Source organism: Chanos chanos, chromosome 4 (genome assembly GCF_902362185.1).
Source record: "Chanos chanos chromosome 4, fChaCha1.1, whole genome shotgun sequence".
NCBI lineage: Eukaryota > Metazoa > Chordata > Actinopteri > Gonorynchiformes > Chanidae > Chanos > Chanos chanos.
This window is the reverse complement of record NC_044498.1, coordinates 33,802,058-33,934,348: the sequence shown is the minus strand read 5'-3', so window position 1 is coordinate 33,934,348 and position 132,291 is coordinate 33,802,058. Positions and strand designations below refer to the sequence as shown.

Genomic DNA, 132,291 nt, shown 5'->3' with positions numbered 1-132,291 from the left:
ACTTTGGAAGCATAAAAAGAAAATGCAGAATGAGGGTATAGTGAGTGCATGGCAAAGCGTGCAGTCATGACAATGCTCTCTTACCATAATGTAAGTTGATTTGTTTCAGCTTCATTTGGTAAGAGGTCTGTAGGACTACACCTGCTCTTTGAAAAAAAAAAAAAGTTGTTTCTACCTGTAAACAGCAGGGAAAAGCCTAGCGCTGAAAGCCTTTAATTGTAAGAATTAATCTTACCTGGCACTTTGGTGAAGCTGCAGTCTGCACATTCAGTCAAATTTATTAAAACAGTCTCGACGTGACATGAAGAGAAGAAGCTTTCTGAGTCTTGCATTTTACATGAAGGGCTAAAACTGCAACCGATAAAAGCCTTCTCACTGTTTTTGTCTTAGTGTTTTAACCCAATTTGATTTGAGAGTCTTTAAAAATGTAGGGAGCGATGTAGGCCAGCTTTGTTTATCCTTTCTCTTGAACTGAATACGTGCCAGTGTCATGAACCCCGGAGAGAGAATACCTCTCTCCTCTTTCCTCTCTCCTACAGTGGGAGGTATTGAAGATTCATTGGCCACGCAGTGTAGTTTCAGACTGAACAGATTCTCCAAACAATACTTTGAAAGCCCCCCACCCCATCAGGATTTACTTATTGCAGCTCTTTCATTGCACGGTCGTTCTCAGGGTCAAACAGAAGCTTGGCTTTGGCTTTCAGTCCCAGAGAGCTTTGTCTTTGTCTTCATTCTGTTGACCTATATCTAGTAAATGACCCCCAGTGTAGGGGCAGACCTGGACAGCATTGATCCAAAAGGTTAAATTCAGTCATTTCACATGCTCATCAATCATGCTATACACCATGTCAAAGGGACTTAGGTACTGTGTACTGACTATCCTAAAACTCTTTATTAGTATTTTAACCTAGGCTAGCCCATGGGAGGCAGTCTGTGGCCTAAGGGTTAGAGAAGCAGGTTTGTGGCCAAAAGGTCATTGGTCTGACTCCCCGGACCGGCAGGAAAACGCCCACGGCTGAAGTGTCCTTGGGCAAGGCACTTAGCCCCCAACTGCCCCCCCGGGCACAGGTATGCTGCCCACTGCTCCTGTGCCTAGTGGTTGTGTGTGCTCATTAATGGGTTTGTAAGGATGGGTTAAATGCAGAGGTCAAATTCACTGCTCACAGTATGTGTGTGTGAGATCACTGAATTTAACCTGTAACTCTAAAGAATATTCACAAGTGTTTTGAAATTACACAGATGTTATGTGACAAATAGAAAGGATGTTTTAAGGATAAATGATTGCTTTCTGACAGCTAATTGACAGCTTTAGCCCTAAAATTCATTGTTGGTCCACTCTAATGATTTTAATTATAGTTTATATTTTAATATCAAACACAGCTTCCCTTTTTGGTTGGCTGTCTTTGTCTGGTTTCAAAGGATTTTTGACTAGTCCATGTTGCAATTTTCAAAAACAATACTTTAATGTACCAACCCATCTTTAGAGGTGAGTTTGAAATAGACAAGTAGTGGGATTTCTGTCCATCACTTTGATTATATAAATTCAGTCTGTCGACTTTGATAGTGACAGGTGGCTTTGTGTCAACATCTACACTGAAAACGCTGTTGCCAACATGGGGTGGAAGGTGGGGGTGGGGTGTGTGTGTGGGGTAAATCACTTATTTGTAAAATAATCCAGTCTGGAATGCTTCTCCTTTAATCTCTTCATCCAAAAATACACACACGTTTTTGGGGGGCTTATCTCTCTGTAGTCGCAATTACTTAACAGGAGATTATTATGAATCACTGCAACCCTGTGAGACTTTGAGGTTTTGAATAATGTGAAGCAAAATCTAAAGGTATTACTACTAAGTTACCCCTGTATCCACCAATTCAAATCAATAGAGCAGTTGAAGAATAGTGTGTTAATGTGTAGTGGAATATCCTTGAGAATACTGTGACTATTTCTCTCAAGCAGTACAGTGTACCTCATGAACACAATTATTGTGTTGTGGAACAATTACATTTTATGACTTCACATGTATGATACTAGCTTGGATTGAATCTTAAATCTTTTACTAATATGTAGTATACATTTAGAATACATTTAGAATAACTGTTAGAATGCCGTCTAACAGTTGAATAGCTAATCTCGCTAACTTGACGTCAGCTACTCAGGTATTAATAGTGACCACAAGGCTTGTAGGTTTTAGTGATGTATGCAGTGTTACTTTAAAAAGTTGGCTCTGACAGATACGACTAGTAAACATCCTTAACTCGATGGGTTAGCTTTATATATCTTGTTTTATTTTACATTTGTGCGTGTGCTTCGATCAATAGCTCATCCAGGGCCAAACCAGCTTTTCCCTCGATTTTCATGTCCTCTTCATTCACAATACTGTGCCGACAAATTATATTATGAATGTAGCTCTCAAATACATATTGTAGTCCTTTCTAGCTACCTCTCTCTAAAATTTCAGAACTGTGATCCCAGAAATTTGCTATTATTTCCTTTGGAAGATCTTTCTCTGATATCATTGAAAACACTATAGATTGACATGCCGGGTGTGAAAGCTTGACAGGCGTAGCAACAGTAACCAAGGGGTGCGGGACTTAGCGAAGGGTCAATTCCATTTTAGGTTTTCATTGTTTTGTTGTTTTTTAAGGTTACAATCAGGACAGGCAGCATAGTCACATAGTCGTACATTGCTAATGAGAGTAAGTTTTACATTCCGAATTTCTTTGCTTATCTTTTTGTGTTCTGATTCCTTGAGGGACATTTATGATTTTTGAAGCTGATGGCCTTTTTTCGATGACGTTTCCTTCTTCCTGTTTAAAATAGCAATAGTTAAATAAAAAGAAAAAAAAACACACACTAAAAAAAGGCAGCAGCAGAGACTGAACTGACTGCAGTATGTATGTTGCTAACTGACTGTAGAGTCATGCTCTTTGTTAAATGTTCAGTAGATCAATAAACCTAAGTCAAAATCTCATATTAAACACTGGAAAGGCTAAAAATATTTCCAGAAGCAAAGCATTGCAGTGTTTATGTTGTTTTGATCATTAAAAACAATTTAGAGAAATTTCTCCCTGACATTTGAATCAACTTCCATTTTGTTGAGCAGCTACAAAATGAAACAAGCACTAAGTGACATTTACATAATGCATGACCATTACTGATTCATGACAATTTTACAAAACTGGAATCTATTTCGAAGCTGTTGAACTGTAGCTTTGGAGATGAACTCCAGAGCTTCCAAAGGTTTCTTTGTCACTCATACACAGGCTAACAACATGGTTACAGCTCTTCTGACCTCCTTATCCCATAGAATGGTAGCCCTTTGCCTTGTTTCTCTGTGTTTGCAGCGGCCTGGTCAGCCAGCTGGCCTCTAACAGGCACTCAGTCTGGCCTGTATCTGGTGACAGGATCCTAGTTTACACCATGTTTACTCTCAGTGCTGATGCTCCTCCAGGGAAATGTGTGCTTTAAATGAGATCCCACGGCTAGATCAATGTGTTTGTGTGCGACTGTTGTGTTGGCGCCCCCTAGGCAGGTTAACCTTCCTGCCCTCTGGTCCAGCGGGACCTGCCACAAGCACCCCTCAATGAAGAACATTTGGGCCTGTAGCTGAGTTGTCAACATACTCTGCTCTCTCTCTCCCTCTCTATCTCTCTTTCTCTCTCTCTCTCTCTCTCATTCTCCCCTCTGTCTTTTTTAGAGTACTTTCATGCAGGCTGCGTTTTCTGTCTATTTCACAATTTTGCCTTGATTTTTGCGGAAAAGCTGTCAAAAAGAGGTTTGAAAATGTCTTTATTCCCCTACGCATCGAAGATGAAATCTACCATCAGCATTCAACTCCTTGTCCATTTAATCTAAAAAAAAAAAAAAAAAGAAAGGAAGAAAATATATATATTCTTACGGACTTTACTGAAAGCAAAGGTTGCAGCATAATTTATTAGGGAAAATTACACTGAGCCTTCAGTAATATTCTCACTGTTCATTATGAACATAAAATTGACAAGCCTCCAGAAATTTCCGTAGTATCGTTGCCTGTTATATATCAGTACGCAGAAATGTCTAAACCAATCTGCAGGCTCCTGATTTGAAGTCTCCTGGGGAGTTTTACTACATGCTAGCTATCTAATTGTGGTGTAGTGTGCTATGAGAAATGGAAAATGGGCAAATTCCTTTGTTGGAATGTAAGAGCCTGAGGGAGAGGGATCATGTTTTCCCTTCACTACACATGATATATATTATTCATATCTAATAGGGCAGAAGCTGGGGTCCGATTAGAGTCTGTTACTGCCATACAGTGAGGAGGGAGATTTGTGCCGCATTACACCGCTGAGCTACAATGTAGGCAGGAAGCCATCCCCTGAGAGGGAAACATCGCCTTTATTCTGCACAATCCATTTAAATAAGAGGTTTGATGGATGAGAAAACAAATATAATTTAGGACGAAAACGGCATAAGGGCCAAAAGATGCTCAAAAACCCTTATGTGGTGTAAACAGCTGAAAAAAGAACCAGAAAAAAAAGAAGACGAAAAAAACACTTTTATGGCTGAAATATAAAAGATTACTCTCTGTACAGAAAATGTGCAGGTTAATTCTGATATCATTAAAAATGGTAGTGTGACCTCTGTGGAACAACGTTGCTCTTTGCAAAAACTTAAGGTCACGAAGTCATGAAAATTTAATAGGTCATGTTGCTGTGTTACTGAGGTATATTTACAAGCTTCATCTTCTTAATGTAGTTTGGGCCAAAGCCTCCATGAAGCCTCTCAACTACCTACAACTCTGATTGCACAGGCTAGTATTCTGCTCAAGCTGGGCCGGAAAAAGATGTCTTCATGAAGGTGATAATTACTTGGTCTGGGGTCACCAGGATAGAAATTGGTTCTTGGAAAGCAGTTTCAGCTGCCTTTTCTGTTCATTGTTAAATTGGGTCTGTATGCATCTAAAGGTAGCGGTAACTGTTGTTTGACTGAATGGACTCTGAATGAATTGCATGGGGAAACATTTGTTGAAACCCATTTGGTCTTGGTTCCGGAAACGTCTTTGGACTTCAGCTGTTCATCGAAAAATATCCCAATGTTTCCTAATTGCTGTTCACATAGTTAGGCTACTTGAAGATGCACTCCTTTACCGTTTCAAAGATTTATTTTAAACTTTTTGTCTGAATTAGTGATGTGATGTTTGTTTGGTAAAAGTCTTAGCACATGCAATCTAGTGACATTCATTAACTGATTGATCTCTGAATTAATTGCTTGGGGAGCCATTTCTTGGAAATTTCCCAGAGAAATATTGTGTCTGTGCAGTCTTGAGACGTCTTTTGGACCTCTGATGTTTGTCGAAAATTAGCCTACATCTCGTAATTGCTGTTCACTTATTTAGTTGAAGAGGCACTTTTTCCCATTTCGTGTATGTATATACATATGGAAGCGTGCCTTATTTTTTAAAATAAATAAATTCTTTCAGAATGTGTAAACAGAGGGTGAGGAGACTTCTTGTCCAACTGCAGCTCTGTTTTGTGTGTCCTTTTTTAGGAGTTGGATGTTTTCCAATTTGATATTTACCCTTAGCAGTAAGTGGATAACCACAAAATGGAACAGAAAAGCCAGAATGGCTCACATTGAGGTGTCAAGTCTTATATTTATGTCACCGAGAGACTGAAAGCCTTTCAGTTCAGCAGAGTTTATGTAAATGGACTACTTTGAAGTTAAGAGGTACCATCTGGACACATGCTTTGTTGCCAAGTGGCATAGGTGATTATCACCATGCTCTCCTCTGCACAAACACGTGAACTTAACTGACTGAGCACCGAACTAAAATTAGTGAGGCATATATATATATATATATATATATATATATATATATATATATATATATATATATATACACACACACAACACCTTCACATTGTAATGAAACACAACAGGGACAAAGTAGGTAGTGTACACATCTGTTAACTTAAAAAAGAAATAGAGTGACATTGCCGCTACTCAGAACCTTCCGATGGTAACGTAAAAGGGATAGTTCATGTTATTAAAAGTCGACACACCATTAAATGGGAACACTGCACAGTATAGAAGACGTTACACAGTTCATATTGCAAGGTAGTAATCGAAGCTGGTGTCTTACTGATAGTTATAAAAATAAAATACATCAACCGAGTTACTTAAGTATTCTGCTATATCTCTGAAGATTAATCCTAATGTTCATGGGACCTTGTATTGATTTTTTTTATTCATTCATTCATTTTTTTCCCCTTTCTACAAATGCATGTGTCTCTGTGTCAATGTGATAGACATGGCGCTGTCCATGGTGCTGAAATGACTGCATTTAAACAACCTCAGAGCTGTTATGTGTGACTTAATTTAGTGAAAGTGATTCAATTAAAAATATGAGTCAGAATAATTTTTATGTCTGATATCTTTTCTTTCATTCTTTCTTTCTTACATTGTTTTGATAAAGACAGATTTTTTTTTTTTTTTGGTAATTGATGAATTTTGATCTGAACCATCTATTCACATGAATGCCCAAATCATAGAAAATATAGGGAAAAAAAGTTTGTGTGATTTAAAATTAAATGCTACGACATGCATGCATTGTAGGGATGTTGTAATTTAAATGACAGATTTCAAAACTATAGCCTATATCAAATTCAATTCATAACTAACCCGGACCTCTTACATTCTGTAAAAATGGCAGTAAAAGTTAGTAATATTATTTAAACTTATGTTCAGCTCACAAGTAACTCCAATTCCATTTAAATTTGCTAAGATGAAAAAATCATATAACTTAATCTTTGTGAATTCTCCCACTCCATTACAAATAGTTTGATTTCAATGCATTCAGTAGGCTATGTTTATTTGAGATATCATGACATGCCTTGGATAACTTTCATTACTTCAATGCACACTACTCATTAATGAATTTGATTTAATATCTTGTCTCAAATGAATTTACTGCTCCAGGCTAAATGTTTTATTTTCAGAAGTCAAATATCGCCTACATTATCTTCCCACAGTCTGTCCTCGAGGTAGAATTTGCTTCAGTGTTTAGTATGAGCCATATTTGTGGAAGCACACGCAACCAAATCATATTCTTACAAAGTGCAGTAATGATTGAATATAACTTCAGTAAAAGAGAATGTATTAATTACGTCAGTGAAGATACTTACGGAAGTGTGAACCATATGTTTGGAGACAATTCAAAATTGACATAATGCATATTTATTGGATGGATGTAAGTTAACTCATTCATCAAACGTAAACGTGCGACTGCAGTCTAAATCGCCATTTTACACCTGAAGAGCAGATGGATTATGTTGGGGAATTGGTTATGTCCGATGTCCTTGTCCCTAGTAACTGTGATAAACAAACTTAGCGTGTAATTCTATAGATGCACAAAACTTTCCTTTCTTTTCTTTTCTTTTTAGCGAACCTGGTACACAGAAAACCTGAGTTAATGTTTTTTAAATAGGTTACCGGGCAGAAAACTACTTAAGCATTTGTATTAAAGATGATATTGGAAATTCTCATCTATTTGTCACACATTGCGGCCTAGCCTTAGCATATGCCCTCTTTTAAAAACACAGACACACATGCACGTTCACATGTATCTGGAGAGTCACAGTGTTTCCTTGCTAGATGTTGCTGACCACTCATTGACGCATTTGTGCAAGAAGTTTCGTAGGTGCATGGCTTAACCCAAGAATTATACATAGCATTTTAAGAACTTTTGTGGATTTGACAACAACATCTCCTCTTTGTCAGCTTGCTCAAGATAATGTAGGGGAAAAAGACTTCTGGATTAATTATTTACTGAGCAAGGGTTTAGATGCTCTTGGTTTTGAGGCGTACAATGTTTTGCATTTAATAGTGATACGGTTGAATTGACCTATGCTTGAAAATGTGTTTCAAAGCATAAGGATTGGTTTCTTTCCCTTCAACCCTCTTTGTATAAGTGTACGTGTGTGTGTGTGTGTGTGTGTCTATCAGCACTCTTTTTCTGTTCTGTTTTTTTCCTCTAGTATGATCTTTTATACACAAGCTTGCACTTGACTATCTCTTCTTGTCACTCATTCTCTTCTCCCTCTACCTCTTACCAAACGTGTGTATTTCATACCCCCAGCATATGTAACTGCCTGAACTGTATTGTTATGGTAATGCAGCTTTCTTTGGAACATGGTCTCTGTGCTGTGTGGTTCTTCATATCACTCCTATGAATTGTTTATCAGTGTCTTTCACAGTAAGAGCAATGCTATTTAAGGTCTTTGTCCCCATGTTAACTGTTGGACTGCAGATGAGTCTGTGGCAGCCAGCATGTCACGAAATGGCTTTTACCATACTAACATAGAATTTGTATATTAACACCATGCCTCTAAAAGCCTCTCTATTTTATTAAGTTGCCGAACAATCAATGTAAATACTTAATGTTAGCATTTTCGCTCCACTTCTCATCCATTGTAAATCGAGTATTGATTTGCGCTCCTTAAGGAGGCTGAGTGGGACTTGTATCTGTCATGGAGCATGCAGAAATGAAAACGTGCTGCCAGGGTTAGAATGTGGTCTAATTCCCTCAAATTACCCCCCCCCCCCATTCATGTTTGCAGCCACCTTGATACAAGTCAAGTGTATGCTAACACATCTGAGCTCTCTCTCATTAGCCTTCTTTTCCTCTCCAGGGTTGATGAACAGCTCCGAGAATTCCCTGTGCGCAGCTCAAAAACCTCTCTTACCTTAAATAATCCTGAGATATGTTTGTCTGCTAGGCTACACTTCACTCAGAATGCTAAAAGTGTGCACAGGGGCCTTCTCTGGCTCTATATTCACAGAATTTCATTCTCTCTGATTTCCCAGTGGCTGCCATCTGACTGATGCCCACTGACAAGTGCAAGATGATACAACTATTTCAGGTAGACCTAGTCTTCACGGTGAGGAAGCAAGAGCAGTGTTTGTTCGTGTGTGTGTGTGTGTGCATGCGTGCATGTATGTGTGTGTGTGTGTGTGTGTGTGTGTGTGTGTGAGAGAGTGTGTGCATGCATGTGTGTGTGTGTGTGTGTGGGTTTCTGGGAAGATGAGGGATGGGTGAGATGGGAAAGAGACCAGGCTGGGACATTCGGCTGAGCAGATGCTACAGTCTGTGAGTATAAACAACGGCAGTGCCAGGTAAATCATTCAAAAGTAGGCCACAGAGATCTTGCATAGAGCAAGTGTGTATGACGTATTGCTGTGTTCTTGCATTTAGATGAAGTAGTTACCTTGTCCATGGTTTTAAAAAGGAACTTAAAAATTTAGTCTGCATTTGTGTCCGACAAAGCAGGGTAAGCATAGGGTAAAAGTCATAAAAAAAATGGACAAAAGCAACAAACATGATGCATTCATATTGTCAGGAGATCCAGTGAATGATACTTGGTACATTACATGTACTTTACTTTGACATAAATATAGTCATATACTGAACATATGCTTTACTTTGACATTGTATACATGCCAAATGAATAAATCATGATAAATCAGGCCCAGTTAAACAGACCCAAAGTACTAAGAATTAAAGTCAAACATTATACCTGGACTAAGAATAGAGTATGTTAAGTCAGAGAGAATATCAATTAAGCCACCAGAGGATGAACTGAGAAAAGAGAGGGATGGGTGCCCATTTAAAAACGCCGAGCAGAGTAAGGATAAGGGACACTTTCTCATTTTCTATGATCCTTCCCATACATTAGGGGTTCCTGGTGGGCACAAGGTGGTTTTAATGCATACTAATGTGCATCAGTCAGAAGACTTGAGTTTGAGATGGAAAAAAAAAAAATTCGCCTTTAACCCTGCGCTTACCCTCCCTCACAAATGTCACAGAGTCATGATCAAGACCAATCAGCTCGCGCCAAAATTAAATCAAATCCCTGAGAGCCGACATAATGATCTCCAGTCAGTCATTTAAGTTCTTGCCCGCAGGAGGCTGAAAATTGTGTGTTGGCCTTTGACGTGTTCTGCCTTGGCTTCGTTTCTCTCAGACTTTGTCAGTGCCAGCATCGTCCTAATGAATTAGTAAGAATTAGTTCTGCTGCTTGTTTTACCCAACCTCTGACTATAATAGCAAGTGTGCTTTGGATGAGATCTCAAAAAGTAACAAAGTTCCTGCTAAGTTTACCCAGCTGGTCATGTTTGTGAGTAGAATGGAGGTGTACCGAAATTACTGTCAGTTATCTGTTGGTGAGAATATATTGGCTAATTTTCATATTTGTGGCACTCCAGGATGCATTGTCTGCTCAGTTCAAAATCAAACCCAAAATACATTTGAACATTGTCACATACTTGTTGATAGCAATTTGTGAGCAAGGGCACTTGGCATTTAAGTAAAACCAAAATGTCAAATCCCAGTTGTTGACTTTGTTTTTTAATGAATATGCTGGCTATGAGAACTGATCATCCCTTACAATAGCACGAAACGATCAAAGCGATGTAGTATAAAAGTTGACACTGTTGTAATAAAAACTTCGGGCTTTTGAGTTGTCAAATAATCTTTTCTCTCAGAGGAACTTTAACTGTCACTTCACATTAATGATACTGAAATTCTTTTGGAGGAGTCTATTCCTTTGTGGAATAGCATTAGTTTCACTTTTTGAAACTTCCTCTTGACAGTAAGAGAATGCAAATTAGAAAAATATGCACGTTTGTTGTGAAATATGTCCTCAGTGAGAGACAAGATCTAAAACAAGTATTCCCAAAACGTTGATGGAATTGTAGATTATGTTTACAGCATATTGAGTTGAGCCAAACGTTTTTTACAAACGTTTTGTAAACTCATTCATACATTAAAGTCTCTGTGATGTTTTAAATGATGTCTATAAGCCAAGGGTGATATTTAAGCAACTGACCAAACATACAGCATGAGAATCATCATAGTCAACAGGTGTGTTTCACTCACATGAATTTCACAATACGTTCATATATTGCTCACACACATTTCAACCAGAGACATTAAGTCAATAATATAACGTGATTTTGAACCCTTTCTGAAACTAATCAGGCAAAAAAAATTACTGGGAGGACAGAAACAAAGAAAGAAAACTAGAGTAGAGGTTTCTCCTTTGCTCTCTCTCTCTGTCTGTCTGTCAGCCTCTCCCTCTCTCTCTCTCTCTCTCTCTCCCCCTCTGGTTTCTCTCTCTCCATGGCCCAGGGCTGTCTGTCATCAGTAGAGACTGATGGGTTGTGAGTACCATGGCTGATGGGATTGGACCACCCCTTTCTTCCTCCTCCTGCATGACGGGGGTGCTCGGCCAACACTACTTCAGCTGCACCAACAGCTCTTCCTCCCAGCCTGACCGAGTAAACATGATTTTCCTTAAGCCCCTCCCCTGTGACTCAGTCTCTCTCTCCGGCTGTTTCTGCCTCAGTTTTATTTAGCCAACCCTCTCCAGCCTTCTCCAGACAAGCCCTCTTGGATGTCACACAACTCTGACCAAAGAAGAGAGATGACGTTTCAAACAATAAACAATATTGCTGTGCTTTGACACGTGATGGTGTTTTGGGATAATACTGGTAATGAGAGGCCTGTATTAGCTGAGAGCTGTGACAGGATCCCAGCAGTAGTATTTAGTATTTATGCAACCTCAGTGGATGCATTTGGCTGCTTAGTGGCTAATCAGGTGGACCTGCTGTTATGACTGTTTTTTGTATGTCCAGTATTAATGTGCCTTGTCACAGTATTAAAAATATACTCATGTTATAGTAAAACAGCTTGGGAAAATGTGCTTTAAATACAAATTAATTTCTGTGCTAATGTAATAATTATGACATGGCGTAATTATACAAAAGGGATAATTATGATAATCAAGTGTGCAAATACGTTAACAAAACATCTATTCCAAATTAAATAAACAATTTCTTGATGCAATATACTGTATTTGCTCTTGCAGATCACATTACTGTAATATATTTAAGACTATTGTTATTCATTGAAAAATTGCCTCAATAAAATATATTCACAGTGTATGTATCTCTCTAGAAAAAATGGGTTAACTGTATACAATTCCAGTAGATTTCACATTTTCTCAGCAGAATCTGTCAAACAAGGACTGCAGCTCTTTTTTTCTACTTTTTTCGTGAAGGAAATAGCTAATTCAAAGCAGTTACAACCATGTAAAGCAAAGGAGAATTTTCAACACTATCTCTGTGACAATACTGACTGAAGAACATAGTGTGTAGGAGGTGGGAGGTTGCTTGTAAATCATGTGATAATTTTCACAAAGGGCTTTAATGAATTGACTTCCGCAATGGATGTAGAACGAAAGCATTGTTATCTCTTATTTTCATGTGTCCTGTTTCTTCTTTGTAGCATGAAATAGTGATACTTATAGTCCTACTTAGCGATACAAAATCGATGTTATTACTAATGTGATTTCCACTCTTAAATGCTATGGTACTGACGCATTATATTAGTGTATTTAAACTCAGCTGTCCCTTCACTCTGTGGCAGTCTATGGTGAAGCCAATGTGTGTCTCTTTCAAATTGTTCTTGCAGCTCAGCTTGCAGTCTATCAGTGTCAGCTGGTAAAATGTGTGATGTACCATGCACAGAGCACTCCAATCCCACAGGCAAAACAAATTATATCGACTAAAGGCCCGTTTTCCAATATTTACGTCCGAGAGCTTGATTTGCTGAAGCCCTTACTTTGCACAAAACTAGCAACATGGTTAATGATTGCTCAGTATAGCATTATACACCGTTCATGGCTGAATATATATTCTTTTGGCAAGAAGCGAAACAAATTTCACAGGTTTAACTGGTGCTAAATCTGAACCTGAGACTCAAACGACCTTGCTGTGAGGAATGCATCTCATCAGTAATCAGAACATAGCAAACGTTGTTCAGAAGAGAGTCACAGCACAGCAGAGAGTACACACATCCTCTGAATCAGTACGAACATATTTCCTCTTTTATTTACATTCCTTTTTCAAATGTTAACATTTTTCGCTATATCTCTTGATCAGGTTGGCATTTTTCTCATTAAAATAAATTGGCACAAGTAAAACATATGTAGACAAAAGTTTATTTACACCATACAACATTTTTGTTTTTAAATATTTTATACAGGGCTGCAGATGGGAGAGCTTGGCAAGAGCCTTCAAGCAGGTTTCTGCAGTATTAAAGTTGTGAAATATATTATTCATATAAAAGTGAGTATTACCTTTATTGCATTTAAAGCAATGAAGAATGTAGCTTGACAAACATTCATTTTAAATGAGAGAAAAAATTCCTCTTTGCCTCTCGATATCTTTTAATATTATAAAGTAAAAAGTGTAATAATGGCCAAACAGACTGTTATAAACTTTTTAAAAACCTGCATAAATATATACATTGTTCTTCCGGGCCCGGTTCCGCTAAACGAGAACCGGACCCTAAGAAGCAGTGGGACGACATGGCAAGTGGTTGTCTTTTTGAGGTTTTATCTAGAAAGATTACCTTTTTGAACCAATTCTTTCCACAGGTACTTTGAAACACATGATGGTAAATATTGTACACCTGGCTGCCCCCCACTAAGTACACTAGTAAGAATACAAAAAGAAACACTGATGTTTTTTTTGTCTTTTTTTCCCCCATCCTTTCTAAAATCTTATTGGCACATAATATCCCTGCCATACTCCTGTAATCCAGATATGTCTGCCAAGGCTGCATGTAAAGTCTTTCGCTTTTTTTTTTTTTTTTTTTTTTTCTTTTTTTTTTTTCAGTGCAAAATACATCCTTTCCCTTCTCACTTCCTGCTTTTTTACTTTTTCTCCACTAGACCTCTGTTTGGAAGTCTCCCTCCTGGACATCTAAAGGTAGGTTGACACACTTTTCCCACTCAGCCGGAGTCATCTCCAGAGAGTCCTTTGTGTCAGATTCTAGTACATTCATTGTGGCGTAGTTCTGGTATTCGCTAGCTGGGTTGTAGCTCTCCCAGGGGTTCTTGTTCGGCATTGCCTTATCCTGTGAACAGGAGCAGATACAACATTCTTATGGACAGAATATTAAAAGCCCCTTTTTCTGGCCTTGAACACTTCCCTTTACATCACTTCACTCCATATTCAGACACAGGATGTAGTAAAATATCCTGGTACTACAAACCTGTAATATATGTGGCTATAAATCAGTAACTGTAATAGCTGTGGCAACTGATTCACAAGAATAATTTTCAGAAAAAATGAGTTGAGTTGAGAACTATGTTCTGTTGAATATTTCTCTATTTGTCTCTTAGGGGATAAAGGAAAAAAAGGGTAATGAAGCTACAAATACTCTCTGCAGACTGTTGCACAGTATATTCATTAAATATCATAGGAGAGAGAGAGAGAGAGAGAGAGAGCTGTGGTTTTCTGTATTGTTTTCTACACAACTGTCTTCTCAGTAGTTACTAAGCAACAAGCAGCAAATGACATTGTGCAGCGGAAGTGACTTAATGTGAGTGAAAGTGACTACATGAGGCCAAGGGGACAAGTTGTCATTGTAGATGTCTGTGCAGATACAATACTGAGAGTGCTGCTTCATCCATCTCAATAAACAATATGCAACATGTTCAGCTACATAATACATGTATTATTTGTTGCAAACCTCTAAAGAAGCTTGCTTTTCTCAGTTTAACTCTCTAAAAATCACACGTTGGAATGTGAATCTTTATCTAGTTCTTTGTACATAAAACTGCATTTTGATCTTACCCTGACTGGTCCTCCATAGATCTAACAAGGACAAAGACCCTTTTACTCTTTAAGAGTACTACATATCACAAAACCCCTGAAAACATTTGATAAGACCATTGGATCGCATAACTTTACGTGCATCTTCTGAGCGATGATTAGCCGATGGATAAATAAATGAATAAGTAAATCAAAGCGTGTTTTAGAAGCTAATGGACTGGTGTTGGAAATGAATGGACATGCTAGCAATCACTGAGACTGCTCATTCGGCCCTGCTTCTGTTCTTACGCTGCCTCCTCTCCACCCCCAGAGCTTGGCAAGAACACCGGGTATAGGCTATTCTTCCACATCAATACACTGGCTGGATGACTATTAATTCCTTCAATCGCTCTTTTCCGGATGGGCTGGGAACAGAGCAGTGAGCAAAAAGTGGAAGTCTAAATAGAAGGTTCGTGCTGCTTTTTCTTTTTTTTTCCTTCCATGATTGATCAGAACAGTCTGCCCCTCCCCCAACCACCCGCTGCTGATTTCCTGTTACTCACCATGCTGCCCATATTTGGTATGTCTCGAAAACGGTCCAGGGTTTGAAATTTCTGATTCAGTTCCTGGAACAGCTCCATGTGTCTTTTCCTGGTGTGCATGACTTTCTGCAATGGCAAGGGGGGATGGTCTTAAATGATACCCACAATGAGACTGTTTAACGAGGAAAAAACAGCTTCCGACCCCTCTTTTTCTTTTTCTTCTTCCTTTTTTTTCCTCTCTTTTTGTGATGAAAGCAGCCTTCATTCAGATTTGCTGTCTTTTCAAAGCTTTCAAACAGAATTAAAATTTCCCAATTATTTGCCTGTGTTCTATGGCAAAGTTTGGATCGATGACTCAAATATGGACAAAGAGCTAGCTACAAATGAATTATATTAGCACTTGACATTGAAGTGTGTCTAAAGGAATGCCAAAACAGTCTCAGGATGTGTAGGTGACCTTAAAGTCTAAAAAAAGCATACAGGTTACAGATTCTACTTGAAGTCTATGGATGTAAAAAGGATAAAAATGAGTATGGGAGTTAGCTACTCTGTGTGGCAGTTGACAGCATTGCTTTTAACCTAACTACACAACGCTTCAATAAATCTTTTGGTTGTGTCAAGACCATGTTACTCCAATAAGCTTAAGTGCTACACAAAGTAGTTGTAAATTAAAGGCCAAAACACAAACGCAAACAAATGGCCCTTCATGATGTCAAAGAAGCTTGAGGCATGCATTTTGCAAACCAGTGTTGTTGTTTTTTCTTACCTCAAAGTCCAGGTCTGAGTACCTCGACTTTCTTCTCTGTAAAAGTAAAAATGAAGAGATATATATCTTAGATAAGCGAATGACAAAAAACTCTAGCATCTAAAAGTAGCTCAAAGAGAGTGTGTGGCTAAAAGTAGTTCAAAGACAGTGGAGAGACTATGACTGGGAACAAACTTTTCACTTACGTCGTTTGTTTAAAATGTCTTAACATTCTGGATTTATATAACCGTTACTTGAATAAAACTATATCATGGAATCAAACAGCCAAATTCCCTGTGGAGGGGAGTGCACTCCTTTTTTTATTTCAGTCAAGAAAAGAGGGGGGCCTGTCAAATTGACCTCACTGGCTGAGGGGACCTGTCAATCATATGTCACCCTCATGGCAATGTCCGCAGAGCTTCTCCCCTGGTATTTGACTGGATCAAAAGCTGAAAGCGGCTAGCCGAGAAGCTCACCTCTAAAGAACTCATTGATATGGTAGAGCCTGTCTCACTGCGAGACAAACCGCCGCTCTCCTCCATTTCTGCCAGGAAGTTTTTGACGGCGGTGCGTGGTTCAAAGGGCAGGTTTTGCATGTGTTCTGGTGGGCCGGTGAACTGCTGCTCCATGCCCACGTTCATGTGCTCCATTCCAGATGGATTGATGTTGAACTCGGGGTTGACCTTGTAGTGCATCAGCCTTTCATGGGACATTGTGTCCATGCCAATGTTCATCTTACTTTCCTCTTTCAAGAGGGTGGGCACACTGCCCGTGCCCGCTGCCGCCGCGGAGGCCCGGGGCATGACGATGTAATCGGTTTCCATCTGGCCCTGAGGGGAGTGGCTTCCCAAATCGTGTCCGCCCATCTCCTGATCGCCTTGCCGCATGGAATCGTCCGTGCAAAGGTAGACCGTCCTCCGCATGTCACCGGTGCTGTCGCCCAGGCACTGGTCCCCCAGTTCACCCACTCCCATGGGCATGTGAAGCCCAGAAGGCTGCTGGATGATCACCTTGGAGACGATGTTGCCAGGCAACGTGGAGTAGTTGAGACCCTCCGGGCCCTTCTCCTCCTCTTCGTCGTTGAGCGAGATGCGGGAGAGGGTGCCCGTGATGGTGGCTGCGCGACACGAGCCCATGTCTTTGTGGAGAGCTGAGGACGAATGGAGGAAAACCGTCAAAATGAAGACATTCACGCTAAAGCTGGGAGGAATTTTAATTTTCTGCTCCCTCTTTTACAACATAACTGAACACAGGAAAGAGGAGCCAGCCATAAAAAAAAAGTCTGTGACACAGCATAAATATATGAGAGCAAAGAAGCCCCGGAACTTTTAGGGCAAAAAACTATCTGAAAAAAAAAAAAAGTCATGTCTTCAAGCCTGCCAATTGACAATAAAAATAAAAACAAATGCTTGTTTTTCCTAACTGTGAGGTCGGAAGCGACACCCTTGCTGAAACTTGAGGGGAATAAGTTCTTTTCTTTTTTTTTTTTTTTTTTTTATAAGAGAGGCAGTTGTTCACCTCAGAATACCTGAGGTATATAACTAGGAGAGTCTGGAAGACTTGTCAGATACACCTTTGGGCCATGACTGAGGCCCATCCCCTGCTTCAGAAGGGCTTCAGGGGCATTTTAATCTTCAGTTCCTAAATCCGGAGGGAATTACCGCTGCTATTGCAAGGAGAGTGTAAGGTCAGCTCGTCTACAACCCAGCCCTCCTGTTGTTGTTTTAGCCTGAATCAAAGCACAGTTGGCTGAGAGGAGTACTAAACAGAATGGATGGTGCAGAAAGTAGACTGAGACTCTCTGTTAACTACAGATTGCATTGGAGGGTAAGGCTGATTCAGAGGTTACAGAGGAGACCTTAGAGGCTTGTTTTGAGGGTAGAAAACACTCGTATTAAATTTTTATCACACCGAGCTCAATAAACGTCTGACTATGCAAGTGTCACGTCATTGAGTCACACGTTAACTCCTCGTGAAAGCCGTTTGGTTTGAACACGAACGCAGTTACAGAAGAAAACTGACCAACAATTTTAGGAACTAGCTGAAGCATTTAATTTAAAGAGCACACAGACAAAATGACAACAAAGAGAAGACTACAGGTCACAATGGACACATAGCTAAAAATGTTTTTAATTATAATTGTTATTTTCACCCCTCATATACTGACCACATACCGCAGACTTTTAAGTCTTCTGTGATCTAATCAGCAGAGAAGACGTGTGGTGAGATTCTTTTATGAATGGACTTTTATGTTATGTGTCATATGAATTCTTTTTTCCCTTTATTTAGGCTGATTATGTTTCTCTGTTGGTTTTCTGTCATCATGAAAGAAATGAATGAGAAAGCCAGTGAAATATTGATGAGAAAAATGCTATTTTTCTTTTTATAAAACCTCTTCACAAATTTCTTTCAGCTGAAACAGAACATAGCAAAAGCTTTCTTATTGATTTCAAATGGGTTTTTTTTATTATCTAGCCAATACCTATGGGAATTTGGTTATGATGTGCAATCTGGAGCACTCTTTCCACAGTTTAGCCCATTTTTGGCCTCTGAGAGGCAGAGTAATTAGACCCTCATTAACAGGAAACCATCTGTTCTTACCCGATCGACAGGCAATGTCCACGTCTTTGTTGAAGTCAGTCTAGAGGGAGAGAAAAGCAATATGGTGAAATTACAACCAGTGGCTTTCTGCTTATGTGTCAAAAGAAGAGCTATAAAGTCAGTCACAACCCAGGGGGAACAACAACAACAACAACAACGACAACAACAACGACAACAAAACCTTGATACTTTTATTTGGGCCCAAAGATGGTCCAACTTCAGGGTATTTCATTGGAATCATAAAATTTACAATGATGAAACAGAAATATTTCAGTGATTCTATAGTGTTTGCCTTTGGACACACTGCAGCCAATATGATTGCTCAAAGTCTCTTTTAGACAACGGATCAGTTACATCTGCTTGCTCAAGTGTTACCACGGCACAACTAAAGCAGCAAACAAACAGCAGTAGCTTTTGAAACAAATTATTCAACTGAACCACAGGTGCCCTGTAAAAGCAAACACCTCTCTGTTCTGAAAATCATTTCTCTCAAAGGGACATGAAAATACCAAATGAAGGGGTGAGACAATTGTGAATCATCAGTGTAGCACAACATCAAGAGACTGACGTCATGTTTTAGAGACCGCTTTAAAAAAAAATAGCAAGATGAAACAGAGAGAAAAAAAAAAAAAAAGATAAATCAGTTTAATCAAAGCGTAACAAATGCTTTGCTATTGGACCTTGAGAAACTAAGAAGAATGGGCGTCATTTATTGAGAGCCAAAATAAGAACACAGCATGTAATTACAGTTTAACCAAAGGCTATTTGGAGGAAACCAAACCCTATGGTAACAATGGCTCATCCCAAGGAAACCATCCAAGACAAAATAAAAGTAGTGATGAATTGCATTAAGAGGATCATGCTAAACAGAGGTCAAGTGTCTTAGTGGAACAAATGGGAGGTCATTAATAACAGAGAATGTATTATCTCCTCTTAAATTACATCCCCAGTTTACAGAATGTGATGTGGTATGCGCCTTGTAAACACCTATATAATTTATAATGGAATTTTCCGGGCATGAGCAGCACATTGCTTTGGTAAATGACTGTTTTAATAAAGCGTACTTTGTTGTGTTATATGTTGTGTTGTTGTTGTTGTGTTATATGTTGTGTAAATGCATATTATTCAATGGGAGTTAATGTGTCTTACCATAATCTGGGCGTGGCCGTTGGGGAAAGGACCGGTGGCATCACCTGTGATTGGATCTTGACAGTTTCTAAGTCGGCATCTGAAGGCATCTTGTACCTGTGTGAGGTGAAAGCATCTTCTCATATCTGATGCTTTTGCATGAGCCACAAACTAAAGAACTTAGACAGAGACTCAGTCATGACTCATCTACAATACGATAACACATAACTATCCATGAAAGGACTTTCTGCTAATCTTAAACTTGAAGCATTTACTTAAAATCACAGTAAGTCTTGATGGAGATCAGGGGAAGCAGAAGATGCAGTGATTATTCAGTATTTTGGCCAAATACATTTGACGAGATTTATCATTCAACGAGACTGTAGCTTGTTTGACTTTACACCATGCGTGACGATTAGGGGACATGTCTTCCAGAGGATATGAGGACATCTCGTAACAAATGCTTTGTGTAATTGGATGGATCAAAGATCAGGGATTAAATTTAGGATACTGACAGATTATAAATCACTTAAGAATGAAATAGAGGGAGAAATGAACAGAAAGCACAGAAAGGGTAAGTACGGCAGTCCTGGGAGGGATGAGCAGGATTATGGAGGGATAAATCTGCTAAAATGGGGCAGTGGAGGAAGGGGAAGGGTCCTGTGAGGTCTCTGTGGCCCTGCTTACCTCTCGTCTTAAGATACAGTGAACCATCACAATGACAAAACCCTGTAAGGAGTCAAAGACAGCAAAGAGAATCTGGAAGAGGATAGAGCGCTTGTCCGTCATGGCCAACACAGCTGACATCCAGGTCAAAGCCAACAGAGGCAGAACAACACAGGAGCTCCACAGAGATGCCCTGAGAGACAGAGGGAGAGGGAGAGGGAGAGGGAGAGAGAGAGAGAGAGAGAGAGAGAGAGAGAGAGAGAGAGAGAGAGAAACAGACAGCGGGAGATACAGAGAGGAGGGAAACAGACAGATGGACAGATACAAAGAGAGAGACAGAGAGAAACAGAGAGACATGGAGAGTAGAGATAGATAGATAGATAGATAGATAGATAGATAGATAGATAGATAGATAGATAGATAGATAGATAGATAGAGAAGGAGAGAGACAGACAGACGTACATGTGGATAGAGAGAGAGAGAGACAGAAAGTGCTACATTAAATACTGAATATTTTTAGAGAATAAATGAAAAGACCTGTAACTGTAACAATATAAAATAAAAGTGTAAAAATGTGCGTCATATTCCAAAACATGCAGGATATAGGTAGCTTCCCATATTACATCTCTCTCCTCAAGGTATAAAGATCCTCTGAACTGCCAGTTTTCAGCGATGCAATCTTTCAAATGGACAGGAGACTCAAGAGCCAAGAGAGCTTTTCACACCTCTTTTAATCTCTTTGCGTGGACAAGGAGGACACACACACACACACTCGCATCTAACACACAACACTATCAATTTCGGGAGGCACTTACATGGCGTTGCTGGCCGTGGTGGCAGATAAAGCGGTTGTCGAGACAACTCCGCATTTCGCGCATTTTAAAGTTAATCCTGTATGAGGTTCGCTCATTTGCCTGCACATCAAAAAAGAGAAAGAGCATTGGCAAAAGAAAAAAAATTTAAAAGAAGAAAAGCAACTGTCTTTTCATACGGAGTTTGCTTATCAGATTATGCATATTAGAAGACACACTCAATAAGAGGCCTTTTAAGAGTTTCCATCATGAACTGATTCTGCCAAAACACAAGATGCAGTGTCTCCTCCCAGGAAGCTGTGACCTTCTTCTTTTATTCCTCTCTTTTTTCTTTTTTTTCACTCCTAAGCAGAGAGAGTGGAAGCTCATCGCCATACACCTGTGTGTGTGTGAGTGTGTGTGTGTGTGTGTGTGTGTGTGTGTGTGTGTGTGAGCGTGTGCGTGTGTGTGTGTGCGCGCGTGTTTGTGTGTCTGTTGATGTGTAAGACAGAACAGATGCTCTGTATCACACATTCACCTGGCAGCTTTTTTTTCTGCTTACCCTGCTCTATGTTTTAGCTTCTTGTCCAAAATCCCATCTCTGGAAACCAGTTTGTTAAACACCAGAATGCCAATCACCATGTTGACCTGCAAAAGAAGTGAAAAATAAATAAATGTACAAGAAAAACCCAGATTATACTGTTACTTTTTAATAAAGCCCCTGAAACTCCTGCTTCCACTGAAGAACCATGTCAACATGCTGCTTTAAGCACCCTGTTTTTTTCCCTTTCTTTTTTTCTAGCTGATTTACACTGTGACCTATGAATATATGTGGCTTTTTCATCAGTTTGACATTTCTTCACACATCACATCTGCTTTGTTCACTCAAGCCAATGAAAAACCTTGAGGGAACATTCTAGCGCTTTCTCATCTGAAATACAGAACACAGAAATGTGTCTGATCATATACAGTATTCCCTAGCTTGAACAAATCCACTTACACTGGGTCCTGTTTTACTGACAGAGCCACACACAAACAGAGAGGTTTTTAATCACAAGATTTAAATCTGAGTACAGAGTGTGTCAGCTGTAAGTCAGAGTGGGTTGAACTCATGTGATGGGCCTACAAACACATATATATCTCTGTGAATGTGAGTGTCTTGTAAGTGTGGGAAAACTAAGTCCACTTACATTATTTCAATTTCAAATACACAACAGAACATTCATGAAATTAGTGCTATAATATTTTGTGCCTGATAACCTTTCAGTGCATAGTTATTTTCATGATTACAGTTTTTTTTGTCTAGGGTTGTCATGACCATACGCAATATTCAGAAGCTATTTCAGCCTTTATCACCAGTAATAAAAAAAAAGTCAGCTCACGTACCAAATAACCGTGTGAGTATTTGTGTTGACAATGCAAGAGTAAAGCAACAGTAATTTTCACTTACTAACACGACAGCAGCTGCAGGTCCCACAAAAGCATAGAGCAGACCTCCTTCAAGAGAGAGCCAACAGCTGCACACGAAAGGACGGGATATCAGCAAAAAGCCTCATCAAAATTAACACTGAACGTTAAGTTAATGGCGCACAGCCGTATACTGGTGTATCTTTCCTCTGCGTCTGGGGACTTGGAACATATGCTGTGGTTCTACATGAGAAACTTTTAAAAGCGAGTGAGAATTTTTAAGAGAACATAAAACATTGTTTATGCACAGGTATCCTGCTGGGACACAAGGCTGTAGAGAGACAGAGAGGAAACTGTCAAAATGTCAACCCCAAAATGGGACTTTTGGGAAACTTTTTTTTTTTTTTGCCAAGCATGGAAAGGATACATTGATTTAAATTCATATATCTTTAATATTACATGCAAGGAAAGAAAGAAAGAAAGAAAGAAAGAAAGAAAGGAAGAAAGAAAGAAAGAAAGAAAGAAAGAAAGAAAGAAAGAAAGAAAGAAAGAAAACAGAAGGAAATAAATAGTCTTACTATTGTGGTGTTCCATAACCTTTTGCTTTTGTGAATCCCATTGAAATTGCAACCACCAGTGCAGGTAATCCTTGAAAAGAGAGACATGGGTGATTAGACAATGAATACTCTTTAATTCGCTGTTGCTTTCAATGTCCTCAAGACAGACACAGACTCTGTTCGTGGATTTATTAAGCTGCAAGACAGACAGTTCATACTATAAACCGCTTTGGGATTTTCAGCATGTAATTTTGACTTTCACTGTTCACATTATACTGTTCACAGAGCAATTCAGTTAGTCTTCATATACAAATAAAAAGTCAAAAAGGCTCTGGAGTATTCCCGTAAAAACATGTGCATTGAAATGCAATTAGAATAATTAGTCCAAAGGAGAGCGAAAGACAAAAGGCAACATCTTTGAGCAGAGAGGATCACAGAGGTGGAGCAGTGTGGTACATGCAAACTGGGACTACAAAACAACACTAAGGTTTCTCTCTCTCTCTCTCTCTCTCTCTCTCTCTCTGTTATGTGAGGTTTTCAGGGCCGGTCTCATGGTGGATGACTGTTATGAAGGGTTTCATTCTGCCCTCTCACGCTGTGTGCTCAGAATATTAACTCCTCTTTCTGAAGAGTGGCTAGCAGATTTATTGATGCAATCAGCTCTTGAGAGGCACAAAGCAAGAGGCCCTATGGTCATCCCGGCGTTCTGTGCAGTTAGCTGCAGGTACGCACACTGTTACTGCATGCGGCCCTTCGAATAAATCACCTGTCAGCTGAGCAGGCAGAGTTTACACACACACACACATACCCACACACACACATCAACACTGCTGCATTTAAGACAAAGGTTACATTTAAAATAATGTACCCACAGGTTGTGGGAAGAAGATGAATCAGTCCTCAACCTCCCTTTTTGGTGGTGATTTATATATATATATATATATATATATATATATATATATATATATATATATATATATATACACATACACACACACACACACATACATACATATATGTATGTATGTATGTATGTATGTATGTATATAAGGTACATACATACACACAGAGACAATCTTCAAATAGGCAAATATTAGTTTGAATAGTGGTCTCACAGGAATGGCTACAGACACATATAACTAAGATGGAAGATTTTTTAATTTTCATGAGGAATTATATTTTTAGAGTGTAAAGTGCTTACTAATTTTGACATGTTGCATCTCTGCAATTGAACTTGCAGGCATGTAATTTTAGAGGAAGTCTTTTATAACAGTTGACTCAGAATCTAGACGGATGACTTTGTCCCTCTGTACTTAAAGCACTCATTAAAAGACATGTTATGATTTGCTAGATGATGTTTTTGCTCTGTTTCATTCTCTTTGTCTCTTCCCCTCTACTGCTTAGCGACCGTTGTTAAGGAAATCATGTGACTGAGCCGTACAAATGCAGGAGCAACAAGTTTATTTCACAAAGGACATTTTTTCCCTATCATTCACAAGATCCTAAAAGCACAAACTGTAGGCAGCTTATATGAAAAATCTTTTAAGAACATTCTTTTTCTTTGCATTAACTACATGACCTTGCTGTTTGCTAACATATTCACGCACAATAATCTGCATATTACTGATCTACTGAGCAGCTCATTGACAAATCGTATATTTTGACAACATATCTACCTTTGAGTCATATACAACAAATACATCATGTTTAGAAATCCATCATTGTCGACCTAAGCATGTTTTTCCTTCTTTTTCTCAGCATGCAGCAGACTACTGCAATGACGAGGAGGGAGTGATAGAGAGACAGCGAGAGAGAGAGAGAGAGAGAGAGAGAGAGAGAGAGAGAGAGCGCGCCTTGTTTGTTGCTAGGTAACAAGAAGAATGAATGTTAGCTCTTTTGTAATCAATTTGATTTCTTTTTTTTTCTGAGATTGCTAAAGTGTCCATAAGCAAGAGCTCCAACCACACAGACACAGGATAAAAGTGATTAACTCCTGCAAAATGTTTTCACCATCCTAAACACAAGCAGACAATCCAATCCATACCTACTTCAGAATAAACTCACCAGGCAGAACAGTCTATTTCTGTCTCCACTAACAGGGAGAAAAAAGACTGTTTTGGATATGACCTTGATTGACAATGCTACATTTTTAATGAGGAATTTCTCAAAAACAGTCCTCTATAAATATCCACACTGGATAGTAAACTCGGTGGTGGTGGCGGTAAAATCTGTACCCTTCTCACAGGGACATTTTCACTGATATGAAATACAATCAGATATGGACATACATTTCTTCCTTTTAGCACCTCCTTTAAAAAGCCTTTTTCAAATTACCAAGGCATTTACAAAAATGACCTCAAGCTATCTTTCCTCTTCTTCTTCTTCTTCTTCTTCTTCTTCTTCTTTTTATTTTTTTAAGATTTTTTGCTTTTATATTGTACAGAAAAATGATCCGTAAGGGTAGCTGTCCATGTTACATGGACAAGTCACAGACAGTACAACAGAGCTGTGTAAGAGTAATCCTGACTCCACCCTTCCTGTCAGACGTGCCCAGCGTGGTCCCCGGAGACGAGACAGACAGAGTCCTGGAACTGAACGCCAGACAAATTTACCCGCTCCTCTGAGACTGCTCAGCCCGCAGTGCAAAAACCCATGGCCAGAACACAGCACAATCACACAATGCCAGTCATGCACAGACAAAAGAGCCCAGTCCTTACACTTACCCCATCCCAGACAGAGGAACCGCTTACGGATGAGCCTGGTCCGTACCTTCCCCGTCACAGCCATGTAAGACTGCCAAGCTTCTGTCAAGACCCAACAGAAGGATGCCAGAAAGAAGAAGTGTAGAAAGGCTGTTGTCATCGTGCAGACGCCCTGTCGATACGATGCAGAGGAGAAGAGAGACATCCATTAAAATCTGGCTAGTGTCAAAGAAGATCAGCCTACGACCCTCGATCTAAACAAGACCTAAGCATGACCGCATTAGCTAAGAACAAAGCTACTGTTCCAGAGTTACTGGGAAAACTGGATGCTATAGAAATGCGCCGACATACTGTTACAGACACTTTTTAATCTTGGCAGTACAAATTCTTGAAAGCCTTGAACAATTGTTGAAAGACATTGTGGTGGCCTTGAGATACCAAAGTAGAAAAGAGAATGTAGACCTAAGTACACACATACAAGCTAACAAATCCTTTCACGATTGAACAAAAAGCCTTCTTTTGTGATTTGATCCAGATTATTGGGCTGATTTCTCAAAAGACCAATTTCCTCTCCACATTTATATCTGTAAATGCATTTCATTTTGAGACATGAAGGGAATTCAGCAACTTGTACCCAGAGGAATGGATAGTGTTGGGTGAGGTTTGGTATGCATTCCTCTGCATCACTGTTCATTTGCATGCATGGGAACAACCTGGGAGACACATTATACAAGGTCATGCATCCTGAGAAAGGGGGAGGGGTGAGGCGTCCTAAACAACAACGAGGCATGAAGACCATCTAGTCCTCACAGACACAGACTTTTAATGTCAGGATGTAAGGAGCTTTGTCACACACAGACAAAAGAGGAACTGTGTTCTTTCAAACCTATGAAAAAATTTAATATGGAAAAAATTGAGCCACAATTAACAACAACATTAAAAAAAGAGAAAAAAATATTTTATTCAGTTTGTAACTGGTTATGAGGACAAGCCATTTTTTAATCTTCCTGACACTTTCACTCACAGTGACTCTGACTGGACTGAAGCCCCTGTCAAACCCTGGTATCACTTGTATTAAATCTGTCAAGGTTCCTGACAACATGATGGAACAGAGAAAATAAATGACAAATAATGAACGGGTAACTAACTTTTCATGTTTAAACGAAACAATTTGCAGCCATTTATCTGAATAAACAAGACAAAAGGAATGAAATTCAATTACTTAGCTGTGAGAAATTTGGGGGAAAAAAGTGTTACTGTGTTTGGATACACAGTAAAATTGTGCTCCATCTCCAAATTCTAAACAATTAAAGCATGATTGCTGTCTTGTGTATAATCTTCCTTGGGCTGGCAATTGTAGTCAATCGTGCATATCTTTTTTAACTTCAGTTATAATAGTTTCAGTGTTTTGTAATTGCTGTGTTGCATAAAGTCTTCATCGCTCTGTTTTGTGTGTTGGGTTTGGTATCACAGTGGCAGTATTATTAGCTGGTGTCGGTCGGCCGGTCATTTGGTGACAGAGGGCAGACAGACAGCCTGAGCTTGGGCTCTTGTTGCCTTCACTCTGGGGATTAACCTGAGCAAGTCATAAATGGAGTGTTGATTTGTTAGAACACAGGAGGGTTCCTTTTAGTGGGAACAAGCTTGTAATGATGCTTTTGGCTCTAAGGGACTGGAGACTTTTAGGACTCCCTCACTATTCTTTGTGAAGGGCACATCTTTTGGCAGAGGCTGGTGAAGTGGAGCTGAAAACACTACATCAGACACTGCAGTAACACTGTTTGTTTCCAACGATTAGATCCCATACACCAGCATTACTGCATCATTCCTACCAGTCAAACACTCAGGTATGGGTCCATAAAACTAATGTCAGACTGTGAAGTAACACGGGAACTGGAAGGCAATGACAAGGAAGCAGAGCAGGCATCTCACATCGCATACACACATGAACAACAAAAAAACTGCGTTTAGTACTCTGTGTTCTCTAATAGTCCAGGCAAAAAATGGTAGCAGAGGTATAAATGTTGAGTACTAGGTGGAGTGGATGGGGAGACGGGGGGCTTGGAGACGTAGTTGAAAACCAGAGTGCACGCTGCCCTTTACAAAGGCAAATTGCCGGGAGATGTTGAGCCACTGTGTCCGTAACCATGGCAACAGAGGAACTGAGTTAGGCAGCATGATAAAGTACAGCGGGGCTAATATAAGAAACAATATGAGGTTGGGGGTGAGGTGGGGCTCGAGAGGAAAAGTGTGCCTCATATACGAATATACAAATGAGCAATAAATATTGATTTGTAGGTGGGGCCAGAAGTTCTACATGGATATCAGTGGAAAAAAACAGGCCAAAGGCATCTCCAGAGGAAACCATACACTAATACACTCTATACCATGTACTCCATATCTTCCACTTAATGGATGCTCTCTGATCCCAAAATGACATATCAGTCACCCAAAATGTGTCTCAATGTGGGCATATTCCATTAATCAGTATTGTCAAACGAATAATTTTCCTACATGTTTGCAACCTTCAGTAATTTCTTCAAATGTTTAAACGTTCTATTTTCTGGAGCCTGTAGAAGAAGAGAGGCACTGTGTTGGTGGGAGCTCTGTATGTAACATGCATACAAAGCCTTGAACTGAACGAACACTTTTTTTTTTTTTTTCAGAAATGTTCTTTCAGGCTCGGCAGCCGTTCCAGTTCATATTGAGCTCTGAAGACAGGATGTTTCATAAACGACTTTAAGGGCAGAACGATCTGGCTACCATGGGAACACACCACATTTTTTTTTTTTTTTTTTGCCATTTCAACTAGCTGCCATTTTAATCAGATAAAACATAAGATATGTGGCATGTTAAAAGCTTTATATGTTTCGCTCACAATGCCCGTGTATTTCAAAATGCTTTTAAAATGACCTCACAATGAATTAAGGAAAGATACTCTAGAATACATGCTGAAACTTAATTTTGATACTGTAAATCTTCTCCTAGGAGCTTGGGGAAACTCCTGTATGTAAGATGCCTGGTGGATTGCTTTGTTGGTTTTATAGGTCAAAGCTAATCCTTGAATACATTGCCACTCCACTAACTCAGACAAGGCTTTCCAGATGAAATCTTATTCCAAAGCATATCTTGAGATTTATGACACCTATTTCACATATTTTCACCTCTTGAAAAGCATCACGGAGCTCTAAAAAACAGCTCATGAAGTGTAGAGACATCACACTTTCGGGTCTCGTTTACTGGGTATCCAATCAGCTACTCAGGTTATGATTTGATGAGTCAAAACATAACATCAAATGCGCAAATGTCTGAGTGGACCATTATGTTCACTTTAGTATACGTTGGTAGACATAAAGTGGTCCTACATGATAGCTATGAATACATTGGGATGCCAGACCTGGAAGAGCTGTTTAATCACACTTTCTCTACAAAATATTCATCATTTATTCAACAGTGAACTTCTGAGCTGAAATACAAGTCGAATCCTTAATCCTCAATTTTACCACAGAAGCTGACAGTACGCAAACACAAAAATAGACACCAACCTTTCTCCACCTTCAACTACTCTAGACCTAGGAAATGCTCCAACTGCCTTTATTTTCCGTTGTAGTCCCTCTAAAGTTTAATCTCATCCAAACAGCTTTATGTGTCCCAGACAACCAGATGTATGACTCCATGAGTTTCATTTGATCAGAGGAGTCAAGCTGGCAACTTTTCTTCTGTTGCCCAGGACGAAAACACTTAAGTTCTCTCTGTCGCGGAAATCTCTTTGCTCTGTAGTGCAGATGTGGGGAGATGGAGAGAGTATGACCGCTCTCCTGACGTTACCAAATCCAGAGAGGGGAGTGGTTCATGTTTGTCCTCATGAATAACAAACAGTTTGGTTTTTTTTCCCCAGACAAGGGCAGAATGAACATTGGTGATGAGTAGAGAATAACTGCACAAATAACAGTCCCCCATCTCTGTCTCTGGAAGGTTTCCAGAATGTTCCTGTTTGTCTTAATGATACAGCCGCTACACACAAGACAGGAAGTTCTGCTCCATCATGCACATACTGATTTTCAGATGAGAGGGCAATTAATGATTAAGGAAGGTCAGAGTAAGTGATACAGTCACTTTTTAGCTGTTGTTTTTATGTGTTTTCAGATTTCAAATTAAACTCCGCTTAAGTGAGTCCAATCTCCTATGTTTTTAAAAGTTATTCAAGAAATTTTTGAGGGGTTAATTCATGCAGTGCAATTTAAATGTGTGTCTTCTAATTATTTCACATCAATCACAAATATGTTTCATCTAGCAAACCCGGAGGTCTCTGTTCTACTAAATCTTGGAACGTCTTGTTTTCACTAATGTTCACTTCAAATGTGTATTGTTCCTTTGAGATACAAACAGTGTCTCTGTCAGAGGTAAAAGGGACTGCAGCACTTAAAACGACAAATTATTCATAAAAACACCTGAACACCAACCCCCAACCCCCCTCCCCCACCTCCCATGGTTAAAAGGCAGCCATACACGAACATGTAGAAGAAAATGATTTTTACTACTCCAGTGAAGGAACGACTGAAGGAAACTTCTACATCTCCAACTATACATTATTAGTCACTTTTCTGAGATACGAGGATTTCAAGAAAGCTGAACAAATTCACTGAATTGAGAAAAAAATACAGAAGAAAAGTAGAAATGCTATCTTTTCACAGTAAAATTACTGTTCTGATTTGTTCTACACCCTGAAGCCATGCCAGACATTGTTTTAAGCTTAAAAATATTGTGCATTCAGGCAACAGAGTGGAAGTGTCTCCTCAAAATAACTAGCAAACTGACAACACTTTCTCCTGCCTCTCACACAAACAGAAACACAAACCGGAGAGACTGATCTCCATTTTTTTTTTTTAAGGGTGGTGGGTAAAGATAGGCGCTATTTTTTGATGAGCGGATCTTGCAAGTCCTATGTTTTAATTCTTTATCAGTGCAATGCATTCCCTGGGTCTGGAAAAGACCTTTGAGCGACTTCAATATCCCAATGAATCCAAATAGACGGTGACACAGTCTGATCACTGTAGGCTGGATTCCATTCCCTGTCCTCCAAACACAAATGATGCGCTCCAAAGAAATGCAAATGATCATCAATGCCAGGAAAACACAGACATGATTTTGTAAAGAAATCAAATACAGATTGTACTTTTTAGGTTCTGCATAAAAGAACCCTGCGGAGAAAGAATTCAGTGAAAACAATTTCCTTTGCTGCTTAAACTCACCCATTAATTTGGTAGTCTCTACAGCAACTTGTAACCTTACCCAGTAATGACCTTGATAACTTGCATAGCTATTGAAATAACTTTCAATAATAACTAATAAATAATAATAAATAATAAGTTCTCACTTGTGTTTAGTGGAAAATCTTACAAATTTGTTTTACAAAAGAGTCTTTTCTTGTTTGAGTTCAAAATGAATAGTCATATTGTTCCACTCATCTCTTGTCTATTCAAAGATGCCATCACCCACAGTCTCCATTCTATATCTCTTCTCAACAAAACAAACAAACTTCTTTTTGGGTAAATGGTAATGTCTTTACTTCAGTTAACTTATTGCTCTAAAAAAACTGGAGAATCCTACTGTGCAGGTTACTGTCATAGTCATATCCGCCTGTTTTTTGTTTGGTGTGAGCAGGGTTGCAATGTATAAATTATATATATATATATATATATATATATATATATACATATATATATATGAATAGAATTGTATCCCAAATACAAAATCAGTGACACTGTAGACCTAATAATTTCATTTATAGCTAAGATAAGGAAAGGGAGGAAAAACTTTTTGGTTCTGACAAATACCTCAGTTACCTGTCAGCCTAGCCGGACTGAGCTATAACTGCGCTGCTCATCTTTCATCCTAAACAGAAAGGACAAACAACAACAACAACAACTATATATATATATATATATATATATATATATATATATATATATATATACACACACACACACACACACACACACACACACACACAAACAACATCCCAGACATACAATTCCCAAGTGAAATAAAGATTTGATTTAACAGGACAAAGCAGGGCCCCAGTATCCACAAACACATAAGTCAAGTGTGTCCACAAACATCTGCAGGGTTAAGAAAAAAAAGCAACACAATAACAACTCACAAATAACAATGACTATGGGGAACTTTGGTTCTGTAAAACCCCATGTTGACCAGGCTCTCAAAATATGGCCTGTTGTTCTATTCACAAACAACAATATTTCTCTGATATTTCTCTGCCAAAAAGAGAGAACTAATAATAAACACATTGTCCTGGAAACTTTGGCTATGGCGCCATGGCGACAGAGCAGGCCCATGCTGTGTTGAGCAGCTCTAATTCACTGAGCCTAACACTGGGGTCTGGATTGGATAGCCCTGTAATGACTCCCGTTTACTTTACACACAACTACTGCTGACGGATTATACGAGACTAACACAGTTTGGGAAAGATGACTGTTACCGTTGTTTCACTGAAAACATGAATGAAACAGCAAATCTCTGCGGCAGCCCACTTAGTTCAACACAGATTAACAAACACATTTCACAGTAAGTGAAGGGGCATAAAACAATCATGAAATCATTATCATCACTAAATCATTAGCATCATTAAATCTATTTTCTTTCTTTCTTTCTTTCTTTTTTTTTTACTCTTCTCATAATGTTTAATATGTTGAACTTCCATTCAAAGCAGGAGATTTCACTTTAAAGAGTAGTCAAAGCAGAAAGGTCTGTGCCGTGGACACAGAGTGGGAGAAGTGATGTCGGGTGGAATGAATGCTTTAGATGACAGAATGCTTGATTAACACTGACAGGCCCTCAAATCAGCTCAGCATTAAGAGAAGCCTGGGGCCTCCAGCATTCCATCCTTTGGACAGCATGTCAGATTTGTGATGCAAGCCACAAGCAAACGCACAACCAAATCCATTCATCTGTACTACCAATGTATCCTCTCCTTCTCAAAACCAGATGGAAAACTGACCTCAAAATATACAAATGTCAGCTGTTATATGAGAACATAGTAGGAGCGTATTCAAAATTACACACTAACCACTGACAAAGAGTCAGATCAAAAGACAGAAAAATAATGTATTGCACACAGTGTGATTGTTAGCGATGTAGAATCAAATCCTTTCATCTTCACTAAAGTTGTTGTTGTTTGAGAATATGGCAGTTGTTTATTCAGTGTTCTATGGTATCAAGTCACATAAGATGCACTGATGACTGATGATGAGTCAATGCAAAAATACTTTGTTACCATATGTATTCACAGAGCATACTATTGTTTTATTTGATTATTTATGTCAAAGCAGACCAATGCACTCCAGCTGTCTCAATTATATATGACCAGCTAAAACATATTATCATAGTGCATTTATATAGGGCTGAGATATATATATATATATATATATACACACACACACACACACACACACACACACACACACACACATATATATATATATATATATATATATATATATATATATATATATATATATATGTATATATACACACACAAACACACACACACATACATACTGTATATATACTGTTACCACTACAATAATGTAAAATCATTTCACATCAATATAACGACTACTACCACATATGTGACCACACTGCACTAGTCAGCAAATAGCCTATATTATTAAAAAAAAAATCATATTTGGGGAAAGAAAACATCTCTCTATTTTTTTTTTCATGGGAATACTCCTCCTTCTATCCTGCGGTATTCAACAGAATCTGAGTATTATTTGAATTGTAAATGCTGCTGCTTCTCCATATCTCAAACAAAATGAACTGGTGCACCGAAAATGGCTGCTCTCTTCCAAGGCTGTTTGTGGATATACCCATAAAAAAGAAAAAAAGACAAAAAAGAAAAAGAGAGAGAGAGAGAGAGGGAGAGAGAGAGAGTGAGAGAGAGAGAGAGAGATGTCCGTGTGACAGAGCAATGTGTCATTCTGTAACCCTGTTGACTCACTTACAGCGGATTCTGTGTGGGCTGGGGACAAATAACAGTCTCCTCTGCACCAAGCCTCTCTTCAGAGAATAATGTGTGCCCTCTGCTTATTCTCTTAAACCTAATGAGCCTGCTTGTGTTGCAGAAAAGAATAAACTTCTGTTTGGTTTACTCATTGGAGGATGTTTCCTTTCTACTTCCTGCTGTCATGTTAATAACCAGTCATGAGTATTCAGTGTTACCGAAATAACAGAGGATTGTTTTACTCCATCTCTGACCATCTGCCTGTGTGTGTATTGTTAAATATGCTACGCTAATTTTAATGTATTTATTCAGTGATGCTGTCGTTTCTGTTTTATGTAACATTCTGCTACGGTCTAACTGTATTCTTGACAAAGAACTCAAGCTAAATGTTGATACGGTTGAATAATGTTGATAAATGTTGAATAAGAAAAAAAAATAAAAACAAAACAAAACAAAAACAAAACAAAACAAAAAAAACCAAATGCGAAAAGATTTTCTGTGAATGTGGCTTTGCTCTCAGATGGTGTGCTATAATACCCTAGCCAACATTCCAAACTTTACTTACTTTTCATTCTTTGTAACACGTGCCATGCGATAAATATTCCAAGATGGTTGAGGGTCCCAGAGGTTGTGCTGGGGGACTTACATAACTAGGCCACTTATGCTTGAACTCTTACAACCAAAGGGATACAACCAAAAGGCACCAAGGATACATTCACATGCAACTTATTTTTTCTTTCAACTGTCCTTACAAGAACTCCAGAGCTGAATATGCACTTCTAATGCTCACTGCGTATGCAAATGTAAGGAATGATAATTTAGTAGGGACATAATGGCCACAGATGTGCCATAAGTTAACTTTACCACCAGGCAGCTGGTTCAAACCGTCGGCTAACATTTTGCTTTGAGCTGCAGAGAGCAATTATCCAATATGATGGACTGAAATGTCTAAAACCATGAAAGTAATTAAAACAAAACAAAAACAACAAAAAAAAAACCCTGACATATCCTTACATAGCTTTTCTAGTCCCACACTTCTAGTTACTGTATGAGATTAATTAGTCCTGCTTTCTTGGCAGTATCCTGTCGAAGAAAAGGAAAAATCTTTTGATGATAAAAGGCCTCGATTAAGAATGTTCGGGAAATGGCGTAAGCTAATATCAATTTAAAGAGGACTCAAACACAACAACATTCTGGTCAAACAGACTGCTATTAAACTGATTTTATAGGTCTAAATCAAAGGGGTGCAGAGAGCAATAATCTACAAAAAGCCATTTTTTTTGGCAGAATGCCTCTTTTCCCAGGTATCGATTCCATACACACCATAACTCTACAATGACTATGAAGCCAAAGGTGAGAACTGACAAACTACATTACATTAAGCTTAATGTAGTGACACCAGCAGGTCGTTTACAAGGTCAGATTTTGGCTTTCCTTTGTAATTTTAATTTATTAATTGATTATTGCATCATTTGCTGATAAGTTTTCACTTCTGACATTAATGTATGACTCAATAACAGTTTGCTTTATTTTCCTCTGCTTTGAGCTGAGATCATGCATAGAAAGAAAGAAGGACAGATGAAGAGCAGAGGTGAGATGTTTGTGCCATGTGAATGTGTCACACTTAACCAAGGGGCAGAAACGGAGATTAAAGGGCACTGACAGAAGGGGAGTTACTTCTAGCCTTATCCTGCCTTTCTCGGAAGCTTCTGGGTGCCAATATACTTCTTTGCCCCTGATATGACATCTCCCGTTTTAACCAAACAAAACAAAACCCCTGCATATACCAGATAAATAGGCGGGCTACTTCTGAGTGCTAGAGGGTGTTGATGGCACTTTTGTAAGTGGAGAAAAAAAAATCAGATGCCAATAACAAATGAAATAAGTGGCATTCGAAGATCTTTCCCCTGGGCTATTATACACAGATATTAGTCACTGCAAAATTGTCCGTTGCCTCAAAAAGGCAGTGCAAAATCTACATTCACATTTGATGCCCTTACTAACTAAAAATGCAATTGCCTGTCAATAAAATCATCCTTTAACTGTCTCTATGCACATTAAATTGGCTAATGTGGGAGTATATTGAGTGGTTTTGCTGTAGCTTATCTGGTTTATCGCAGTCGCGCTTTCCATCACTACAAACACAAGCATACTGAGAGTGTCTCAGTCCATCACAATAAGAGTAATGTTTGCCAAAAAAAAATGTAATTGAAGATTCTCAGGAGGAAATGACATAAGAGCTTAAAAGTGCTGAGTTGTCATGACTAGTAATAACGGCTGTGATCATGAAAGGGCTGTAAAATATCAGTGATTTTGATAGAGAGTGATTTGGGCTGGTTTTTTTTGTTTTTTTAATTCCCAGTTCTTCTTCTTTAATCATCTTCATGGGTCTTTTCCAAAAGAATCAGAACTGTACTTAGTTTTAGATCTCCACCCACGCTTGAATGGTTTTGCATTGGCCCAACTCCTGATGGAAAACTCATCCGGGTGTGATAAAATTGCTAAGGCAGAGGGTTCATTAAAATTCGGACCAGCCCAATTCAAATACACCCATGCAGAGACTTGGAACTATCTGATGACTGACATGCTTGCTCTCAGCAGAAGCCTGGCCTGTTCCTTTGATCCTATGGCTCTTATACTATTTTGGAGATGTGGAGATGTGCCATGGTCACATATGTTACCAAAAATAAGTACAGAAAACAAATGGCCCAAACTTAATGGTTGAGATCTCGAACAAAGGCTGCAGTGAAAAAACACTGAGACATTCTCTTAATCTTAAACCCTAAATTGAGATTATGCATTACTACACAGGTATTAAACTGTGACAAGCAGATATGAAAATATAAGAGACATAACATTTGAACAGGTAGGTAGACCATAACACAGGAAATTATGTCTTTGCCATCATTGCCATCAGTAGTGTTCTGAGCTGAAGACAGGCAAAGAAAGGGTTGTTACTGCTCTGGTTACAGCATTTAAATCTGTCTATATTGGGCTGAAATCTGAATTTTGAATGTTTTTTTTAATCAAAAAAAAAAAAAAAAAGAAGTAGAGTGTGGAACGAATTATACTCGCAGCTACCGTTACAGTTCACTGCAGCCTAGAGGGCCTGCCCACATTTTCACATGCAGAAAACCAGTCCAAATATAGATGTGGAAAAGAACACTGGGATTTCATGAAACACACACGCAGACCTTTATATGTACGGCTATGTACAAACAGGAGAAATACACTCAGCCTTAAATATTTTTTCAGTGGTTTCTTAATTGAACTCAAAGAATAACGTTAAAAAATTACTAAACATATCAACACTGATGTTGTTTTATTCAGCAGTTGAAAATGTAATCTTATATTCTATCTGTAGATGCTACTACTTACATGGATAAGACAGACTGGAGGTATTTGGATTACTTCTTGAGGTTATTATCTTCTTGATGATAAACACACTGAGATTTTGTGTTGTAGTAAGTGTGGCTTGGATAACTGTAAAACTAAGCAGAGGATACGAGGAAAGCGCACGGAAATGGAAGCAGATTTACCGCATTGTGAGTTTGTGTTTGTCCCACCAGGATCAAGATGTTGGAGCAGATAATGGAGAGGCAGAAGTTAATTAGGATGATGGATCTCTCAGACCTGATGTATCTGTAATAAAGAGTAAAATCTCTGAATCATTTCATCCATGGACCACAATAAAACCTTGATCACTGCTGAGTATACCACATGACTGAGAATTCTAGCGGTCTAAAAAAACTTTCAGAAAAGAATGATATTTAATCCATAAGGTATATTTGTAACTGTACACTATGTCATAATAGCACAACATGGGTCCTTGTAATCTTCATATTGAGACTTACTTCCATAAAACAGCATAGACCACTGCCAGGGTGATCAGGGCTAGACAAGACAGGCCACAGCCCACAATCAAAGTCACAGATGGGACCCCTGAGTACTCCATAGTCTGGGAATAAGACACAAGGAAGGCAAGATGTCATTTTCCAGAACTTTCCAGAGTGGCTTTATTCCGATAATGATTGAGATATCGTGATATGAGGCATCATTTTTTAAAGATGGATATTGGTAAGTTTTCATTTCAGCCTTGTTTTCACCAGTAGACAAAATATTTACAGGATGTTTTATTTACAGACTACAACCTCGTCATTGTAAACAGCCTGTTTTGTTCGGAAAAGCTTGAGCATATTATTGCTATTACTATTTTTGCACATGACTGAATGTTATTAAGACCAGATGTAAAGATTATGATTTCTGTATTTACACTCAACTTTCTATCAGTGACAATGCAAAATGTATATAGCATGTAAACCAACTCATTGACAAATGGGACTGACTAATGGAATCTTATCGTATTTTCTTTTGGGAAAAAATAATATTTGGAAAAAGTCAATTGAATAAGAAATTGTATGATCTCATTCTACTGTCTCCAAATGCCCTTATGTTAATTAAGCTCTGATTAATACTATCTGACTGCACAAATTTTAATTTAACAAAAGAGCAAATTTAGTTGTCACTGCTTATCAGATATTAGATATAAAGACCTTACTAAATAATTAAGTTCCAAGACTAAATTTGATAAGAAAATTACCTTCAGTCTACGTGTCATCATTTATTTTTAACCAATACTAACTGACCCTGAATGGTTAAAATGTTTTATTTGTTTGTTTCTTTCTTTTAATTTCAACTGAAAACACAATTAATGTCCAAACTGTGTATATTAGTAGAGCAGGGGTTGCTGGGGTGTTAACATGCTGTAGTGTTACAGGGTCTGGCTTTACTGCCTTGGATGAAACCATAACTCTACCAAAGGCCTCAGTGTTACCTTCCAACTTTATCTGCCTTCAAGTCCATTATTTATGACTTTTCCCAGAATTCTGTCGGATATAGCTCGGCTTTCTCCAGCACCTCCCAAGAGTCACAAGTCATTTTGACATATCAGCAGCGCGTTGCAATGATTTGAGTTATCAAACTTCACCTTACTGCATAACTGAGAAAGACAACACTATCATTATCAAAGACTATCCTTATAGTTGCTGTTGGTCAGCTGGTCTGAAAAAAAAAACTGTTTCTCATCTATCACTTTTTAAAAGATTACGTCAATAACAATAAAAAGAAAATGACACAATTGTCTTCATGGCAGTCTCGTTTTGCTTAATCACCGGCTCACATGTCTCTCTGTAAAAACCACTGTAATCAAAAGCTCTGTATATATTACACACATGACACCTGGCAATTATTAGCAGATATCAGTATTTATGTTGTATTCAAATAGTTTATGGGCACAAGAATAGATCACTCTCATTCAGTATTTAGCTTTATTATAAGTACATTTTCATCCCTATGTCAAAATGGCGTTCAAGGTAACTGATATGCCATTCTGATATGGTCTGAACTGATAACCCCTCAGTCCTTTTATTTGCTATGCACACATCACTGTTCCCCTCAGACAATCATCCTAATATCTTAACACTGAGATGCCTTATTATGTCCACAGCAACAAGCAAGGCAGATAGGATATATATTTTACAATCTCTGCTGTGATGGGTTAGAGGAGATAAACAAGATGCATGGAAAGTTGATAGAACACAAGCACGCGTGGGCATGCACACACACTCACAAATATTCACACTTACACACAAACACACACACACACGCACGCACACACACAGTCGAGTCTTCTATAACTGCCCAGCGATCGTTATCCTAACCAAACTGATGTTAATAGTATGCATGATAGATGATCTGTGAAACATGATTATTTCAACAAGCACACAGCTCACTGTATAAAGAGTAACAATCGCAACCACGCTTAGTAATACATAATATTTCCACAACTACTCTCTTAATTTTGAAGAAGTAAAGGGATTTACATTACTTACTATTTCTCTTGGTTGTTGAGCCAAAATGGCGAAGGTAGATACACGATCACATAAGCATTTTGTATGGGATGCATCGGTAAGTACGGTTTTACATCCTTTGGAGGACCAGGTACCCCAAGAATCGTTCCTGCAAGGGAGATAGCAGATAAAATTAATTCTGACCGTAGCTCGGCTTATCAAGATTTTTGAAAACCAGTCCGTTTTAGAACCTCTTTTAAAACATTATTAAATTGTCTTATCTCTCAAAAATCAGGGGAAAAAATAAGATGCAAAAAGTCAAAGCGCCAGGCGGTACAAAGACCATTTAGTTGAACGAGACAGAATAGCAAGGAAGGGGGGATCATGGAGCTGTCCAAATGCGCCTGGTGCTGATTGATTAAATTCCTCCATACATCGTCCTCATAGCAACACTTGCCTTAAACACGCTAAATGAAAATGCCTTGCGAAATGACATGCCACAACGAAATAACATCTTTACCGGGAGGTGTTGAGCCAAGCCTGCTAAGCGAACGCAAATTTTCTTGACGTTTTTAGCCTTTTCTTCTTTTCGAAGCCTGTTTTCTATTTCCTCTCCTTTTCGGTTGATCTTTTTCCCTAGCTGTTCTAATTAGCAGCTTTTGGATGCTTCCTGGGGGAAAATTTCACCCTGGAAACGGTGGACGGCATCAGATTGATACTCTGTTCCCTCTCTCTGGTGCTACAGCAAAGGGGGAGGGCTAGTAGCACACCCCACGACAGAGGAAATAATTCCTTTTTCATGTTAGATAATCCTATTATACCGATAATCTCTATATTCTTGTAACTTTTCATTTATGATATGCTTTTCCACACCATGCTTTGCTTATGTCACAGGTAAACTATCGCAAAAGAAGTCGCAACGAAGATCACCTCCCCATGAAAACGGAGTGGATGGTAGCTGCCAGTTTTTTTTCCCTCTCCACCAAGCCAAATAAAAGAAAACACGTTTCATCTTTATTGCACCTGCAATAATTTTTAATGTTTTAAAGCATACCAAGAATAGTAAGGCAACATTTATTCCATGAAAATATAACTACATATCATGTTTTAATTATTTTAAGCAGATCGCACACCAAGATTTATGAGCAACGGTTGTTTTACGTGTCTTCCTCTAGGCTGCTGCTATTCATTGCCTCTTAATTAATCACCGAACAAGCTATGAATTACAAAAATATTCGAAACGGAAGCCTTCAGTTTTCGACTAAACGGCTCTGTTGACAGCTGAATTGAAGTTTTGTGTTCACACTGCATTTGATCTCCACGTTCTCAATGGTTAGTTTTCAAAGGCGTTTTGATAAGGTGTACTGCATAAAGGAAACACTGTTAAACAATTTATGTAAATTCCTGTAGCCTAGCAAACACCAAATAGAGCTGTCGCATCTGACCTGTGCAGAAGGGAATGTGTAGGGGGAATAGTTTAATTTTAGCTTCAAAGAAGGGAATGACTACCAACTCATAATTCAGCTAATTTAATTTAAAGGAATTATTGTATCTCACTTATCTGAGAATGGAATCCTGAAGAGCCACAATGTTTGGACTCAGTGGCAGAGTCCACAAAAGACAGAAGCAAGTCAAAAGCATTCCCGAGTGAGAAGTGGTTCATATAGGACAGAACCCATTGAGTACACAGAGAAGAAACATCTTTCTCAATGTTACCAACAGAATGCCAATGCCTATCAGTTCCCTCCACTTATTAGACAGCAAAGAGATTAATTCTATTTTGGTTACACTGTCTATGCCAGCAAACCAACTTTAAAAGATGTATTTAATATGCAGTCAATTTATTTGATTTTCACTGCATACTAATGAATGTTACCAGCTCAACACATTGCAAAGAGTAAGTTGAACTTTATTCTTATAAATGGAGCAACAGTATCACAATGACACCTCACAGATCAGGCCTTATTCGTATAAAAACCTAACACATGTACAAGTCAGTAAAAGGCGAATGACAAACTCCTCATCGGAACTATGTTAACCACAGAACTCAGAGTTAACCACTGAACAGAGATGTACACAGAGCAGAGATATGCACAAATGGGAGCTACATTGCGAATGCTGAGGGAAAGGGAAACTGACAGCTTAATGCCTTGCTTGTGTATGAGATGGTGTAGTTCAATGAAGGGAATGCTTAAAATCTAGTACAAAGCATGTCACAGAGGTTATATGAAGCGTAAGGGAATATAAATGCAGAATCTGTAGCTGTGGTAAGGAGAGTTAAAGCACTGCCCAGGGGCAAAATAACTAGTCGTTTCATGGCAGGGAGAAGTCACAAATTTTCACTGAACAAGTCTTAACATTAAGCTTTTGTGATGATGAGTAATGGAGAGAAAAATGCGTGTTTTATGTGCAATAAACACTCCACATCCTTCTGATATCAAACAATTGTAACATTGATCAGCCTTGTTAGTTTTAGATGGAAATTAAGAACAAGAAGAAGCTGCAACAGACATGTGTATAAAACCCATAGAGAACATCATAAATAGTTTTCTTGGCAAGGCACAAGCATATTCATGCAGAATGAGTGAAGCTCTCCGTTCTTCTGTAACTCCTGACATGGTTATCAAATACATCAGATTTGATCAAGAAAAGACACTGTTACTCTACTGTAATGATGGCAACATAATAATGTGTTTTTAAAACAGAATTTAGCCAAAGCAAAGAAAATAATAATAATAATAAATAAATAAATAAAAGGAGAAGAAGTAGAAAAAGAAGGCAATGTCTTCATTATATAAACCACAAGGGACATTATTTAATCATTGGTAAAACCTCTTTTTCCCTCTCAAATATTCATATCATATCAGGATGTCTAATAGTAACCAAAAGGCTAATTTAGAAAGTTTGCAGTGCATCAAAAATAAATAAAAGGGCTACAAGGAGCATTTCAGAAGCGGTGAGGGGCACATAAGTGGTTTGGTGTTTTGTTTATTTCTCCTTTAACAACTGCACTTATTTTGCTTTTAATAACTTAAGACCTGAGGTGACTCCGTCTTTCCAAAAGACAAAGGCTACCATGACCATGACCATGGCCATGGCCATGCCAGTGCCAACTGGCCTAAGGCTTAGCCTTATATGACAAGACTGAACCAACAATGTTTGGATTCTGAAAGATCAGAATGACAAACAGAAGTTGTAAAAGGTGCTACTGCTTAAAAAACCCCCAGATTATTTATGGAAGATGACATTCCACATGCAAGCACATGGCTTCTCTTAACCCTGACCTGGAAGAATTTCAAAATTATCTTTTTGAAACTATGCTCTAACTTGACGGCTTTATCCTATACCTCTAACATAATTTAACCTATTCTTCCTTTCTCTGCCTTCTAAAAATGGATGGAATAGAAAGGCATAATTGCATCTGGCTACACTACTCAATTTTGAATTGTAATTAGGCTATGCATCACTCAAATCTCACTCTTGAGAAAGAGTAAGTTGACAAAGTAAGGATGTACAGAAATGAAGGAATATCTGTCCAATGCGCAATGTGGAAGAAAATCCTAAAGTAGAAAATCCATTATCATTGAGGACCTTTGAGATTCTTTGCTGATGCACTTTCATTTTCCCTAATACAGCAAGAGTGGGTCAAGACTGTTAGAGATAGTGAGAGAGAATCATCATCTGCCACAGTATGGCATTTAACAAAAGTAGGGGCCAAATGGTTGTGTGAGAACATTATTCTGATGAACTCTAAGTGTTTCCAGATCCTCATCTGTGGTAGACTTGGCTTGAATGTATTCCTCTACTGTGGATGCACAAGGATTGGATCCGTTTTTGGATTATATGAGCACTTTATTCATTCAACCTGCTTCTAAACCCAGTGATGAACCTATAACTCTTTATAATTAAAATATAAAATATAGAGACTTACTTTTTTCCCCCTACAAAGCAATAACCCTGAACAACCCTTACTTGCCTCTTGACAATGATCTCTCAGTTGTGTAACTGAAGCACAATAGGCTAAAGAGGTGCTGTTATACAGGAACTTTGCATTAGCTGTGAAACTACTGAAAGAAATGGAGTCGACATAATGGGCCTGTTTTTATCATGCTGGTTAACTGAAGGACATTTTGGAATTGTTGTCATTCCTTACAGCCTACTTTGCATATGAAAGACAACAGCGATGGAAGAAAAAAAAAAGACAATAAAGGTCAGGTCCCCATGGAGGACATCCTGTAAAAAATCAAATAGAGAGCGTCCACAGGTCTGTGTGAAAAGACATTGCCAGAGCAGGATCAATGTTAGACAGGAGCATGTCCATGGAAATTTGTAGGGCTGTCAATCCACTGTCTTTCATAGATAGGTGGAGGAAATCTTAAGACTGCTGGTCTTTATATTCACCATGTTAACTGAGCATTTTGTGAATATTGAGGATTCTATCCATGTCAGCTATCCATGGAGCTTGTCCAGGTTAGGGCTCAAAAGGGAACACTTCTATTAAATGAAAAACACATTCTATTTCAATTATGTTATAGCAAGCATCATGTCCATCTGATTCGAACGACATTTTCTTTTATTTTTTTTATTTGTAGGGATGATATTGCTCAAGGTAAACAGCATGCTATTGTCTTGATGTACACACAGTACATTCTTGTCAAAGGGAGTGGATGTGTACGTGAAACAGTCTAAATAGACAACTAAAATGGAAGTCATGGCATCACCCAATGAGTTTGCTATTCTCCACGCAAATTGTTCACTTTTCAGAGCGTGTCCATTACTGTAATCGTTTGTGAAGGCAATGTCTCAGCACACCTCACCACGCTTGTTTAAAATGAGCAAACTCACATTGGCATGCACAATAAGTGATGCCCTAACAGCTCTCAGTTTGTAAAGCCAGATTTTCTATTCAGGGTGGGAAAATCTGAAGTTACGTTTATGTCTTCCCATTCAGTGAGGCAAGAAACACTGCAGAAAGTTATGCTACAATGAGCACACAAATCTCTATATTTTAAGCTTTCAGCTATTATAACACACCAGGTTAATAGTTTCTTGCTTGGTTAACTGACACAGCTGTTATGTTTTCGGAATAAATCTTTATCTATCGTCTGCATGTACGAGGTAATGTGAAATTTGCTGATGGAGTGGAAGATTTATACATTTGGAGATTACATTCCGAGCTGCACATCCTGTGTTTTTCTTGTTATTTGAAGAAAATTCTTAATGCTAATTAGCATGCTGTTCAGGGACATACGCAATCGCATTACATGGATATGCTGTGAGGTGGGTGGGTGGAAAAAGAGAGTGAGAGGATATAATATCTGTGATTACGTACACAGATTGGTTTTGGTTTGTGCACTGAGTACACATGTTAACAAACAATTAATTTTTAGACATGTGTACAGATGAATAGTCATACAAACAGATCAGCAATAAAAGCAAACATTAGACATCAGCATCACGAATACACATGAAAACTACATTGTTTGGACTGGTTGATGGGAATGGAATATTTATTTCTGATTGTAAATTTTCTTTGTGTTGGGTCATTTTCATGCTTTAGTTTCAGCTCTTTAAGTCAGCCACTGGGCTCCAATCCATTCCAATAGTTCAAATTACACTCGAGAGGGCGGACTCATGTGGCCCTGATTCAATAAAAATTGAATTTAGTAAAAGCACTTTTTCCATTTTATTATCTGTCATTGCACATGCAGAGCTCTTGCTCCTGCGTGGTCACATAGCCACACAAGCACTATGCAATTTTCATATTTTGGAAGTTATGAAGATTAAATAGCAGCCACATTCCGTTTACAAATTGGGTCAGTATAAACAATTACTCTGGAGTGAATTTCCAAAAACGCGTCGAAGCTCTACGAACATACTTAACTCCGTCTTAAGAACATTCATTAATTTACAAGCATTTCCCAAAATCCCTCTTAACTAATGTGAAATGTTACCTCAGTTTTTAATTTATGTGTAAACCAAACCACTCATACATCATGAAGTGTGTCTGAAGTCTTTTCTGCCGCGTACTTCACCCCAGCCAAGTGTCTGCCAAGCCCAGAATATTAAAGCCAAGCCACTGCCTCAAACGTTCACCCTCAAAGTTTCCAACTACATTTGGCAATGCGTTGAGACATCATATTCCAATAGTTTTTTTCTTCTGAAATTTAAAGTTACACTATCTCACTATGTTTTGCTGATATTCTTAGACAGAAGAAAACTACAACATTTTTAAGCTTAAAATTTGGATAGTTATGTTATGGCATATACTGGTGCATCTCCAAGTCAGTGCTCTTCACATGACATACTGCATACATTTAAACTTTAATGTGAGTGAAATCTGGGGTAGAGGAGGAAAAGAAAGAGGATGTGGAGAATACCCTATGCCCACAGACACAGGAGATGATGTCTGCAATGGGCTGATGTGCATGTTATGTGGAACGTTACAGTTATTGGAACTGCAACACACAAACAAACAAAAAAATAAGTAATTTAAAAAACAAACAAACATAATAACGACAAACAGAAGAAAGCAAACATAAAAACGTAAAAAAAAATCACAGGCAACTAACATAAGATAATGTGTAGGCTCTTGGTCTTCTTGGCAGCTGTTATCTGTTTGTCTGATATAGAATTACGGTATACTAAAGACAGTTAAAAGCTACAACATTTAATGCTAGTTCTACATTCCATGCTAAATAACTGACCACAATACATATATAATTTGTTGACCAATTATCATAACGGAGCTTGCTCAAGGACATTAATACTGGTATTAAAATGGATAGCCATTCAGATCAGCTCAGATGTTCTTGCCTTGATGTCCAGTTTAGCCCTTTTAGGAAATCCTGTTAGTGCCCTTCCCACTGCTCACTGCTTGTCCCTGAAGATGGTGTCTCAGTCTTTTGAACTGGAACTTGTCTCTCTCCAGCTGTAATTTCTTCCTATCAGTAAGGCTAAGCTCCTGACAGGTATTAACCCCTGCATCTCTTTCAGCTGGAATCTTGTGACTAGGGCCTGAGGAGGGCTAGCAGATAAACTTGGACTCAAGTAGAGAGAGGGATGCAGAGGAACAATCCTTTAATGCATACAAATATGCTCATCTTCTGGGACGATGGCAATAACATTGGCTGTCTTCCACTGTTTTTGCCCCCTCCCCAAGACGGTCCCTCTGCTTTTAGCCAATGTGAAGTCGCCTCTCCTGTGTTTCCTGGTATCTGTGCCAAATCTGGGATATACATTACATACTACCTGCTTTAACCTCCATTCAATGTCATTGTATTGTTATCCTCTTAATATTTGCCTTATACATCTTGTGCCTTAGAGAGCAATATCCATTTTATTTTCACAATATCCATTTTTCTTCATAGGCTCTTGTTTTATTTTAAACTGTCAGCCATTTCCCGTAAATTTGCTGTAGTTAGATATTAGCTGTCCAATTTTGATGCAATTTATAATATTTTTGCAAGACAGGCTTATTTTTGAGGCACTATTATATTAAATTTTAAAATTTGCAAAATAATAAAACAAGGACAGTGTACTATAGAAGAAATTAAATGTTGCATTGATTTGAAAATTAATTGTTTGATTATCGCATGATTATCATAGGCAAGACAACAACAGCGCACCCATGTGAAGTTTACTCAAATAATACTGGTCTACAAAGGTTTTTGAGAAACACTTGTTAAATCTCTGTGTATGTTCTCTTTGTCCAACAACAAGTTACTTGTTAATGTGTATGACTCATCATTTGCAGGAAACTCACCTTTCTGTAATTTCGCGTAAAGGGTAGAAAGACCAAATTATGTACAAAGTGGACTTCTGACGTTTATTCAACCTCAATTTCTGTATGAGAGATGAGAGGGGAGAGATGGATCTGATCCAGTGTAATTTAGGATTCTCTGTTCTGTTTGTATTTTCCTCTGGTTTAGGATGTTTACGCCTCAGGTAAGTAGTCACCACCGTCCTCATCTGTTTCAGTGAACTATAAATATTACACAGAGTCAAAACACCTGTCTGGGCTTCCCTAAAGGTGTACCCTGAGTCTCATGCAATATTCAAACATGAGGCCCAATTCCTCCACTAAAATAACACTCAACAGGGACGTGTCAATCACGTTTTTCGACGAGAGGACGAAAAAGCGAGGCCATTTCATATAAAGTCTGCCCACACAGCATAATGATGCAGTCATAATGAATCATAAGAACCTGGCTAGAAAAACACATTGTCAAGAGGTGGAAAGCCATGGGGGGAGGGGGGGGGGGGTGAATGGGTGCACAGGCATCATAATATGTCTAATTGACTGCACTCTGGTTTATGACCTCTGAAGAAAGCTGGGTCGGTGCTGTGTAAAAATTCTTGGTAGTTTTGGAGTGAGACTTTTTCTAGACTTTCTTTCATGACTCAGGTTCATCTCCCAAGGACACAACATCATTTGGAGTAAATGCAGTGTGTTGTGAAGTAGCATAATCATGAATACACACATTCCTATAATGAACCATTATTAAGAGATTCAAAGTAGTCTCAGAAGTTACAGGACTGACAAAGCAACAGGTACTAAACCATCACTCACCAACAAGTGGTAATTGCAGCAGAAGCAGAGACCGTCACAAACTTAATTACCATAAAACAGGTATCATAAGCTTTGAGGAAATTAACGATTATTCAGTATATATACAGTGGTTTGAGCTTGGTGTCTCACTGAGTACTGAACTGTTCTCGATGCAAAAAAAAAAAAGAAAGAAAAAGAAAAGCAAATCTAGCATTCTAGAAGGTTCCTCTCTCTTGAGTTCAAGTGTCTGCCCTGAAGATCTCACTCCAGAGGCTGCGTCGAGTGAAGGGGCTGTCAATAGCAAGCTTGAGTGTTGCTTTAATTGTTGGTTAGGCAATAATGGATATGTTCAAGACAAGCCCAAATTGACTGTGAATAAAGAAGCCTTCACAAAGAGTCTCAAAATATCTGTCCTGACACTCGCCAAACAAAGGAGATTGCCTCTTATTTTCTTTCCAGTTATTTGTACATGTACTGCCATGAAACTCCCTTGACTTGTTAAGGAGAAATCTTCCTTTTCTACAGTTTTCTAGAGTTCCTAAAGTTCTGAACAAATTGCATCAACGAAACAAATAAACAATGATGCAAATGCTGATTTCAACTCAACCAACTCTACATCATACTAAAAAATATATGTTCTGTTAACAAAATTGTTTTTGAACCTTGCTAATTGTAAAACGTGAATACATTCAGTCAATCTGTGTGTTTGTAGCAAACCGATATCATCTCATTAGAATTGCTATAAAAGAACTTTATTTTCAGCTGTAATCTCAATGTTATTCAACCTTCTCTGCAGCTAAAGTAATGTTTTTGATAGAGTAGCAATCAAATACCTACATAGAAGCACACCTATGCTACAACACATTAACTAATTTAATGAAATGTGTCTTTTGTCACAGCAAAAGACACATTTCATTAAATAAAACTAATATTAGAATAGAATAGAAGAATATTTTCACTTAATGAGATTTGTAATTGAGCTTATCACTCCTTTGAAAATAATGAATTCATGCGTTTCTATGATTGTTGCTGACAGCCTCAATGTTCAATTTCTGATGCAGTACCTAGATCCAGCTGATAGACTCTGTATAAGCGTTTCCATGGATACTCTTCTTCAGCTGTTATCAAAATCAAAAATATGTCCACGTCTTGCTAACCGTGAAATTGTTCCCAAAGGCAGAATCATAAAAACCTCACCCTGCACTTTGCAAAAAAAAAAAAAAGACAATGAAGGTCCTTCACTTACATGACAGAGCTGTCCCACAATGCACAAAAAGGATTCATCGTTCCCTGAAAAGATAAAAAAAAGAAAAGGAATAATTTGATGATAAAGAGTAATTCTTCATCAGATTGACATGTACATAGCACCCACTATATGAAAGCTGAAAGCTGAAGTTAAGTGAGTGAAGGGCAGCAAGATAAAGAATAATATCTGGCTAATGGAGAGCCAATATTTCGATGTATCATAGAGTTCATTCTGAGTCGCATGGTAGCGTGGAAGACCGGCTAGTAAAAAGATCTGTCTTTGTAATTATCTGACAATTCCACAGCCTACTCTTCTGTCGCTCTGTAGGGAAACAAGCCAAGGCACCTGCAAATTAATTATCAAACCAATTACACCCTTTTGTTTTTTGATTAATACCCTTTAAACATACAGCAGCGCCGTTCTTGAGAATTCCCTTTACTTGTTAAAGCCATTCATAAAGCCAGAGAGTAGATCTTGTCCAAACTGCTCTTAACCCAGTTCTCTGCAGTTACTGTTTTGTTTTAAAGCACTCACTAACTACATGGCACTGAATTATAAAGCAAAGTGCTTTATATTCCTATGCTATTTTTATACAAATGATTTACAAGAGTAACTATTGATTGATGACTCAGGTGTTACAACATTTCATCATGTTAGATCCCGTAAGATCTCATTCTCTCATACTTAAAACAATGCCTTTATCAAGTCCCTGCAAATGTTGAATCCATTTTTTTTTGTTTGTTTTTTGTCATGTGGCTTTCAGCCTTTGTCTTTTAAATTTGGAAAAACAAACACAACACTAGCCTTTTGTTCCTTTGATAAGTCCTTGTGGACTGCTGTTGTTGTCAGGCAGAATTCTGATGGCATTTCAAGCCTTTCCATGGTCTCACACACTCACTCAGTGAACAGAAGATGCTGCTCGTTTGTACAAAATCAAGCCCTTATTATGTAGCAACAAAACATTCAGTGTAAAAACTAATCTTGGCAGTCACGAGAGACATTTAACAGTCATTTAGCTGAGCAGTGCAGAGCCTTTGTGATGGGGTTCAGACAAGACAGAGTCCTCTAGAGGAAGAATGCAGCTGCTTACATTGGCGATGTGGGCTAGTTCTATCTCCAACTGAGCCTCCGTAACCTTGGGTTCAGGTCTGACAGTAACGGCGATGACTTTGGAGTTCACAGCCGTGTTATTCCTGTGGGTCAGATGGGATAATGTTTAATGTTAACCTGCATACACAACTGTGATGAAGCAAATATTTCACTTAATCGATTTGTCAAGTACAAGAAATTTCACTGACATTCTGTTAAAGTGTAAATGTAGGAGCCTTTGATCTTTCCGAGTCAGATTTGAGTTTGACACACATCACTCCATTAAATGTTAATCCACTTTGGGTACTGCAAATTGAAGTTATTTACTTTAAAATTACAGTGAATTGCATTTCACTGTTATACTAACATTACTTTATGCAAATCAGATCAAACAAACAATGATATTTTCTGCAAAGGTTTGATGTTACAAAGCTAAGCAAAAATGCTTTAAGAAGCAGAGAAGAAAAGGACTTGGTAAAAGGAACCCTCTTCTTTCCACACAGTTCTCTCAAACAAAAGGCCTGGAAAGAACAAGGTGCAATGCACCTTTCCAGCATTTGTAAGTTACAGTAAATAAGTTTAGGTGATAAGATCAGTATTGAGATAAGCAAGATCAGTCACAACAAACATACTAGCCACAAATTTAAAAAACACAAAATTGAACATTTGAGTTTTAAATAATGCAGCTATCAGTTATTGCACTATTCCCTTTTCAGAACGTTACACATTAAGCATTCTTCAGTGCACACACACACACACACACACACATACACCACTCAGTCTTTCTCAATAGAAGTAAACTAAATTCTCCAACAAAACATTTGTCACTAAGGCCAAGTTAGGGCATGATTTCATGGTCCATTTAAAAAGAGACAACAAGATTGAAAATGGGCAGACGACAAGAATTTTGGCCTCTCTGTGTGAATAAATGAATCATAGTGGCTAAGAGTGCCAAACAGGGGGTATCTGAGAGAGATCTTTAGGCAACACACCTTTCCCAGTGAGAACTGCACAATCTATCTGGCTTTTCCTGCCAAGACAAATTTCTAACTTTACCCACTCTGACAGTCCTCTTTTTATCTATCTATCTATCTATCTATCTATCTATCTATCTATCTATCTATCTATCTATCTATCTATCTATCTATCTATCCATCTCTTTCTATTTTTAAATAAGTATTTCTTTCTATATATATGAAAACAAATGGGAAGATTTCTGCATGAATGTGAAAAACATGGATATGCTCTTTTATTTCAGATTGCTTTTAAAGCAAAAAAAGCAGGATATAGATGTATATATTAAAATCCTTACAAATGAAAACCCAGGCTTTGCATCATTTTGACCTTGAGAGAAACAGTTCAGTACAACTTGGCAACAATGCCGTCCCCAATGAAGCTCTTTTCTTTTCTTTTCTTTTTCAGATCAGATTTTAGAGACTTCCAGACTTCTCGCCAGACTCATCCATCAGCAAGTCAGACTTAGCAAATCTGTCTTTATTTTCTTCTTTATTTTTTCTTCTTATTTTCTTGCAGAGAACCTCTAGATCTCTATCTTTTTCTCTCTTTTTGTAGTACTCCAGATAAAGCATCCACAGCTCAACAGCACAGAGGACATCCCTTCCATCTGGCCCTGACGGCCTTGCTTTATAAGGTGTGTATCTCAAGGTAAAAACATGGTACAGATTACTCTATGACCAGACTGAATATGACTGACAGCTCAGGCCGTCTTCAGAGACTGCTTGTCTTTGGTTTGGGCTCTTGTCAGTGCCCCTAGAAACTAGAGCAGAAAATTCACAGACAGAGCACGAGGTTCTCAAGTTGAGTGCAAACACAGTATCCATCATTCAATCAAACATTACTGCACCCTGTGAAATTCACAAACCTTCTCGGTATTTTGAGAAGAACTGATTATGTGAACGCCATTTGAATTTCACATTCTGAAAAAATTAAACATGAATTAATTTCCAACAAAGAAATAATCTGACAAATCGAAGCAATTTACTCTGTAATTTACTTTGGTTACACCAAGCTACAGGAGGCAGTAAATGTTGATTCACATGTCTTCACCTGTCAGTTACTATAGACAAACACATTACAACTGATTGACAAGCCCAACTGTTTCAAATCCAGCATTCTGATGGCATAGTTAAAATTCAGCCTCTCAGTCTTGGATGCTATGCTTGACCCTTTGAACCTTTGTTGACCAGTTGTTTAATCTTTTGGTCTAGACTAACTTGTACATCATCATGGATTCTATTAATGCAGTGTTTTATTAATAATGTAGCGACATTCCTAATTCTGACAGTCAATTTTCACTGTCAGTCTGACCTTTCCACACACTTCTAATATGTCAATACGCAATATTTGCAATATTCTGAAACGTAGTGTAAATATTTTACTGGCATTTTAAAAAAAACATAAGATATACTAGACTCAGTTAGTCTCCTGAAAGAGTTTGGTCAGAGAGGGACGAGGTGATGTTACTGAAAGACAAGTTTGGCTGCATCCTCTTTTAGACTGAGTGCCTGTACTACGCATTAAGAATGGAATTACTTTTCTTTTTTTTTTTTTGGAAAGGCACTCTGTGCACTAGATGGATCAGTTTTCGTAAAAGACAGGAGTGCATATTGATTTTAGCCGTGCTGAGTAAGGACTGATAGCTGATATGAAACTTTATTAGATTTCATAGGACTTCTCATCAGCCTGACACTTAACCTCAGTGAATCTACGAGCACAAGAATAAACTGGATAAGAGCCACACAGCAAGATGTAATGCCATTGATGCTTAATCTAATATAGAAAATAAACAATACCAAACAACAAAATAGTGAAGTATATTCAGACTGAAAACGGCTTACTTATGTGTAGTGGGTGTATTTTTAAATCGTAAGTTAATTATATGCAACTATTTCCATCATATCCATCTGTTTTTGTTAGTTCATTTAACTGAAGTAATTTTAATCCAAACTATAGAACAAACCACATCTCCACTTAAAACTTCTCTTAAAAATTGACCATGAGTGGCTTCCAAAGCCATATAATAGTTAAATGTGCATGTTCTTCTGTTTAGATGGACAACAAAAGAAAATGCTTTTTTTCCTTGGCAACACTTTGCCACTGAAATATGAATCACTAAATCTGCACTCACACTGTTATCTTGAGGGTCAGCGACCAAAGTTATAAAAACAGTGACTCTGACTGTTCTGTGGTCTTCCTCACACGCACATCTCCAAGGGTTACCGACACAAACTATGTGGGAAGTAAACTGGATTTCCTCCTACATTCACAGTAACATCTGAGCCTATCATAACACAACTTATTCTCAGTGTATTTATTGTTGGTTTTCACTTGTTTTTCTACACTCTTTTCAAAGATGTCCATTCTTAAACATATATGTAGCATGTGCATCTCATTTTCATATTGACTACAGTCAACTTTGGCTGATGGCACTTTCTTGCAATGAGCTTTGCGTGCACTTCATCCTGTGAAACACTGAACTGTGGACCAGGAATCGGATTTACTTGTAGTGTGATCACAGTGTATTTGCATTCTGTTTTGTAGCTACTGACACCTTGTCTGAGATTAGCATCTCTATCATATTTTACACTTCACAGGTTCCAAAGCCAGAGACACACACTTTATCATTCAAATCTAATGTATGTCTTACCGAGGTGAGGGCAGCATGAGCCCAAGAGTCTTATACAGTACGGTCCCAAGAATGAACACTGGAGAACCGTCCATATCTGTAGATGAGAGGGGGTTCGTTATTCAGTATAAACTTTAATACAATACAATACAATAAGTTATCCACTCTGAAACACAAAGATCGAAATGATTTTGAGATGAGAGGTCTGGCGTAATATTAGTTTTATTTCAACAGGATTCAGCAAGATAGAAATCAAGACAAAGTCTTTTCAATCACAAAATAGTTTTTCCTTTTACTTTCCTTTGGCAGAAAACTTTTGAACTCTAAAATAATTTTGTAAAAACATTTTCAGAGGCTTGAGGGAAAGCAGGTATCACCTAGCCAAGGAAATGCAGAATTTGATGATAAACATATTTTCAAACATTCTTTGATGGGATGGCTCTTAGCTGTTTCATTCACCTGTAGATAACCTAACCCATTAATCTAACATTACTTTGATGTCACCAGTGCATTAAGCAGTAAGCTGTCAGTTGTGCACGAACGATTCATGAAAGAAAAGGAAATCCCGCTTTTAGATCCAGTGCGGCTAACCTTTGTACCACAAGATCTTTGTACACATCCAATGTGTCTTTGGGCAGGGTCTGAAGTGAGTTATGTCCAGATCAATGCGCCATTACTTCGGCTTTGATATAGCTCAGAAAAGAATGATCACTCTAATTAACCAAATGGCCCCGGTATGTGGACTGCCTGTATACCTTGGCATTGTTCAAAAAGGTTTTAGAGTACTGCATCATCTGAATATTAATTCATGTATTTGCCTTTTGGTGCATACTCATGCAAAAACATGCAAAAAGAGCAAAGGGTCGAATATAATCTTTTTTTTTCTCCCGGAAACATTGTCATTTACACAGGTTAGAATTACCATACTCTGGTTTAATTAAATAATTTGTTTGTAAAGCAAATATTTTTTGACCTCTTAATTACTCTTTAATAAGGATCATAGATTTTACTAATATAGTTCTAAGCAAAAGAAAAACTAACATGATACAAACATCATATCAATTATGAATGCAACATTGTGATATGGAATTGTCTCAGTTTAGCTTTTTAGTTTAGTATAGCTAAAACACATTCATAATTTAACAGAAAAAGATGAGGTACTATATCACAACTATAACCATAGGAATTTGACATGGCAGCCAATGAAAATATGAGCACTAATGATAGAAAGGATCTGAGAGCATGACTTGTATGGAGTATGCCTTTATGTCCTTGTGTTTTATTGTGAGTGGTACTGTGAACGGTATTGTGAATGGTATTGTGAATGGCGATATGAATGGCGATACGAATGGTATTGTGAATGGCAATATGAATAGTGTTATGGAAAGTACTGTAAATGGTGTTGTAAATGATAAGTTGAATGGTATTGAGGGATGAGGGATTGAGGGCTGAAGATGTTTTTGAAGATTAACTGTATTGTGAATGGCATTGTGAACAGTATTGTAAATAATGGTGTGAAAGGTGGTGTGGACATGCTTACCTGAGGATTAACTGTATTGTGAATGCCATTGTGAACAGTATTGTGAATGGTAGTGTGATAGGTGCTGTGGTGTGTTTACCTGAGGATTAATTGTATTGTGATGGCATTGTGAACAGTATTGTAAATGGTAGTGTGAAAGGTGCTGTGGTATGTTTACCTGCGGTTTGGGGGATGAAGATGCCTTTGGGGATGACTACTTTATCCTCTGAGTTCCTTGCCCAGTCTACCATGCCCTTCCTGCCTTTCATCGGGAAGTTTATATCGGTCATAACAGACACTGCTGGAAGCCTCTGTATACTTGCCACTGGTGACACAAAACACACACATACACACATATGGTCATACATTCATCATCTTTACAAACTGTTTAAATATTCATCATTTTAGTTCATTAGTTCTCAAAGCAGCACAATCTGCAGTACATTTTTTGCTGTCGCACAGCATTCTCACTCTTGATTTAACTTGTTTATAGATTACTGAGCCCTTGGCCATAGAGCTTGTGAGCTTTGCTTGATGGCTTGTGTGCTGGTGTTAGGTGTGTACTAAAATGTGCTGTCTGGTGGGTCCCCAGGACTGGAGCTAAGAAACACAGTTTTAGTCCAGCACTGTTTTCACGACCATTGTTCTAGCTGAGAGCTGTTTTAGTCCAATACTGTTTAAGTCCAGTGCTGTTTTAGTCCTGTACTGCTTTAGTCCAGTACTGTTTTGGTCCAGCGTTATTTTAGTCCAGTACTGTTTTAGTCCAGTATTGTTCTAGTCCAGTACTGTTTTAGTCCAGTGTTGTTTTAGTCCGGTGCTGTTTTAGTTCGGCACCGTTTTAGTCCAGCACTGGATGTCTACAGTAATCCAATAAAGTGAGTGTTAAAACAATCATTCGTGTACCGAAAAACAGTTCAGCTGTCTCAAGTGAGGTTCAAAGCAGCTATGTAAAAGTAAAATGACGTAACTCTCGTAAGACACAACAATCTTCATAAGAACTCAAACAGCCAGATGAAATCTCACTTTGGTTTGATGAAAAGGTACATGCTTTCACATTGATCTCATTAATGGGCTGTTCAGCAAATCAAATGAGCACATACATAATCAAATATCAGAGAAAACATAGACTGTTATTCATTTGTCAATTAATCCAAGAACTAGCTTGTAACAGGAGATACACATGTATGTATGAATCTCATTTCCCTTCTCGTGTTCGACACATGGAAGATAAACATAAACATTCAAATGAATCTTCAATGAGACACACACACACACACACACACACACACACACACACACTCACTCATAACTTTTTTCTTATTTAATCAGCCCTCTATTTGAAAGAAAGGAGCGAATCATCCAGCTCTAATATCTTTCACTCTTTCTCTCTCTAGACATGATGTTCTTGATGACTTGTGAAAGTTGCAGAGTGCAATGTTCACAGAGAAGGTGTCAGTCCGCTTGCTGACACAAAACCCTATCAGCTGTTGAGCTTCTGCGACAAGCTGCCAGGAGCAATATTGTTAACGTCAACAGAATGATAAGATATGATAATAATGTGCAGTGAACTGATAATGAATAGTCTCGCGATGGGATGTCCTTTGCCGTGTTTCTCTGTATTTTCACATGGAGAGATTTTAATGGATAGAGTTATGTATATGATCTCGCCTCCCAAAAGACAATTTCATTTCACCACTGGCTTTCAAGTGTAACTGCCTGCTAATCTATTTTCAGGCTCTGATAATCGACGGGTACGTTGGCTTGTGCAGTTTGAGCTGTCATTGATTCGGCCTCTCCGAGGGCCTCCTGAGCCTCCCTTTTGCCACTCAAGCTCCTCCTGTAAAATAACTCTGGATATGCATAGGAGCTTTCACACATGGATGCAAACCATAAAACAGTCAGGCACAAGAGAGCTGAAAATCAAATATCCAATTTACATTTGACAATTGCGGGGCTGGTAATCTCTGTAATTATTTCATGATATTTATAGTGGAACAGCACGTGTCTCTGCTGTTGTAAAGGCTCTACACTGCTGTTAGGCTAATGGTGTAGTCTGGGTCTTTGGATCAATAACAGAGCAGCCTTCAACAAGACATGAGGACAGACCAGGGCCAGATCACCCAAGGAATGAAGCCAAGCCCCGACGCAGTGGTTTTTCCCCACATGTAGAACAGTGTGTGTGTGTGTGTGTGTGTGCGTGTGTGTGAGTGTGTCTGTGTATGTGAGAGTGTGTGTGTGAGAAAGATAGATAGACAGATAGAAAGAGAGAGGGAGGGAAGAGGAGAGGGATAGAGAGAATAATATCCAGGCTTTGGTAAGAATCACCTGATCCCAGGCCTGGAGGAACAGGGAGATGGAGTTTGGCACTGCCAGCTGCTATATGCTGTCTTGGGAGAGAGCATTAGTCACAGGGCATATTGTGGGAAACCACAGGGGGTCAAAATGAAAGGGAAGAGATGGTGTTTCAAGATGATGGGTCCTGTAGTAAATAAATAGAGCTTTAAATATAATCTTATGGCCAAGCCTGCATAAACAGTGATCATTTCCCTTCTGAAAACAATGATAAGAACCTTCATCAAGTCTTAGACTTTCTGTTTGTCTTTTATAATCCATACACCCACCTGAGGACTGTGGTGACAGCAATGTTTATGAAAAATGACTGACCTTAATACACCTTCTGTACACCTTCATGATACAGGCAACAGCTAAAATTAAGTGCACACAAACATGAAGGCTCTTAATGGGACTATAGTCAACATTGAATGCTTCATCGTGTCTTAGAATGGAATGTGTAAGTGTCTGGAACTCAGTGGAATTGCTGTAAGAGAAACTTCCTTATCTGGTGTTTTTACTAATTGTGGTTGAAAACACTGTGTCAGAATCTCTGCTTCAGAATTGTTCAAATGTTCTCCCAGCAGTCTCTCAGAATGGCCATGTGTTTACTAGGATTCACAGTGTCCTCTAAGGAATTGAGTGACCTTTGACCCTAAACCATGCCAGGGAGAGGCACTCCTAAACACAACAGAACAGCCCAACTGGTTTCAGCAGGGGAAACCAATACTTAGCTCTTCAGGTTTCTTCTGCCTTACACAACACAACACAACACAACACAACAGTAAACTTGGTGACAACAGGATGAAAGATGACTCATCTAATTATACAACTTTTTTCTACCAGTTAGTACACCACTGATTGTGTTCACTGCATCTCTTTACTCACAAACATGTTTTTTTTGGGGGGGGGGGGGGGGGGGGGGGGGGGGGGGGGGTAAACTGGCGTTTATGTGCTACTGCTGTTTATTGCTCACAAATTTTGCTCACATCTTAGATTGATATGTGCTGTCAACTGCTTAAGAGTAGCTTGTCTGCTTTGCCTTGCACCTCAGACCAACACACGGTTGAGGTGTATGTGCCCTGAAACAGAGGCCATGTCTTTCATTCAGACTCCCACACAAATGTCACCCTCATGTCAGCCTTCGTCCCTGCAACTGCAACTAAATGCATCCCCCCCCCCAAATCACCCTGTTTTCAATATAACTGTGATCTCTTCCTCAAAGCACTGCAGCCAAAAATAATGAGAAAATGAGAAAATGAGTGAGCCCGACATTCTTATACATGACTGTAAGCATGTATTTACAAAGTATTTACAAAGCATGAACAAAGGAAAACACCAACGTGGACGCACCCGCTCTCCTTATACTCTGTATCTCTTGTTTACTCAGATGAGCTGCACTCTCCTCAGAGTATGTTAAGTTACCTGATTTTACTATGTTGGCTTGATTCATCACAGAAGAAAAGTACGATTTAAGAGATCTTGAGTAATTAGAAACTTCAAAAAATTAAGAAAAATAATTCTAAAAAGAAATTTGCTTGGTTGAGGTAATAGGAAAATGTTTTGAAAGTCATGTTGTATCTTTGTGTCTGAATTTCTGAGTTGAACGGGACGTTTCCAAATCTCTATGAGTGTCTAGTCTCTACTAAGTGACTTCCCCCCCCTCCCCCCATAACGTTCCACAGGGAGCCAATCCACAGACGATCAGCAGCACCTGCTTCCACCTGGGACTTTAATGAACATAATTACCATATCATACACCATAAAGATAGATGGGAAAATGAGTACAAACAGGCCCACTGTTTGTGCCAAGATGCTTAAATATTTTTTTTCATGAGGAACCTATTTGCACAGCAAAAAAGTGCCTCTGTCTGACAGTTGCATTTGCTGTGCATTCAGATGAAGGATCTGAGAATTGCTGGGCTGGCATGCGAGGTTTCAATAAAGCTTAAAGTTAGCAGTTAGGATAATGACAAACTGTGATTTGGCTAATGGATGTCTCTCAGACCGTTTTAAAGTCTCGTCGACTGCAGCGCCCCTTTTGTTTGTCTCGAGAGAAAAGCAGAGCCATGGTGATGAAGCTTATTTGACTAAAAGAGGGTGGACAGAGGCTACAGCACTGGTGACAGTTAGTATTTACTGCATTGTCAAGAAACTGCCATAAATAAGGCCAGAAATGATGCAGCAATATCTGACTGAACCAGATGATTTCCACTTGGCTGGAGCTAGTGCACCACAGTGGGCAGGTCTTTATTCTTTTAATCAGGGAGGGCAGGTGTTAACTCAAGCTCTGGGTTATTGAGTTCTTTGACTATAATATCAATATGAGCATGTCTCAAATGAGCTTTGAATCAATACATTCAAGTTCTTTATTTCTGATGTCACATCTGGCTCAAAAATGAATGGGGTATGTTTTCCTGAACAAACTACTGTGATATCTTCATAGGCCTACTGTTTTAGTTTTTTGACACTCAGACTCAGTTTATTTGCTCACCTTGTTCCATATTACAGCTTACCTGAATAGAGTTTTATCATTCATAAGATTTTAGATAAATGTTGCCAAAAATTATTTAATGTTTAGAGACCTTTATTGCCTAGGGGTTTTATATGTGGAGTGTCTTTACTCATGGCTCTCCATGCATATCACAGGGAACAGGTAACTAGACATTTCACTGAATATCCAGATTTTATCAGCGAAGAAGTACCATGGTAACAGAAGACGTATAACTACCCAACACAGTTCAACTACTGCCCTAAAGCACGCAACCATTACACAGGTCTAAATTTATGTAAAATGTCTCTGTAATCTCCTCCCTTAACGAGATTTCCACAAATTTCTCTTGTCAAAGAAAACAGAATAGGGAGCTCTATTTAAGTTTGAGAATTCTTGTGATGGAGAATAAACCTCAGAGGAAACGCATTTGGTACGACTCAAATCATGGTTTGTGTTATTACCGCGCGATCTGAGTCACGATGTGCGTCGTTTCTGGTTATCATTAGGCAAAGACATATTCATGCCTGAGAATTCAATGTATTTTTCTTGAATAGGCAATGGATAATGATGACTCACTGATTATACAAAATGCAGAAATGTATGAGAGTGCCATCTTTTGCCAAATTGCTATTCAGAGAGAGAGAGAGAGAGAGAGAGAGAGAGAGAGAGAGATGAGCAGAGCAAATGCACTGGTGCATTGGATGTTGTTCTCGTCAATTCAAATGGATCTTAGTGAAAATCATTACTGCCTGCAATTACCTAAGAAGCCTTGGAACCGCTTTAAGAAAAATTCTTTACATCTTTACGTCACATAGCTTTAACTAATGCTGTATTAATAAACACACGCTTAGCAACATGTGGGTTGCATTGAAAGCACTTTTCCAGTGGGCTTTCGGAGCTGACGCTCTCTCATACTGTCTAGCATATTGGTTTCTCTGGTAACTGGGCCATGTGATGGAAGCATTACAGTGAGAGAGAAATTGGAGATATGTTGTTATAGCTGCAGATGAAAAAGGAATCTGATTGGCTCATCGTGTTCTATTTTAGAATGACGTTTTTTAGTTTCTTTTAAAAAGGTCTGATACGTTTAGCTGTTACAAGATATACCTCTTATATATGAGACTGAGAGTCTGTGCACTAATAATGGAGATCTACAAAACTATAGATATGGCTTTCTGAGGGGTTTAGGAAATCAGTCTTTTCTTGCTCTTCACTGTACTATCTGCAAAATCTATTGCTACCATGGAAAAATTTTCAGCTCAACAAGTGTAAATGCTGAAAAATCTGTAGATGCTAAGTGCTAAGTAAATACACACACACACACACACACACACACACAAAACCTGAAAAAACTGGAACAAATCTCTTAGAAAGACAGCGAAGCAGCAAAAACAAGCAAACAAACAAACAAAGAAACAAAAAATAAAATAAAATAAGAAATTGATATGAGTGAATGATTCAGAAGTGTGAAGAAATATTTTGACAACCCTCCCAAGTGTTGTTCTGCTCTTTGACCTCTTGTTCTCTCTAAGCAAGTATAGAGCTTCCTTTTATGTTTTTAGCATTAGCAAGAGAAACACATGTTTTAACAGAAAATCTCCTTACAGAACCGCCCTCCCGCAAAAAACCCCCCCAAAAAATCCTGTTTGCACGGTAGCGTGATCCTGTTCCGTTTTCCAAGACTGCATGTACTCATTTTCAGATATGACATTTTATGTCTTATTTTATCAAAAGAGTAAACCTTTCAACAATAACATATGTTAGATGGATGATCCTCTAACTGCGCATATTGAAATTGTTTTTATTTCGTCTGATGCCGCAGACCTCTCTGCTGAATGATGCATGCTGAAGTCCAAAAGGCTATGCTCCAAACAGAGACCATCCTCCAACAATTTCTAAAGTAACGTGCATCAGTGATGTTGGATGAGAGTGTTTTCATAGGAATTTAGCGCATTAAGTGGAAAGGGCTTGATTTTAATTAACATTATTGATTCGCAGTTGTTCGGTTCCCCTCCCACACCATGCACCATTTATCCTCAATTACCGATGGCAAAAGAAATTGACGTGAGGAGTCAGCACCCAGTGCGGTGCTTATGTATCCGTGTCAGGGCTTCTGAGCTCAAGGAAATGGAGAAGCAGCATGCTGGGCTTTTAAAAATGTCTTACCCAGGTTTCCTGTCATCAGATAAGCGTTGTGAAAGTCCTTCATGCCCAAGCCAACAATGTGGATAAATTCCTCAATGACCTGCATGAGCTCCACTGACCCAGGGTATATCTAAAAGAAAAAGAGAGAGAGAGAGAGAGAGAGAGAGAGAGATTTGGTTAGCCATAAATAGTCCATATAAGTTTTAAAACTGAGGTTTTGGTTCATTTCACCTGTAATCTCCACAAGTTTAATAATGCTTCCTCTAAAATGATATTACTGATCTACTCAGCAGAGTTCACCTTCTCACAAATTCTCTCTTATTTACCACATACATGCTTGAAGTATTTTTCAAAGCGGGGGTAAATTCGTGTTGGAGATTGGTCTTCCTGCATTAAGAGTCTACTCCCTGAGCCTTGGTGATGACTGCAGCCCTTCAAACAGACAGGCACATATTGAAGAGCAATTGCATAGGGCACCGTGTCCCTCTACTGGGACCGACCATCAGTGTCAGAGCAAATGTGAGGGAGGCACGGAGCCCCACAGCTCTAGCTGCAGGTCAGCCGGAGCCTGCACTCAGCCAAAACGCCTGTCATTGCACCTGTCCCCTCTCAGTCGATAGCAAGCCGGCTCACTAATTCAATAACTGACCTTCAGGTGATTGGCCTGCTATCTATGTCAACCATCTCTCTGAAACTCATCACAGATACTTAGAGAGCTGTCGTTTAGTGCCGTGATCTTGTTCACACACATTTTAGCCTTGATGTTTCTCCAATTCAGTTATATCTGTCACTACCCTAGCTATTATGTCTTATATGGTGTGTATGTGCGTGGATGTGCGTGGATGTGTGTGTGTGTGTGTGTTTACGTAAAAAACAACTGAACAGGCATCATTAGGTGACACACTGCTCTCAGCTGCACTTGTCTTACAATTGTAAAGCAGGGGAAATACATGATGTACACAGAGAGAGAGAGGGAGGAAAAAATGAGGAAAAACAGTACTGAGTGACATTTGATAATTAACACCCCAAGTTGGAACTGTGTGGCTGAGTCATTCTGGGAGCATATTTAATAATGCCTCTGGTGAGAGCATGTGGTCTGCGTATACACAAGGCTGAGCCAGCACTGGCCAATCAGTGCCCAGAGAAAAAAAAAAAGGTCTCAGACAGACAGCAGACAGTGAGTCCTATCAGGGGGCACAAAAGCACATCGGTCCATCCCCCCTGCGGCCAGCCTGACGCTCAGCTAGGACCACTCTTTTCCTGCTCCCTCTCCATGGCAACCAGACATGGCCAATGATGTGTGGAGGCAGCAGTACGGCCAGCCATTAAAGGACCTGAGGGAGAAAGGCCAGCGTTTGCCTTCTGTATACTAACAACCTCATTGGATGCTGGATTCCTATACAGGAACACATGTCCCTTATAGTATATGTAAGTTAAAATATTCAGGCATGGCTGCTGGGGAGGCTCATTTCCATTTTCTTCCCCTGTGATTCCTACGTCTATGGTTTCCATGGTTACATGACTTTTCCTGGACGGTCACATTTTATAGCATAACAAAAAGAGCGTTCTAAAAGACTGATGTTGTTTAGTAGCAGGAGGTGGTCTTGAACTCTGACATATGATTTCTGAGGTCAAATCTCACCCCCTCCCATGACACCTCGTGGCTAGGGACCCGTTAGCCAGAGAACTAATGAACCTGCTTTGGTGTCTCCACTGGATTCAGAATTGGAGAGGCAGGCTAACACTCCTCTCCAGAGCCCTTCCCTTCAAAGTTCCATATCTCTCCCCCCACCCAGCCTCCTTCCCTTAGCAGAAATTGCTTTTCATCTGAGCTGAGAGCCCAGAACTCTTAACTGTGAAAGACCATCAAAGTTCACCCAATTACCCTTGCCAATGGACTGGTGTGGACGTCAGACAGGTGGGCAGGTGATCTCGTTTTGAAAGGCAATAATTTTCTGCCAGAAGTGATAAAGTCACAGATGTCCTTTGTCGATTAGGAGGGATGGGAGATCTTATCTGCGACAGGGCAATGGACAACCATGATTGGACAGGATTGACCTGTCTCCTTGATGAGTGACACCTGAAAACCAAGTGAACTGGCAGGTGACACGACCAGCAGTCAGCAGCGGCAAAAGCGTGTCAGAACCCTTGCTCTACTCTGACCTTTACCAAACACTGTGACAAAGCCTCAGTACACGCTCAGCTCCAGGACAAATTGATTGGGGTGATTCAAATGATAGACGTGTATTATATTTTTCAGACTGTGTTATAAGATGGTTTCTTTTGCGTGGTTCAGTACAGAACACATTTCACAAAAGAGCTACAAAGCTGCTTACGTTTGAGTGACAGGCATATTACTGAGGTCTGCTTAAGAGGCATTATGAGTTTGGCAGAGAAAAAAAGGAAAAAAGAAAAAAGGAGGAAATGCTCTTTGGTCAAATATCAGGATATATATTTATATATTACTATGAGATTTTCCATGATTTTGTGGTATATATTCCGCTTTGCGTATTCTAAATCCTGCAGGCTGTTATAACTCCGTCAGTGTCAGAGACGCAGAAATGCAGGGACTGAACATTTGTTGTCACTGCTGCTGCCACCAAGTGGATTATCTAGGTATTGCATCTCCAAAAAACAATTCTCTCCTTCTCAACGGCCATGTGGTTAGCTTTGGGATTACGAATGAGACGCTGTATTAACAGCAGCAGAGAGAGCAGCTTCTCTGACCTGCCGATTAACCATTATTGGACACTGGTGATATTTATTGATTTGCCTGGAGCAGGTAGTGTGTGGAAACATCTTTTAGATAATCAGATAAGCTTGGACCACATGACATATAGAATCTGATTATGATGAGATAGGTGTGAGCATAACTGGACTTGTTGATTTCTGCAGCATGTGGGCACACTCTCAGCAGGAATTCAAAGTGTATTATGTTACTTTGAACTCTCTGCCGCAGTTACACAAATAGAATTGCTCAAAAGCGGAAAAAAAGAAAATCACCCCCGTGTCGTCGTGTAGGTGCGGTGTTAGCATCCGTCTCACCTGCTGTGCATCCTCCCATTTTTCCCTGTTCTCCTCTTCCAGGAGATTACTGATGATTTGGAAGAAGTTCTGCAGAGAAAGAGAGAAGAGGATTAAAATGAACGAATACGAGACTCCCACCCTCTGCTTCCACTTCATATAGATTGAAAGACTCGTGTGTAATCTCCTGAGCAAAGACTGTCCAATCCCAACAAACATTTGCACACAGCTCCTGTCAGAAGAGGTGCACACACTGTTTAAAAAAAGGGAATTTTCTCCACAGGCTAAACAAATACTATCCACAGCAATTTAAGTCAAAGAACTACACCACTGACTTGAAAAAAAGAAAAGAAAACCTATAGAATCTTTAGAGAAGCACTGCAAAATGCATATGAGCTATCATGCTGTTTTCAACTCAAGTGTCTGTTTTGATCTTTCACAGGCGCTGAGGTATTTCTAGTGTACAGAATCGAACAAAGACAGGAGGAATAGCTGTATTGTTGAAAGAAAGCTGTCGGGCTTGGTCTGGACCAATGTATATCGCACTTGGGTATCTAGAGTTCTGTTTTCCTCTGGCCCTGCTCTGGTCTTTTGTCTGGCTGTCTCTGCACTGTTGGAGAGAGGGAGAGAGACTGTGTCTTGGCACCAGAGCTCTTGTTTTCTACTTGAACGCTTATGCTCCCTCTGGTGGTAATGTGTCCACTTAAACACTGCATTAACGCACACATGAGGAAGGGGGTGGGAGCTCTCCAGCCATTTTCATCAGAATCTAGATAAGGCATCATACACGCCACAACCACACACACACACACACGTGCGCCTGCACACACAGATACTCAGAACACACTGTACATGAAAACATACACATTCACAAACTCCGATGCAGTCCTTGAGCAGTCTGTCTATTTATTTATTTATTTTTTCATAGACCTTGAAGTGTTCTAACAATGAAGCGGTTCTTTGGATTGAAATGATCTTATTATGGAGACACAGTAAGAGTGTGGGGGACTTAGAAGTCATCTCTTATCGCCAGCAGAAACATACAGAGATCAGCAGCAGTGCTATGAAATCCTATAAGCCCTCCACGAGTAGGGGAGATGGGGGGAAGATGGCTATCTTAGAGTAGCTAATGCTACACTTTTCACATCCTTTTAAGCTGCATCCACACACACACACACACACACACACACACACACACACACACATATAAACATATATATATATATATGTGTGTGTGTGTGTATCTATACAAATCCTTTTTCATTCAAGAAAAAGGCGGATCACGAGGTCAAACTATCAAGAATCTCTCTCACAAGATAAATAAGTCACGATCAGCCAAACGGGTGGGCCGGTTACCATAGCAACATATAGACCGTCTTCACCGGGCCGGTCTCTCACCTGCACGTCATCGGCTGAAGGCTCATAATTGGCTCTCTTGAAAGTGTCCGTGACGTTGCGTAGGATCTCTACAGACGACAGCAAGTCGCCGGCGTAGAAGTTGCGTCTCTGTGTGAGATCCAGCAGGACTTTGGTTACCTGGGACATTCCATCTCCTGCCAGCATCCTCTGGCCCTTTGCAAGATGGCCCTGGACCTGCAGGCAGGACATGGGGGGAGAAAAAAAAGAGAAAACCTGGGTTCTGTATGTCCCTAAAAGGCAACTGTACACTGGTTTTCAGTCCTTTATATTCCATCCTACTCTGCAGGATGAAATGGGGAGTGAAATAAAGAATGCTGCCCTCCCCTCTGCCTGGGATATCCACAGAGCCATGAAAACCCAAACATGCCTCAGTCACCACAAGCAGCAGTAAAATGATGTTCTGCTCCAGAAAGCCACCCATTCAGTTACAGCTGGCGGCTATGTCGTGCTTAAATGGAGAGGGAGGGATGCAAGAGAGAGTAATGGGAGCGCAGCATGAAACTTTATAACTAGCCAGCAAGTTTTAAAGCGCGAGGTCTGAAAAAAATGTCTAACTGTTTGACTTAACTGTGACCGAGATCACACACACACCACACACACACACGCGCGCACACAGAATAATGAAAATGTGCATGGTAAAAATAACAGGGATTCCACACTAAAGAGATTCCTTTTGCATGTCTAGAAGAACAAATCTGAGAAAAAGAGTTCCAGGCACACAGGAGAGGGTCGTTCATTACAAAGTAGAAAATTGCAGTATTAGTGTTTTAATTTGCCTCCCCAGTGATGGCGGTTAATCTTGCACAAGTGTGTCATGGGTGGGTCGGCGTAGGGGCGGGGGGTGGAGTGGGGGGGGGGTTATTGGGAAGGTTGGGAAGGTAATTTATGGCATGTCACAAACACAGGCAGAGCAAGGAAGCTGACTTTGCACCTACTGATTGCTGCAAGTATCTGTATTCATTTGCTATGCATCGCGCATAGCTGGGCTGTTCCCAAAAGGCCACCCCACGGTGATCCAGAGAGCAGCGTCGACTAGTGGTGCCTGCGAAAGACAAGAAAAGGGACGGGCAGAGAGACAGAGAGAGAGAGAGAGAGGGAGAGAGCGAGAGAGAGAGAGAGAGCGAGAGAGAGAGAGAGAGATCTATACTTGTTCATGTAAGCTTTTTTTCCCTTTGTCATTTCACCTGGCAGCCCACACATCAATGAGAGTGTAGCTGGGGGAAAAAATGGGAAAAAAAAGCTACATATTCAGATGCTGCTCTTACTGAGGCACATGCTCGACACATGTGCTTTATCCTCTGCAGTAAATAGCACCGCCCCTATAGACAGACACGCTCACACACACACACACACGCACACACACACACACACACACACACACACACACACAAACACAGCTATTTCACCCTCCAATCATTAACACGGTGGAGATGGGGTAAAGGGATGCTAAGAAACAAAAATGCAATAGCAAGACGCTATATCCTGAAATATCACCGCTTAGCAACACACAGCTGCCATCCTCCCACACACACTCTGTGCTCGTGACGTTTTCTTTTCTTTTCTTTTCTTTTCTTTTCTTTTTTTTTTTTCAAACAGCCACAATGCCATCGACCTGCTGAGGCGCATCTATCACACACATCTGTTCATCCGTAAGTCTCTGTCACACCTTCACAATATCCTCAGCTCTACCCACACTGCCCAAAGATCGCCACGCCACACTAAACTGATCCCGGACCAGTTCCTCCCACGCCGCGGCCCCCCGCCCCCCAGCTCCACCTGCAGTCAGCCCATTTCCAGCCGCACGCCCCCATACCGCGAGAGCCCAAGCGGTGACACCAAACTCACAGATCAGCAGTGGAGACCCAACGGAGGGAGATCAAAGAATCCACCCCCAGCTGCAACACAACAACATGCTCTGTCTGCTCCCCCGCCCAATCTGGCCACACCTGCTCTCTGTTATCTGTTGCTCCAGCTTCTGCCCCCACTGCTCTCAGCGTGACCCCTTTCTATTCTCTCTCTCAGGCCACCGGCACCTGCCCACTCAACGCCACAATGCCCGTGTTTCAGCCCAACCTCAGCATGAGGGCTGCAGAACAGCAGAGCGGCGCTGGGTCTTAACGGGGGGAGGCACAATATCGCCCCCGCCCCCCCCCCCCCCCCCCCCCCCCCACACACACACCCCAACACCACAGTCAAGTGTAAGTGCCTCCACAGCAAGCTGCCTTCCACCCCGTGGGGGAAAACCAACAGGTCCGGTGACACGCCGGTCGCGTGCGGGGAGGGTGACCATGTGAGGGGTTCTGATTCTCTGGAGCTTTTAGCAGGGCTGTGCAGAGTGTAACTGAACCCTACTCAGTGCAGCTGATGCAAGAGTCCTCTTCTTCTGGCGTTCCTTTTTTTTTTCTCAAAACAAGTATCGGAATGCATCGACAGAAACACTGCAAATGGTTCTTACTTAAATTGTGTGCCATCAAGGAGTCAGTAAACAACATTATTTAATAGAGCAGACTGCAACAAATAAATTGTATTTATACTAGAAACAGTGCAGACACAGAACAGGATCCAGTTAATATTAATATTAGTGATGAAAAGTGATCAGAAGATGTTGTTTGCTTACAATGATTTCTCCCTGAATATCTTACACTACTTTGAACATTTTAGAGTTTGATTCCCACCTACCACCCCCGCCCCCCTCCTCCCCAAAAGAAAAAACAAAAAACTTTTTCTTCCATATTTTATACACATGTACAGGTAGACAGTGCAGAGGTAAAGTCAAACAAAGAAACAGGGTTATGATGCCCAGTAGGGAACATGTGAAATCTAGGCATTTAAAATCCATCACAGCATAACTGAACTGATGCTAGTCAGAAACGTCAAGGTTATGTTTATCATTCATGCTGGTATGAATAATGTTAAAAGACGTGAAATAATTCTCCAATAACAGGAAAACCGCATAGAGAATTGCATGATATTTCTTTTATTTTCATCTAAAAATGCAGTGACTGTGTATGTCTGTGACATTTGCTTCTTCTGTAGACGGATGTCTGCTCTGACTCGTGTCAAACGTGTTCTTTGTCACTTTGTCTCCCAGTGGTATTGTTTACCTTACCTGTAGCATTGGGTGGGCACCTGTTAAAGGCAAGTTCACCAGATGGGGTTCTTCTCCAGAGCATGGACACGGCGTAGTCCTCTGGGCATATTTCATATGGTGCTAAGGTGGTGGGGGGGGGGGGGGGGTAAAGAGAGACAGCCAATCAGAGGACTAGCTCTAAACTCGACTGCTCTGACAGAGCAATGACAAATCTGACAGGACTGTCAAAATAGACAAACTGAGCTCAAGTGTCATAGTGAAAAATTGGTCTCAACAGCCCTTGTTAATTCTGATGTTTTATGGCATGTTCTGTATGTGCATTCTGTGTGACTACACACACACACACACACACACACACACACACATACTCAGAAATAGAATATATATATGAGATTTTGCATCATATATGTGTCTACTTGGGACTTAGAATGAATCATCCTAAAGAGTGATGGAGACCAAAATACAGCTTATTAGTGTAGATAGGGACTGTTTCCATGGAAACCCTAACAAAGTGGGAGAATCAATGCCATCACTTACGAGAGGAAATTAATCATCCATTACAGGCAAAGTAAAAAGTAGAGGAGGCTCCATCTGCGGAACACTTAGGAGTATGGACTCTGTTTTGCCATATTAAATAATAATCTCCTGCAGACACTGTCACTGCGAGCGGAAAAGATAATTATCCTCACATCCAAGTTTCATTCAGCCTCTCTTTGCCCGATCTGAGTTAATTGACTGTCAGGGCTCAATTATCCCCGGGGTTACCTGGGCAACGCTGGTCACTGCACTTGCGGACTTCCTCCCCGGTACCCTCGCACTGCTGGCCTGTGACAGTGACGCCCTGGCAAACGCGCACCCTTCTCTGCCAGCCCCCGTCGCAGGACTTAGAGCACCCGCTCCACGGGCCCCAGGGGTTCCACTGACCATTGGCTGAAAGTAGGAGACACAGGTAGATGCAGAGGGTCAGCAGATCTTGGGGGGCCATTAGCATTAGCTTTTTGTTTTTCAGTCCCTCTGACGTCTGACCAGTTCCCGGCCGATCCCTCATAACATTTGACTTTTCAATCTCAATAATGCTGCTCGACCTCCACAAGATCATGCCACCTTCAATATTATTTGTTATACTCTTCCACAAATGTGGTCAGACAATTATGTTAAGTGTAGCCAGCATTGTGAAAAATCAGTTAATATCCAAGAGGAGACCTTCACATTACATTCAGCTACTGGGAAAGAAAGTGGACTTTTCAGACATGTTAACATTTTATGCTTCCCACCAACAATGTAAAACTTATTTTTTTGGCAGATTGTTGTTCGATTTAATTAATAAAATCATTAAAACGATCCTCACAATAATCAGATATGTCTCCTTTTTATGAATAAGTGGGTACTCCGTGACTGTGGTAATAATTTCCCTCACTTTGCCAATATTAAAACATATTTTACGATAAAGTTTCAAAAGGCAGCAACTTGTTTTATGGCCCTTTAATGAACAGCATAAAATCTTTCTTTGGAAAAAAAACCCAGATGGTTCCCCTCAGTCACACTGTTAATCACATACCCTTGTCAGAAAGTTAAACTACGGAATAAAGTGGGTGAAACATTCGTCCCTACTTTCGACCAACATTAATCTCTCCGATAGGCAAACACCAAATGGCAAAGCCTAGAAGATATTTAAAGTAGACTAAAAAGTTCAAAAATTATTCAAGAATGGTCTAAAGGAAAGGAGACAATGATCAAACAAACATCATTTCAAATACTCTCAATGTACATTCTGTCTTTTCTTAACAAACAACATGAAGTTAGAGCTAATAAATAAAAGTACAAGTAGACACTGCATTATTACAGGGTCTGCAAATGGTTCTTACTTAAATTGTGTGACATCAAGGAGTCAGTAAACAACATTATTTAACAGAGCACACTGCAACAAATAAATTGTATTTATACTAGAAACAGTGCAGACACAGAACAGGATCCAATTAATATTAATATTAGTGATGAAAAGTGATCAGAAGATGTTGTTTGCTTACAATGATTTCTCGCTGAATATTTTACACTACTTTGAACATTTTAGAGTTTGATTCCCACCTACCACCCCCCCCCCCCCCCCAAAAGAAAAAACAAAAAAACAAAAAACGTTTTCTTCCATATTTTATACACATGTGCAGGTAGACAGTGCAGAGGTAAAGTCAAACAAAGAAACAGGGTTATGATGTCCAGTAGGGAACATGTGAAATTCAAACACTGGTAAAGTTAAATGAAATGGAATATCTGCAGTGCACAGTATCTGCTATGGTGTTGCCTAAGCAGTGGACTGAAGTGCTCCCGCGCCTATGCATTCTGGATTAGAATTATAGCAGTGTAGATCCTGAAAGGAGTGCTTACACGTTTACAGGTTATTCTACTGCTTGTGGACTTTGGATTTGAAACATTGTAATATGAATTCTGAAATGAAAAGTGACCTAAACAGTATTAGAGGGTATTCACCTACTTGTGCACTTAGAGGTTTTTGAGGTATTGAAAAGTGACTTGAAGAAAGGGATGGTTACCAAAGCGGCACAGTGGGGTTCTCTCCTACCTGTACACTCTGGGTTGGAGCACTCTCTGCTTTCGGCCCAGTGGCCACGACATTCGGATCCACCGTGAGCCGCGGCTGAGCACTGGCGTGTTCTCTGCTGAGTGCCATTGGCACAGGTCACTGAACAATCACTCCAAGGACTCCACTCCTGCCACTGGCCATCCACTGATGCAACCAAGCAGAACCCCAACAACAGCCAAAATGGGAGACGGACAGGACAGAGAAAAAGAGAGAGAGAGAGAGACAGAGAGAGAGAGAGAGAGAGAGAGAGAGAGAGAGAGTCAGCTTGCCTGTCCTGGGTTTACAAACCTTTTGACCTCCAACCATATGCCTCCTCTCTGGTTCAACATAAACACAGCCAGCCTATGAAAAATGAACTCTTTTCATTTATATATTCAACCCTTGATGATCTTTTCTTCTCTTAAATGTTATCTTTTCTTTGCCATGCTGAAGCGTGATCCACAGACACACAAGGGGGGTTGTGGAAAAAAATGATCTGTACTGATGTTTATACTAATGAATAAGTTGTCATCTGGGGATGAGTCAGTCATGTTCCTCCTGTAAATTAGAATTTGATTGACACAGAATGTGTAAGTAATTGAACATTCTTTAAATGAAGAAAAGTTAAATAATGACTAATAGACTACGATTTCTTAAACTGAATATAGTATACTAAGATGAAAAGCTGAATGCTTTTAATTCTAGACAACATTAAGAAAGGAGCTTATGCAAGTAAAAATAGAAGTTGAAATAAAGTTTGTATAGTCTATCCCTAATTTCTTGCCAGGTGGAACATACAATAAGCATGGGAGAGCTGTTTCGTGAATTCTCAAATGTAGCATGTCTTCAGCAGATGTGATATGACAGGTCAGAAAATGCTAACTAGTATTTGGCAACAATCTGTCCAGGGTGAGAGAACACCACAGAAATGAATGCTGAGGAAAAATAGCTGTTAATTGCCTTGCTTTTCTGCTGAATAGACTGAAGCTTTTAAGAGCTACCCTGACAAACAAAGCACCCGGGATTGGACGGATCTGACCGTAACCACAGCAAAACCCAGACATTTGCAGTGTGGAGAAACTCATCATTGCTAATCTGCTTACCATTCACGGGCAATTGCAGCTAAGTGATTTTCACTTCAGCAGAGCAGTGTTGACTCTATAACAGTGCTTCTTTGGCCTTGGATTTTTTTTCCTTTCTTTTTTTCATGCAAGCTGCACGTGCTGCACTGAATATACCGAGAGACCTGCATGAATTCGCTTTTCCTGTCTTGCCCAATAAACTATTTTGTAATTGATCCTGTAATGTTGCACCTCAGGCAGCTGCTACCGTTTCCCTCGGCAATACCTCATGGTAGATGAGCTTTGATTCTTTATACTGGGATCAAACATTGAGGGTTTCCATGTCAAGACTAATTCCACAAAATCATTCTCAAGGGACAGCAGCTTGGTGAGATCCAAATTAGTAGAGTGGTCTTCAATTTACAGCAAAATTGATTACGGTTAAGGAACGATTGAAAGCCAAGATGCTCAAGGGAATGGTGTGAGATTGAGTTTGGGGAATGGTCCAGTATGGAAGAGATAGACAAAGAGAGAGACAGAGAGAGAAACAGAGGGAGAAAGAGAGAGAGAGAGAGAGAGAGAGAGAGAGAGAGAGAGAGGGAGAGAGAGAGAGAGAGAGAGAGAGAGAGATCTAGCACTGACCTGGACAGAGGGCGATGTTGCAGAGTTTACTCTGAGTCTCGGGTCCATCACACGCTCTGCCTCCATGTTGGGGTGGGGTGCATACCCTAGTTCGGGTGCGGTGACCGCGGCCGCAAGTGAACGAACAGAGGCTCCACGGCGACCACTCTTCCCAGACACCATGTACTGCCAACAAAGCAGGAGGAGTCAGGACACACTGCCACTGGCTATACCCACACTCAAAGACATACTGATCATTATCCAAACACGGGAAAACTGCCCACAGGCATCACCTGCAGCAATAAACTCTATTTAGCTTTACTGTCAAGCTCAGTTTGAGCAGAAGTTCAGCAGGAAAAGGAGTTCAAAATACTGCTTCTGTGCCACCCTCCCAAAAAAATAAAAAAAATAAAAAAAGTAAAACATTTCCTGGGAGTCAAGCTGTTTGACCACTGACTCCTTCACCTAAACCCTGCAGATAACAGAAAATAGAGGGGAATCATTTTTTTCCTCAAGAAGTGGCACAGTGTGCCTACCACAACCTTTCAGTATTTGCTTTGGCTCCTGGTGTATACTTATTGACTTCCTAGGTGAGCACTGGTATTGAGGGAAAGTTAATCTGTCAAGAACATTGTTGTCAAGAATGCTAGGCTGTTACCTAAATGACAAATCAAGGGATTTGTCATTCTGGTGTACTAATTGCATAATGAAAACCCAAATTCTCCTCAAACAACATTAATTAAAAGCAAACTCCCAATGTGCTTTCCATTAAGGTAGAACAAGGCACCTCTGCGCTCCATCTGAAATCATTTTCGCAGAATGGGTTCAAGGAGTCGACCATAAATTGAGTGTGTTTGGTCTTGGAGTTGCTCGTGTAAAGTCAGATATAATCAAAGAATGGTGCAAAGACACCACGACTGAAAAGACAGTCACAGAAATGAACCTACCAGCTATGACAAGCCACAGTAGTGAAATGTTGTTATTTTAGGATGCTTAAATGTTTTTTTTTTACCATTAAAAAAATCTGTGATTTCAATTCAATACTTCAAAGTAAGTCCTTCAAATTTAGTTTTTCTATTGTAGGTGTCATCATCCATTTCCTGCTCCCAACTAAAGAGAAGAAGGTGGGGGTCGCATTTACAGATATACTTTGTCATGGGTCTTGTGTATCTGCCCTTGAGAAACAATTTCCTCTCTAGGTCCACACTGTTCACTATTTCCACTGATGATTTCACTGTAGTACATTCTTAAATTCCTTTCTGGAATAACGGTACATTAACCCAGAAAAGAATATGAAAAAAAGAAAGAGAGAAAAAAAGAAAGAAAGAAAAAAGAAAAAACAGTTTATTCCATTAGGCTCCTCTCTAAGCTACAGCCTGGGAGAAAAGGAATAGTTTTATTTGTACAGTTCAATGAATTCTCTTACACTCTTCTCTGTAGTGTCATGGTGGAGGTGTCATGGTTATAGGATTTTTTTTTACTGACTGAAAAAAAGAAAGACTTGATAAAGCCCTACAATTACTGTTACTTCAGTCCATCCCCACTCCATGCTCAGACACAAATGCTTTCAAATGAGAGGGGCAGAAATCTCTAAAATCCATTGTTTCTGTGAAACTGTCTAACTCCCTTTCCTTAAGGTCTGAATAAAAGTCTAAACCTGGTGCCAAATGACAACCCTGTGCTTCATCCTGGAACAATTTACTGCAATGGAAATCTTTGACAAAATGTCAGGTAATGCTGTGCACGGGCATTTTGATCGGCTGCTGGAGCAAACGCCTTCACTTGACCTGGTGAGGGAAAAAAATGTCATTTTAAAGGTGTATTATTATTATAATTCATCTGAGATGCTTCTTTAGAAATGCTTTCATTTTAAATGGCACAGTAAGCCCGTTTTCCATGGTGTTCAAATGAAAAAGAGTAGATGCACATTCGAATACATACTTCCATGAATTTGAAGAGGCATATTCAGATGAATCTCTGCATAACTCGAAAGCTAGCCTGTGCCGTGCACTCCACCCCAAGAGTAGACATGGGACTCTTTGAGCAGCATTAACTGTCAATTTACTCTTTTGCTGAGGCCGAAACAAGTATACTTTATGTTCAGTACTCCAGTGTGCACAGGAACACATTGTGGCATTATTATTACAAAAATGTCATCAAACAATGTTAAATGTCAAATGGTCAATTTATGAACGTGGCTGAGCCAGGGTTTTTTTTTCTTTTCTTTTTTTTCTTTTTTTGAAATCATTGGAAAAGCAATGGATAGGACACCATTGGAAGTATTTTTTCTGCAGGAAAAAGTGGTACTTTGAGAAAGAGTAACCCATCCGGTCCAGTGTTTTAGCTGATTTAGCTCAATTCAAATTCTGTTGGATGTTATGAACAGGTCAAAGTCTGGGCACAGGAATAAATCGTTATCTATCACCCCAATACAATCCAAAATTAATCAAGTAAAAGGAGGCAAATGCGTGGTGATATGAATGATCTATCCATGTTTGCAAAAAACAGATAAGAAAATATGAAAAAAAACAGAGGACAGTGAAGAAGATATAATACAAAACTGTCACAATAAAAGTAGGAAGATCAATTTACAACATATTTCCAGATGAAATAATAATAATAATGATAATAATAATAATAATAATAATAATAATAATAATAATAATAATAATAATAATAATGACATGAAGATTTCAATGCAAGCACAATCACGCATTTTCTGGCATGACAGATGAAGGCAAAAGGCATTAACATTAAAGCATCTGCAGCTAACGCTACCTGGGCAGAGGGCAGTGTTATTGCAAACCCTTGATTCTCTTAATGGGCCGCTGCAGTGTGTTCCGTAAGGTGAGACACATGTTCTTGTTCGCACCTGCGACCCTTGACCGCATGTAACTGAGCAAGAGCTCCACTGGGACCACTCCTCAGCACCAGAGTCACCTGTGTGGGAGAAGGGTGACACCGGTTATAAAGCAGAAACATGGTCACATGACAGCCCAAGGTGGGGAGGAGGTGGGGCCTACAGGTGCAGGGCGTGGCAAAGGGAAGTTACAAGTGTGGACAGTTCATGAAATTGCTTTTCTGAGGCTGTCAGTGTGTTAATTGTGATATACAGTTATGATATATATATATATATCTCATAACTGATATATATACAGTATATATATTGGGCAGTTTCTAAATGCTCTGGACATTTAAACAGATTCATTTGTTTGGGCCTTTTCTGTCCAAATTAGCAAATCTGATTACTGGGCAATTAATGAGCAATACTGATATCTATATTTTTGGTTGTATTCATTTTTTTTTTCATTTCAAGAATCATTTCTAATGAGTTACCGCCATGTAACTTCTGATTTTAATACTATATACGAGCGTATAATTCCTCACTGATATCTTTGCGGACAGCTATCTTCCAATTCAGTCTTATAAAATGACACATGCAAACAGCCTGATGAAACAAACAAACAAAACAAAACAACAACTGAAAATACTAATTAGGGGTAAAACAAAGAAATAATAAATAATAAATAACTCAATGTATAGATCACATGCAAATGATGTCGAGTGGTTAGAGTAGAGGATGAATTTGGATGAGAGTTAGTTTACAGAGCTGCCTCCTGTAGCACTGTGAGAATCCCCTTTACACTTCAGTACAGAAGAGAGATTATACTGTCTGTCAGGTAGGAGCTAATACTAATACATATTAGTCTTCCAATTTTTGTCAAGAATTTAGAGAGAGAGAGAGAGAGAGAGAGAGAGAGAGAGAAAGAGAGAGAGAGAGAGAGAGAGAGAGAGAGAGAGAGAGAGAGAGAGAGAGAGAGAGAGTTTTCTCCATCATATTCAGCAGATCACAGCAATCTGAATTAGTCATATGTAGATATATATTGGCATTTGAAAATATTTGAAAGTAATTTAAACAGTTGAGTGGTTGTGAGGAGGTTTAATTCATTGTACTTATAAGCAGCATGGATAATACTTTAAAGCTTTTTAAAATGCAAAATGAGATCATGTCAGAATTTGTAAGGACGAATTTGTATAACACTGAGTGTTTCACTGGATTTAATCCACAATTCAAAGAAGTTTCCAGCTATAAATATGCATTCCTTCTCATCTATTCAATTTTCAGTTTATCCCAAATCTATTTGATCCAGCTTTCCATCCAAGTGAATATTGCGTCTGAGTATTGTTCAGCAAAAGTCAGTTATTGTTCTTAATTCATTCCTTTTGTCATTGTGATGTTTTGAACATTAATTTACCAGTGTTGAACTGACACACAGAACAATTCAAAACAGCAAATGAGCCTCAGATAGAACAATATTTCCCATTAGGTATGACATTGTATTATATGTGTAGTTGTAATTCCCAAAAGTACAAATGCATGGCTCTGCCAATTGCTTATGTAATATAGTAATGGTTTCCCTGAGGAGGACAGCTTATAAATTCTAAGTTCAGTGTAAAACTAATGTTGTATTTTTGTTGTGTATTCGATTAAAAAAAAAAAATATATATATAGCATTATACATGTCCCCTTATTTGACTTATGCTAGTCCAAAACAATTAAAACAATGTTATAATGGGTAATTAATCTATAAGACTTAAAGTTGTCTTCCTCACTGAAAGTCAGTCTATATATATAACAACCAAACTGCCATGGAGTGCTGAATAAAAAGGGGAAATAATATTGATATTGTTTATTAGCTCCTTTAAACAAAGCTTTATCTGGAGATGATGATTATGGTGAATACATCAGATTGTGTATAGTTTGTCCTATTTGATCTCTGCAGTTTTAGTGAATGCAAAACCTATTTTTGAGTTTAAGTCACTAACAATACTTTGCAAATACAGCTAATGCTAGACAAGGTATTGCTTATTGAAAAAGGCTTTCTCTTTAAGAATGTATCTCTCTTTAAAATCTCAGCTCTGAATACATTCATATTTCAGTAAAATCTCATATATTGGAAGATATAAAACCTCCCAAAACTACTGGACTGATCATAGATTTGGCTGAATGGTGGATCAATTTGTTAAATAGATGAAGAAGCACAGATACAGTAAATTAGACAACCAAATAATGAAGAAACAAAGAAGCAGAAAAAAAGTGAAAAAGAAAAAAAAAGAAAGCTAACTGAAATGTAAAGGTTGTTAAGGTTTAGTGTACATAGTGGATTGCTACTTAAATGGTATAATGCAGATACATTCAATGAATGTCACATGATGGAAAAAAAAAGTTACAAATGAAGAAAACCAAAGAAACAAAATTACATGGCTTGACCACCCCCCTTCCCTCCCTCCCCAAATCTTTCATACATCTCAAGCAAATGTGGAGGGGGAAAAATAGTAACATAAAAAAGCAAAATATGAAATCAAATTATATAAAAAAGTAATGAAAATTAAAGTATAAAACAAACCTTTCATAACCACATTTGTGCATAACACATATCTATAAGATTCTGTATATCTCAATGTTACCCAAATCTATAACTTGGCACATCAAAAGTACCCTTGACATTTTGATTTTTAATGTTGAAAAACTCTCTACCTATCAAATGATGATAACCCCAATAGGAGAGTCATTCTCTTTCGAGAGATGTCTTCCCTTGACTATTTAAACTTTAATTAATCATGTTTGTAAAGAAGCAATTACCTGCACGAGGGCCCAGTTCTACCTACTCGTTTATGTATGTGGGAAAACAAGCCAATAAGACTACCATCAGTCCACTGTGTTCCACTAAAATAGACAGCTTTCACAGAGCTCTCATCTAACTCTTAACCTACACACAGAGGGAAATGGCGGATTTCTCTTGTAAGTTTGTAGGTGACAATAGAGAAGGAGAAAAGAAAAGTATGACAAAACATTTGTCACTTAAAAGGTGCAGTAAAAGAGTGTGCATGCAAGTGACTTAGATGAAATTAAGTTTAGTTAACATAATAAAGAAAAGAAACATAACTATTGTATTACCAGTTTGTGCCATAAATTTAGCAGATTCATCTTGCTCCTGTTGGGCCTTTGTGTCATGAACTGATCTTGGCCGCTGACTTTTTACAGTATGTTCTCCGATCATTCCAAATTCTAGGGACAGAATAGAATTTCATGAAAACTATGCTTGGACATTGTCTGTAGAGAAAAATACTGAGAACAATTCTGACAGGATGTGCGTAGCAAAAACGGCAGAACATGGCTTAAAAAGTTAAAAAAAAAAAAGAAATATCACACATGGATAAATCTTTTAACTTGGCATGTACTTTAAGGCAATAAACAATGCATTTTTTAATCATATGTAAGTTGGGAGTATTAATTGAGTTCGTAAGCACGGCTAAGACACATAGCAAACATGCAAATAAACTTACATGGGTTTTTAACAAGATGTTAATTCTCCCCTCCACCCCTCCACCCCCTCTCCCAAGGAAAAAAAAGAACAGAAAATGAAAAAAAAAAATGCATAAGCCATCTGAAGCCACAGAGGAAGGGGGTCATGGACAGAACATGCTATTGATCCACAGTTTTGGCAACAGATCCAGACTTTTACAGTAATTAGTTGTTAAGACTCAGAATTAGTAAAGGAATTATGTGCTGTTATATTCGACATACTATTAGGAGAGGTATAATCCTCCAAATGTATTCTGAGCTGTGCTTCATTGGTTTAATGTTAATTACTGTCTATTCACAACATTATGACTTTGACTAGATCCTTAATATAAGCGAGTGCAACAATCAGAACTATTCGATTTAAAGGAAATTTGCTTTTGTGACACAAAACAATTTAGTAATATTTTTATTACTGGAATTTTTTTTATGTGGAGTACACGTATTGACCTGTTTCGGGGATTCAGAGAAATCAACATAAAGCATTGGCTACGAAACTAAGGCAAATTCAGATCACAGTGTTACTAGCTGTTCACATTGCCGTTTGATGGATTATTCCAAATACTTTAAAAACATGGTCAGCACAGATGAAAAGCAATTGAACACAGCCATGCTTCAGTCTCTAATTGGGAATTACAGCATGTCTAGACACCTTCCCTTTTCAAGACAGTGAGTCAAAGTACTGTTAGAAAAGATGCCAAAACATTATTCAAGATCTAATCATGAGGGGGGGGGGGGGCAATTTTGATATCATAAGTGAAATACACTGTAAAAAAAAGTAAAACATAGAGTGTGAAAAAAGGCAGCCAATGCTCTCCTATGTTTGTTCTGCAGCAGAAACCATCTAGGTTTACCAACATTCATTTGAGAACTCCTGCTTGGCTTGACCTGAGTGGGTGTAAAGAATCTCCAACAATCTCCCCCTGCAGCCTCCAGTGCAATCTATTTCCCTCACAATAAAAACATCAGTTTCAACCAGGACTGGTTTTGCCAATGTTGTGCTGGTCACATAAATCATAGCACAACAGCTCAGAAACATAAAAAGTAACAAAGAAACATCATCAATGTTAGTGGCAAGGTCTGCCCCCAAGCTAAGAACTTTTCATTCAATTATACTGTGGCCCACCAGAATGACATTTTAAAGTGTCAGATATCGGTAGAGCTTTAGCAATTATTCCACTTTTGCAAGCCTCCATGCTGGAGTGCACTCTAGGGAAATCCTATTAGAGGTTTCAATCTTTCAGTACCTGTCCAAACCACTAATGATGAAAGTGAACTGGAAGGCTCTGAGGTTCTCACTCTAGCTGAACACATTAAGAATTGAGAAAAAAAATTAAGCTATAAATTGTAGATGTATGCATGGTCCAGTTTTCAGAAAATAAGAGTCTGATCATCTGTACTGAGCTTAAACTTAAAAGTGTGTTAGAAATTCTGAGGTCTGGCTAAAACCTTTGAGAGATAATTAACATGGTGCTATTACACGGTATAGAATATAGTGATTGTTAACACAGTTCTGCCAAGTGCTTTGTTTCAAACCTTTTGTAATTAGAAAAGTGAAGGAGTGTGACAAAATTTCACTCAAAATTTGCACTTGCCATTGTTATATAATTATCACGTTTTTCAACCAAAAGTACAGGAAATGTGCACTTTGAATGAATATGACTCACAAAAAATCCACTAAGTTTTGACTTCTTATGATAATACTTAGGAAACAGCATAATAACCTACTGTAATCTACAAAAATGTTCCATTGTAAAGTCGTCTCCCTGAAACAGAAACATTACCAGAGCGAAGAAGAGCATTTATAATGACAGAGACAAATATTTGTTGACTTGCCATGGAACTGTTTGGAAATAAATAGTCATTAGAAGGAGTAACCTAGATAAAGGTGATAGTTGAAATTGTTCCAACTGGAAACCAGAAGCTTAAGCCCCCACAGTTCCTTGAGAAAAATCAAGAGAGCACAGCACAGGGAGGCATCACCATGGTTACAAAAAAAAAAAAAAAATAGAAGTTGTTCTTCTGCAGATGAACATTTTAAGTTTTATCTCATTACAAACTCTGAGGTCTGACAGTCCATCCTTGGCGCCTGGCTCTGAGATGTTTACTTCTAATTATGAGCAAAAGGTGGAGGACTTATGTTAAAACACTAATGCATGTAAAATACAAACACTCAAGCATTTCTGCAAAGTGCTATGGGAAACCAGCGCCTACACAAATACACCAATACATTTAGAACAGAATCATTTGTTATTATTGCCCAGTGCCATTGAAGGTGGATACTGCTCAACACATTCTTCCAGAAAACCGTGTAGCATAGTAATGAGAATGAGTGTGCAAGACCTTGACTCCCTATATAAAAATCACGGCAAAGTGCATAAGAGAATGCAGTTCTAAAAATAATATCACACATAGCACTAGGATAAGGGCATATGTGTTATTTGTATTTTGAGCGCCAAAGATACATAAAAACATATACACACAGCAAATAATTATGGTGCCTTTTTGTCTTTATGATGAATTAAAGGGGCATGAGGTGATAACATTATTGTTAAGGACAACTGTCAATAGAAAACATGTCGGACATGTCTTTAACACAAAGGAAAGCTGTGGACTGAGCTTTAATCTCCAGGTTGTGGGATTCAAACAGTACCTGATCCACTTTTCATCCATCCCTTTTAGTCATTAGATGCTAGGGGCCACATTGATTCTTTGACAAAATGAGTTGTTAGCTGCAGTCAGGGGATTTAGGCGCTAGAGTGATGCTCATGACCTAAGCATTGGAATTTCTTCAAATCTCACTATTTATTTACAGTCTTTCTTTATAGCTATTTTTTTTATTATTAATTGTATTGCTTTTTCAGTAAGTGGTACAGCTAGAAAGAAACACAGAAAGGAGTATCTCAAAGGAAGAGTTGCGTAAACAGTTCACACTTTTTTTTTAATGTAATAGTTATAGAAATGTAGTCATCCTAAATCGCCGAAATCACATAGACATTCACAGCTCACTGTTCTGTTTGCTTTAAAATTCTCTTCTGTCTTTTTTGAAAATCTTTCCCTGCCTACCACATCGCATACATTCATGTCTCATTGGTGCCACTGGCTCGCTCTAGCACTAAGCAAACACTCCTTTGAAACAATACATAGGCAGACACCATCATCGTTTGCTTTATAGCGCAATCCCAGCCACCACTGTCCTTTGTTTCATCTGAGGTTCAGTCAGGGTGCTGTCACAACAAAGACAGAGCCCATAGGAACTGTTGTGATCAAACACTAAAAGAGCCAGAGAATCCCAGCATTGAAAGCCCAAATTCTCCAGCTCAGGAGCTCAGATATTTTTCTAGCACAACTGTCTAAGAAGACCTCTATGACAGATGGCTGAATTGCAATATATATTAAAGTCCAAACTACCCGTGCTGTCCCTGAATGTGCTGAAGATGGGAATGGAGTTTTTTTTTTTTTATCTCCGTGAGGACAACGGCTTTCGGAAACAAGGTGACAAGGACACCCTCTCTCAGTGTTTCAATCTTGAACCTTCAGACTTTACCAGATTTGTGTGCACTGAACAAAAGTCAAGCATGGTCACATTATGTGAAACCTTAAAAAAGAAAGATATTTTAAAAGCTGGTATGTGAAAAAGCCTACAAGAGAGAGAGGAGCATAAAGCAACAGCAAGGTCCTCAGATTCCTTAGGGACAAGAGGTTTGAACAGACAAAGGTCCTCACCATGGTCTAAACAGAAAGATTTTTTTTTTCAATAGGCCCATACTGCATTTCTTCAGAATGGGATTTCAAGGATGAGTGTCTATTCACTGTATAGGAGATAATGATGCGCTGAACGACAGAATTTGCATTGAATGTGTTTGTGGTGGCTGTTATCTGAGAAGATCACAATACCACACACAAACAACAAGGAGGAACTTTTGGAAAGCCTCCTTTCAGTATGGATGTGGTTTAAGGGGTGTGTATACCTTGTATGTCCACAAGAAGGATGAGGACAGAGTTAATGCCTATCAATAAGTTTTCATTGCAAAATGTATGAATTGTATCAATGATAATGCTTTTACGTATGATGAAATACAGATAAATTGCTGTACACCTCTATTTTAAAAAAAGAACAAATAATTTTCTGTTTTCAAAGATGCTAAAATTCGAATTGCAGTCCCAGTTTGAAACAGATGACAATGACATGTTTGTGCTAGAGCCAGAATTTGCAACTTAAACCTTTGTGATCTGAAAATGACATTATTTTAATCTTTATGCTTGTGGATCTTTGGGTAAAGCAGTGGGGGGGGGGGGGGGGGGGGGGGGGGAGTATGAACAAGACTACTATAATAGCATTCAGACTAGGCTAGGGCTTAGAGTCTTTTGTCACTTTCTGGTTTCTCCTTTAACTCAAAAATATCACTGCTGCAGTCGAGATTTTTTTTTCTGCAGTAATTGTCTGCAAAATAGCCTTTCATATTTCATTGATTGCCTTGGGGTTGTGTGAAACAGGAGTAAATTCAAGTTTATGTTATTTATTTATTTAGACAGAAAAATGGGAGATACTAAGAACATAACGGCCTTCTTATGGCTGGCGTTCATGTCGATCCACCTGAAAGAGACGAGACAGTCATACGTGACAGGGTTACAGGTCTGGATGATAACTTCTTGGCTTCATGTCAGAGTCATGAAAACCCACATCTGCACAGGTGGAGGACATGTCTTATCATCATAAAAAAGCACTGACTCTAGTGACTGCATCCATTAAAAAACAGAGGTGAGGAGGAGGTGAGGAAGTGCTGACCGAATATATTTTTATGGCCTATGAGGACAACACTTTACAATGCAGGAGAAAGGAGTTAAAAAGGGCACAAAAATTGGACAACTTGCATGAATAACTTGGATATCAATGTACCGGTGTATAAACAGCAAATGATTTCTCAAAAAACAATCAACCAACCGAACAACAACAACAACAACAACAAAAAATGGCAGTTATCTACATTGCGTGATGATTTTCTATCATATAAAAATGGATAAATGGAAGTTTTTCTTCAACAATGATATCTGTTTCTATTGTGCAACACTGCTGAAGGAAAACATCTCTTTAGCTGATATCATCTCTCTAGATTACATCATCTTGACTTGAAAATAGGGCACAACTTTGTTTGGATGGGGAAAAAAAAGCTATTTTACAACCGCAGAGCAAATTTGCTCTTCTAAAATGGTTTTGCCTCTCTTTTGTTTCTCTGTAGTAAACAATGACCCAGTAAATGGGGATGTTGGCTTTAAATTCTGAATGTGCTTTTTGTAAAATTTTGCCCTAAGTGTGCTGTACTATGTTGTTTAATGAGATGAGTGAAGTATATATATATATATATATATATATATATATATATATATATATATATTTATATTCTTTTTTTTTTTTTTTTTTTTTTTGCAGAGGGCAGCATCTGAGACATTCCCATCCAACAATCTGTCAGCACAAAGGTAAAAATTTCAGCTGGCTACTCACATTGTCCAGATTAAAGGAGTTCTTTTGTGCTATACAGAAGGACAAAGATTTATCAACACCTTAAAGAACCCCTCAAAGCTTTCTCTCATAGATCACTCTCTCTTTCAAGACTGCAATTTACCTTCCTTTCCGTTCCACAAATCTCTCAAGCAGAGCCTGGTGCTCTCCCTCTTTTTCTGGCGGGAAAAAGAGAAAATGCCAGGCAGAAACAAAGCTCCATTTCCAGGTCAGTCTTGTCACCGCTTAGCCCTGTGAGCACCCCATTACTTAATGGTCCATGAATCATTTCTAGGGTGACAGATACAGTAACAGGTGGGACATTTTCTCTGTGCTCCTTCAAAAAATGGACCCACCTTTCTTCTTCTATTTTTTTTCCTCCTAGCGAAGTCTTAGCAATGTCTATGGAAGTATAAAATTTGGACAATGCAAATTGAACAAATGAGCAGAAGGAAGATAATGAGCATAACATAAATTTCAGTCTCTGCCATCAAACCATTGTGAATATAGCAGATGGGTAGAGTACGAACTCCCAGTCAGCTTTGCTTTGCATATCCAGTAGACATTTCTCAAATCAACCCTCCGTTCTCATTCTGTAGGGTTACAGCTAAAGGTGGGAGGACAATTTTTTTTCTAACTCTAGCTGTCCACCCACTCTTCTAGCTGTTGGCAATCACTTTCAATTCTGTATAAATGCCTACTGCACAGAACTGATGTTCTTGGTGGTGAAGGGGGTGGGATTTGCACAAAACAGCTAAAAGACAATCATTACTATCAGTAAAAGTGATTTTGCACCAATATTTGTGAAAGCGTCTCATCACATGAGAATTCTCAGAGCCCAAACATTTTGCGGCTTGCCTGAGGATAACATTTTAGTTTGAATATTTTGACTAAGATCTCAAAATATTTGATGTCTGATATGTTCACTCTGCTGTGCAAAACAGAGCAGGATATTGACATCATACCCCTTCACTGATGTAAGTAATGTTACTAATATTGCTAATGTCCCTACTGTTACTGATGTTAACACTGAAAAAATGTTACATACACCATTCGGAATGCAACTTGAGGAATTCATGAGACTGAAATATTTAATGCCTCTTGTTGTGGAGGTAGGAGCCATGGTGTGCTTTTAACTGCAACATCTAAGTATGGATGAAAGATTAGTATCAAATGGGCCTCTGAGGGCTACTCTCCTTCAGGGTCTTATCTAACTTGTATAACTTGCGCTCTTTGGTGAATTTCAGCGAACCACAGCAGCAGTCAGTCCCATGACCTGATGATTGACATGTGTAACCTTGCATGAAATGAGACTCCACTTTGCACCCTGTCTGTGTAGGCTCAGTTAGGGAAATCCTGCCCATGTAGTGCATGGCTGTCTTTCCAGCTTGCCTGTCAAACACAGGGCATTTAATGAGCAGCGTCTCCCCATGCTCCCCCCGTCCAGGACTATACCACCCTGTACAGAACGGAGCTGGTAAAGAAAATGGTTCGGTCCTGACTTAGAAAAAAAAAAAGACAGAAACAGTACATTTCTCTACCTTCCTAACTTCATTTTGAAATGAAGTAAGAATGAAGTAAGAAAATGAAAGCCTTAATCAAAATCACAAGATCTTGCTATTCCTGTTGTTACTTGTTTTGCAATTAGTGGGGTTTATTAACTCTGGTAGAAAAGTGCCTCCAATGCCTCTGAATTTAACATGATTCAGTATAATTTAAGGTTGTCTGTTTTTCAGAAAAAAAATGTCATATGTGAAAGTATGAATTCTTAAAATTCTTAAAAATATTCACTTGCTGAACATTGAACCATACCATAACAACAACAATTATAGAAATTTTCTGCAAAATATGACCCAAGCACCACTCTGGATTCACCATACCTGACATGTTAATGATTCTGAAGAAAATAATACATTTCATGGTCCACTGGGTAATATTTGTTGCTTATATAATATTAACACAATATACATATTATAAACAACATGTACAATATGCCTACATCCATCAATACCTATTATTTTTAACTGAGAAGAAAGAGGTGCCAAACGCAGAAAGAACGCACGAGTACAAGCACTCAAACAGGAAAGGGCGGCAGTGGGGGCGGGGGCAGGGACAGGGAGATAAGGGAGACAGAGATATAGATAGACAGCAGAATATGCTAATTCTTGTCATGACATACTTAGATAACAATGTAATGACGTGGAAATGAAAGACACAAATGATCTTGGGAGTTCGGGAGATCTCATTGATCATATCCACAGGCCAATGTTTTATCGCACAGGTGTCTAAAAATGAAAAATGAAAACCAGCTGCATGTTCAGCTTGTGCCTCAGATAGGGAGAAAAATGACAAAACAAGAGTACAAAAATAACAATAATCAGTTTGTGGTGAAAGAGCCATGCAGATTATGGCTATTCATAATTCAGTATGAGATTATTTAGCAGTACCACTTAGAACAACCTAGATGGAGCTCTCACGTTGTCTAAGCCTTTATGGCAAAGCTCCTGTTGCTGCAGTTCTGTAGATGCACACACACACACACACACACACACACGTACACACACATACACACACACACACACACACACACACTCTAAGGCTCAGATTATACAACGCCAGCTCCCTTTCTACTGCAAATAGATGTTTGCATTTGAATTCAGCCCATCTGTATTTACAACCTAACACGCGTCAAAAAGGCAATAAACCCAAAGCAAATACTCTGCTTTCAGTATTTTCATTTTCCCTCACTTAGGAGCCTAGAAAATTTCCACAAAATAAATCAGTGAGAGTTATTATGCCCAAAGCTCATGAAAACGTAATGAAAACATTAAAGCACTTGAGAATCTGTATTCCAGCTAACTGTGCGAGATGACTATTCAGTGTAAAAACACCTAAACTTAGATCATATATTCTACTCAGAACGTGTTCTAGGCCCTATGTACTCCTGTCTTGTTCAGTGACAACAAAGGTAATTCATGCAAATGGTAATGCAAATGGAGTAAGAAATGATCTTATCGTATAATTCAATAATCTCCTACAGACACGTCTGATATATCACGCTCGACATTCACTGCATCATCAGATGACATGATGTGTGGAAACAAGGCTAGCATTGTGATCCTGTCACGTTTAAAGAATCGCTCTAATTGTGCACTTATGTTGTCAAAACACATGAAAACAGTCTTGGGCTGATTTGTAAAATCGCCCTAGCTGAAACAAACCCTCATTTTCATTAATGGAGAATAGGTTGAGATGGCACCAAAGGGTAGAAATGGTAATTATTGTACAGATAACTGGCATGAACATTGACATTACAGCTCTAGGGATGTACGACTGCTTACACACACAGAAACTGAGTGTGCGTATACACTGCTTTGGTATAGTCTCTTCATACTAAAAGGATGGATGGGTGGGGTGAAGGATTTGTTCTGATTTTCCAAAGCCTTTTTTTCCCCATGTGCCATAGTTTCTAACTCATGCATTAGTACTAGCTTGTCAGTCTTAATAATTTATCTGTCCTGTATGAAAGTGTTCATAGTTTTTGCATGTGTCCACGGTTTTAACTGGTGTCAGTGACATGACTGTGAGAATGGTTTTGAATTATTATTATCATTTTTTTAAAATTTATAATTCAAACCAGATTTGCCTGAAACCTCTGATTCTCATATAAAATGTAGGTTTTGAATGTGAGGTAATTCATTTCCACAAATCTTAATATTACTATAAAAAGAATTAAAACATTTAATGCTCTAAAACCTCACTCACTTAAAGACAACACTGCGGAAGCTATTTAATTTATGATTTACTTAATTTAATCTTTAATAACATTTTGTCTTCATTTTTGTCTAAGGGTTAAAAACGTCTAAATTGCTGTAGTATATAGACAAGGCGCAGTATTCAAAGCCTTGGGAAGATTTCGCTTAGAGCACCTGAGGTGGCTTTAGCTCTGATTATACACTGACTTGGTAAGAAGTGTTGCCAGCAAGTCTTTGATAAAGCTTTGATAGAGGATCTTAATGATTATTTTATTACTCATCCATATCTCCGGCACAGTGATCAAAGCAGAGAAGCCTCCGTGGTTCGATGCAAGCGACACTAATTCCAGCAAACCTCCTTCTTCTGGGTGACAGTTACTTAGTCCTAAAGAGAAGGAGACTGCGTCGGCTTCATAAAACAGCCTTGCATGCACCGTTGGGCCAGCACAGAGCTGTAATGTGGCGCTAGCCTATTCATTATACAGTCCACTTTGTGTATCATGGCCACAGCTGTTTAACATGATTTCAGACAACTCATTGTTTTGATCTGAATATGAAGTAGTGTGTATGTGCTGACAGTTATCAAGTATGTGGACACAGGGCACGGATTCAAACACTGAATGTCTCTTTTTTTTAAATATTTTTTTTTATACATCTTCAGTTCAGTTTCCAGTGTCAGCACATGTAATTCTGCTCACATAGGACTTGTGACATTGTGATGTTCTAGACATGAAGCCATACAGGTAGTAGAGATGTTCTCAATAGTAAAGCTTTCTCCTCAGAAAACTGTGAAGAGTAGGATACAACTCTATGGATGGAAATTTTTGGCAGTAAGGCAAGCTACTCAGGCCTTTCAAGCCCATAATATGGCTCTGTGGCTACTGCCAAGCCCACAGACTGCATGCCAAGCACTGCATCTGTCAAGTGAGAAACATAGCACATTTTTTTGCACCTTTGCCACAGCATCCAAAATCAAAATGCTTCCCCCTGACTGTCTCCAAAGCATTTTGCTTGACATTCCAAAATATGACATCAATTTTAGACATGTTTTGATGCATAATTTAAGGAGGCACTGATCAGTATTGGATGTCCAATGGTAAAAAGATAGGCAAGAAAAATACACACACGCACAAACACGCACACATACACACACACACACATAGATAGAGAGTGAGGGACAGAGAAAAATCTCTTTATATGTGATTCAGATAGATAGAGAGAGAGAGAGAGAGAGAGAGAGAGAGAGAGACTCTGCTTCAGTAGAGCTGCTATATACTCTAGGTGGAAAGCGGATGTAATAGTCATAGAGCATTATGGGTGCACAGTCCCTTAGCCACCCTTGGTGATGTGACTCCCATAATTCATTATGTCAGCTGCTCTGCAGTAGTGATCATACTTTACACTAGCAAAATCAACTCATGCAAGCTGCCACCCCTCATTTCTCTGCACCAGGAACATTTTGTCATGCGCAAGAAGCAGTCGGAGGAAAGACGTCGAGGGCCTGCATCTCCTTGGCTCATCGACAGAGCTCATGTTAAAACAAATATGTCTTACTCAACATATAATTCAAACAGACATACCACACAAAGACCAAAATACCAGTGGTGCAAGGACAAAAACTCTAACTTAAATGTGTTTTAGTATCATGGCAGATCTGTAAAGAAGCTGAAAGTTCTATAGAACTACAAGAACAGGAACAAGAACAAGAACAAGAACAACAGGTGCAACAACAACAACAACTATAACATCAACAGCACTTTACTACTGGTGATATATTTAGCACATATTTACTTTTAATATGTTTACAGCAGTGTTGTTCATTCATCATAATCAAGTTAATGTCCAATTATTTTCTACAGTTATTTCAGCATTTAAAGAGGGAGTTTAGTTTATGTCCAGGTTGTACAAATGTTTGTGTCCATTTCAAATACATTCCAATCCAGTTCATTTATCTAACAAACCTGTTATACTCTATTCAGGGCAGATGACATTTTAATGACTCGAATATGTGAGGATAATATAAATATCTAAATTACATGTCACTATGTGACACAATAGCTGTGAATTATTTCACTAGAGAGCAATTTGAGTGTCACTACAATTTAATTTAGGTGGACATGTATAGAGCAATTAATGGAATGAATTCCTCAAAGACTGTGCTCCCACACACACACACACACACACACACACACACACACGCACAAGCACATACAAGCACATACACACACATACAAGCTCATAAAACATTCAGTCATTTTTGCCACTAGTTGAGGTGAAAAAGAAACAGAAGAAAGACTACCACAAATGACATGCAGCACATGAGGTAACAGCCTATAGAGCACATAACTCTATTTTAACTAAGTGTGTAAAACTGACCACTAAACAAAGACATCTTGCTCTGTCCTCAAATTTCATGAATTTTAATGTAAACCTCAAAGCACACATTTTTCATTTGCAGCAAAAAAGATCCTCTTAAAAAATACAGTAAGAAGTGTTTACTTCCTATAATAGATTACAGCCTTTCTTTCTCTGTGGGCACTAACTGTTGTGATGAAAATTAAACTGGTCTTTGGGAAGTGAGGTTTGTTAAAATGCCGAGGTCACATGGCTGAGGCGCTTACACCTATCTCAACACACAATTAAATTATTACATTCAATATTGGCAGAAAGGTAAAAAAACCTTTAGGTCATGAAGAATAACACTTTTTTGTTTTTTAATTTATCTATGCACATTCTGCTGACTCTATGGTTTTTAATTTCTTGAACATCTGGAATACTGAGGACAGAGAAGGAAGATCTTCTTCCTCTTCATTTTCTTCCTCTTTTTTCTTCCTGTTCCTCCTATTATTATTATTATTATTATTATTATTATTATTATTATTATTTTGCATTACTTTCACGTGAGCATTTTGTTGAAACCTTTACTTGAATCACCATGGTAACACACTACCGCAAGTTATTTATTTATTTATTTATTTATTTTATAATCCGTAGTGCTCATTTAGAAAACAGCTACATACACATAGTTATTAAAATTTCATCAGTGAGGTTTTCACTCCCCTTAGAGAGTGCACACACACACATACACACATACACAGGCACAGATGAACAGGCCATGAAAAATTCAGCTTCTTACATTTTCCACAACAGACTTATATGATATACTGTTTAGATCATGTATGGGACGGACATCTGAGGACTTATTCTGATGTGGAGTCATTTTATTTTTTAGCATGCCAACTGCCACCTCCATATTTCCAGAGGTAGTCAGTGGTCACTATAGCCATTAAGTGTATACAAAGGTCTAATAAGGCCATTTCTTAAGTTGACCTCTAAAACTCAGGGGATTTAATCTTTTGGATTTATTAAAGCATTAAAATGAATCTCAGCTGTTTATCCATCTCAGTCATTTGTGAACCAATTCAAAAAAAAAAAAAAAGAAAAAAAGAAAGAAAATCCAGCAGAAAATGTCTCAGACATCTGGCTAAGTGGACAGAGGCTCATCAGAGTGGTCTTTGGTTGTGCTATGTGTTGTCCTTAAATGGGTCAGACTTGATGAGGAATATTCAGACAGAAAATAATATCCCCTCCAGGAAGTCATCAGTCTGCCATTGCTAACCATTTACTCTTTTTAGTCTTCCTGCTCGTACACAGCCAACGAAATAAGAGAGTGCAGACGCCAGTGCACATCAAAAAAGGGTCTCAGTAACACATTACGTTAAGCACAGCAAAACAGGAACGGCAGTGTCCTAATAGGGAGAAATTGTTGAGATGTTAGCTGTCCCAAAAAAAAGAGTCTCTTTCTTGTATTCCTCTCTTGACCCTATCCAGAATTGGTCATGAGCTCATCTAAATGAAGCGTGAAATGACTTATCAATGACCGCTCCTTGTTGTAAGGAACCACAAATGCAGCCAAGAGAAGCGCAAGTATTGAAAATTAATTGTTTCTTAATGCGAACGTCTTCAACGCCCACTATGGCAAAGCCAAGCACCATTAATGTGTGCAATTAACCGTTCAACATTTTTTTTCTTTCTTTCATTCCTTCTTTCTGTCTCTCTTCTCTTTCTCTCTCTTCTCTTTTTTTTAAATGACTGGCCATTGTAATGCACAGAGCTGATTACTATTCAGCAGGCTTAGTCTTGCAGGTTAACACGATAAGAATGTGGAATGCATAGAACTAGGTGAGAAATCATTCAAATCAGATCAAGCACCCTTTTCAAAACGTCCATTATTCTATTATATTCATATATTTCTCTCATATTTCACACTTCCTTTCAGGTTGTATCAGTATTTTACAGAATAACAAAACAAAACAAAACAACAACAAAAACAAAAAAGAATACAAAAAAAAACCCCCAAAACATCTGCCACAGGAGAAATGTATAAGAATAAAAGGACCCCAATGCCAACTGCCTTTCATCTTAAATATTAAATCTTTCATTGAATATCTTGGAAAATATGAAGCAGATGAAGGTCTGAGTCCGCCCGCCCTGTCGGCTATTATGACGCTAAGGAAGATTGAAACGCATTATCTTGGTGCACAATGGCTCCTGTCTATTCAGGCCAAGGCTGCTGAAGTCAAAAAAAAAAAAAAAAGAAGCATGAAACCCACTACTGAGAAACCAAAAAAACCTTTAGAGAACCTCAAGACTCCAAAGAACCCTCAATAACTGCTTTTGAATGGCCTGTCTGACCTATTGTAAGCCAGGCCAAATTAACGTCAATGCTTCTGTCTGATATTCAGTCGAATCTCGCATGCCTCCCTCATTTCCAACCAAGAGCACCGCAAGCTTTTTTTAAAAAGGGCATAACCGAAATGTCCGTTTCTGCCAGTCTGCGTCAAATAAAAAAAGTGCTTAATTCAGTGTATATGAAAGGGGATGTGGAAAGCAACTACGCTAACTCAAATGGAGCTTAAAACTAACGTGGAAAACAAGTGGGATGGCTAGTTGTGTGAGTGTGTCAAGCTTAATTGCTTCCTTTTTCCAGTGACATCTATGATTACTATCTTTACCTAAGACAAGGTGGAGTTAGGGCCACGGATTGATCATGGCACTGCTTACCACGCATCGAGAGTCTTTACTTTCTGCTGAGGGCTGCTTTGCTTGTTGCAGAGAACAGTCCTTTCAAGCAACAACCCAATCAATATTCTTGTTTATTCATGATTGGTTGTGGTGCTCTTGTTTGACGTTAAACAACACTTCCCTGGGCGGTAATGACACTTCCCTTTCTGATGCCAATGCTCTGAATACGTGCCTAGTTTTAGGACAAATAAGGCAGTTCTCCTCTCCCAATTGCTCCCTAACATTTTCAGAAAGGAGAGACTTAATGAGCTTTTCCATGCAAAAATGTAGCAGCATGCATATATTTTTCACACTAATCAGCAAAGTGTAAAAAGCTGTCTCCTTGGGAGACTGCCCCTCCTAATCTAATTAGAATTTATTAAACTATGCAAAAGTTCAAGGACATCAACGACGGTATTTTCTTACTGTCTAACAGCACTGCTGTAGAGTGTCCTCCAAAAAACAAAAAAAATAAAACAAAACAAAAAAACCCCCACAAAGATTCCAATTGGGAACCAAACGGATGAACATATCAGCGCTGTGTACATGAATGCTTAACCTGACAATCATAATTTATTAAGTTGTGTGGTTCCGCACAGAGGTCTGATCTAAACAAGTAAAAATATAAATAATTATCTTTAAATGATTTGATCCGATAACTCAGTCTGAGCCCCTTAAAACAATAAAAAGAAGTTTATTTTATTACTGACAGAGATAGTTAAAGTCAACTTGTCCGTGGCTTTGGAGCTTACCCTGCTTTTTAAGCGGTGAATGCTTTGGCTTTATAAGCTGTACTAACAGACTAATGTGTTCACAACGTTAAAGGGCAATCTTCTTAAAATTTTAAAATGATTGTTTTATTGCTATTTCTGGGATGAATCAGCATATCTGGCAAAGCTTCAGGAAGTTTGAAATTGAATTTCAATTTCACTGGATATTTTTTAACGATATCATTGATTTATTAATCGTAGATGACAGGATAAGGACAAGGAGGAGGCAACGGAAAGAAATTAGAGCTGAGAAATTAGAACTGCCCCTCCAGCCCTCGTAGAGACAAGCTGCTTCAAGAAAAATTATTTTCTGAGAAAAGCCATGTGTGTTCTTAATCTGAAAAGTAATTGACTTCAGTAATGTCAAAGATACGTCCATTTTTCTCTCTGTCTTTTTTAGTTTTTCATGAAGAATAAACAACAAAGTCTTACTGAATTGTAGGCTTGTAATTTCAGTTTCCATCCCTTTTACTTGTATTTATATATTAGCGCAAGTATGTTTCAGTGGTATTTTAGAGCAGGGGTTTTCAATCTTTTTTGACATGCACACCCACCCGGTCTAGGTTTGAACTCCTCCATCCCCCCTTTTCATTGTACTTGCCAGTTTGTGCCTAAAAATCTCCTAATCTTGCACCCCCCTTGACAGGTGCTCGCATCTGTGGTAGGCCCCACAGGTTGAAAACCCCTGTTTTGGAGAAACCTGTCCTTACTCTTAGTCTTAGTCTTATTCCTATTTTAATTCCCCACCATAGTTCCTCTCTCTCTCTCTCTCTCTCGTCTCTCTCTCTCTCTCTCCCTCCTCTCTCTCATCTCTCTCTCTACTCTCTCTGTCTCTCTCTCTCTTTCTCTCTCACGCTGTCATCTCTCCCTCTTTTGGCTCTTTAAAGGTCCGTAATAATTTGCAATCAGTAGGCCACACCCTCTGCCTCAACTGATTAAAGTCAAGTAAGGGCTCGAGGCTTAAGAAGATGTGGATTGCATGTTTTTAACCTTCTAAGGGCTTTCATTTGAGAGCGAGAGAACGCAAGAGAGAGAGAGAGAGAGAGAGAGAGAGAGAGAGAGAGAGAGAGAGAGAGGGAGGAAGAGTGTGAGAGAGAGATTTTTGAAAATAAATAAATAAATAAATAAAAAAGAACACAAATGAAAATTATTTAAGCTGTTGCTCTAGCACATCAGCTCGCTATATCATAATCTTTATCATAAATTATACTATATGCCAAATCACAAGCCAAATCACAGCTGAACTTTTACAACCATTCCAATGACTGTTCTTGCTTGTTAAATAATGTGTGTATTTTTTAAAGAGCAGAATGAGTATTGATACAATTGGCATTGGGATTCAATACATCAAGAAAAGGAGCTGTCTGTTTGAGTAATGGCAACAGCCGTGTGTTTGAAATTCATTCACAACTCAATACTTGCCCAGCCCTGTCTTGAGTGTTTCACGCGTCTAAAAGCAACATATTTTTTCCTTGTGTTACTGCACTAATTATTGTAGCTCTTGTCTTCTCTCCCCTGTTGTGCAGTCCCAAGGGGGATTCACCAAAAGTGGTAGAACTTGCCAGAAGCTTTTGCCGCACAATGTGCAAAATCCATCTAGTGGCCCTGCTGAATCATTGATTTCCTTTGGATATATACATGAAGTAGTGTCCATCGCCTGACTAAAAGACTTCATTTCAGTACAGTCTTACTCAGATGGCAAATGGATTCTACATGCTTATTGAGCTCTCGGTAAATCTGGTAGAGAACATGTAGAGAAGACTGGGGTCTGAATGTAAAATAACTGTCACTGATGGGCCAAGATGGTCTCTTTTAAAAGGCTTGGTGCAGAGGCTGATGATATGCTAAGGTAATTAGCATCAAATGCTGCCTAATAATATGCCCTTCAATTCTATTTTGACTTTTCAATCTGTGGAAAAGAAATGGAATGTCAATCAGATCTATTCATTTAATTTCTGCGAACAGATTTCAAGCCAGGGAGAACCGGTTCATGCATATGCAATGGAACACTGACTCATATCAGAAATTGTGCATTGACAGAAACGAGGTTCTGGTCCAGAAACTTTCAGAGCAGGAAACGTGTCATAATGGAAAGCCAGATCATTTGAAGACTAACATACTGTCAAAGGTTCCCTTTGTGGGGAGTAAAATAATTTCGATGTTTGCAGAGTGTTGTATGAAAGCGGAAGACTACCATTACAGTTCAACACGACGGCTGTTCCTCTATTGCTAGTTATGGAAGTTGGCAGCAGTTCTATTTTAAGTAAGTAGGTCAAAATAGAATGTGAGTATGATTCCCACAGCCAACTAGTCTCATAATTCAGTCACATCTAAACACTTCAACTGGTCTAAGTAGGTCTCCTGATATTAGAAATCCACCGAATGCAATTAAAAGCATTCATCTTGCTATTTCCAGGGTAACCTGAAAGCAACTTTTTTCCCAGTTGTGCTTCATAAATTGATGAAGTAAAGCAATTTTGATTTCCTTGTTATGGGGGGAGGTATCAGGTAAAGCTCTTTGATTGAATAGTATGAATCACTCAGGTTTGTTTGAATACTGGATAACGGTGTGTGGACTCGCAACAAAAGCAATGTGAATATTGCCCAACTCTGTACCAGCTTTCCACATAACCCCTTTTAAAAGATTACAGTAGATGCAGTAAATTTTAAGATTACAGTACAGTAAAGAGGCTGTTCTCAGGATACAGAATGCTCTAATACAATGCATTTCACTGTACAAATAAATTTGCAAAGCCTCCAAGTATGATGGTAACCATACCATGCCTTTCGTACGTGGAGGTCACAGTCTTAGAATATTGTATTTAATGTAAGATACAAATGATTCACAGCAGCTGCTTACCAATGATATTGTGAATTCACACAACAGATTTTTATGTCTTTTGCAAATGAAAATAACAGAATAATGATATGAGTGAATTCAAGAAAATATCTGATTCTATTAAAATAGGCAAATAAAAAAAACAAAACAATTAGCTGTAAGAACACACTCCCAAGATATTGCATTGTGGCTCTATTAGAAATAAAGTGTTCTGTCCTTCTACTTTAAAATATTTCCACTTAATACCTGAAGGTAATTACTGTAAAAACGTGTAAACAGACCCAATTACTCAGCCCAGATCCATTTGCCTATCGGTCTGTTTATGAGTTAATGCAAAATGTAATAGATTCATTTGAAGCAGCCACGGTCAGCATTTCTGATGTCTCAAGGCATCTTATAGAGAGAAGACTCATTATATGTCCTTTCAATAATTCATTCTGTGTCCGTGTGACCCTCCCTAAGACTCCTCTGACGCTTTTTTCCCCTCTGTGGCCTCTTTTTATCCCCTTATATAAAACCCACAAACCCACCATCCTGCCCCCATTCCCCCCTCTTTCAAAGTGATCCCATCCATGATCAGACTCAAACATGCATATCAATTGCTCCATGGTCCCAGTGCAATAGTTACACACACACGCGCGCACATACATACACATACACAGACACAGACACAGACACAGACACACAGACATACACACACACACACACACACACACACACACACACAAGAGATCCTAACTTTCATCCACGTCGAACAAACGCAAGGCACGCTGCATAAAGAGCCTCCTTTGGGAGTCTCAAGTGAAGACAAATCAATTGGAGTCCCCCCCCCCCCCCCCCCCCCCTCTCTTTATTCCTTTCTCCCCTCTCAGTGGAGAGCATTGCTCCTACTCCCCATTCCCTTATCTAGTTTTAGTTTTTGAGCTCGTGTCCCCACTGCCCTATCTCTCTCTCTCTCTCTCTCTCTCTCCCTCTTATTTTCAGCCTGGTTTGGTGATTTGAATGATTAATAATGCTCCTAAAATTTGCAGTGCCCGCGAGCATGGATCAAGCAGCATCTGTTATGCCTCAATCTTTGAAATTAAGATTGTACAGGCAGGCTGAATACCCTGGTTCAATGCACTCGATTTCACTCATTTCAGTGTCCTGAAGATCAGGCCTTGGCATTTTTTTTTTTAATTCTCAATGTCTCATGTGTGCATTTATGGAAGATCTCTAAAGTCCTGTAATTCAGAATCTCAGAGACCAACAGACGGGCTTTGGAAAATGTCCAGTGATTAAGCTTCAGGCTCTATCTAGTAATCTAAGAGCTTTGGCTCTTCCTCATGATTGCTCCATTTCGAAGACTCTTCCTTTCTTTTGTCAAAATAGGCTATTATTTTTCACTGTCTGTACTTGAATTTGAGAGTCTTTAAGTATAACTGAGAAAAACACTCAATCTTTTAGAGGGAATTTTTTGGGGCACTTGTCCCTGTTATGTTCATTTGAAAGATCGTTTAATTTTTTTAGCTGTAAGAAAGCATTTCCAATCATTATGTTGTGCATCCTTTTGTCTGGTGAAACAGACGAAAATGGCTATTTACCCAATAAACGGGAGCAGAAGTACCCAAAAGCTAAGTAAATACATAATTAAATCTAAAGAGTTTCTTTTTCCCCCCCTTGTTACTAGGCAACTGATTTCAAGAATGTGGATTCCACTCCGACTGCCTGAAAGGCTAGGCTTAAGAGAAAGGGGGAGCCTTGTCAATTTTCCGAAATGGCCTGTTTTTGTGGAGGACAGATGAGTGGGAACAGGGGCTGCAGATCAGGCCGTAAAAAAAGGCTTTTTTTTTCATCCGCTTGAGAAGCGACATCCTAGCTCAGGAGGTGGTGTGACTCGAATGGAGAGTAGCTGGCTTTGGTGGATTGGGCCATAAATGCTTTAAGGAAAGAGAGAGAGAAACTATGGCATAGAGGAGAGGAGAGAAGAGGGGAGAGGAGAGACTGGGGCTTAGGGAATAACGGGCTGATTCTATACTCTCTTACATACAGAAGATTTAAAGAGCTGTTAATTCTGACAGACAAAGAGAGGGTAGAGAATGAAATCAGTACTTTATTCATGCCGAGGAAGATGATGACTCTGTTCTGCTGGCTTTTAGAGTAGCTCTGAACACATGCAATGTCCTGTGGGAGACTGAAGGCTAAAGAATGGGGCCCATTGATCAAAACATACAGAGACAGTGCATAGATCTCCCAGTTAGACTTGGCTGACAGCAGCATCCAAAGGCTGCTTTTAAACCTCCATCACTCATTTTCTGCCCAAAACATATTTTAGTATATTTCAACATTTCTCAGCTTACATACAAGACAACAATCCCAAAATTCAGTTAAATTCAAATCATTCAGCCCACTATGCTTTCCTGTTCATTTTGGTGAGAGGTTTTGCTGTATTCGGTGATAGACTTTGCAATATTCATTTAATTGCCTTCATCTTAATCAGAAGTATTTAAATATACTGGAACACCTACAACTGAATTGACTTATTTCCACCCACATAAATCCTTCTCTTTGGATTTTTTTTTTCTTTAGGAAAATGGGGACATGCAAATGGATGTTCACTTGATTTTAGAGGAAATGGAGAGGAGAACATTGAGGCACAAGAAATGTCACTCCAACATAACATACATAGGTGTACCTGTTTGTGTATGTGCCTGTGTGCCTCTGTGTGTGTGTGTGTGTGTGTGTGTGTGTGCGTGCCTGTGTGTGTGTGTGTGTGTGTGTGTGTGTGTGTGCGTGTGTGCGCGTGTGCGTGGGGGGGGGGCTCATTCACTTCAGATCAGCGGCAGGGAAGCAGTTCATGACAATGCCACCCACCTTCTCCAGAGCTTGATGGCTCTCTGGGTGACAGGCAGCTGAGACAAGAAATGCATCTGAGTAAGTAAGCAGCTTCCCACTGCAGCTCTTCAACACTCTCTCTTTCTCTCTCTCACACACACACACACACACACACACACACACACAACTTGATAGTCCAGGATAGATTCGCTGGATAGATTTGACTGGAGAAATAATTCTGCTTCTCGATTTGGGCGTTTGCTTACGTTGGGGAATGCCTTCTGTGAAATTCTTTTGACTCGTGACATGACAGGTTGTCAACGTCACCCCCCTGGATCGGCTGCAGCCCCCCTTCCAACCATTAATCTAAATTAGCACTCTGACAAAGTGTCAAAACACTGAGCTTGAAATATGATAAATGTACCAGAGAGCTCATCCATTACTACAAAGTACAATAATGACACGAGAGCATAAAGAGTACATAGCCTATAGAATCGTAATGACAGAAGATAAAAGATTGATTTGAGTGAAAAGACAGCTTGAAGGTGACTTCAAAATGGAAAATAATTGGCCATCAAACTCTTAAATACAGAGCACTAGAGAAGGAAAATACAGCCGAGGTTTCTTTTTCTGTCCAAACTGATTCTGTGTGACTCATCACAGTTGGCCCTAGAGATTTTCATGGAAAATCAGACATTAGTCTACTTTTATTTACTTATTTATTTATTTGACTATGTCCCTGAGTCCAAAGACATCTATTTTGAATGAAATGACAATTCTAGACATCCACTCTCTTATGACAGTACATCTGGGATTATAATGACTGATGAGATTCGATACATTCCAGTCTTTTGACAGAGAGGCTCCAGGGTCTCCCCTAACATTAATCAATAGATGAATGTTTAAAAAAAATAGTTTAGAATTTCTGCTAAAGGATACTTAATTTTCTAATCCCTTCTCTGTTTCTGTTTTTCTTAAATTCATGCTTTTTCAACGATTAACTCCTAAAAATGTCCTACAATGCTGTTAGACATATATGTGGTGCAAACACAAGACAAACATTCAATATCTCTTCAGTACTGTCAGAATACAAAGGGTAGGGAAAGCAATGATAAAGGAAAAAAGAGCTGACATAGTAATGACTATGTTGGCTTTGTCTGTAACTCTGCCATGAGTGAAATCAATGCATGTGGCACTGGTCTCATGATCTGTGCAACAGTTCTATCCTTTGCAAGTTGTCATGACGAATCTGACAGAACAGTGTCCAAATGGACTCTAGTCCAAGACAAAAATACAAAAAACATCAAATGAAAAAAAAAGGCAAAGACTCAATATGAATGATTTAAGTTCAGATAGTGAAGTACCTAGTGATATATTTAGAAGTGAGATGTCTGCCCTGATAGCCATTCTCATCAAATCCATAATGAAGTATGAGATTTAGTCTGATCTTTAATGTTATTCTATTTTCATCCATTCATAACGCTTTGAAGTAATTCTTGCATGCAACTTAACAGATTGGGAGCCAGGAGAGAAAAATGAATAGAACTTGAGGAAAAAACCATTTTTTTAGAAGAGTATTTCATTTACAAGAAAAAAATCTTGTAAAAGAGAAAAGAGAATAATGGGTTTAATAGGTTAAGAGTGTTGTTTTCATGAATCATAACTACATTAGGCTACTTAAACACAGAACTTCCCCTGTGATTCTTCCTGAACATGCCCCGAATATGTCCCCAAATTCCATCATTTTTACGTAGCTTTGACACAAAATCCATGCATGGATCAATGTTGAAAATTTAGCGAGAGCAGTCACTCCTGAATAACCTCCTTTAAAAGGGAAAGTCACTCAAAGTTCAATCGTAGACAACAGCCAATAGGACACGACTTTGACAACAATTTCCTACGCTGGCAAAGAACATCATGAATGGAAAAAATGCTATACTTCTTCGCACAGAAGGCTACGCAGTGTGTGTATCAGCATGTGCATGTAAGGATGACTATGGGTGACTGTCTTGCTGGACCAGGTGGGCCCTTTTGGCTGGGCTGGAGAGCATGGTAATGAAGTGGAAACCGGGTGCTCGCCCAGCCAACAGAGAAACAGTGCACTGGTGACTCAGGTGTAGGATGAAGAAATTCAGAGCAGCTAGACGATGGTCTCCACAGTCAGCGTGACATCATGAGGTGCCAGGGGATATACTAATTATAGCGAATTTTCATTAAAGAAAAAAAAAACAGCTTGGTAAATACCATACAGAATTTTCGTATTTTTAATTCATGTAGCCCACATTAGCAGACTTCCTGATGTACCTGTCATGAAACGTTAATATGTGTAACACTTTAAATTTAATCTGTGAACACTGTCCCAGAATAGACACTGTAACAGACCTGTCACAGTAATTCAATGCAATTATTGAAATATGCTCTAGAAATATGAACTGTGTTTATATGCCAGGAATGGTATTAGTAACTTCTTATAAAATTAATTTTAAAATTACCCTGCACCAACTCTCTTTCTTTTAAACGCTAGGCAGGAACTCGGAAGGAAAAGAACACATTTAATCAATTTCAGTACTTCCCAGACACACTCAAGCTCTCACTTCTTATTTGAGCAGCTGAAACTTAAAAAATCAAATCGATATTTTTAATTAGTTACTTTACAACGTTAGAAATTACAACATTACAACACTGTAGATGAGTGATGGTACCAATCAATATCTAAAACATGCGGTCTGAATGCTTTAGATCTGAATTCCAGGGTAGATACTCAAGACATGATTTTCTAGATCCATCTTCTGATGAGTGTCTTTCACACCTCAGTTCAACAGTCAAACAGAATTACTCAGCTTCACAAGATTACTTTTTATCAGTAATTTTGCTATTTTATCCTTTTTTGAGAAAACAAATGAGAATAAAACCAAGCACAGTATGACTTAATATCCTAAACGACACTACAACACCCCTATGGTAGATGAAACTGCTGAAACATCCTTATGCTTACAAACATTCTCTGAAACATGTTACTAAGCTATTAACGCTGCATACATATGTGAAAGATACCCTGAGTATATCTTTGTTAAAGCTGACTTAAACAATCTTGCTTCTTGTCTCCATCAGTTGAAGGCAAATTGAGAAGACTTCACAGACTTAAGGTTATAGAGTTACTTTTTATTGACTCTGTCATAATGAGTTCTCGGCTGTTATTTGAGTGGCTGAGGCTCTGAAAAAGTGTCTTCATCGATATTTTTAATTGCTTGTACATTACAACAAACGAGCATTGTTCTTGATCGATATCTAAAACACAGGAATTGACTGAGTTGAATTGCAAAACTCCAAAGTGAGAAGATCAGTTAGCTGATATTTAAATATCTTTTAGCCTGAGATGGATGCTCAAGCTTTGTCACAGTGAACACATCAGACAAGACTCTCATTTCAACTCGTACACTGAATCCACCACTCAATCAGCCAGCTTCACTGTTTTTTACAAGATGATTCACTAATTGTGCTAATTTATCTTCCTTAAGCAAATAAACAAGAGCAGGTAAAATATGACTAAATAAACTCATGTGTTTCCAATATTCGTCTTCTAAACATAATACCATCAGACAGAGGTGTACAGCTCCAGTCAGAAAGCCTCTCTGACAGATTAATACCATCAACATTTTTTTTTTTTATTTTGTATTTGATTCCAACCATATGGGGTGAATATAACAGCAAATAAATAATGAAATCAATCACATTTCCTATATGGACTTGATTCAGTCTGAGTCACTCTGAAATCTCTGTCTGAGCTCATAAAGGCACCATATGCTCCATCCTGATATCACAGTGAAAGATTACATTAGTTGGATGTCATGCAACAGACGAAAAAGAGAAACAGTCACTATATGGGATAATACGCAATGAACAGAGACATGGATCTGTCTCATTCATTCATCCAGTCTGAGTTTCTCTGTGTCGCAATCACGTGGGGTCTTTTTTTTCCCTCTCTGTGACATAAGAAGACTAAAAACAAAATCCGCTTGTAAGATAAACACATTTTTTTTTGGTTTCAAATATCTGTGGGAGACAGTAGCAGGAGATAACTATAACAAGAGCTGCTCATTATCCCATGAAAATCCCTCTTCCTCCTCATCTCGTTCACCTAAAACTCACCCAGCAGCTTGACCTCACATGGATTCATGCTATTTCTGCACCGTTCACTAGTTCCACTTGGTTTTTTTTTTTTTGTTTTCCATTTCATTTGAGCCAGTTGACAAATAATAACGGATAAAGTATCTCTTAAAATTCTCATGGATCCAAAAAAAAAAAAAAAGCCCAACCAAAAAAAAAAAAAAAAAACCAGAGAAAACACAAAGATTTTGCAAAGCATCATTGACCGTTACAGTCAAAAGACAATGCCTGAGTCTTTGGCTAATCACAAAGATTCTGGCCTTGTATGTTCCTCACATTGTATTTCTCTTAAAATTTGGTTAGCATAGTTTTCTGATTTTACAAATACTTCAGCCATAAATCCAAATGTGATAAATGACAGACGGAGGTCAGTGTCATGTTATAAAACCCCAAAGTGTATTCCTTTATGGTAAGAAAGCTTTTCTGTCAGTGAGTTTCTAGTGATTCCTTCCTCTTGCTGTGATTTGGACTGTGTATGACACGTTGCTTAGAGAATCATGGTACATGAAGTTTGAAACTGTTACAATTTATAGAGACACATATGGTGGAATGGTCATGCTGCATAAGGGAAGTGGACCAGTAACAACCCAGAGGGTTGTTGGTTTGCACCCCGAGCCTGGCAGTTCACTGCTAATGTGCCCATAAGCAAGTCTTAACTTGGCCTAACCCCACAGCTGCACACAGGCTGCATGATTACCCATATGCAAATGAATAACTGTACAGCTCTCTGGATAAGAGCCTGCACAAAATGAAAAATAAAAGTATAAATATGTTTGATAAGCTTTCCTAATGAAATATCATGCTGATGTCTTCACACATATCAAACACTGGTCAGTTTGGTCCTAATGAGCTTGACTTGCTTTATTGTTGCAGTAGTGTACTCTATAATGACATTTAAACTAGTCTGTATCTATAAGAGAGAGAGCTCTGCCTTGCATAAACCTACTGCCCTGTTTTCTAAGAGTTGGGCATAATATCCAAAAAATATTTGGAAAGCATAAATAAATAAATAAATAATTTCAATTACTTTCTCCTCTAAAGAAATATTTTAGCGTGTACTGATTAATAGATGTCAGATAATGTGTTGATGTCTGTGAAAAATATATTTTTCACTTGATTTTCAAAAGAAGTGATTATCCATTTTTGCTTCAGTGTGTTTCAAATAAAGCATGCTGCTCTCACAATCATTACTAATGTATCATCATAACTGGGGGCATATGAGGCTGAGAGAACAGCCAATATCATTCGCCTTACAGAGACAAGCCTGTCCCAGGATCCTCGTTCCTGTCTCTCAACTCATTACGCCTCTTTATTTATTATTTGTAAGAATGGGGAAAAAACACAGCAAGTTATCTAAGCTGAATGATCCAAGCCAGTCATGAAATGCAACTTAACTCCAGTCTCTTGTGCAGTTAGCTGAGAGGGGGAAAAATATAATTAAAAAATAATAATAAAATAACATGGAGACAAGCCTGTCCCAGGTGAATGTACACACACACACACACACACACACACACACACATTACACGCAAACATGCAAATACACACAGCTGCACATACATATGCTAATTGTTAGTAGCTGTGAGACTCTTTTCACATATTACCAAAAGACATCTATTTGTGTGGACATGACTAGAGATGAAAGAAAATCTGCTTGGAAATCTGCTTCAGAACGTAGGTCACTGAGAGAGAAACAGAAAGAGAGGGGGGGGGGGGGCGTAAAGAGAAAATGCCTTGTCAGAGGCATCTGGATTTGTTATATTGAATAAAACAAAAAGTAGGCGTCAGAATTAAGACTTATAAGAGTTATGAGTAGACATAACTGTGTAGTAAATAATTTCAGTCACTTTTCTCAAATCTGTGGAAACATTTCACCAATGGAAATATCATTTATTTTACAACAAAGGTGGAACATTTATCTGACTTATCAGAAAATGTATTGAAGCAGAAGGCCCACACTAAAATAGCAAAAAAAAAAAAAAAAAGAAAAGAAAAGAAAAAAAACACTAAGTAAACAAATAAAAAACAAACCAAAATAAAAATGACCTCACACCACGAGAAATCTGTGTTATTATGCTACTGCAGAGAAACTCAATTAATTATTCATTTTTTCAGCTGTTTAGTCAAATCTAGCTCTTTGATAGTTTCAGATGGTTGATCTGTATCCAGGTTCTATTCTAGGACTAATCTTACTATGAATGACTCGGTCTTCATCTTTTCTCTGAGCCAGATTATACAATTTTAAAGTCATCCCTTGCTTGAACCTTAACCCCATCATATAGTAATGATGGGTAATAAATCAACTCAGAGTTAACACCAGCTTGGCACTGCTTTTACACTGAAGAGAACATGGGACAGATCACCGTGATATAACGTCTTAACATTTACATTTACATTAATTCATTTAGCAAGAGCTTTTACTCAAAGTGACTTCCTAATGCAGCAAAATACAAACCAAGTATGTAGCCATAAGGAGCTGCTTGTGATATAAGTCTTTGATTCTAATTATTATTATTTCTCATATTTTTCTACACTTAATGACATGCTGATATGTAATGATTATATTCTGATTGTAATTGCCTTTCTGCTGCTAGCTTGGATAACCGGGCAAGTTTAATGCTCATATTCCATTTCTGAAAAGACCTAAACTTGTTTTCAAGTGGATGGTAAAACTCACTGACCTCTCCTAATTTTGAAAGCTCCTGCAGCGATAACTATAGTCAAAGTTTTAAAATCTGTACATATTACTCACGAGCCTTGAATCTGAGTTTGTAATAATGATCTTTTTCTTTCTTTCTTTCTTTCTTTTTTTAACAGCTGACTTCCTGCCATTTTTACCAGTAGACATTTGCTGGAATGTTTGACAGAACAAAGGGATCATTCCAATGATAACCTCAAGAGAGGCAAAAAAAAAAAAATGAAGCTGGCTTTCAATGGGAAACTAAGCTGGCTTTCAATGGGAAACCGATGATCAGAGAACAGAGAAGAAAACAGATTCAAAAGTCTCGGTTCCTGTTATGATGGATTCAATAATTTATTTTTTTGCTCAGAGTTCATGGGCACTCAGAGATGGTGAGAAATGATTTGGGCAACACTGCAAACACCCACGGCTTGTGATGTAGCAGTACTCGACCCATAAAGCTGATATTTTTTATATCATAAACCAAAAATCTTGCTTCTCATGGTACCTGATTAAACCAGTTAATAAGCATAAATTGTAACAAATTAAAAACATTTTTTCTCTAAAGAAACTTTGGTTGTGAGAGAGCTTCTGTCACACCGTCCTCGATGACCAAATTCAATGTAGAGGCAAAACTTTATTTGACAGACTTTACTTACTGGTTCATAACAGACCATGGCCCTACTGTTTGTCTCTATACTCATCTGATATACATAGAACTCACATTATCCCCAAACTCAATTTGCTTCCCATGTTTCTGGGCCATGATTTTGACATTATTATCTGTACTGACACAGATTTAGCATGCTCTCCCCCTCTCTCTCTCTCTCTCTCTCTCTCTCTCTCTCTCTCTCTCTGTCTCTCATACACACTTACACACACACACACACACACACACACACATTTCCCTGAATGCTAGCATAATAATTGTATTATCGCACCAACTGAGTCTGTCCTTCTCTAAAATGAGGGCAGAGAATATGACAACTAGGATAGGGTATATGCCAAATATGTTGTCTAAACGTTCAAAATATTTTGCTTCCAGAAAGGATCCTAAGGTGACATTTATTCCCCTTCATGATGAGTAATATCTGAAAAGTGCCAGAGCGTTGTCAATGTCCAGACAGAGTAACGAAAGAAAATCCTTTTTTATCAATTTTGTGATTATGAACAAAAAACACTCTCTGTCTTGAGAAGCAGCAAAAAAAAAGAGAAAAGAAAACACACACACACCTACGCAAAGGAAAAGTGCACACCTCCCTGCTGGGCTGTAGAGGAGGGGCCAACAATTAGCTGCTATTCACAACAGCTCTGAAAAGGTTCAGCAGTCATAGGTTCTTATGGCGAACAGTAATGAGGGAAACAACAACACAGGCCAGCATCCCCCATTCTTGCCACCCAACTCTTCTCCAACTGAGATGAGAGGGGTATCAAGTTTGTTCTGAAGCATAATCTGACCTACATGGGACTCTTCTCCATTCATTACCCACGACCCACGCGACGCACTTCTTTGTGCCTGCACCACAATTTGTAGTAATTGGAAATGTACTTTATGCCACATGATAACACCATATCAACCCAAATATGGTCCAGCTGTGAAATCTAAATGCCAAAAATCACTCTCTGTATTGGCAGGACAGCCTCTCTCTCTTTTTTTTTTTATCATTACAGCAATTTTATGACTTGCAGCTGTCCAACTTTCAAATTATTTGACTCAGAAAAATGTTCTATATATATATATATTTCTTTCGAACAAAAGCTTACATAATCTTGCCTCATCAAATGATGGAGCATAAATAATTCCAACAGCAAAATCACTTGTTACACATAGCTGTATGATGCAATGGAGTGTCTACAGCAGGATAAGATTCATTTGACAGGTATGACTGCAACAGGGCTAGGCAGTATGTGCAATGCATATTTCTCTGGAAAAAACAAAAAATAAAACAGATATCAGTTGAGTATCTGTGCGCTCTCTACCACAGACCTTCTCTTTTAAAATCCCTGTGCCACGCTGCCTCACTGCTCAGGATAAATGGGCACCAATAAGCTGTAATTCATTAACCTCTATTGCCCACCCTTTACTGCTGTGCCAGCAACATATGTCACAGCTAATATACCTCAAAGAAAAAGCTCTTTCCAACTGTCACCCACAAGCCATGCAAATTATAGGAAGTGCAAGACACACCGGAGGGTGTGAAATGTGATCGTAAATGGAGGGTGAAATTCACCTTAAGGATGCTACATGCAGAGGCCACATGTATTGTGACTTTGTATAATAGGTTGAGCGGGCATGAGGCGTCGAGTTCGCATGCCCCGTCGCGATAGGGCCAGGCGTCAGGATGAGCAATCTCTGATTAAATTACTGATTTAGTCTTCGCCGTGGCCCACCCGTTGACCCTGACCCCGCCGTGCTGAAGGGGCCAAGCCGGGGCGGCGCAGTAATGAAAGACGCTGGCCGCTGTCAGCCAAGTGTTTGTTTGAGATTTGTCAGGTGGAGCAAAGGTGTGATTTTTAAGCAGACTCAAGGGTTAATTCTGTCACAGCTGGTGCCTCCTCTCAGCTATAGTAAAAAAAAAGAAAAAAAAAGCCATAAGCTTTAACCAAGAGGGGACATATTAAGTGAAAGAGTAAGTGTACAGGGGGACTGGACAGGGGTCAGTAAAAGAGTTGTTGCATATTTGCAGGTAAAGAACTGACTTTTGGTTTCTTTTCCTGTTGAGAATGATAGCTAGCGTCTGACATGAGTCTGAAATGATGGGAATTTTTTTTTTTCTCTGTTTTCATCATTTGTCTTATCACTTTCAAGTGTGTGTCCACTCCTTCTGCCAAATGGCAAAGCAGCTTCACGGGCACGTACACACACACACACACACACACACACACACACACACACACACAAACACACACAACGCATGCATGCACAGCTAATCTCTGTCTATCCATTTCTCTAATTTGTCACCATGAATCAGAGAAGAAAGCTGCAATTATTGCACTTCACTGTTGAGGCAACAAGACAGCAACAGCCAAGGTCCTCTCCACTGAGTCGACACTGCATGTGACGCAAAATGGTCTGACCAACACTCCATACTCAAGGACACTGGTATTCTTTCCACAGGAAATGAAACTGTTAGGCGTCAGGATCACTAAGATGGTGAATACACTGAGGAAAACAAAGGTAGAGGCAAAAATACTACAAGATGACACCAAATTCAAAATTTCACCAGTACCCACAAGCATTACTGATGTGAAGCCAACAAGGCCCATCATCCTCAAGGTTATACATTAGGATTACTTAGTCAAATCTTGTATTTTAGTTAGAAACCTATGCTGATTAATGTACTGTTAAAATGCTAATTGCAATTATTGAACGCATTTGAATTCTTCCTTCAAAACTTTGTTAATACCCATCCTGTGTTGCTATGTCAGTTTCCAGTTCTACATAATTCATCAATTTTTTAAATTTTTTTTTAATATTGAATGGTGTTTGTATAACAATTGAAAGTGTTTGCCAAAGAGAGACTAAAAATACGTTGTTTTCTTTCATGTGCTTGGGCAGGCATGGGTAATAAAATCAACAATTTTCTGCAAAAACAAATGACAGATGAAAATAACCCTCTCAGTTATGAAGTAACATATGGCTGCACGACTCCACGGAATTTACACACACACACACACACACACACACACACAAAGTGTCTCCTTCACAAATCCCAAAAGAATATACATGTAGAAATCGTGAATCCAGTCACCAGAATACAACATTCTTTTGCTCACAAAGATGGTTGAGAAGTTTGCCATGGAAACCATTGTCCTTTCAGGAATAAAAGATTAATGTATATCTCTGTTTTACTGAACAACCTTACCCTGACCCTTTACTCAAAACAGATTACAGTGTTTCAATTGTGCCAACAAAAGAATGGAGGGAATGTACTGAAAATAGCAATCATTACTGACACAATGTACAGTATGTAGGTAGACTGAAAAGAGGTTTGGCAAAAAGACCGGGATTCATTGTATAAGAGGCCAGGGTAAGAGAGAGTCAATTTATCCATTGTAATGAAACTTTGAACACGGTGAAAAAAAAAGGCTTCAGAGAATGTCTGCACATTTGTCCTCTCATTGACTATCACAAGCTTGTTGGACAACGCACAGCAAATCCAAATTACCAGCCGGGCCATGGGTGACACGTAGCCGCTGTGTCCAGAACATCACTACAGCCCCTTGGTAATGAGGAGCAACTTGCACAGTGCATACCAAAATCTCATCTGGGCCAGAGCAGTTCAGAGAGTCAGTGCAAAAGGGAGAGGAGGGGAACAGAGGGTAGGAGGGAGAGAGAGAGAGGAAAGAGGGAGTGAGAGAGAAATATCCATGCGGTTCATTGTAAAACATCCAGCTCTTTAATCTAATCATTAGGCTCATATCACTCAGGACTTTAATGATGATAGACCCAACAACTCTCTTGCCCCATGGGGGGAGGAATGACCTCAAAATTTATGGGCCAAGCAAAAGTGACCAGCATTTTGTTTTGTTGTTGTTGTTGTTTTTTAATATCAGTTTTCAGTAATATGTTACACAATTTTCTCTTACAGTACATTCCAGTTGACCCAAATCGGGCTCTGGCGTTCTCAGATCACTTCACTAAAACAAAAACTGTAAGTATTGTTGGTAATAAATCTTTTAATTTCTAATCTTCCACGATGAATGCAGTTTACAGGCACTTTCACGGCAGAATTACAAAGGTAAATGAAACTCTGTGAGGTGGGATGGGGATTTAAATGAGCGGGAAAAAAGTCTAAAAAAAAGCCTCACTGAATTCCAGGCCATACGAAACAAAAACAAAAACAAACAGGTAATATTTTAAAGTCCATAGCACTGAGAAATTTGCCTTTGACGCGTACAAGAACTTCGTTTCATCTTGGTCTTATGACAAAAGTTGACAGATGTTGAAAACCTTAAGCCGCCTCTCTCCATTAATAAGCAAACTAAAATGGGAACGCTGAGGGTATGAAAAGGTAGTCCAGGAACATCTACAGTGTTACAGTATTGATTCTGTTCGGGGCAACAATTTCCCACAGAAGTGAGGCACTTCTGATTTGTCTGTCAGATATAATTACAACCTCTGTGCTCCGAACCACTCTTACTGCAGCAAGAATGCCGGAACATCATAGCATTTTATGACTCTGCAAAACCAAGAGTATCTATCAAATTCCCTGCTGTACCTTTAATACTGTGGATGAACTTTATTTAGCCATCTTGGCCGACTTGAGAGAAACGATTCTGGAAGCACTGAATCAGTTGAAATGATAAAATGGTAGCAGTAAAAGCCATGTGGTGGAGAAAAGGGAGCATTTTACCCAAGTGTAATGTTGTTTAACATGCTCCAATGTCTGCGTACAGCTCTGTTTTATTTTCCATAGCCAAAATTTAGGTTCAGTCCAACACCCAGTAGAAATACCAGCACTCAAACTGTCTGAGGTTATAGAACAGTGAGTTAAGAATCACTGAGAAAGATATAAAAATGTCTATTCGATCAGTGATGTCTAAAAGGTCAAAGCTCTTTCCTTTGTAGAATTCTGACGTATTTTCCATTAACAATAGACACTTCAACTCCTAAAGTCTAATTTACATGAGTTATGTATTAATTCAGTCATAATGAATGTATTCATTGCAAAACATACACAAGAATGGGATCCGCCACAACTTTATGATGAATGTTGGCCATTGGCTGGAATGGGAAGGAGCTCTCAGATCTCAGTCTACTGCGATCAGGAGGAACAACATGGCCAAGTAGATGTGATTCTCTGGGCCTTTAGTACCCCCTGCATCCATATGTATCCACAAAAACTGGACAGTTCCAGTCTGTCAATCAAAACTATGATGCCATACACACACGAACACAGCTGAACTTTGTCAGAGCATGGTTGAAAATTTTAAAAACCTCCAGGGGTAAGCTCTAAAGCAGTCTTTCATAGATTACTAATCTTGATAGCTCTTATCAGATTGAGAGAGCAAATATTATCTAGTGACCCAGATAAAAAAAAAAAAACATCATCCACCCAGCACAACCACATAGTTTCCTGTCTTTGAAGTATTCACTCTACAATTATTCAACACGTGAATATGGTGGGTTAAACTATCCACGTCTTTTGGATTCCTACAAAGACAAGAATCAAACTACATAGAAAATACCATGTTCTTTTACCTTTACGAAGATTATTCAGAAGATCTCAGCAAGCTTTTTTTTTAAGGACCTGGTGCCACGTCAAAGTGTCTGCTTTGCTTGTTGCCTTTAAAGATAACATCTCCATGGTGAGGTTTTTCACGTTGGTTAATTACTCTCAAGAGAACACAGTTCCCTTGAGAGAGCCTCTTTAAGAATCTCATACATACTGACAAACACTTAACCTGTCAGACAGGTGTCTTATAATGCTTTTTTTTTTTTTACCTTCACAACTAAAAAATGAATACTCCGTCACTTTCCACATGCTAGGCTAGAAATCAAAAGAGACTGGCTGACAAACAACACTGACTGTTTTCTGCATTTATTGTTTGTTGTGATGAATTTGCATTTCAGACCAAAATTGTACGGCCAATCTATGTAAAACAGGAACACGTCCCATAAACCTTGATGACATTTCTTTCATGTTCATGTTTCTCTCTGCATCAAAGCAGATTCAAACAGATATATCAAGGTTACTTGGTGATAGTAATCAAAAGAATTGTAATTGTGAAGGGAAAGGAGACTACTTATGCATCGACTGGAAACAAAATTACCATTTGTTTGCATAATCACATGGGAATAAAGTGGGCGAAAAGTATCACTGCCTACACCCATGAGGTCTTTTTTTTTTTTTTTTTTTTTTAAACAACAAAACACTTCTAGTGAGTAATTCAGCTTAACACTTCTGACAAAAAGTAGTTTATGTTGCATGTTTAACTTTTTGAGATGAACCTATTTATTTGTTTATTTAGTTAGCTCTGTAACATGTTGCTGTGTTTGTGGCATTTGGCTGGTTTTGATATCAAGGAGAAAAGTGTGACACAAACAATACAGGTAAGAGCCAATTTCATTGTTCAGTAGGTGGAAGGGGTGTAGAGGGAAGGGTTGGGAATAGGTAGAATCAGTAGTAAGAACTCAGTAGATATTGAGTTTGTCCTATTATTACAGTTTAAAGAGAGAAATAGTCAATGGTGAGGCGTGCTACCAAGTATCTTCAAGGTCATTTGATGAACTTCACTTGAATGAGTGGCACGTCCTTGTCATGTCACTTTATGATTGAAAAACATTCACAAAAATATTTTACACACAGAATGAAACAGGAACATAATGCCATTTTGACATAGTGAACTGCATGCTGATCAAAATGATCTGTATATTTGTAGAACTCAAAAGCAGGTTTTTTTTTTCCTTTAACAATATATTTCAAAATCTCACAAAATTTTAGACTTAAAACAATGTGGTAAGCTATTTTATAAGGTATAGATATCTAGATATCTATCATGTCTCTCTCTCTCTGACCCATAATCCTGTGTTTGAGGTTTATGAGTGAATAATGGGTGAGATTTACACCTTGAGGACCCTCCAGTCAGACTGGGTGACAGATTGGAGATGTCAGGCCAATCATCCATGCCTGGCCCACCAGTCTCTTTGATAAACTCTGATGAAACTAATTTAGAAGAGAGGGAATGATTCAGAAATACGATATTTTGCCCTGACCACCCCCTCCCTCTCCACGCCCACAGCCAAACCCATCCCCCACCGACCCACCCACCATTGTGACAGCTTGGGGACATTAAGGTGGAGTCCCTAGATGACTTTAAAACTGTGCTCTGTTCTGCACTGCTCATGTCAGTTCTTGTTTACATCACAAATCCCCAGACAGCAGCAGCCCCTCCACCAGGATGGCCTTGAGGGCCGGACGACGGCTTCTCCGAAAGCACGGCCTTGAGCTCTAGCTAAGATGTTTTGGATGATTTTTTTTTTTCTTGAAGACACTGGATGAATGAAAAATGATGCTGGAGCACACCTTCAATTTTCAATCCTACGAGCTCTTCTGAGGTTGAAATAAATGGAAAAAAAAAAAAGTTTTCAAACCTTGACATTATTGTTATTCTTTTTCTGTCATTTTGCTTTTGTTTCAATTCTTATGTACACAGTACTTAAACACACACACACACACACACACACACACACACAACTAGATAGATAGATAGACACAGAGAGAGAGAGAGAGAGAGAGAGAGAGAGAGAGAGAGAGAGAGAGAGAGAGAGAGAGAGAGAAAGACAGAAAGAGAGAGACAGGGACTTCTGTTTAATTTTGTTACCCTTGCCTTTCATATCAAAGTGTATGCATGTGTACTGTGCAAGATCAAATGTTAATAATTCATATCCTTATTATATCTAAAGCACAGCATGTGAATATGCTAGTGTTTTCTGAGTTTTATTTCATTATCCTTAAATCCTTTATTTTCTCCATCATCAATGTTGTAAGCATATTTTCACATAAATTGATTCTTCCATCTGCGATGGACTGGCAACCTCTCCAGCGTGTTTCCCCACCTTTTGCCCAACGAACGCTAGGATAGGCTCCAGCTTCCCCTGTGACCCTAATTAGGATAAGCAGCTTTGAGAATGAATGAATGAATGATTCTTCTGTGATCTTTTACATAGATAACTGATCTTTTACAGATAACTACAATGAGAGACAGAAACATTATGACAATATTGTCTCCTCATTCCCGTGGAGGCAAAACATAAAACAATACTTTTTTGGGAAAGAGAGAACAGATGCCTCAGTAAAAGTTTTCTTGAACATATTAGTTTTTTTCATTTATTGAAATAACATCAAAATTTCCATTTCACCGCTTTTACAGTCTATAACTCCATAATTACAAATTAACTGGGTTTGAATCTATAAGTATATTTTTAACTGTCAAACAGAATGTCTCAACATTTACCCTGTCATGTTTTCATGTTTAAAATGACAAAAAAGTGCAGCTTTAAAATTTGTGGCTGTAGTATTGAAAGCACACATCTATATATTACCAATATGCAGTTTGTGGTGCATATCTCACAACAAACTAACTCCTAATTTTGAAATAAATGGATTTTTTTGCATGTGGTTTAATTTCACTCTCAAACCCATTTGAGTATGTGCATTTTAAAATGATGCCGCTGATTCATTCATGCAAGATGTGTGTTATATTCCTCTACATGCTTTGCAGTTTATCCCTGAAATACCCGTTTCATTTAGCTTTAAAAATAGTTAAAATGCCTCAGATATAGTGTTAGTTTATAGGCACGTATCATATTTTGCAAAGGGAATATCAATGCGAGAAGCTGTCCATCCAAGACCTCCAGAGGGATGATTGTTATTTTATTTTTCATCTACTTCTGGGGCATAAACAGTTTCTATGACTGGCAGTTTCATTTGCGTTGCTCTCTGGGTGGATGTCGATGTAAATGCCTTTATTCTGCAAACTGTAATTGCCACTGAATGACAAGCAACACTGATAGAGTTGAAATTCATAGGGGGAAAATTTAGACTGCTGCTGATCTAAAAAAGATACTTACTAGACACAAAGTGCACAAAGTGGTCATCTGAAGATAAAATGATATGTGTGTGTGTGTATGTGTGTGTGTGTATGTGTGTATGGGAAAGGGGTTGTGAGAGAGAGAGAGAAACAGTGCTATTTCATCAAACTCATTATATTCAAACTGATATACTAAAACAAAAACACCAAAACTTTCATGTATTTAGCTCATTTAAATTTTGAAACTAAAGAACCTTGTAAATGGTGTTCGATGAGATGTAACCCAAGTTAATTGGTTCTCTACCAGAGTGCACTATGACAACTACAATACTACATTATCTCCACAAGGGAAAAGTGAAGAAACTATTACAGTGACCATCAGTAAACTAATGTTATATCTAAATCTAAAAAACCTTCTTCATCTTCAGAGACTTATTACTCCTGACATCCAAATTCATGCAGTATCCCTTTTTGAAACTACAGAGAATAAGAACAAAACAACTTGTGTGTTTTCCTTTGATTTAAATTTAAATCCACTCATCATCAACTCAAAAGACAGAAGGGAAGTACATCACAGAAACAAATTAAATGTATCTAGCCTAATATGGTATTATTCACATATAACTATGGACATCAGCCATCCATGCACTCAACAACATCATATGGACTGCCGGAGCACAAGCAAGATACATTTTACAATGTAAGAAGGTTCTCTCTCAAGAGGTGACAGACCAAAAGCAGAATTTCCTCTATTTCCAAATAAATTATATTGAACCACTAGTATTGACATTTAAAATATTGACATACTACATTCACAATTAGGCAGTTTTGGTTTTTTTTTTGTTTGTTTGTTTTAATGGCAAAGGGAACAAATGATATTTGGAGATACAATGAGAGTGAAGGCAGAGTACATGCAAATACGCACGTATGTGTACACATTGGTCTTGGTGAACTGCATTCACAACTTTCATAAGAGGCACAAAAAGGCAAACCTCAAAAGACAAGTGTTACCCAAAAGATTTCTCACTCATCCCCTCTCCCTGTCTACTTGGCAAAATATATATAGAATTGCTGTACTGTGGTCTCAATGTTTTGGTATCAAAAGAAAACAGAATTGCACCATATTTTGCAAAATAGCTACTACCATTTAAGACTGAACATTCTGTAAAAGGGGATGCAAAATTCTATATCCTATTACATATCGTTATGGTGCAAAACACAGATAATCCACAGATATGAATAAAGATATTCTATGGATATGGCACCACAGTTTTGGTGATCTGGGTACTTCAAGGCCAAATATTCCTTGGCTCAAAACTGCACTGCTGCAAGTTAAACCCATGGACTCATGGTAAAATAATGACTAGTGCAATTCATTTCCCTTCGCTGTATTTAGCAGCGAAATCAATGTATCAAAGAAAAGAAAAATGACTTCTCCATAACGTCTGATCGTTAACAGAAAATTCACAACAGAACCAGGCGGAATTACATGCCAATGAAACTGTAAACTGCAAATGAGACTGATTCTAAGTAAGCACTTTTATAGCTGTGGCCATCTGTAAAATGGCTGCACAAAATGCTATAATATGAGTTAGCGCAGTCACATTTGTGTGACTTAAGGCCTTCAAACACACACACCAGAAAAAAAAAAAATCTACAGGAAGTATACCAAGACTCAGACAGTGCCATTTCACGTATAATAACTGAAGTTATTCAAGATTACTTTGTGAAATTATCTGTAATTAACTATGCATATTTTTATTGGCCTATTTACAACTTCTATATCTTATATGATTTTGCAGCAACTTACACTTTGAGATAATATTCATTATCCCTCAGCAGTATCAATGAATAATGAATGTATCATATAGCCTTCATAGTTTCTTGATCAGCTGATGGGGAAAAAAGACTATAAAGGCTGTGCTGGAAGGCCACGCATTAATGACCAAAGATGAATAAATAAAATCTAAAACTTTAGCTGTCCAGACTCTTTTTCTTAGCTCTAAAAATACGCCTTTGCAGCCCTACAAGCTGCAGAGCCTAAGTGTGCCAAGAACAAGCAGTGAGACGTCCCAGGGGAGAAGAGTGGATTAAAGTCCTCAGTAAATGTAAAACAGAGACTCATTACTTTTATTTCAGATAAATAATGGTGAATGAATATTAATGGTGAATTTATCATCGTGCTTTAATAATGTAGAGTGAGATTCATTCCGCATTCTGGGAACTCTCATTTTAAATAATTGAAAAAATAGCTAAACCCGGTATATTCTGCTTTCACATATTCACTCTACTGAAAATGCCTTCCAGCATTTGTATGTCAATAGCCAAATCATTATTGCCAGGGTAACGTCATCTATGGAGAGAAACAAAATTGTGTTTGCCTTTGAGAAAACATGAAACACTCTGGCTATTGGAAGAGAGGGTGAGAGGAGATAAGATACATCAAGGGAATTCATTATTAGGAAAAGTACTACAAGACAGACAAGAAAGTTTCTCTGGTCAGCAAAAATGAAATCTCCACATTTGTCAAGACATCTAGGTGTCACAGGGAATACTGTCTGAATTTCTGAACAGATACATGTTCAAACTAAACAAAGTATTTATCATACCTAATGAACAGATAATTGTTCTGGAAAGGTTATTCGATATTTTCAGTAAGACTCCATGATACACACAGATGCAATTTTAAACGGGAATTGTACAATTGACGATTGTGTAATAACGTGTAGTTATCCACAATTCATTTCTACTTTTAGGAATAATTGTGCCAATACAATTCAAATGAATATTTTCTAGACATGAACAAGTGAAAACTGACCAAGCACATAATAGATTCTTGTCATTACGCTGGATGACTCCATGATAACCTACGTTAATATGAAAATGCAAAGGGAATATTCAGTGGGTCTTAAACCATTTTATATGCCTGGAGCATATCTGCATATATTCTTACTAATCACAATAATTGCTTTTAACTTCATAGACATACACACACACACACACACACACACACAAAATCAAACCATGTAAGGTTTTTGGATTACTCTTTTATATACTTACAGAGAAATAATATATTTGGTTAATTATTCCAAAGATTTGGACTTTGGGGGCTGGCTGCATGCTTTCTCCAAATACCACAAAACTGTCGCTTAAGGCTATAGTTACTTGACACATCTCGTCCATATTTTCATTTATACAACTGCCCAAATATATGGGTCCACTATGGGTCTGATTGTTTTTTTTATTATTATTTCAAAGGAACTGAAAACAGTTGCTAATTTGATATATATCACAAATACTTACAAAGGAACCTGTTTTCCTAATTATTCTTGGTGGAGCATTCAATCATCCTACTGGTCCCATTTAACTCCGCTTATACTTATCAAACGCATGCATAATGCCTATGAAAGCTTACTGTGCAATGGAAACACAAGAAAATGTTGCTTTCAAGTCTGTTGCACTTGCAAAGTCAAATAAAATGTGTAAATGCTAAGAACATCAGAAGGTTCATAATAAAAACAAATTTTGAGCTTATGTTATATTTTTACAGAATTTGTGAGTAAAAAAAAAAAACAGAAACAGGTAGGTGATATACAAGTAATGTACTGACAAGACAGCTCATTTTAATATCCTACTCTCATTTGATAATTTATTACAATATAATAATTGATCTTATAGCAACAGCTAAGTGACCTCTGAATACAAACTTTGACAATGGTATGGACATAACTACGTGTTAAAGCTAAAACAAACAACAAGACAACCTGTACTTACTTTTCATAAACTTGACCAGACTCTTGTTTTGAGAAGCAATTAACTTCTTAACATAAAATAGACACGATGCATACCTTCAGAAGTATTCTGTTGCATGTGATGGTTATATGTTTTACAGTTGACATACTCTAAGCTCTACGCTCTGAAATACTCTAAGCTATAACACAATTCGGTCTGAAAGCCTACAACAGCCTTTTTAAACATGATCACACTTTCATGTAGCGCTGGTAAACATCAAGTTCTTCCCACAAAGTTAAAATATTCAACATCTACTGGACATATAAAAAAAATAATGGTAAGAAAAGTATATTCTGTACCAGAAATCTACCTTCCCCTATCCACCGTTGTGAACCTGAATGGAGAACAATAGGATTAAACATAAAGCACTGTAACGACTGAGTGACTTGACCAAGATCTGAAGAGAATGGAAGACCACACTATGTAGAGAGACTGCAGTGAGAGTGTTATGGACTCTTTTGACCAATGAATATGCATGCTACCTTTCTCATCTACCCATTAACCTGATTTGCCATCTTCAAGTTCACAAATGATTTGATAGTCAATAACAGAGCATTGTTAGATGACATCTGTGAACTGAATACTGATGAGATTCAACCTTTCTATTTTTGTCTTCACAGATCGTTTTAGGTCCTGTATCACTGTTCATTGTAAGTGTGGGCTGCTACTGTTAAAAGGGGAAAAAAGGCAAGGATACATGAAAGGAAATGTCTCTGGATCTTCTCGCAAATTTATGTAACATTTTTTTTCACATACATAACTGAAACTTTCCTTCCAAGTAGGACCATTTTTCTATCTTCCTTTCTTTCTTCTTTTTTAACACCACACGGTAGTAGTAATAACAAAAAAACATGATTTGCCGGACCACATGTGACAGTTTTCTTTATAACGTATACAGTAAAAGAGTCAACGTAGAGTTGTGCTGTCAGTCGTCATAAATCACATTGTGTAAGCATGACTAATGTCACCACATGACATATGATGACCATTAAAATATATGTCAGTGACATATCTTCTGAAATAATGTGCCACTGACGTTAAGTAAACCATTATCATTACTGAAAACGTTAATCACAATCAACAAAATATCACTTCTCTATGAATATTTACCATTCATTTTTCATATGTCCAAATAGCTGAAACTGCTGTTGACACTTTTTAAAATGACAAATAACATTTTATATTACAGAGATTTCATATTTTTTGCTGGGAATAGGGGCTTGAATGACTCGGCAGAAATAATATGACTCTGTATTATCTATCATTAGAATCACCCATTTCTTCTCTCTCAAGTCTCCATAGTCTCCCTGAAGCCCAAACTCAATGAGGCCCACTTTCACTAAATGACACGACAACTTTCTCGCACAATGGAGAGATTTAGGCTTGTTTTCCCTAAGCAGTCTGGCAAATTCTCCCTGAAATGGAAAAAAAAAAGCGCACGTCTGTTGGCCAACGGCAGACTGCAGAAAAGAACCACATTAATGAGACAATGCCTCAAGATGTTGCTCATCTGTTCGAACCATATCCATTCGTGACTAATTTAAGAGGCACAATTTGGAATAGCTGACTTTGCCACCGCATCAACTGTCAAGAAGCCTGGAGAAGAGATGATGAAGAAAAAGCACTCGGGTATATTAACTATGTGCAATTCTTGGCACATCCTGCACACGCCCTTGGCAACAGCGTGGTAACAGGGTGTATGTACACTACAATGGTGGCTACCCTCAGTTTATACCCATGCCCTAAGATGCAATTTCATTCAAGGACTCCACAGCCTTAAAAGAGAATCACTCTTTTAGGCCTATATCTACTACATGCACACACTGTATTCATTATAGATAGTTTTGAAAGATGATATTACTACGGCACATTGTCAGCTGAGTAGATTGCTGATAGTACGACATCTTATGTGAATAGGGTCTTTTCATACAGGAAGAGAGGAAAACTAACTGACAACAGCGTTAAAACACACATGGACATAATGGTGACAACTGTTCCATTTAAGCTGTCCCTCCCTTATAACAGTAAAGGAGAAGCTTGGTTTTCAAACATTACAGAAAAGGCAATAAAAAAGTCATTTTAACATTTTATCTGCACAGAACAATTCTGGCCTACAATTTGCAAATACTGATGCTTCTAAAAAAAACTGGCTGGTACAAAAGCAGCCAAAAGAAACAAAAATAAGAATTCTAATGACTGTTTATATTTGTATCTAAATTTATAATTAAGTAGTATATTGCTACTGATCTTGCTTTGCAAATGTAGTTCAGGGGCTTTAAATTACAGTTTGCGATGTTCAGTAAAATGCATGGTGTTGTTAATTATACTTGGGGAAAATGGTAAGCCTAATTTAAAGTTTTCAAGCGACCCACTAAATATCTAGTTTTAGTTCACTCAGCTCATGGGCAGAGAAGTGTCCTTTAGAAGAAAATGTCTCTGCAAGTTGAATAATTCCAAATGGTTAGTAAAGTCAAGTATAAGTAAACTGGACCCTCAGCAAAATACGCTGTTAACCTGAAAAACCTGAGCCCATCAGACTACTTTGAAAAAAAAAAAAAAAAAACCTCAATTTTTCTTATCTTCAAAACTCCACTGATGTTGCTTTTGGTTGAAATTGTTGAGTTTGGTCATTTATTTTGTAGGCTTCAGTTATCTCGAGTCCTCAGTGACCAGTCCCTTTGGCTTCATATTGGATAGACTTCTGGAAGGAGAATCATCTGGGTCTTTGTAGACAGCGAAGCCCACTGAGTCACAGTGTCTTCTGACTGCACGGGTTTTGCGTGTGTGTCAGCACTGGTTGTACTGTATACAAATATTGGCTAGACAACCAGAGACAGCCAGTAATGGTCTGTAAAGTTTATATTTTCAAAACTTCAAACATTTTCACAACTTTCCACCATTACCAAGCCTCTGATCAAAATGTTTCTGATCAAAATGCTTCAGTATCAAGCCAACACATCTCTTGACTTGTTAACAGCTCCTCAGATGCTTCCTTTCAGGATTATTTAGTACTTTTGAAATGTACTGTGCGGTCTCTGAGGAATTTGGCTGTTTGAATAAGGTACTCTTTGAGTTCTCTGATAAGGGCATGACAGTCCCATCAGGTCAGATTTACAACACGCAGTAGAAAGTGAGGCCACATCTCTTAAAGCCAGTGCTCTATAATAACACCTGCTTCCATTATCTTACATGGCTTTCCTGCATCGGTTCATTATCACGGTGATGATCTCAAAAAAACAAAAAACAAAACAAAACCAAGATAATAAATGTAGTAATAGTGCAATCAGAAAAGGCACATTAAGGCACAGCTAATATGCTGAGCCATTATAATTATCATTATGCAACTATAATATGCTTTTTCAAAACACTCCACTTGTATCCTCATTGAAAACAATGCTGATGTAATCAGACAAAAAAAAAAAAAAAAACTAATTAACTCTTTTCCCCCCCAGTATCAGTCTAGATATTACCTTATAAACAGACAAACAAACAAACAAAAAAAATAAAAATAAAAACCCACAACATTGTATTTAAAAAAGCAAAACAGAAAACAAAAAAGAACATTCAGTCTCACAGCCAAATAATAGTCAGTAGCAATGTTCAGAATATATCCAAGACTATTCCACATTTCCTTTTATTATAACACAGGCATTTCAGCCTGCTGTGAGCTAATGCTCCCTCACCATGAGGAACGACAGGACTAACACTGTGAAGCCAGTGGAGAAGCACTATTCTTTTAAACCTGATGATGATCCACCAGCTTTTCAGATGAAAACAGATTTAAACCAGTCTGCACTATAAATAGAAGCTTTCAATGGAGAAAAAAATGTAGTGCTTTAATGTGTATTCTAACCATATTAAATGCTCCCTCTAGATTTATAGTATAGATCGTTAAAAGATGTGATTAAATACTGTGTTTGCAAGGTTGGGAACCAAATATTTTATAAATAGTTAGAACAACTAAAAAGGACGCAAAGCCTTTGTGTGTGTGTGTGTGTGTGTGTGTGTAGAGTGAGTTTTTAACTATTTTAACTGATAGACCATTCAGTTGTAGCATGAACATTGCAACACATTTATACCTTTTGATAAAGCTTCTCTTCTTGACACAAAAGCAACGTAATAGTGTCAAACAGCCAGGGCCAAATAGAGTTTTCAATTTACAAGCATGGGCACCACATGTCCAAGTCACATTGGAGGTGGAGGGTGGTGTTATGGTACTAGAGGAGGCTGGTGTGTGTGTGTGTGTGTATGCGTGAGAGAGAGAGAGGGAGAGAGAGAGAGACTGTGTGTGTATGTGTGTGTATGAGAGAGAGAATGTGTGTGCATGTGTGTGTGTAAGGTCTGTTTAACTCGACTAAACCTTAATGATTCTAAAGCTCTACATTCCATTTGAAAGCAGGCACTAGTCCCTAGGGTGCCATTATTTTCAGATAGTGGAAACCAAATTCCACAGGAAGATTGCTCCATAACAGATATATTTTTTTCTTTTTCATGTGTAATTCATTATTTTTTATATATAATCACTCTGCTGAGATGAAGTGAATGTCTCATCAGTCAGACCAAACCTACTAGTCTTTTGAGTTTTGGCCCTGCTGTACTCCAAGCAGAGGATAAACTGAGTTACTTGTTGGCTTACTATCACTTCTTAATAAACACTTTCAGTTGGGGCTAATTTTCTAAGGTATGTTTGGCAACACACTAAAAAGTACATGTGACACTTCAGCATGCAAGTGTGTTTCCTATCAGCCTCATGTGATGGAGACCATTCTTAGACCATTCTTAGAGAGTGAATGATCCCATGAAATGCTATTAAATGCTCTGTTGGTATGCCAAGGTAAGCTACTAAAATGAGAGGCCTGCTAAAGCAAATCTTCACTCAAGTTGTATAGTAAATGCTACATCACTGTGTCTTCATATATTAACATCATGCCAGCCTTTATCCAGTGCGCCTGGGTCTAAAATACACACACACACACACACTCACACACACTCACACACACACACACACACACACACACACACACATTTAGGCACCTGTGCAGAATTAGTTTGTCTGCTACACACAGTCTTACAGTAACATAGTATTTTTAAACTCATTTTTATTCAAAAAAAAGAAAGAGAGAAAGAAAGGGAAAAAAGCACAGTTGGCACAGACAACTGGACATTCAGCCTGGTCTGTTAGCCATTATCTCTGCAAGGTAAATGGCACTACTATCTAGAACATAAATGTATCTGCAGATAAAAAAGCCCATTTAAAAAGCTTCAGATTTTACTAATGTTATATTGAAGTGAACAGCAAATTTAAAAACAGTATTTTAAATTCAATCTCTCTTACATTCCAATTTTGTCAATATTATAACAGAATTAAATGAAATATTCCTTTAAACAGCACACTTTAACCATACCCAGTGTACCTGTTCACTAGTCCAGGAAACCCCAGTTCTAATCTTGTCTGTGCAGTGATAACAATTTGCTCTCATGGGTCATCATTTAGAGGACAACGCTATGTGTGCCTAATGCTGAGACGTTGCTGCCAGTGATTGGTTTGACTTTAGACTGTGAACAGAATGTCTTTCAAGTCCCCCAGTCTAAATTAAACCACATACATTAGGAAGGGCAGAGGGGTATAGTAGAGGTGTCTGGGAAGCACAGAGCCTCGTTAAAACACACAAAACGTTCAATGCGTCAAAGCTTTCAGAACATTAAAAATGTTATATACTCACCTTCCTTGGATGGTCGTTTGACCTCTGCGGTCAGGTTGCACACCTGAGCAGTGCGCAGTTGTGGAGTTAGACACCCTTCGGTTTGAGGGTTTAAAGGCAACACCACATTGTTGAGCATTAGCACGCTTTCGGATTCTCCGTCGCCTAAGTGTTGTGGGCAGGTGCATTTTGAGTACACTATTCCACACGTTTCCACCGTCCCCTTCTCTCCTTTCAAGCAGTTCTCTAACCATGTACATAAGACCTGACAGCCAAACTGACTTGGGCTTGCTTTATTCAAAACCAGGAACTCCACCACAGAATTCTGTTCTTCCTCTGTTTTCTTCAGCGTCAATCCATTATAATCAAAAGGAAAAACCCGCCGGAGTTGAACGAAATTCTTGTCGTACTGCAAAAATACATAAATATTCTTCGAATCACAAAGGTAGACAATGGACTCGTTTATTTTTAACAACTCGTTGATTTTCTCATGTGAGAAATGATCAAACTGATAGGCCAGGAGAGAGAACTCTGAGCAGCTCAAATCTCGTTTATAAAGTTTCAGGTAGATGCTGTATTTGGTGGGGTCTGGATTTTCCAACGTCCAAGTACAGTTTGTGTAGTTCTTCGGAAACATTTCATTCACCGAATAAGATCCATAAATAACTCCCTTAACCAATGTTGAACACCAGAAGTCTTGGGCACCAGTATATCCAAACATAACCAGGAGATAGGTGGAAAATATATAAATCAACAGATTACGAACAGCCTTCATCCTATGTCATTTGGCCTACGAGAGAGAGAGAGAGAAAAAGAGAGAGAGAGAGAGAAATTTTAAAGGTATCTCTTGGTGTTGTACAGACAGCGACAAGTTTACCTATGTATTTTCATTTCAGCCAAGTCGTTTTAAGCTAAAAATCAACTTCTTCATCACCGACAGTCATTTGCTAGTGTGTTATTTGAGCCAGCGGTGCTTTTTTCCAGGGAATAAACCACATTTCGGATAAACATTGCCACCTTGTGGTTTCTATAAAATTTCAAACATCATTTTCAGTAACTCCATCTGGAAGACACATATGATGTTCAAAATGTCCGTTATCAAATGATATCGATGTATGTCCATTATCTCTTGAGTGCTGGGCCTACGTATTATTTATATGAATGAGTCAATGTGAGAGGTCATTTGCAAAATGGTGGAGAGAAAAAGCTGGTATTATTGTCTTGATCGCTGGTTGGATCGATACATATGAGGAAAAATCCAAACGGGGAAACTAACGTCAACGGAAGACATCATGCTTAAATCTGACTTTTATGTGTAGTTCATTCTATGTTTTGTAATTAATTTTGATACACAGAGAGATGTCACGGTTTTCTAGCCGACTAAATTTGATGACTGCATGATGACATTCTGCGTTTCTCAGTATGCTCTGACTCACTTTCTTGTCCTCATTTATGTAAACGGAATGGTGTCTGAGAGACAGTTAAGACTATTTGTGATCGGGGTGGCTCATTATGACTGTAAAAAGCAATAAATGTCTATGAGTAATCTATTTGAAACGATTAAAAATAGAGCAATTGGGTATCTACCCGTATCATTAACATAGGATAGTTGGGAGGATTGAAAAAATACCGTCTAACAGAAACCTACAAAACTTCAATTCCATATCTAACCTGTTTCTCAGCAAATAAGAGCAATAAATAATACAGAGTCATATGTCAAATTTTCTTGATATTGACGCACATGTTCGTCACTTGGAAACGAAAAATGTCAGGAAACTTCTATGGCAATATTTGTATCTGGCAACACGGTGTCACTTGTATTTGATTTTTCGTAATTTTAAGTATACAAAACACTGACAGGTACTGGATTTTCTGGATTTGAGCGGTGAAGTGTGAGTGAGTAGAGGGGAGAGAGAGAAAAGAGAGAGAGAGAGAGAGAGAGAGAGAGAGAGAGATCCAACAGAGGAAAAAATGCTATTCGATGTCCTGATTGCATTAATCCTGCAGGCAATGCAGCTGTGTGCAGTGTCACGGCGGTGTGGAGGCGTTCGAATTTAGTGCAAGGATGGTGTCTTGAGATTCGGCATCCCCAGAACGGACAATTGAGAGCTTTTATAGGAGAACATTTATTTGCATGGTTTGTTCAGCTTGAATGCGGTAGTGTTATTACGATGTTGTGAGGCAGACTGCGTCTCGGCTTTGTGTAAAGCCAGTTAGTTTATTTAGGACGAGACACTCTCTCGCCGCGCACTCTCACGAAAAAGCTAAAGCAACTGATGTACCCTTTTCCATTTAAAATATGAAAGGATTGCAAATTCTACTGTTTTATGCAGCGCTGACGTAATAGGTTATGTCTGTACATTCTGTGGCAAAACCATATAAGCTCTTCGAGATTTTGTGCCGTTTTAAGCAAAGAGTAAATAGTGCAAATATCTGCCTAATACGAAATCTAATGGAACATAGTCGGCGCCAAAACACCATTTTTGCAATTTTCATACAAAACGCAAAATCACCTCTTAACTTCCCGTTAACCCTCATCTGCTATATGACTCCTTTGAAATACATTGACGTAATTGTGATAAATTAATCAACGGCCGAAACAATCAACTATGTAAGTAGTTGCCTATCAGAATCTGGAGAATCAGGTGAAATAAATGAACTTTGATTCAAATGGCTCGAATTGATGCGATAGTCGGGTTCATTTTCCTCAATGTCTTTTGCCATTTCTGACTTGTCGCTCAGTGCCCTGTGCCTTCAGCATCAAAGTTAATAATAATAATAATAATAATAATAATAATAATAAACCTTGCTTGCTTACCTTACACTCCGGAAGCTATGGCTATTTTTCCCACATACTTGCACGCATCCTTTAGAAATAACAAAATGTGCAGCGCTCTTGCGAATCAATACTTCCCATTGCCGACGATAGAAGTCCGGTGCAACAAGATGGTCAATAGGCAAAAAATGCGTTAGACTCCAGTCTGGCTCATCTCCTGTCTTTCTTTTTTTTCACCTAAAGGGTACCAAATGGGAGCGAGCGCAACATAAGGGAGCAATAAAGGTATACTAAACCAAGAAAAAAAATCTACAAAATTAATGTGATTGTATCTGGGAGGATCATCGGCCCTTTGTCTGTCTTCTCTCCAGAGATAGTAAAACTGGGCAGCAGGTAGACTAAAATCCTTGACGAATGGTTAGGTGATGTTCGAATACTGACTTGGTGGAGAGTGAGACAGAAACCGCTTTCTCGCTTGCTCGCTCGCCGAGCCTCAGGACTGGAGCTGCAATATCACGTCACTGCCACTAAGATAAAGCACGTATGGACGTCTCTTGCTGCGTCTCATACCACTTTCCCTCCTTTCCCACGCTTACATAGCACTCCTTTTATTGAAAATCAAGGCAGAGAGATATTCCGTTGGACTGGACCTACCGGTGGTGTGACTGTTCTGCTCCCGCGGCACGCAGCCTACGCGGAATACCATGGCTTTTGTATCATATCCAAATGGAAAGCATGTGGACAAACAAGTGCTTCTTCCTTGGGACATTACCTGGATCTATCTTTTTCCTATTCATATTTCTTTATGTCATTTTCATCACGAAATAGGCTAAATATCGATTTCATTTCTCTCATACTCACAAAGAGCTATTTTGAATTTTGGTCATATTCTGAACTCTCCTGTCCAGGATTCCTGAATATGAGGCTTCTTTGCTCTGAAGTTAACTGAATATAACTCGATATCTGCAAAGCGTGGTTATTTTTTTTCCCAAACACTCAGGACAAAGCCTTCATCCACTTTATATTTTCTAATTTGTTTGACGAGTTGGTTGATAAGGTCAACAATTTCCTTTTTGTAAAGTTTGATGCTCATCTAGGAGGCTGTGTTTTGTCGACCTGTCTGATGTTTTGTATGATTTGCTCATGTATTCTTACATAAGTTTTTTTTAATTAATATTTGGAATAAACTCTGTCCCTTCAGGTGTTACAGTTGTGCGTGAAGTCCTCATAAGCCATAAATAAATAATGTAATGTTCTTTGGAGTAAAAAAAAAAAATGATAATCTGACCAAGACGGACAGTATACGGACGAATGGCTTATCTAACCACGAAAAGGTTCCATATCTAAAAGAAATGCATCTGGACAGTACTTTTCGAGCTTGTCACGAATTTCCAATATTTCCAAGACATCGGTGAAGAGTAGATATATTCAAATAGCACTCTAGACCGCAAAGGACCAGGTATGTGTAAGGCGTCAAGAAGTTTGCATGCGTGATTCGGAGATGCGAAGATGGCCCTTGGGAGGTGGGACAAACTGATAACGAATAGCTGTGAGTGACCCGTGTGTTAATGTGTAAATTATATAGAAATACTTGTACCAATGGTTAGACAGACAGCAGTTCACAATAAGAACGAATGTTGCCCCGTGAACGAGACCCAGAGGTTATCTAGAGCTCATGTCCTACTTATGCGCATGGATTAGGAGAGACCGTAGTGCCTACTAGTCTATGAACAGATGTTCCTGCAGCGGGCGGGTAAGGGGGATGGGGGGGGGGGCATGTCAATGAACTGGTTTGTCACATATCACTGCAGACTGAGAGGCGAAGCAACTGTTCATGACACCGAGCCCTACAACCAATGGACTTGGAACCAGTGTCCAGGGACATAACCAAGCTGACATTATTAGAACGGAGCTCTATGCCTTATCAGTGTGGGATGCAAAACAGCGCATTTTGCAGGTGATGCCTAAACAGGGCCGACAGATTTCCCCCAGTAGTTTTGCCCGGGAAACCCTCTATATTCTCCCTCAACAGGCTTTGCTTTGGCTCACACCGTTACTCCTGGTATA

General features: G+C 38.7%; 1 protein-coding gene across 1 annotated transcript; it reads right to left on the bottom strand.

Annotated features, from left to right (window-relative positions):
- Positions 1 to 13,772: 13,772 nt before the first annotated feature.
- Positions 13,773 to 128,223, bottom strand: adgrb3 (adhesion G protein-coupled receptor B3). The gene is made up of 30 exons (XM_030771272.1): positions 127,470 to 128,223; positions 80,424 to 80,534; positions 77,243 to 77,404; positions 74,486 to 74,650; positions 72,783 to 72,947; positions 70,973 to 71,137; positions 70,226 to 70,327; positions 68,052 to 68,158; positions 67,096 to 67,290; positions 65,719 to 65,787; positions 62,695 to 62,803; positions 55,898 to 56,028; positions 54,206 to 54,300; positions 50,540 to 50,642; positions 49,450 to 49,493; positions 39,695 to 39,821; positions 37,658 to 37,761; positions 37,343 to 37,445; positions 25,802 to 25,952; positions 23,100 to 23,169; positions 22,565 to 22,631; positions 21,677 to 21,762; positions 21,139 to 21,237; positions 20,345 to 20,516; positions 19,679 to 19,774; positions 18,530 to 18,569; positions 16,405 to 17,078; positions 15,950 to 15,985; positions 15,205 to 15,309; positions 13,773 to 13,961 (listed from the first exon to the last, which is right to left on the bottom strand). Exons 1-30 carry the CDS (start codon positions 128,221 to 128,223, stop codon positions 13,773 to 13,775), a joined length of 4,596 nt encoding a protein of 1,531 aa, XP_030627132.1.
- Positions 128,224 to 132,291: the final 4,068 nt, after the last annotated feature.

What these genes read in the sequence shown, in the direction of transcription:
- adgrb3 (XM_030771272.1), bottom strand. Translation starts at nt 128,223, where the DNA reads ATGAAGGCTGTTCGTAATCTGTTGATTTATATATTTTCCACCTATCTC. An exon ending in GTGCCCACCCAATGCTACAG is followed by an intron (nt 68,159 to 70,225) that starts GTAAGGTAAACA and finishes TGTCTTTCGCAG; the next exon opens with GCACCACTAGTCGACGCTGC. An exon ending in CTCAACAACCAAGAGAAATA is followed by an intron (nt 37,762 to 39,694) that starts GTAAGTAATGTA and finishes TCTTATTCCCAG; the next exon opens with ACTATGGAGTACTCAGGGGT.